The 121,896-nt window shown below is 45.8% G+C and overlaps 2 protein-coding genes across 2 annotated transcripts in view; both read right to left on the minus strand.

The window, feature by feature from the left end:
• Positions 1-13,923, minus strand: part of TSEN2 (tRNA splicing endonuclease subunit 2) — a gene marked incomplete at both ends in the record, with an annotated part of 22,984 nt that extends 9,061 nt beyond the window's left edge. Inside the window, 6 exons of the mRNA XM_084247833.1 lie at positions 1,195-1,245; positions 2,943-3,020; positions 4,396-4,530; positions 4,761-4,903; positions 12,340-12,421; positions 13,735-13,923. Of these exons, the coding sequence (XP_084103959.1) occupies positions 1,195-1,245; positions 2,943-3,020; positions 4,396-4,530; positions 4,761-4,903; positions 12,340-12,421; positions 13,735-13,923 (678 nt within the window). The remainder of the gene's footprint in view (positions 1-1,194; positions 1,246-2,942; positions 3,021-4,395; positions 4,531-4,760; positions 4,904-12,339; positions 12,422-13,734) is intronic.
• A 38,688-nt stretch (positions 13,924-52,611) lies between these two features.
• On the minus strand, positions 52,612-119,068 carry PPARG (peroxisome proliferator activated receptor gamma). The gene is made up of 7 exons (XM_084248115.1): positions 118,972-119,068; positions 96,637-96,864; positions 94,958-95,127; positions 87,187-87,325; positions 77,878-78,077; positions 68,122-68,572; positions 52,612-53,396 (listed from the first exon to the last, which is right to left on the minus strand). The coding sequence occupies exons 1-7, from the start codon at positions 119,051-119,053 to the stop codon at positions 53,149-53,151; spliced, it is 1,518 nt and encodes a 505-aa protein (XP_084104241.1). The 5' UTR covers positions 119,054-119,068; the 3' UTR covers positions 52,612-53,148.
• Positions 119,069-121,896: the final 2,828 nt, after the last annotated feature.

A 121,896-nucleotide genomic window follows, 5' to 3' on the forward strand; every position in this document is an offset into this window, starting at 1 on the left:
TCAGTTCATTTAGGGTTGAGTCACTCAATGAGATTTGCTCAGTTTGGCTCAGTCTAAGAATTTAATACCATAAATATGAAATAAAGGGTTTTTTTTTTTTGGTTTATGTTTGTTTTTTTTTCCAGTTGTTTCTAAGGCCACACATATGGGTGTGGCCTCAAATCCCACTGTGAGCACACCCCCCAGCCTCCTGTCAGCAGCGCTCCGAGGAGGCTGCGACCCCCTCAGGAAGCCCAGTGTGTCCGGATGCTCTGGGTTCCAGATGGCAGCCGGAATGCTCTGGAGAGCAGCGAGGGCCCAGGAGAGAAGGCAGGGTGGACTATGAAAGGCCACCATCTGGGAAAGTGATGATTCACCCATCAGCCAGACAACTGTTTCCAAACCACTTGAAGACTTATAATAAGATTTAGATAGCCAGCATTTGATGACTGATAAAATTATTTGTTCCTGAGAGCAGAATAAAATTAATATTCTGTGTTCTGTTTATGGTTTGTTTACCTTTCTGTTTTTAATTTCAATTTTATTCGCATTACTCTACACAGGTATTATATTCACCTGGTTGAAAATTCAAAAAGTACAAAACGTGGGCACCAAGAGGTCTCCTCCCATGTGCACCTGGCCCGGGTCCTCAAAGGAGGCCGGCAACAGCGTCAGCGTCTCAGCGCCACCTTTCTCACGGGGCAGCAGGTTCCAGTGCAACACCCCGGGCTCTGGAGCTACCCAGACATGGTTCAGACCTGGATTCTAAGCAGGCTGGCCGTGGAGCCCCGGCTGAGTCACTCGCTTCCACTGAGGCTGTTACAGCATCTGGAGAAGCCTGAGCAGCGGGGCTGGGGCTGGAAGTGCTGTGTGAAAAGGCCAAACACACAGCTTTTACCAAAGCAGCTGGTAGTTTTTATTTTGTTTTGCTTTTGATTTTAGTCCTGTTCCAACACAGATTTCCTGATCATTATATAAGAGGATTGCTCTTCTCCTTGTCGCTGGGAATGAAATTCCATCCCAAAGGGTCAAAACTGACTTTCACCTGAGCAGTTGCAATTCAGGACCCAAAGCTGAAACTTTGAGAAAAATTCTGTTCTCATTTTACTGCGTGAAAGATCACACATTTGTATCAAAGCAGTATGGAAATGATGACAGCCAGCTTCAAACCTCAGGAACATTTTAAGTGGACTGTGGCTAAATTAAAGAACTTACCTTCTCATAGTAAATACTTAGACACCCCAGGGCATAGACCAGGAAGAAGGCCTGAAAAGAGCAAGAACAGAAAATCCCCATTAGAAACTGTCCTACATTTCTTCTCCCCCCCCTTTTTTTATTTTTATTTTTTTTATTATTTTTTTTTTTATATAAAACTGTCCTACATTTCTGAGAAATCATTTCACAGGCTGATTTCCCTGTGCCTCAAATACAAATTAATGTACTTACTGGGTTGTTGGAAAATTCATGACGTATTTTTTCTGTTTTTCAAGCAAATGCATCATGACTATTCTGACAACCCAATATATCATCATCAAAATGATGACATCACTTGATATCAAATGATATTATTGAGATCATCATCAAAATGATGATTAAACATAAATGATTCATCAAAGTTCAAGGATAAAAAAAGTTCTAAGAAAAGGTGAGCATCACAAGTCAGTTTAAAATCAGTAAGAAACTGTGAGTACAGGGAAGGCTTCTGTGACTCAAAAGAAGGAGGCCCTGGAGCTACTAAGTTGTGTTTCCAGGGACTTGGTAATAAGACAGTGACAAGAACAGCAGCACCAACACCCCAACCAGCGCTGACCCCACAGGGTAGAGGCATCTGATGACAACATGTGATACTCTGATCTGATGACAATATATGATACCAAGAGGACGGGCACCGCAGTGCTGGCCAGTGACCCCCCCCCACGAGGACAGGAACGTTCTACACCTGTGCCAACCAGTGTTTCAAATGTGGACGTGCAACTGAGAAACAGCATTTTTGAACACTGTTTCATTTTAATTAGTTTAAGGAGTCACGGGTGGCTGCTGTCTCCCACAGAAGACTCAGCTATTTGTAAAATGAGCGATGAAGTGAATTATTCCAAACAACCTCTCCTGCTCTGGAAGACTGTGCTGTGCGCTGGGGCTTGTGCTGGGGAGGAGGCACCGACTGGGTGAGCGGGTGAACACGCGAACACAACTCCTTCTCTGGACATGTCCACACGGACACTCCTCCAAAGCCAGAGGAGTGCTCCGGGGGACAGACGTGGCCAACGGCCGAGACTGAAGGAGAGGTGCTGTCTTAGAGGCAGGCAGCACAGGATAAACACTGGCAGAAAAGGAGGGACTGATTGTCATGTGGCCACAAGGTACGAACCCCAAATCAGACAGAAAATAGTTTTCAGAAAGTCATTTTTAGCCAACTTTTGAGGTTAACTATGCATTAAGTAAAAGGCACATGGGTTAGTAATTGTGCAGAAGGAAATCCCTAGAGTCCATTTGCTTACCCAGCCATCAGGACCTGACTGAATTGCACAGAGTTTTATCAAAAGCTGGTTTGATGCTATCTATCACTGGGTGGAAGGAGATATGGTCGGTGTGCAAACTGTAGCTCAATAAAGCTCAATTTTTTAAAAAAGCAGGTGAAAATTAGCAACATAATATTCAGCCAATGTGAAATTCTGATGTGAATTTGCTCCAGCAATTTTACTTAGACAAACCTTTTGAAACCTCTGTGAAATGACAGAGGGCAGGCCCCTCAAATCTTAGCACTGAGGACCTGAGGGCTAGGAGTGAGCGATAGGCAAGCCTACTTTGGAAGGTGCCCATGGCGATTTCAACTCCGAATTACAGCTCCAGTCCGCGCACCAGTTTCTGAATGACACTCAGGATCACATCTTGAGTTAGTCTCATCTATATGGCCGCCTGAGACAGAGACCAAGAGCTGAAAAGGTAACAGGCTGGGAACATACCTCTTCTAGGCTGAGCTGCAAATACTCAAAGATCCTATATGGATTTCTTCTGCAGACTAGTCTCTTTTTTGGCACCAACTGAAGAGAAAGAAATAAAACATTCCAGAACAAAGGTTATGGGGAGGGGGACCGTATTTTAAAATTACGTCTCATACATTCCCCAGAATCACAACCCCTGGATTAATACTATTAAAAAATATTTTTTTATTACTATGTGGAAAGTTTTTGTTTTTCTATGATAAACATTTTTTAAAAGATTTATTTATTTATGCATACAAGAACTTGGGTACAGGCCAGAGGTGTGGGGAATGAGGATTCACCAGACACAGAGGGGGAACAGAACAGGCAGATTGACTAAAGTACACTGCTGAGGGGAGCAGCGGGGAGACAGGAGAGGTCTGCTGCGCCTTGTAGGTCACCTCCCTGAAGGGTAGGGGATTGAGCTTGTGCTGCAGTGGCTGCGGATAGCTTAACCCCATGCGTCACCAGGGAGGCCCCTATGATAAACATTTTGACTCTTTTTTTGCTCCAGCAATTTTACTCACAGTTGGGATCATTTTCTTGGTCCACTTTTTCCCACCTAACTGACTAGCTCACTAGCACGCACCTAAGTTCTTAATTAGGCTGCTGTAGCCGGAGGTGGGTGGCGCACACTCATTAGCCACCAGAGTGCCTCAGTTTTAGCTGTTACAGGTCCTTCAGGGGACCTACCTCCCACGCAGACTGTCCCCGAGTGGGCTTCTGGATATTTCCTTGATGGCTGACTCCCCCATGACTATCCTCAAGACTGAGTATACTTGTTGCTACGTTTTCTTTTTTTTGTTTGTTTTGTTTGCTTGCTTGTTTGTTTTTTTCTACTGGGTCTTCTTTGATTTATACATCTTTTTTTTTTTTAAAGAGGCATGTATTTTTATTTATTTATGATTTATTTATTTGTTTGTTTGTTTGTTTTGTTTATACATGTACTGGGTACAGTCAGAAGCGCGGGAGGGTGAGAGAATTCACCAGAGCCAGAGCGGGGAGCAGAGCAGGCAGAAGGACCGAAGTACACTGCTGAGGGGAGCAGCGGGCGGCAGGAGAGGTCTGCGCTCCATGTGGGACCCTCCTCCGGTGGCCGGGGAGCAGCCGGGGATCGAACAGGCGCCGCAGTGGCCGCGGGCAGCTTTGCAACCCAGTGCTCAACCGCTGTGCCACCGGGGAGGCCCTGATTTATACATCTTTAAAGAGTTAAGTTACTCACAAACTTTGAGATTTTAGTGGCAGTTCTCACCAGTGTGGAGCCACCACGTAGAGTCCCAGAACCCGTGGCTCCCTGGGAGCCTGGGAGAGGGTGTCTACACCCTCTCACCTACACTGGGGCTTACTGGGTTCCCAGCAAGGGGCGCGGGAGTAGCCATCATCTCTCAGGAGCCAACACCTGCTTTAGAGGAAGGGACGCATTTTCTCTACTTACCTCCTCACTTGGGGCATCCTGCCCCTCGCTCACATCACACACGGCTTCCTCCACCAGCACGTACTCCTCATCGGGCCTCTTCTCCTGGGCACAGAGGATACCCGCCTGGCCGCTGTCCTCAGGCTGAGTGCCACCCTGTGGAGGTGGAATGTCCTGTGGGTGGCAGTGGCCCTGGGGCGCAGGAGCAGCTACCTCTGCCGCGCATCCATCTGGGCTGTTAGTTCCTGGGCCCTCCTGCGGGCTGGCTGCTCGCTCGCCGGGCTCCTCCGTGCCATCTGACCTCCCCGTGTCCCTCTCCGCCACGGGAGGTTTTTCTCCACCCGCTGTGTGATCCATGCTGGGAGCCATGTCAGCATTTGGCGCACCGGGCGGTGCAGCCTCTTGGTTCCCTCTTCCAGGGGGGTGCTCTGGCCCTTCTGTGCAGGCCCCGAGCGCACCCTGCACTGCGTTCTTATCATGCCCCTGCCTGTGCATGAGCTCCCGCGCCAACTCCACACTCCGCCGATACCTGGGAAACAGAAACACAGAGGTAAAGGAGCTGGAATTTCAATATTTAAGAGACAGCAAAGCAGGGAAGATGACTGGTGTGAAGTCAAGCGCTGCAGCACGGCAGCCTCCCAGCTGCGGGCTCCAGGCAGACCTGTCCCTGTTCTGCCGTCAGCACGTGTTTCTTTGTTCTCCTATTATTGTAAAGCTTTGTCTGCTTAATTTGACAAAAAAGTGGGACCCCCAGTTTAGCCACAGGAGGAACGTTTATGTCACTGTAATATGGTGGGCCCAGCGGTGTAGGTCAACTGAGAGCCTTCCTGCCTGCACAGCTCCGCGCCCTCCCCCGCTGGCTCCCCAGGGCTTCCAGGCTCCAGGACAGTCAGTGTCAAGAGCCTGCATTCAGCTTGGAAGCAAACCGACAACCTGACAACCTACAGCAGCCACCAGCCTCCCCGTAGCACAGGGGAAGAAATGGTTGTGGCCACAGACAGCCATTCTAGGGGAAGGAGTCGTTTCCTATCATGGCTTTCAGGGTTTACCTTAATCGAATGTCCAGGCTTAGTTTCTAACACTTGAAGGCAACCCCCACACTTGTCCCAAGTTATAAAGAGTTACCAGGAGGACAACAGGGGTCTGAAGAAGGGCCGACACCCCAAGCTGCAGGGTGAGTTTCTATGCTGGAGGACTGTCCACTGGAAAACTCACCAGTGGAGATGGAGATGCTGGACACTGAAGCACCTTCTGCCTCTACCCACAGCATGTAAGATGGCAGGTGGCTTGGGGACACAGGCCCCTCTTACTCTCCACCTTGGGCATCTGGCCTGGCTGTGCATGACTCAATAGGCCACAGCATATACGTTCCTACCTCACACACACGATTAAACAAAAATGTTGGTTTCTGCTGCATTAAAAGAAGAGATTAGTGGCTGCTTAAGCCTGATTCAGCAGGAGACTCCCCAAGTCGTCCACACCCTGTTTATCCTGTGCGGGGATACATCTTTCTGGGAACTGTGCCTCAGATGTCAAGATGAAGACCTGGCAAGGCCGCTCTGACACCTCGAGGCAGGAGGGCGCGCTGAGCACACGCACAGACTCTAGTCTGGCATGGTTTGTGTCCGGCCTGGAGTCTGTCACATGACTGTGATGAAGCTGGGCTTCACCTTCCCACCTGTGCCATGGGCATTTCCAGGGCCACCTCCCAGGGAGCCTGCCAGGTACTACTTGGGACTGTTAAGAAGAAAAGTGACCCCAGAGCAGACCACTCTTGTCCACAGTCAGAGCTTGCATTTGAGAGATCTGACACCACCATTGTTCTTTATATCTAAAGCCACTGGCTCTTGGGCTGTCTCTGAATCTCTTTTCTTTGAACACCAATTTTTGAGTCAATGTGTATTTTTCTGGGGAAGTGATCCACAACTTTCATCAAATCCCTCGACTCAAAATATGTGAAAGAACCACTGAGTTAAAGGTCTCTCAGCCCAACTCTGAGCAGATCTGGCACTGAGAGCGCACGCACCAGGTACTGCCCGCTCTCAGCAGCAGACTGTCCGGGCAGCTGGGGTGGCTTCCTCTCTCCGGCATGTTCTCGTGTGTGTGCCCTGAGGCTTGCTCTTCATCTGTGAGCCTATGCCTGCCTCGCGGGGTTGCCACAAGGACAAGAGAGGACACATGAAAAGTGATTACCATGCTCCTGCTGGATCGATGTCTGCTATTACGCGATGGCGAGGCTTAAGGCAGACTTGAAAAATATAACCATCTTGACTCAATGCCTATTACACTTAAAAATACAAATTTCACTTTAACGAATGGAAATATCCACCTTGACCAACTGCTCTGTGAGAGGAGGGCAGTGCTGTGGTTAAGGCGCCGCGTCAGCTCCGGGTCAGGAGGTGGCTCTTGTGCGTGGTTCTGTCACTTGGCATCTCTACATCTTTCTATTCTTCTGCCAAATGCCAGAAACACACCTGCATTCCTGCCTCATCCTGACCTCATGGATCATCATGGGATGCAAATGAGGTTGTGGCTACACAGGCACAAAGGAGGAAGCCAGCTTGTAGATGGAAAGAGCCAGAAACACAGTGATGGCATTACATGGCTGGCCAATGGGTCACAGAGCAAGTGTCCTCTTGTTGGCTGGCCATGCCTTAAAGAGCCAAGCTCCGCTGAGACTGACCCCAAACGCGACTGGAGAGGTGGCAGGAGGAGACAAGTGAAAAGCAAAAGCCAGAAAACATGAGGAGGTGAGAGGCAGGCTGAGATCGCAAGTTATGAACAAATGGTGAAGCACTTATTGATTGGGGGGTGGCATAATTTTCTGACAGATTGTGTGCTAGTAACGTCTTTAGACACCCTGAAGTCCACAGAGGAGATGAAAGTTGTAACCTGAAAATTTCTTATAAATTAGCTCCGTTCAAGGGTACCCCCTTTCATGCAACATTCCTGCCTGCTGCTGTCAGGCCTGGGCCACTTGTCTATCGAGTAAACAGAAAGCATACTGATGGCAAATGAAAATGTGAATCTTGCAAAAGACAGTGGGATTCATAAGGTTGAGGAAAGGGCTCAAATTACAGGCAAAACAGTTTTGAAAAAAGAGAACCTGGCAGTTCCACTTGAAGAATTAAAGAAAAATAGCAACTGGGGCGATGACACCACATAGCATTTCAAAAGTGTTTCGGAGGGAAAAGAGTATGCATGGAGTTCATGGGAGGCCTGTTCATTAGCGGGTGTATCATATGGTAACTTTAGATTCCCAGGCAGCCTTGTATCTTGCATGGTGGCCAAATACAGCTGCACTATTGATATGTTTAATAAACTACCACCACGAGGATTGCTGTGGGTGTGTGCTAACCCCTGGCACCTGAAATGTGATCTTATATGGAAACAGGGTCTTTGCAGGGGTGATTGAGTTAATCTGAGGACAGACTGACTGGAGTCCTTTCAGAAGAGGGAAATCTGGACATGGACACGCAGCGGCTCACAGGAGAACATCGCACAATGAGGTGGGGGCAGAGGCCAGAGTGGTGAGTCCACAGGCCTGGGGTCGCCAGCTGGCAGGCGCAAGGAAGGGTCCTGCCTGGAGCTCTGAGGGAGCACAGGCCAGCCAACCCCTTGGTGATGGACATCTGGCCTCCAGAACTAAGAGAGTAAATTTCTGTTCTTTTAAGCCACCAAGTTTGTGGTACTTTGTTGCAGCAGCCCCAAGACACCATTCAAAGGCCCATCAGATCCTTGGAATGTTAACCAGCGGTGCTTTAAAGGGCTGGCATCAGGTAGTAGCACCCTCCCCGTGCAGACCCTAACAAGTCCAGGCCTCCTGTCCAGGACGCAGCTCTGCGGCAGACTTCGCTTTGTTTCTGGGGTTCAGGTTTTGGATGCAGCAGCCTGTCCAGGGGGGTGCTCTGCCAGGGTCTCAGCAGGCCTCTCCCACAGTCTAGAGCCCCATCATTTTGGCCTGCAGCCGCTGAGGCTACCCCGGCGCCACTGCCTCCTGGCCACTCCTCTGGCCATGGGGTTACTGGGCGCCCAGGGAAACATCAGGTTCTGCCGATGCATGCTTGAAATAAGATGAGAAATCACGGGTTTGGGTAGTTTTAGATGGTTTCACGGAAGAGCTGCACCTCAGGGACAACAAGGATTCGGGTGGATGAATGTGGAGTCGACAGAATCCTGCCAAGGTACCACTGAGAGTGGGCTGCAGAGGGGAGCCGGGTGTGGCCCCGTCTCCACAGCTGACTAAACCTCGTGAATGACGGCACAGAGAGGGGTGCCAAGGCCAGCTCATCTCCGGCTCATGGAGCTGGGGGAGCAAGCCCCTCTCAGCTCGGGGGGGGGGGGGAGTGGATGCCCTGAAACAGGTGGGCAGTGCGCCTGGTGGGGGGTGGGGGACAAAGTTCTGGGAAACAGGAAGGACCCCGGCTGTGGGAGTGGCCAAGGAGCAGCCTCTGTGCGGGCCTCTTACTCTGACCCCGGGGCACAGAGCAGGGACACAGCCATCTGTGCCCACACGGGCAGGAGGCCAGCGCTCCAGCCACGACTAAGCCTCTTAGCCCTTAAAGACGTATACATTACAGGGTAATTGTTATACTCTGGAAGGAGTTCAGCTGGCAGAGGATCTGGCTGAGGATTATTTTTAAAAATAAACTTACTTAGAACATTTCAAATATGATTTGATCCACATTAAATTCAGACACAATCTTCAAGGACACACCTACTACTAAAATCAGTCCATAAAAATAAAAAGGTGTGAAAAGGCCATATAAAACCCGATGTGACTCTAACCATACCCTGACCAAGGCCAAGGTTCGCCATCACTTACTTCTTAGCGGTGATTATAGGCCAGTCTGTCTTCACATCTGTAATGACAAACAAGTTCTATTAGTTCAGACAAACTCGCCGTACATGAAAAAAAAAAAAAAAACTACCGAAAAATAAGAAAAAAGAACATCAAGAATCACAAGATCACACACCTGATGGTGTGTGGGGTCCATCCAGCAACAGCAAGTCCACCACCGCTGTGCCTACCCCCAGCAGGAGAGGCTTGCCGGTCACACGCCCTTCCTGGCTCAGGGAGACCCCGGTATGCCAGAGAGAGGACCCTCTTGGCCACCTTGAATGCTGGTGCCTTCCATTTTTTCTCAGATATACAAAACTTCATTACACATTTATTTTTCTTACTCCTGGGAAGCTTTTCTTCCCACCTCCCTGAGGAGTTCATAAGTGTGCACAGGAAAGCAACTGCACTTAAAAATATTATTGAAAAGGTACAAGATGATACCCACAGACAGCAGTCTGCTTTGAAGAGGGAGTGCGGTCCGCAGGCAGCCAGGGAACTGAGGTTAGTAAGACTGCCTCACCCTCTGGGACTGACATCTTAATTCCCTCATTTAAGACCAAGGGATAAAAATAATAACACAGCCCAAGAAGAGTAGATGTTCCCAAACGACACTCCTGGGCGGGTCCCTGCCTTGACTTGAGGTAATGAGGAGTCTTTCTGTGCCCCAGCCCTCTGGATGTGCCCCTATGAGCTCCTCTTATTCTCTATTTTGCACACACTTGAGTGAATACTTCTTCTGAATACAGAATCATACTGGGGTAACACATATGCCAGTTAAAAGTACTGGTTCGTTCATATGCGACTGGACTTGTGATGAGACGGCCCATGGGTGTTCACACTAAGAAGTGTCCGTGTCCAGGAGCTCAGAGGAATCGTGCAGCAGTTACAGGACAGCCAGGCCCTAGAGAGAGCTCACAAGGATGGGGTTGCAGCTGCTCCCCTCACTGACCCGGAGCCAGAACTCTGCACAGGCTGCAGATACAGCCTCACAATCGTGAAATGACATGAAAAGCATGAGGAGCCCTGACTGAGCCACCTGCTGGAGACACAGAGGTGGAACAGCAAACCCCCTCTCTGAGATGCTCACAGTCTAGTAGGGAGACACCAGAAAGGTGTGATTCTAACTCAAGTCAACAGAACACAAGATAAAGTATCACAAAGGGTTAACTTTACCTGAAATGATTAGGAAAAACACAAGGAGGAGGAACTGAGCTGGGCTTGGAAGGAGGTATAAAAGTACACCAGGGGGCCAGGGGCAGGGAGACAGAGGAAGCCAGGCTCAGCTGAGGCCCAGCTAATGCAGGGCAGGCTGGTAGAAGTGGGAGCAGCCGGAGGTGGACAGCACCAAAAGGGAGTGGAGGGAGGCAGGAAGAGATGAGGTAGAGACAGATTACAAAGAACCCCCAAAAGTGGACACTTGAGATTTCCCTCTTTAGGGCAGCCCACAACCAGAGTTTCTGTTTCCTTCGTGTCAATTAATTTCCTTCAAATTTCTAACACTTTAAAACTTAGCTAATGCTTGGATTGGGAAAAGATATTTGCAGTTGTTGAGATTATCATACTATTTGTAAACTTACGCTTTTGGACCAAATATCAGCAAATGCTAAAGCTGTGTGATGGGTGTAGCTTAGTGGGTTCATCCCGCTTTTTGCTCTACATTTTCTCCGTTATGAAAAATTTTGAAAACATGCAAACGGAGAGAGACTGACAGAATAGACGCCCATTGTCCCACCACTCAGCTTTGGTAATGAACTCAGGGTGGGTCTGGCTTCATGTGCTCTTTCGCCTCCTCTTCCCTGCCCCAAACCCCAGGTTATTTTGAAACGAATCCCTTCTATCAGACCATTTCATCTCAAGGCTGAGAACAGTGAGGAGATTAACTTGCAGGCGGCAGGGCAGGACGGCACTGCCGTGCAGGTTAGGATTCAGCAGCCACAAAGTAAGCTGAGAGGCTGCTGTGAACAGCAGGGTTTGTCAATGGGGCAGATCAGATCCCGATTGGTGGGGAGTCAATTCACGAAACAGGCACAGCTGCACAGCCAGAAATGGAGGACGAAGAGACAAGTGATGTTCCAGCAGCAGAGAGAGGGGGTGTCTGCTACAGAGGGACCCTGCTGCTTTCCTCCAGAATCAAGAAGACATTTTCAAGCAGCAACCTGAACTCTGGCTCCAGCACAGGCGGCCAGCCCTGTCCTTTCATCTTTGCCTCCCCAGCCCCGTGTTACGCAAAGAGGAGCTGGTGTGGATGCAAAGAGGAGCTGGTATGGGCGCACAAGCACCCTGCATTTTTTAAAGACCAAATGGCCAAATGGTACATATGTATCGACATCAGTAAAGATGGGTGGGGGAAAATATGGTTTGTGAAAACATGTCCTTTTTCTATTAGAAGCATGCTCATTCAGCGCTTTAGATGGCAGTAAGTTATTTAGCTCGCAATGTTTAACAAAAAAATACAAAAAACAAAAAACCCAAAACATAAAAATTCTTGTGTACTTATTTGACTGGAGAATTTCAATGCTTTTCATGCTCCATTGTAAAAGGACAATTTTATAACTTCTTTTGTACATAGGGCAGAAAAATTTGAAATTTTTTAAACAATGAAATGTTGCAAAAAATCTTTTCTCATTATGTTTTAATCTGCTCTTATTGATTATGCAATCACCACGAGACTTCTTCAAGGAACACACAAGGCAAAACAATTTGTAAGCTGAAGAAGAGGACCAGCAAGTGAGAACTATACATGTCAGTGTGTTTTAAAAAAACACGTCAAGGTCATGGTTATCATAGTAAATTCTAATCCTAGAAATAAAATACTCAACTTGCACAGAACAGGTGAGCAGGTACTTAATTACCAGTACCTTCCAGATGTGCAGGCCCGCTAGACAATGTGTAACAACAGCAACGTCTGTTAACACTTTGGGTAACTGCAGAAATAAGAAAAAAGCCATTTTCACCATTCCTAAGAATCCTGACTAGAATTATTTTAGTTGCTGTATTGGCAGTAAAATTGCCAGAGTGCACCCTATTTCTCTAGAATTTTACTCCGCAATCAGAGTTGTTAAGATCAAAAAAAGAAAGATAATGATTATTTGCCAAAAGAATGGAATGATAGCCAGGTTTACCTTTCCACTTAGCAACTAGCTGAGGATCTGAGATTGTGAAGTTTGGGCGGCTTCTGGACAGAATACCTTTTCCAAAATAACCCTTTAGGGAGGAGAGAAAAAAGTTAGTTTTGGCAAAGGGTGCAAAACTACTTGAGTTAACAAGAGATTCGTTCTACTATTCATAGCTCTACAGCATCCCTCTGATTACCGAAGGCCTTGGCATTTCTCCGGGATCTTTTGGAGGATGCCAATGTGCTTTCTGTATACCCCAAATTGATGATTTTAGTCTAAATCTGATACACTGAAGGCAACGGGCAGACAGAGGCAGGTTTTGCCACCACATGCGGGTCAGGAGCCAAGTCGACCAGGGACAAAAAGCCACGCTGATTCTCTTGTACCCAGAATCAAAGAATTCCTCTCCTTTCAGCTGATTCTAAAAGCACAAAGGTGCCCACCTCCCCATTTAAAATAAGTATAAAATGTTGAAACCTGGAGAAAATTGAAATAAACACTCTCTACCCACCATCTATTATAAATTTAACAAGCAGAAACCACATGGTGATTAGAGCTTTGCAAAGCCGCTTGCTCAATGGTATGGATCATACATGTGCGGAGAGACAGCCTCAGGAAGCCCCCTGTCATCAGGGTCAATGTCACCACTGCACCCCACTATACAACTAAGATATTTTATAGAAAACATCCAGAGAAGATGCATTTATAGAGCCAAAGGGGATCAGAGTTGGGGTGGGGGCAGGGATGCAGTGTGCTGATGGGACACTCCAACTGGACTGTGATGCTAGGAGCTCATGAATTGTATGGTACAATGGGTGAGTTTTATAGCTGCAAATTATACCTCAATAAAGCTGTTTTAAAAACCCTCCCCCCTCTGCAGTGATGAATTAGCTATGGGGTTAAAGCTAGCAATCTCAACCCAAGCCTATCACCGATGGAGGGAGCAAAACCAGAACTCATCCTCATGCAGGAAGCCATCCCCAAGGGGAGAGGGAAGATAAGGAGTCAGGGTATGAGCCACAGTCTTGTTCAGTTTGTCCACGAGCCAGCACATGCTGCTCTGTGGCTGCTGGGAACGGAATGGGAGTGGGGAATTTCACTTTTTACCCATCACACTTCTGTAAATTGCTTGAGAAATTTTTTTTTACAATGGACAGGAATAGTTTTTATAATTGAGAGATCAGAATGGGAAACACCCACCCCTTCTTCTCCGGCAGGGCGTGACTATCACACCTAGTCTCTGAGCACTGGCTTCACATCACTCTCTTCCTGTGGTGGACCATGGGAGGGGGGAGGGCTGTTTCTGGCTTGTGTCTGCGGGTGCTGGGGGTGGGGAGGACGAGAAAGGCCTGCGGGCCCAGGGCTGTCAGAAGGCAGCCTGGCCCGGCCGCCGGCACTTGCCTTCCCATACAGCTGCTGGATATCTTCTGCGTTCCTCACGAGGACATTGTTGCTGATCATTTCAGCGCGGAATATTCTGAATTCTTTCTTCGGACTGCAGTCCTGACCAAAAGGGATGGGCAGCGGAGACTCGTAACTCTCATACACTCTTCTCTTCCTTTTGGGGGCATGGAAAACTGCTTCTGCCATCGTCCAAGAATAACTGCTCTTTAAAGAGTAGACATAGGAAAAACAGGTAATCAATGACGACACTGGTCAGAAATGTGAATTCATTTATACCCACGCTCAGAAATCTTTGTGAAAATATTTATAAAGCAGTGAACTGCAAACCACGGAGTAAAGAGAACATTTTGTATGAGTAGCAAAAATCCCATTCACATGGAATAGCTCAGTTCCCACAACAACACCCAAGAAGTCAGCTGCAGTCTTTCTTCCCCCCCCCCCCAAAGATTTTTACTTACTTTGCACATAAGAACTAGGGTGTAGGGCGAGTGGGTGGTGAGAGGATTCACCGGAGACAGAGTGGGGAGCAGAGCAGGCAGATCTACTGAAATACACTGCTGAGGGGAGCAACCGGGAGACAGGAGAGGTCTGTGGCGCCATGTGGGTAGCTCCCTGGCTGTGACAGAACTCAGAGGTCTGGTGATAGCACTGAGACTTAACCCCTAGGGAACCATGGAGGCCCCCAGTGGCATTATTTCTAATGACAGAGAACAGACGAGCTCAGGGACATGTGCAAAGCCACAATGTCACACAAAGGTGCCCTCGTCCCAAGGAAAACACAACAGGATGGCTATCCCTCAGCCAACAGACACTGAGAACCTATCAGAGGCCCATCAGCAGAGGTGCTGAGGGCACAAGGATAAGACCAAAAGAAATCACATCCCCAAAGCATTAAGACTAGAGCATGTCATTTCCAAAAAAGAAGCTTGAAACACATTCCAGGCATTGGGTGGATCCGCTCTAATTTTTTAAGGTAAATCAATCAACAATGACAGCAGCAGCTGTCATTTCGGGGTGAGCCACCAAACTAAGAGTAAGGATGCTAAAATCAGATGGTTGGGACTGGTATCCAGCTTCACCACTTTCTGACTTTTGGGCAAAAATCTACTTAATCTCTCCATGCTTTGGTTTTCTCACCAGCAAAATAAGGGTAAAAATAGACTCTGAGAGTTAAGAGCCATCAAGTGCTTAGAAAATTACCTGGAACATACTGAGCCCCATGGCTATTTGCCCACAGCCCCAGTGCAGGGGATGGGAGAGGTTAGTAAGGCCACGAAGGAGGGACTGGTAAGACCACCTACTGGAGAGACTGGGGTTCAACAGGTAGCCAAGACTGCCAACTATTGGTGACAGGATGGCCAATTTAAACCCAACCCCACCAGCTCCTTGAGGCACACAGCACTATCCTAGCCACTGCAGAGGAGGGAAGGGACACAGGGCTGGAGGCTGTGCACCCATAAGGGGCCTACCTTTCCTCAACCCGTGCACCCTGAGTTCAGAAGGCTGTGGTGTTTATTTTTCTATCAAAAGCAGGGCCTGTTCCTTAGTGCCCCATTAAGCAGACAAGCTAACACCCTTTAGGTGCACAGTAAATGTTTATTCAAAAACAAACAACACAAAAAGGGGAAAGGAAGATCCATTTGATTTTCCACCCCCTTGGGGCCACTTGCCAAACAAGTCTGGTGAAGACCTCCCCGCAGCAAACCTCACTTTCTCCCAATTAAAAGTCGTTTGAAGCTCCAACTGCACACCTCCTGGGCTAGGAGGGGCAAGCAGGCCTCCTCTGGGGACCTTGCAAGTTAGAACCCGAGACGAAGTCACAAGAACAAACAGCCCTTTGAAGGCTGCGGTGAGGACACCCTGGAGGGGCCCCTGGTCAGGGCCTGGCACGTGCGCCTCCGCGAGGCTGCGCACCCCACACGCCGGCGACAGCCCCTCAAACCAGCCAGCTCCTACCCTACCCCTTTGCTGGCTTCCTCGGGTGCCCCCCCCGCGCTCCCCGCGCCAGCAACCCCACTGCTGAGGCTCCTCTCGAGCACCCAAGGGGTCGGCCGCATTTTGGCGCCCTCGTGCGGGGCTTGTTTCCAGAAAGATCGAAGAAAGATGTCCGAAGGGCCACAGGTGCACGCAGCAGGGAGACAGGGGTTCACCCCGACAGAGCTCGGCAGCGGGGTCCGCCATCGCGCCCCATCGGGCCCCGCGGGAGTGCCCGGGGGCGCGCTCGGGGAAGGCCAGGAGCGCCCCGCCCGCTCCCCCGCCGGCGCCTTACCTTCCCGGCCCCGCGCGCACGCCGTTACCCGGCAACGCCGGCGGGGGCGGCCCGCGCTGCCGTAAAGCAGTGCAGCCGCAAAGCCGGCCGAAGGCACCGTCGCAGAACTGGTGGAAACGCGCCTGCGCAGTGCAGCCTGGAGGCGGTCCCGCCGGCGTCCCGCACGCCCTCGCGGCGCCCTCGGCGGAGGCTGCACAGTCCCGCGGGCCGCAGAGTGAGGCGGGCGCTGTCCCTGCACAGCGTTGCTCTTGTTTAATTCTCACGACAGTACCCCAGGAACCGTTTTATGATGAGATCCAGAGTTCCTTGCCCAATGTCACCTGGCTAGGAGGTAGTGCGGCCCCAGCCCAGATCTAAGGACAGTCGTGGGGCTGGAGAAAGGGCACCAGACTTTATTGAATGGCCAGGACATGAGCAAAGGGGCCGCGGCGCCCAGCCCTGAAGCTGACCTCATCGTCAGCATGCAGTATAAACTGCAGCATGCAGGGCATTTACAAGGAAGCCCTCTTGCAGACACCGGACCAACAGCCACGCTGGGCGCCAGGAAAGGCAGCAGGGCAGGGAGTGACACCTGCCTTTGAATTCCCACCACACCCCCACTGGTGTGTGGCCTTGAGTGACTGGCTAAGCCTTCCTGAGTCTCAGTGTCCTCTACTGAAAAATGAGTCATCAGGATTATATGAGATAATAAAAGTGCTTTGGGAGGTGTAAACATTTCTCTTGGCCTGGTTATTTAAAGGGAGGCCTGGTAGGGAGTCTGATATCTACCTTCCGGAAGGTAAATCCCAGGCTCCCCAAGGCACATACCACTCATGCTGGGCAGGAAGGGATGGTGGGGAGCAGGGAAGGGTGGCAAATAACTGGGCTGTGAGCCCTGGGTAGAAAGAGCTCATGGTTTTGCATTCAGCGGTCACTCTGTCCACAAGGGCCTTAATTGCTTGACCAAAGAGTTCAGTCTTTAGATAAATTGGAAGCAGAATAGCAGCCTGGTTAGAGTCTTGTGTTAAAAAGAACTTCAGCAATATTCTCAGAACAGTGAATAGGGGGGTGGGTTAGGCAGGGAAGAGAGAGCTGGAAAGAGGGTGTAACCAAATACCAGAATATGCCAATTTAGGATCACAGGTTTTAGAATTGAAAAAGGGTTTTAACAATGAAAAGGAATTTAGAGATTGTCCAGTTTGACTTCTTTAAAGAATTGGCAAAGAAAAAAGACTGGGAGGCATTGAGTTGCCAGCAGTAGCAGAATTAGTCTGAAGGGGGTTGAGAATAGAGTTCTGTCTCTGGAGGCTCAGCTGGGTGCTCTGCGCTCAAGGGATTGGGATTTGCCAGTGATGGCATTTCAGGTGGCATCATCTGGAGCCCTGACCACATAGAAGGTCCAGATTGACAGCAACAGACTAGGAGCATCTTCCCCCAAGATTTTCTCCTCCATGTGCATACATGTGCATTTTAAACTAAACATACACAAAAGCAGAGGGAAGGAAAAAGAAAAAAACAGTGAAAAAGTCTAGTAAATCATCCCTTTGGTGGGATGTTTCTTACCCTGTCTACTTATATGCCCCATCCTACTGCCAGAGTATCTTAAAGCCACCATCCCAGACATCATATATTTTCACTCTTATTTCAGTATAGATCTCTGAACAGGTGAGTACTTAAATTTTACCACAGATATATTGTAAATATTGTGAAAATTAATAAACAAACCTAATTGAAGTGAGGTCGGGGGCCAGAAGAGTGTTCTCACCCAAGCACACTCAGCAGGCACACCCTAGGAACCAACAGGAAGACACCTGTCCAGCATGTCCAACAGGAGGGACGCAGCTCTGGAAACAGCTCAACCAACGAGCGGTGCCTGACCAGCAAATGAGAAGACCCTGGACTTCAAACTCCTAGTTTCTGCTTCTCAACGTCATAAAAAAGATTTCCCTCCGTTCTGGGAAGTGTGTGTGTGGTTCATCATATGACTGCACATTCTGACTTGCTTTCCCTTGCTTCCAAATAGACTCAGTTTTTGCTGGAGAAATAACTGGCTTATTATTTGGGGTCAACAATATAGAGTTGATTCTCATTCACTAGGGATGCTCATTAGCCATTATTCAGTAGTTCCAGTGAGTCATCATGAATGTTGAGTTAGTGAATACTGAGCCATTACTCTGGGGAAATAGGGCGTTAGCATCTGGCCAGCCTCTGGTCACATTTCCTTCCATCCACCCACCCTCCCTCCCACCCACCCACCCACCCACTGCCTTGCTTCATGTGCATTTAGGTTTAAAGACACTATTTAATATCCACTGTTGATTCATTAACACTAAACTCACAGTCAACCCCATGCTTGAACGAAGCTCATCCAACATATATTTCTCTGTAAGGCACACAATGCCTTGGCTTAGGGACTTCAGCACTCAGCTCGTGGTCCATTTTAAGTGGCAAAATAATAAAAAGCACAACAATGTGAAAAATGTGTCACTAAAGAGACTGCAGAAAGCATGCTTGTGTACAGAAACAAGAAGGCAGAACGTTGCCTCGTTCCATCTCAGCCGGGAACATGCACATCAGGAGGCTCAGATTTTTTGGCCACTCTGCTCAAGTACGCGTCTGTGAATATGCTGTATTGATTCTTGGCATTACAAAGACATTGTAGTAGGGGAATTTGCTAATGCAGAATGACCAATAATGAAGGTTGACTGTACAAATCCCTAACAGGTCATAACAAATCAAGCAACAATTCTTAACCTTATTTATCTGAGAAGTGTTATACAGACCTGCATTGTAGTATTTTGGATACACTTACGCTAAAAATACTAAGTTTTTTAATCTGAAATCCAAATTCAAACAGGTGTCCTGTATTTTATCTGAGCAGCCTACCCACACATACAAGACATTTTCATGCTGGCCACTTTGCATCTTATTTCTCACCATAACCCTGTGAGCTGGGTTTCCTCTCTCCCCAGTTCTCAGAGCTGGGAAGCAGTGGGACTGGCAGGTATGTGTATTCATTTTAACCCATCATGTCCAGTACCTGAGGGTAGGGCTTTGCCAGAACACAGTTGAATTCTGAATACACAAAAGGAGCGAGAGCAAACGTGGCTGGGAGGTCAGGGAGGCCGGGTGGGTGGAAGGGGCCTGGACGCTGGAGGGAAGAGGTGGCCTTTGCGCAGAGCCTGGAGGAAGGTCGCCTCGGGAGTGTGGGAGGAGCAGGCGCTGGCAGGCCCACCGGCCAGGCAGGTATGGGCTCCAGGCAGGTCCGGAGCCGGGAGGAGCTGGACGGGGTGGGGCAGGAGGTCGAAGCCGGCGATAAGCTCCGATAGGCGGGGCGCGGCCGATGGTGGAGGCGCGCCAATGCCAGCCTGGGCTTCTGGACTTTACCCCGCAGACAATGGGGAGCCACCGGCGTGGCTGGGCAGGGCAGGGCGCCCCGGCTGTCGCCCCATTGTTTTTGCGAGACGGGGCCGGCCCCTGCCGTACTTCAGGGAGTCCACTAGATGGAGATATTTTAGCAAAATTAAACCACGCGGCCAGAGGCGAACTTGGCTTTCCAGGGAGAAAAACCCAACCCAGGGACCTTGCAAAGCCTCCTCGTGTTGACTCCCAACGCCCACAACACAAAATGCAAGTACTGTGAAACAAAAATCAGACCCCGCTTACACCTCAGAGACTCTCACAGCTTTGCAGGAGACAGGGTTCAGGGTGAGCAGGCACCGGCACAGTTTTGACCAGTGCCCGGTACACACTGCCTAAGGCCTCGCAGCCACCCTGCCAGGTAGGGGTTATTATCGCCTTTTACAGGCAAGGAAATGGAGATGCTGAGGATGCTGAGGTTTGCTGTCCCCAAGTGAGAGGGGGTAGGAGGGGGGATGGAGTTGACCTGTGGTAAGGGGTATTCTGACACCCCTTTGCTGGCCTCAGGGTCTCATGCAAAAGTTGGGCATTGACTTTATTTGTTATTTTATATATATATAAATATATATACTTTATATATGTATGAATAATATACATATAACATGAATAATAATAATATACATATAACATGTATGCTTTGGGCATACAACTTACTAATTCAATATTTATATCCTGAAATGACCGCCACAATAAGTTTTATTATCATTTGTCATCAGTTACCAGATATTTTTCTTGTGATAAGTAAGAACTTGTGTGTGTGTGTGTGGGGGGGGACCCTCGCCAGCAGCTGGGAAACGAACCAGCGCTGCTCAGGCTGCGGGCAGCCTCGCAGCCCAACGCTCAACCGCTGCGCTACCAGGGGAGGCCCAAGACTGGATTTTTAAGATCTACCCTTTAAGCAACTTTCAAAGGCTGTACAATACAGTCTTGTTACCAGTAGTCTCATGTTGTACATTACGTCTCCAAGACTTATTTGTATAGCTTTCAGATCCTACCTTGGTTGCTAGAAAAACCTGTAGCAAGGATGATAACTTTTGGTTTCCTTGCATTTGGTACTAGTTTAGACACCTTTTTTGAATTAGTTTCAGTTAGTTTCAACTCTCTTACAACACCTTCGCCAGGGATTATCACACCCATTTCACAGGTAAGAAAACAAATTTGAAGAGGTGAAATGATTGGCCCAAAGTCACAGAGGGAGTAAGCACAAGAAGGGGGAACTGGATCCCAAGTATGCCTACTGCACTTTGATTAATAATCAGTCACTCTCCCTAGAGAAACTTGGGTATAGATACCCAAAGAGACATACAAACATTTAAAAAATAAATCCTTATGAAAAGGAAATAACCTGAACGTCTATCCTTAGAGGAATGGACATATAAAATGTGGTCAACATAATGGAATACCATGCAGCAATGAAAAAGAATGAACTACTTCTTATGTACAGATCAATGCAAACACATTTCAAAAACATGTTGTTGATAAAGGCAAGGTTCATGTCATCACTTGTGGAAATCAAAATACACACAAAACAACATCAAATATTGCATATATGTATAAACAAAATGACAAGAAAGATATACACCAAATTCATTATAATTATGCATCACTAATTATATGGGGATATATTTAAGAATGGTACCAAGTTATGCCGTCATCATGCAGATGTCAAAGTAAATCATACAAATCTAACTGCTGTAGCTTACCAACCTAGATATATGCAGAAGCTATTAAAAGGCATAAATGAGTAGAAAAATAAGCCAGTACAAGGTAGGTGCTAGGCACTTTTATTCCCTCCCCCACTCCCATTTTGAAGATGAGGAAAGAGAATCAGAGAAGCTAAGTAATTTGCCTAAGGTAACCCAGCTAAAAAATGCCAGAGGTAGGATTCAAATCCAGTCAGGCACAGGGTCACTCTGTCTTAAAGCTGTGTTGTTGGGATAGAATATATATTTTATGGTCTCATAGCTCATTCTCAAGAGGAGGTACAGAGAGCACATTGGATTTTATTTTTTCTCTCTTTTGTGTACAAATCTTCTTTGTCCCAAGTTGCTTTTATCTTGTATATGACTCTTGTATAGGTTTCTACCTCTGAGCTCAGGATTATAATTCCCTGGGTTGGTTAAAGAACTCTGACCTTCTCCTAGGAGAGAATAGGCCTAACATGCCCCAAACCTGGCTTTCCTGCTTGCCTGGGTATGTCTGCCTCCGATGTCAAAGGCCTGAATTCCAGGCAAACCAGGAATAATACCCCAGTCATCAAATTTGAAACCAAAATTCAGCAAAGACATGTATTTGCTGCCAGAAAGCAAATAACTTTTTTCTTTCTCATTTTTTTCACCCAAACAAAACATCCTCTTATGAAATATGTCCAATTTGCAATATTTACTTTCCCTTTATTTAATAACAGGAAAGGGTTTGCTGGACTTTTGTTGATTTTTGCATTTCTTATTAAAATTCTTAAGGGGGTTTTGGGGGAACTTAATCAGCAAAAAAGGAGTAGGAAAAAAAATCTCATATGCATTCCACAGGCCTTATTAATGGAGGAAACTTGCTGTTTGTTTAAAAGCATTTTCTGATGGGAGAAGGCAAATCATCACGTGTTCCAGAACCTTCCTCTCTTCTTTAATGCTGCTTCCTTCTCAGCTTTCTCTAGAGCTCTGAATGTCTTGTTCCAAGCTTTCTGCCCAGAAGATGGAGCTGGGGTTGATGCCCCACTGCAAGGCTGGACAGAAGCCCATGCATGGAACATCCCAGCACATTTCCACACCCACACTCTCACCCCAAGTCACACCAGCACCCTGGCTGCCCTCATGTGGCAGATGAGGAGAATGAGGCTTATAGGGTGAAGTTCCTTGTCCAAGCCCCCTCTACTTATAGCTTACATTCCGTGGGATTAGAAGGAAAGAACACTTAGTAATTATGGAATCCTGCATCCAACCGAGTCCTTGTGGTCACCACCCGAGATAGCAAGAGAATCTCCAGCTTTAGGGGGAGCGGGTACAGGACTCTGGGATGCCCACACAGCTGCACGTTACTGTGCTGGGATTTGTGTTGTGCTCGGCCTCACTCCCTCACCATTTTGCTTCACCTCCTTGCCTGGGCAGGGCCAAAAGGGCACGATGCTTCCTGTCATGAAATACACTGCTTCCCAAACCTAACACTACCCCTAAGGGTCCTGCCTCCCTTGGTTGCAGGAACAAACTGCAAGTAGCTTCGGGGGCTTTGTTTTGATATTTTCATCCCACCAGAAATATTTAGGTACATTACATTGTGAAGATGCTTGTTTCTAGAATAGTGCCTTACTGCAGAGAGTCGAGTCCCAGTGCTGCTACAGAGATGTGAACAGGCCCCAGGGCCTGAGGCCTGGAAGCTGAGTCCTGATCTGATTCTCTTTGCCCCCTGCTTCCCCATAAGCAATCCCCCCTCCTTCCTGGGGCCCCTACTGTGTGCAGGAGGTTAGGATACCAGGAGACACCAAACACTCAGTGTGGTAAATGCTGGAACTAAGGAGTTCCAAGGAGGGAGGGAACCCAGCAAAGGCTCACAGAAGAGTGGACACTTGAGCTGGGAGGTAAAGAATGGGGAGGAAGCTGGCCCAGGGAGGGGGACCTTCCTGAGCCAAGGCCTGGAGGTGTCAACACATATTTGAGAGTCATACCCAAAGGGCTGGGGAGAGAAATAAGGCTGAAGAGGAAAAGTCTTGAAGAGTCTCCAATGCCTCCTCAGAAATTTGGATGTCCCCAAGGGTGATGCGGACAAAAGAGGGTTGAAGAAAGGCATGGCTGGATCATGTTTGCTCTAGAAAGGCCTCTCTGGAGGCCTGGTGGAGAGAGGATAAAGAGGCCCGAGGACCACCAGGGAGGACTCTGCGGCTTTTCCAAATGAGAGATCCCCAGGCCTTGCCCAGCCAACAGCCTCTTTCTCCTCACGATGTTTTCCTGTGCTTCCTGCTCCAGGAACCCCTGGGCCACACGCTACCCCAGCACCTCTTCCTGCTCCCTCATCTTCTTCTTTGGGCTGTGCCACTTAGGCTTTCCTGTCCACTCTCAACGTCCTCTAGAACCACAGATCTATCCCTCTTTAGGTCAGAGAGCCCTAGGAGAGCCTAAGGTGAGACTTGACTCATTTCAGAAAAACGCACAAGTATATCAACGTCGCAAACATGGACTGGAATGTATCGTGGAGTTTCCCAATCCCTGCGGCTACTTCCGCTGATGGAAGGGCCCTCCAAGACAGCCAGGGAAGCAGCCACTCTAAGAGGTCTCGGCCGTGCTTCATAAGAGCTGGGGGGATGGAAAGGCAGTTCGAGGAGGCAAAGCAATTAGGAATGACGATGGCTCTGGGAGCTCAAATATACATCCAGAAAGGATCCCAGGCCAGAGCGAGCCCTAAAGGAAAGCATGAAGTTTCTAAAGAAAGAACGTGTCCATCTGATGGAGGGGAGGTGGCCAGGGAGACAGAGGAAACAGCAGGAGGGCACCCCAGGATTCAGCAGATCCCAGGGCCAGATCTAGCTTGTCCTAAAGCCCTTAAGCCTGGAGACTCATCACCAATTCCCCCCTCTTCTCGTCTATGTTCCCCAAGCACCGTCCTGACTAGGCTCTGGAGCACTGCGTGGTGCTCCTCCAGGGAGCTGATGTCTTGGCTGGAGGACATGTGCATCCGGTCCCTTTGGCAGTTATATTTCTCATTGTCAGTTAGTAAATTGGGAACAGACAATTCGCAGAAGAAGCACTACAAATGACTAATAAGCATATGAAAAAAATGCGCATCCTCACTCATATTCAAAGAAATGTAAATTCAAACCAAAACCGAGATTGCTTTCTACCTATTACATTAGTTTGGACGTCTTTCTCCTTTTTATGTAAGTTAATACCAATTGTAAAAAAAAAATACCAATTTCTGGGAAGGGCTGGCACAAGGGGCACACTGGTGAGCTGCTGCTGGGGGAGTGATGTTACCTGCTGGGCGGGCAGTTCTGGGTCGCGGGGTGTCAGCCCCTGCATCTCCCACGGAACGGAAGGATGCATCTTGTCTGCCCAGGAGCGGGGGCTGGAGGGCTCACCTTGTGAACGTGTTCACCACATTTCGGCTGAGCACCTATTTATGTGCCAGGCGTATGAGCCCTGTGTGGGGTTGGGGCCTCGGGGAAATCCTTATACTAAATGCCAGATGGTCTCAGACTAAGAGGGTGGATGGATGGGCCAGAAAAGGAGATGGGAGGGAAGGTGAGGGAGAGAAGAAGGAGCTGACACCCATTATCTCCTTCCCTCCTCATCCCATTCTCCCTAATTTAGTTCTGGGTCAAGCCAGGCTTTTGGTGGGACCCCAGGAACTCCCAGAGAGACTAACTGGTCTGGGATGGGGCCAGCCACAGTGGCCCAGGTATTTTAAAAGTTCCCAGAAAACAGAAGCTGAGAACAAGACACGTTTGGGTAAGAGCAAGGTTTTAGGATCATCAGGGTTGGTTCAGGGTGGCCATCGCGGCCTGTATCACCCCCAGCGAGGCAAGGGGCACCTTTGAGGCACCTGTGGGCCACACTTGCCTGCAGACAGGGCTGCTTGTGCTGGGGACTAAGGAGCAGAGTGTGTGATGTGCTCTCCAGGGCTCGCGTGTTCATGCTGTGACCATCACTGACCCCAGATCCTGTCCTCTGCTCAGGCCTGGCAGGAGCACGGGACAGGGGTTCCCAAGGTTTCCGGGGTGCCCTCCTGCTTTGCCCTCTGTCTCAGGAGAAAAGTTCTCACCTGCACAGCTCTGACTTCCCACTCAATTTTCTCTGTAAATCAGGAGACCATCCCTCTGGTTTCACTTGAGCTGCAGGAATTCTGGCTCTAGCTGAGTGTGCAGATGGGGAAACAGGAGTGATTCTAGCCCAAGAGTCATAACGTGGCAAGGGCTGGAGCCGCCTCAGGACTGAGCTGATTTTTAATGTCAGGTTTACTGGTCCTGAAGACAGCAGGTAAGAACACAGGCTCAGGAAGTCCCCGTTTACTGGCTGTGTGATGTTGGGCTTGTGACTTCACCTCTCTGAGACTCAGTTTCCTTGTCTATAACATGGAGATTGTACTGGGCTCTGCCCCAACTGGCTTTGGGGGAGGATGAAACAGGTTCATGCCAGGTAAGCCCTGAGTCCAGGACATGGGGGCTGTCAGGCCTGGATGAATGGCCACCATATGGGCCTCTCCCCAGGGAGGGACAGCCTTCTTACAGGGTCTGGTTCCCCCCACGTCCCCCATGGGGCTCAAGGGTGTAACTGCTGAAGTCTGTGTCATAGCCAGTGCCGGGCCTGAGTCACCCTGTTCCCTCAGTTCCAAGGTTCCTGCTACATCAGGCAGCTGCTTGGGGGATTTGTGTGGCGCTGAGCTGACCTCTCTCCCCACCCAGATAAGGCCATGGAGGCTCATGGGGGTGATGACAGGCATCACTCAGGCACTAGGGTATAGTGCTCCTCATTCCTGGCTGGCCACCTTACTCTGGACCAGGTGGCTGGGAAAGGATTCCCTAAGGGGGCACACCTGGACAGAGAACTCGGCCCTTCCACTGCCTTCCTAGGTAATGAAATTTAATGGGGGAGGGGGCACTGGAGGAAAAGGAGACTGCAAGTCCCCACCCCCACCCCAGGGACACACGCCAGAGCTGATGAGGCTTTGCAGGTGCCCAAGGACCTGGGTGAACAGGGGAGGGGGAGGGACGGAGCGAATAAAATTCATGCTGTTACGGGCAGGGTGACTCATCTGTGCCCACAGACTGGTGAGACATAGAGAAACTCTGGGTACAGGAAGATCAGATGGGATAAGGTGTTTGCAGGTTCTCTGAAACTGGTAAAGCAATCTAAGAGCAGGGGCTTTGAAAGCTCTGGCTTCACACAGACCTGGATGCACAGACTGCTTCTGGAACTTCCCTGCGACCTTGGGCAAGTGGCTTAACCTCACTGAGCTTCAGTCTGCTCTTTTACTAAAAGGAGGAACCACTGTAGTAGCTGCCGCGGTGGGTGGCTCTGGGGACTAGGTGACACTGGGTGGACATGTGTGTGGCACTGGCTGACACGTGACACTCACAGTCCCACAGTGACAGTGTGAGGAAGTGGGTCTTTGGGCCAGGCTGTCCCTGCCCCTTGGTTTTCACCCAGTTTCCAGCCTTCAGTGCCCGATTCTCTAAGACATCCCTTCCCTCCCGGTCATTCTCTCAAGGTGTCTCAACTAGGCCCGGCCCACAGCGCTGATGGGCAAGGCCTGATATCTGCTGCAATTTACTGAGCAGACCTACCCATGGCCCCCGTCCCCCTGGCATGCACACACATGCACATGCACAGAGCTGTGGCCAGGGTCCCACTTGTCTGTGCCCAGTGTCTGGCCTCTCCGGGAAGGCATGGGGACAGCCAGACGGCAGAAGCAGCGGCGGATGGGTCTGCCTTTGTCTGATGCCTGAAAAGTATCTGTCATTTGCACTAACCACGTCCAGAGAAGAAAGGAATTTGTAACTACATTAAAAAAATTTCTACTGACATTGTCTTGTGGATGGGGATGGTGGCGCTGGTATTTTTTAGGACAGCAGCTTCCTGCTTGCTTTGGTTCTAGGCTGTGATGTGGAGTCAGTGAGTGAGAACTCCGCCCGTGACCCAAAGGATGAGGAGTCTCTGGAACGTTTGTGCAAAAGCCAGGCAGGGAAAGCTCACCCACGTGCGGAAGCCTGGTCGCCAGCCACCAGCCAAGGCTGAAAGTTTCAAAGAGAAAACGGGGGCTCCCGTAAGGGAGGACCTGACACCTGGTACTTCTGTGTATGTGACAAACGTGACCTGAGCCGCAGGATGCTCACCTGTGATGTGAAGGGGGACCGGAGCGACCCTGCAGGGCGCTGCGAAGTTGGATGAGGATGCACCTAGAACCCAGCGCAGCATGTAGCAGGTAGCGAGCGCTCTGTGATGCCGGGGACTCCTCCCCGGGCCACTGGGCAGCCACGCAGACTCTACCTGTAGGTTCAAAAGAGGTGACCTAAGAAAATGACCCGCATCTCTCTCCAAAGGTGAACCCAGCCCGGTGTCTCTTACATGGTTAACACTTTCAAAGCCAAGATTTCCCTTAGAGCATCTATGTGGCAGGACAGTGGGGGAAAGACGCTGGTGGGGTGGTCCAGAAGAAGTGGGAAGGGTGTGTCCAGGAGCTATAGCCCTGGCTGCTGGATTTTCTTCAATAAGAAAGTGCAGGAATGACTTTTGACAGGCAACTGAAGCGATGCTTGCCCGTTGCAATGACACCCAAACAGCCAACTCACCAAGACATGAAATCTTCTAAATATCTGTTGAGCTGAAAAGACTTTCCTTCCTTCCCTGGCCCCACCTCTCCAGCAGGGTGACTTCCCCCTCTGCCTGGTAGTTTTCCAGACCTACCTCTTCAGGATAGAAATGCCCTCTGGTGTTTCTCTCCCCTGCCACTGGGTGAGCACCCTGCTCCACTCGCTCCTGATCTGCAGCCAGTGCGACCTGCCTGAGCATCACCAGGTCAAGTGATCCAGTCCTTGCTGACTGACCCCCACAATCCCAAGCCCCTGCCCACCCCACCCCTCTGCTTTCTCCAGGCGCAGGTGGGGCAGGAGCAAGTAGCACTGTAGGCCCTTTGGCTCTGCCACCGGGATTCCCTGGAGGCGAGGCCTCTGGGTCTGAAGCTGCACCAGGTGGGGTTCCGGTCCCTGCTCCACCATTTACAGGGTGGTGGTGGGGGGGGGCTGTGAGCAAGTCCACTCCCAGAAGTGCCACAGGGAATGCAGCGGAAGGTCCCCGCAGGGGGGAGGTAGGCCTGGCTGAGACCTACATGCTAAGGCTGCCAGTCATGGATGTTCCGACTATTGCCCACGAACAAAAGGGGTGTGATGGCCCCTCACACTCGCCTGACCCTGGAGGTGGAGCTCCAGCTCAGGGCCCAAATGCCCCGATTCAGAAACGCCGCAGCCCCACTCGCCAGCACCCCAGGTCTTGTGACTTGATGCGCAGGTAGAGCAGCTTCTAGTAGCTGAGGATGGTGAGTAGTCAGGCCACGTCCCTTCCACCCTGGGCTCCCAGAGGTCCCCTGGTCTTGCTGCAGGGTGGACTTGTCAAGCAGGCGGGTTGTGCAATGAGTGAGTCCCGTGTGCCTGATGAATGGCGGAGAGTGTGTGCCCAGGTCACAGGCAGAGATGAGGTTGCCAGCTGGACCACCTGTGCCAGCTCGTGTGCAGGTGTGGCTGCGGGGTTCCCCACTGCCAGCCTGGCCCGAGGGAGGCCTCGCTATCGCTGCGCACGCACATGTGTGTACACGTGCACGGCAGCTTGGTGAGGATGTAATCGACTCTTCAAAAGCATCCAGTTTAAAAATGTATCCACAGAGTTGCACAACCACCACCGCAGCCTGAGAACATGTCAGCATCCCCCCCAAAAACTCGCAACTGTTCAGCAGTCACACCTCCCTCTCCCTCCTCCAGCCCGGGGTGGCCATGAATTCACTTTCTGTCTCCAGGGCATTTCATCTAAGTGGGGCCCTTCCCCATGTGGTCTCTCGTCTCGCTCCTGGTTTCACGAAGCAGCATCTCTTCCTGGCTCATCCACGCTGTGACACGCATGGGGAGCGCATTCCCTTCTGGTGCCACACAGGATCCCGCTACCTGACAGATGGCCCTCGGAGGGCCCACCTACCAGTGGGGGCCACTTGGGCTGTTCCCACACTTTGGCTTATAGGAAGAAGCTGCTCTGAACATTTGTGTGGATATGTTTGCTTTTTTTAAACTGAGGTTGCACTGGTTTACAACACCATGTGTTTTAGGAGTACAGGTTACACCTCTTCACATGCACGTTGCCACCCCCACTGCGAAGGCACCAGCACCCCTCCCCCAGAGTCACTGGAGCCCCCCATCTTCTGCTCTTGCCCTTGGGAATGTCTTCACTTTGCTTTTGAAAGTACCTCAGAGTGGATGGCTGGCTTATACGGTGAAGCGTGTGCGCACTTGTGTGTGTGTGCGTGTGTGTGTGTGTGTGTATTTTTAGCCCTCTAACAAACCACCAGGCATCTCTCAGTGCCCCACTGCACCCTCAGCCTCCTCATCAGAACACGAGCACCTTCCGGTCACTCACATCCCCGCTGACACTTGCTGTGGTGAGTCTTGACAGTTTTGACCCCTTTGATGGAGACTGCGGTGTCTGGTGATTTTAATTTGCATTTCCCGTCGTCACACTGAACCAGCAGTCAGCTACCTGGCCCGCAGTGAGGAGGACACAGCCTTGGAGGGCCCGCAGTGGTGACTGCACTAGCCTCTGCTTCACAGGTGGTCTCTGCTGGTCCCTTGGGATACCCAGAGATGAGCAGGTGTCAGAAAAACTAGGGGAAGAAGAGGAAGAGTCTTAGGGTGGCTGGCGGAGGGAGGTGGGGCACGCAGAGCTCTTACTCAGCACTGTGCAGGTTGGATGCCTTTGTTTTTTCAGCGGGATGGAATCTCTTGGCTACTAGCCTTCAGTTTCCTTTAATTAGCCTTCCCCACTGAAGGCGACAGGTCATGGTTTCTAGGAAGTGCTCCAGACAGCCTGCCTGACAGACGTCCATCCCAGGAGCCGGGTCCCCAGGGGTGACAGGCATCCTATTTCTCACCCTCGGAGCTGACCCAGGCAAACCAGCCGTACCTCTGTGCTTTGTCTTTCCATTCCTGGTTTCACCTTAACTCCAAATAAGTGCGTTCTTTACAAAATCTCTCCAGTGCCTGGAAGGATCTCCCTGCAAAAACTCAAACGATTGGTTACACATGAAAACCCTTTAAAGTGCAGGCGTGCATCAGCTGCCATTACTGTGGGTGCATTGGCAACCTGCGTGGGCTCTGCTCCCTAGAAAAACCAGCTACAAAAGCTTTGAGGCAAAGCTGGCTTCTCAATGGACGCTTGGGTGCCAGCCTGGGCACCCCCCAGAGACGTCTTACTAAACAGCAACAACTCATGTGCACAGGGGAGGAATATGTCCTAAATGTGGTGAGGAAATCTGAAAAGTTTGGAACAAAATATTTGCAATCATTGCCTAACCTACTCAGTGAGGACAGGTCTGCAGAGACAGCGCGGTAGTGCCGTGACGGGCAGATGAACGACAGGGAACCTGAAAGTACAGAGAGGAGGTGGCTGTTTGGAGGACATTTCAGAGCTGCCTTGACTGAAAAGGGAACACTGAAGTTGGGCTTTGAAGGATGAATAGAAATTCGCAGGCAGATAACAGAAGGAACAACCTAAGGGTTAGAACAGCATGCGCAAGGCTCTAAGATGGGACACCATGGCAGGGTCCCTGAGTGAGTCTGGTGGGTGAGAAGGAAGTTGGTGAAATCAGCAGAGACCAGATACCAAAAGCTTAAGAGTCAAAATAAATTTTGGCCTAACCCTTTGCATCGGTTAGTGTGAGATCATGACCTGGTCAGAGTATGTTCTTGAGACGGAGGGCAGCCTGGTCACCATGAGGGCGAACGACATGGGACCCAGGGCTGGCAGTGGTTTCATGGGGGTATCAGGCTTGCCAGGCCTATGTGATGTGCCAACACCGAGGCAGGTCTTGGCAGTCCTCCCAGGGCGCCAGCAATGACCCTTGGACAGGGGCCACCCAGTGCAATCCCCGCAACCCACAAAGGGATATTGGCCTTGGTCTTCTCTCAGGGCCAATCATGGGACATCACCTGTCCCTCCAACTCCAGGATGGCAGAAGGGCCCGGGAGCAGCTGGGGTGGCAACAACCTAGATGCTCAGGGTGACACGCCCCTATACTGGGACCCTGAGCACCCAGCTTCCCACCCTGCATGATAGGGTAGGTTGGACCCTTGCTCCCCAGGGGAGGAATCTGAGCTGCAGAGAGGGGCCCGGCTTGCCCAGGGCTCACGAGTAGAGCCAGGACTTGGAAGGAGGCCTCCAGATTCCAAGCCACACTTTGGGCAGCTTCTCATAGAAGGTCCAGAAAGTGAACTCAGTGTCCATTGCTGGGCCCACATCTTCTCACTGGAATTTTCACGACGACAACTTCCGTTCTGCGGGTGAGAAAGCGGAGGTTCCCCAAAGAATCTGCATGTCATGAGAGGCCTGTCCCCCAATGGTTTGAAGGTACAATGAGCTGCCTTCCCAAATCTGAAGACACACTTGGGTCAGATCCCTCTCTGCACTGGCAATGTCCGGGCCAGCTCTGCAGAGCAAGGACTGTGAAGACACAGGCCTCTGGGGAGGGCGATACTTTCTGCATCAACTTGGAGAATGACTTGCAAAATACCACGGTATTGAGAAGGATTTTTGCAACAGGGCTCTTGTGACCAGGCAGAAAGGACAGAATGCTCTGGAACTCATGCTTCTTTTTTTTTTTTTTTAAAGAATCTTCTTTTTTCCCCCCTCTTTTTGACAAATCATTCAGATCCCAGGTCAGCGGCAGAGCGCAGGGGAGGCAGCCCTTCCCCCTGCAGCACCACTTCCTCCTGGCCCAGGAGAGCGGCCTGGCTGCTATCTCCCAGGCGCTGCACTCTGAGCCGCCCCAGGTACCCGGAGTTTGTTTTATGGATGGGTCTGTCGTGAGTCAATATGATAATGTTTCCTGTGAGAACTTTATTTCCCTGCATTGTTTGCAAAGTGTGTGTGTGTGTCTGAGCACGTACTCCTAATCACTGCTGGAGTTTGCTGTGCCTGATTATGGGACACCTCTGGGGGTAGGGGGAAGGGGCCAGGGACACCAGACATGTCCCTGTCCCCTGTAGTGGCAGGGAGAGGTGGGTCTGGACCCCCACCCAAGGTGGGTTGTTTCCCTTCTTGCTGCAAGTCACTGAGGTCATTTCCAGCTGGGAGGAGTCATTGCTGGGGGGGCGGGGGGAGGGGCGGGGGGAGGTGCAGGCCACACCTCTGGGTCCTCTGGGGCTGTCTGGAAGCTTCTGAACAACCTCTCTTTTCGCTGTTGATTTGCAGACGGGGAAACCCAGTGAGGTTCCACGATTTGGCTAAGCTGAAGCCACCAGTGGGGAGGCATGTGGTGCAGCAGGAAAGCAGGGTCTTTGGAGCCATCTGGTCCTGGGTTCAATCTGAATTTTGCCTCTCGTCATTGGGCAGGACATTTTTCCAGCCTCCGTGGAAGCACAGGCAAATGGGGTTGATAATGCCTCGCAGACTAGCTCTGAGCACCGAATCAGAAAACAGACAAGTGGCAGTTTCTCACAGGAGTCTGGAGAGACTTGTTTCCTTCCCCCATTTCTCTGAAATACCAGCTGGCGCTGGGACCCATGAGCTAGGACTACCAGCAGACGCCCTGGCCTCACCCAGGACAACGCAGGGCCTCCGAGCCCTGTGTGCACCTTGCACATAACAGTCCCACTGGCACCATCAAAGCCCTGGAGTGAGGTTTCCAGAAGAGAGAGGAAACAGCCCCGCTGCAAAGACACAGCTATCAGTATTAGTCGCAGTGTAGCCAAGAGTTTTATTTTTTAATTTTTATTTATTTATTTATTTTTTTGTGGGACCCTCGCTGGTGGCCGGGGATCGAACTGGCGCTGCAGAGGCTGCGGGCAGCCTCACAACCCAGCGCTCAACCACTGCACCACCAGGGGAGGCCCAAGCCAAGAGTTTTAAATGAAGAAGAAAATAAAAAGCAGCAGGTGCTGCAAGTTGCCCATGTTCTCCTTAGCGCCTTAGTCCATGGCTTACTTACTGCCCCTTGGCCTCAACCCCTGCTCCTGGGGTGCTCAAGGGGGCCCCCACATTTATGATTCCAAGCTTACCTGCCTTGGTGGCATCTCTGGTAAATCTTTCAAATCTCATTTCCATCTCTTCCTGTTATGGAACTTTCCAGGACACCCTGCTCCTTGGATCTGCCCAGCATTGATTTCTTCTTGCAGAATCTGAGGCTGCTTTATGTGTGGTATGCCTTACCCTTCACTAAGAGCTCTCTTTATAGACTGTCCACACAGTGCCTGACTAGTTGTAGCCAAGGAAGGGCGTCTGACCCCAGCCAAGCCAATGAGACTGCCCTCTCTTGGGATCTGTGTCTCGAGGGTGCTCACACCAGGCCTGAAAGTCGTGAGAGCCGCCTTATCCCAGAGAGAGTTCCTGAAGGGATGAACCAGATCTGCTGCTGCGACCGGAAGCTACTCTCGATCTATCCTGCTTGTTAACTGCAAATAAGGTTTCAAAGACAACTAGACAAAGAGGACTTGAGGACTTGACATAATCAAAGTGAGGACTTGAGTCCAGGAGAAGCAGCCGGACAAACAGCTTTTAGTCTGCGAGAACGGTTCCGACAAACATGAGTTTGCGTTTAGTTTATACAGGTAGAAACCGAGAGGCACTGGCATAAAAAATGTAATTACTCTTGACGCGGCTGATGCTAGAGAAAGCCAGTGCAGGAGGCACTCTCTTCCTTCCCAGAGCATGTACTGCAGAGACGCAAAGGCCGGGGGCACTGGATCTTCTTTACCTGGCTCCTTAGTCACTAAGGTGGGCTGAAAGGCTCGTGGACCTTCAGGCAGCACGTTGCTGCATAGGCTGCAGGGAGAAGACTGTTAGGACTTAAGTCTACGCAGATGGCTTTGCTCCCTTGTCTGCTAGACCAGCGTGTATGTGTGTGTGTGCGTGTGTGTGTGGGGGGTTCTCAGAAAATTTTGCCATATGTTTACATTTCCATTGCATGATTCCTGAGTCCTCTCTCCCAAACCTCCCCAGTAATCTTGTTTGGTCTAAACTACAGCTGTCGTCTGTTGCTTGCAACCAAGGCACCCTCAGCAGCACACTGTGCATATCCATGTTGCAATCTTGTCTCCTAAGCTTGTCTCTGGAGCAGGGACTGAGCATTTACTTAGTCACTCATTTGACAATTCAACAGCCATTACCGAGTACCTGCTCTGTGCTGGGAGTCGGGGAGCAAAATGAAAACAGTGCCTGCTGCTGGGCAGCCTGAGGTCAGCAAAATCCTTTTGCAAAATGTTCAAGTTCTTCAGTCATTCACATGCTCATTCCACAAATGCTGAGTGGTACCTACTGTGTGCCAGGAGCTGTGCTGGGGTTGACTGTGTAGAAGACACAATCCCTGTCCACACAGTAATCTGGATACAGTAGGTGCTAAAAACCAGCCCACAATTCCAGAAGGTGACAGTGTGAAGACCACACAGACACCACAGTGCCCACTGTCTTCAAACAGCCCTGTGGGACGCTGGGGGTTGAGACCTGATGCTTCATAAAACATTCTATTTCCCCCAGTTTTTTGAGGTATAATTTACATGCCATAAATCCACCCCTTGTAAGTGCACAATTCAAGGATTTTTAGAAAATATAGGTTGTGTAACTGTCACCACAATCCCATTTTAGAATGTTCCACTGCCCTGCTTAGTGGTCGCACGCCTGCTTGAAGCATTCTTTCTTGAAAAACAGCTTTGAGACCCAGTGATCTATTCAAGTCCACTCATTCTACATATGGGGAAACTGAGACCCAGAGCAGAGAAAGGGCCTGCCGAGGATACACAGTGTGCCAGTGGTGTTGCCGAGACTCAAGCCCAATGTCTGATGGCCAGGCCAGGGCGCTTTCCCTCCTGAGAGTGGCCAAGGGTCCTGTAATCACGCAGCGTGAGCTCAACCCCTGGTTCCATAGTTTACAGGCTGTGTGACCGTGGACTAGTGGCTTCATCTTCCTGGGCCTCAGTTTCTCCCTGGGCAAGCGGGGAGACTAGAACTTTCCACAGAGGGCGGGGCGTGGCCTGCACCAGCTCAGGTGTGGAAGGCCCTCAGCCCCGTGCGGATGCCAGGTAAGCGCTCAGGGAACGCTGGCTAACCATCATTTCACACGTCGGTGTTCCCCAATTAGCTCTGAAGAGACTAAACAAATCCGGGCCCCACATGGAAACTGTATGTTCAGAGGTAGCTTTCTAAGAAAGTGGTGCAACACCCCACCCTGGGGCATCACCACCCCGTGTTTGCAGATGGAGCAACGGCTGAGGGGCTTGCTCAAGCTGCCGGCACAGCGGGGAGACAGACCCAAGGCTGCCCTTCCTTCCTCCCCAGTTACAGCGTTTCCCAACCAGCCCGCAACAGACACATTTCATCAGTGTCGGAGAACCTGGCTCCCTCCCCACCCCCAACCAAGGGGGGCAGATGTGTAATTCTGGGGGACAGTGGGGGGAACAGGCCCACCCTCCACCCTGCCCCAACCAGCACCACTCAGAGATGTGTGAAGCATCTGAGGCTGGGAGACGGGCAGGGCACCCAGGAAGGAAGGAAGATGACTTATCAGGACGCCTTTGTGTATCTGTCGGCCTGAGGAGGAAGCTATTAATATCATGCCCCTTGACAGCTGAGGAAACTGAAATTCAGAGAAGGGGGTAGGAGCTCCTGAAACTGCGAGGTTCCAGAGAGGTGGGATTAGGTCCAGGTCAGGCAGCTCGGATATAGCAGTTTGTTTATTTTGTGCACGTTCATTAGCTCTATTCAGACACACTTCGGAAATAATCTGCCCTTGAAGCCAAGCAGGCGACTCTGGGTGAGCTACTTACCCTGAGCCTTCATTGGGGGAAGTGCTTAGTTTACTAGGTTTCCATGGTGATTAGAGACTCTAGTTTGGGGACTAGAAAATTACTGAACTCCTCCTGAGGGCAGGGTATCGAGCTCCATAGATGAAACCACACCCAAACCCCACCTAGTCCCCGGGCAGGCAAAATCCTGCAGTCTTCCAAGTCCAATTTTGATGAGTATTGGACTCAAGGAGCCACAGGAGAACTAAGGAGGAGCCCGCCTGGATGACTCGCTGATCACTGACCTGTGGAGAAGGCTTTGAGGCCCACGCAGCCGGAAGTCAGGGTGTAGGGTGTCTGAGGGGAGTGGGGAGGTGAGGCTGGAAAGGCCAGCTGGAGTCAGACCACGGAGGTCTTGCCCCAGGGCCCTCGAGGAAGATTGAGCTGCAGGCAGTTACCCGAGTCTCGAGGGCAAGTAGGAGAGTCTTCTGCACGCCTCCCCCAAGAGTACCTGATAGGTGTTAGGCACCTGTTGAATTTGGAAATGACCGAAAAATACACGTATAGTTCTAGCAAGGCCATCACACAAGTAATAGCAAAATATACATGTATATTTCAGCACATCATGCATGCATACATGTATAATGCAGTATCCATCATACAGTAATACACATGTGATTATACATGAATCGCTTCAGCAAGGGACTCAGTTACAAGAGAGCAGATGGGAGCTTGGGGAGCGGGAGCACTGCTGAAACCCTACACCAAAGAGAAAAGACAGTTCCCAGCAGAGAAAGAAACAGGAGAGGGTGCAGGGCTCTGCAGCAGGCACATGTCCTGACCGTCCTGACCACTGCCTCTGCGTGGTCGTGGGTGCGGCAGAAGCAGCCACGGGAGACTGAGGACGGACAATCGACTTTGTACACGGCTCCCACCCTGAAACGCATGCGTCTGGTTTAGAAAGAAAATATATTTACTTTCATACCTGAGCACTGTGGACCAGATTCGCACCTCATTGTACAGGCACAGAAAACTCGACTGAGAGGCAATCACCACCTCACACAGGCCGTGTCTCGCTTTTGTCTTGGGCTGTGCAGTTTATGCTGTGTCTGGAATGGAAAAGACCAATTTTTGTCATGGAAAAACTGTTAAAATGATGGCACAGGTTTCAAAATGGTACTCTGGTTTAAAAAATAATAATAATAAAATAGAATACATGGACGTATCCACTTAGGCCAAAAGTTTGGCCACTTGTTTCTCGGTGGCCATGTTCATAAATCCTCTTTCTGAAATATTTCAAATGACTAGAAAATCTTATCCTCTATTACTCAATTATATTCTACCATAAAATGACTGCATAGAAAAGAAAAAACAGAAGTGTTTTCCATGGGGGGTGGGGGGTAGGTAGGCAGCCGTTCCTCCTGCTCCCAGCCTCCCGTCCCCACAACACACACACAAGAAGGAAGGACATTCGGGCAGCGGTCAGTGGCAGGCTGGGCAGAGGCCTGCTTGGCTGAGGCTGGTGTGAGGACAGTCCCCACAGGAGCCTGCTCGAGTAATGAGACTGGGCTGGGCTGGGCAGGGAGGGAGCTCCAGATTCCAAAGGCTGTCCATCAAAGCCTCATTAGCCTTTGCATCGAACTTTGAAGAAAGCACCCTTATCTACGAAAGTATTCAGCCCTGAGGCCCCAGAGAGCACAAGACCAGACTTGAGCAAGATTATTCATTCACCAGGCCCTGGTGGGAGGCTCTGGACTCTGAGGTGAACGGGACAGGCTGGTGGCAGGAGCCTGAGCTGCTGCAGAAGGACCTGACCTAAAGTCCTGGTTCCACCTTTCGGTGGCTGTGCTGTCTCAGCAAATGCCTTAACCTCTGGGCTTCAGTTCATTTCTCTGCTGAATGACCAGAATGCCACCTCCCCTGAGGCGGCTGGCACTGGGGTTAAATGGGGTGAGAGGCAGAGGCCCAGCATGGAGACGGGCGAGCAACAGATGCTCGGCAGAGGTCAAGCTCTCTGTCCTGTCTTGGGTCTTCTGCAACTGCCCCGCTCAGGGCCAGAGGGGACAGGGAGAAAAAAGAACAGCCCCGCAGCAGAGCCGATGCACCTGCCATTGATTAACCATTTATTTTGGGTCAACCCTCGGCAAGGAGCAGGAATAGCGTCTCACTCTTGTAATGACAGGACAGAGTTATCACTCCTCTTTTACAAAAAAAAAAAAAACATGTTGAAGGTCAAAGAGGCCGAGCTATTTTTAAGGCCACACTGCCAGAGAGTGGTGGTGACCAAGCTGACTCCACATCAGTCTGGTTCCTGCCCACACATCCATATTCTCCTCCAATCTGAAAAATGCCTACACAGGGCTCGAAAGGAACACAGAAGCAAGAATGTGGGGATGGAGGCCAGTAGAATCCAGGGTGGCTTCTCAGAAGCGGTGACATTTGTGTGGAGCCCTGAACCACCCACTGGAGTTCATCATGCAGATGCAAAGGTTGACAAGCAGGTGACTGTCCCCATAAAGGGTTCTAAGCTCACGTGAAGTCCAAGCCTCCAGCTCCAGAACCCCTGATTTCCCATCCACCTTCCACCTTCCAGGATGGTGGTCTAAGTTGACTAGAAAACACCCACTAGGTTGATGGATATTTCCAAGAGCTTCCAGTGTCAGGCTCTGGTGGCATCTGGTCTTTGAATTTCCACAGCGAATTCACACAGTGACTGCAACCCAGAGAGCCCCCCCACCCCAGGCCAGGTACAAGCACAGAGAGGGTGAGGGGCTTGCCCAAAGCCACACAACTGGCCTTGGTGGGAGGCAGCAGATCAGACCCGACACAGGTCCCTCCATCCCCTCGTGCGCCGTGTCTAGCCCTGGGACCTGGCTGGTCTCAGTAGCAGGAGGATCCTGTAGCGAATGCTAAGGAATGGCCTCCCAGCAACCAGAGCCGGGAGCTCAGAATGGGGGAGGTGGGGTGTTCGATTCGGGCACTGAACTGCCTTGGGGTGTCCCTGGCCCTCTCTGAGCCTCAGGTTCCTCATCCACAAGAGGGAGTAACACCACCACCTCCATCCCAGGAAAGCTTGAAGACGTGAAGGTCCTGGCCGCCCCCCCCGGCAGTGGTGGCTGCTCAGTGGACACTCCAGGGCAGTTTGTTGTGTTTGTATCTAGGGAGCCCAGCGTTGTTTATCGGGGCCTCTGACGGGCAAACCCTTGACCTGTTTGCGTAACGTTGTTCCTGATCATATGAGCCTTTCACCAGAGCCCAGGTCCCCGGGGCACCCCCTCTGGCCGAAGATGCTGAGCCCCCTGCATGTGGCAAGAGTCATCTCACATGGAGACTGCCCAGGCACCGGGGCGTGAGGCAGCCAAGGACTCTGGGTGTCACCACCCCATGCTCCGTCCTGAGCGGCCCTCTCTGCTTGGAGATTGCTAAATGGGGCCTGTGTCCCTGGCACCACTTGGGGAGCTGATGCCAGGGCTGGAGGGGGCTGGAGACAGGCCCGGTCCCCAGAGCCCACCATGGGTAAGTCGGGAGTGCGAGCCTGACACCTCTTCCACTTGTCTGCCTTCCACACCGCAAGGCCACAGCCTTCAGTGCTGAAGAGACTGGGGTTCAGATCTAGGCTGCACCCATCTTGCGTGACTATGGGCAGCCCACTGCCCTTCTGTGACTCAGTTTCCTCATCTGTCAACGGGGTAACCATTCCTACAATTCAGGGCTGCTCACATGATAGGCGGTGGTTCCAGGACGTGCCTGGCCCACTGTGGGGGCTGAGCACAGTGCCCGGAGGTAACCCCCTTATCCCTATGGACTTTGCTTTCTTCACATCACAACCAAGACTGGATGGCCTCTGGGGGCCTTTCCAGCTCTGCATCTCCAGGCTTGTCCCAAACTGGAACCGTCTTGGTGGTGTCAGTAACTGGGCAGGAATGAGGCTCCCGCCTCCGTGGAGCAGTCAGGAGCTGCTTCTTCAGGGACGGCCCAGGCTCCATTGGCTGGGAGGGAACGGGGTGCTCTCCTGGGCCACTGAAGCCACGCGAGCCTGTTCAAAGCGTGGCTCTCCGGAACACTAGCTCGTCTGGCCTTTCCACATTCAACCTCTATGTTGCATTTCCCAAAATCACATCAGCTCTTAGGGGAAGTGCTGTGGGTCACGGCTCCGACCTTGCAGGGTGGGAGGTACCGTCAACCCACAACTCCGGCCAGGCTCATGCCGACCTTCAGATGACCCCGCTGAGCCCCACCTCCTGGCACACACGGTCTGTGTGGTTCCCCCACTGCGACCACGGGATCTTGTGGAAATGATGGGACTTCCCAGGCTGGGTTGGAAGAGGCAGAGTGGGTCTCTTTGGCTCTCTCAGAACACACCGTAGGTGAGGCCAGTGGCCATGTTTCGAGGATGCTCACACAGGGAGGTCTGGGGTAAGGAGCTGAGGCCTCCCGCTGACAGCCACGTGAGTGTGTCTGGCCCACCACGGGGCCTGAGCTTGGTGGCCGAAGGGAATCCCCTTTTTCCCTATGGACTTCCCTATGGATTGAGCCAAGATAAGTCTTGCTCAATCTGAGGCTGGGAAGCAGGTTGCAGCCCCCACCAGGCCTTCAGACGATGCAGCCCTCGCCGACATCTTGATGCAACCTCATGAGATATCAGGCGGAATCTGTGAATTTCTGACTGGCAGGTTATCATTGTTTTAGACGCCCAGATTTTGGGGTGATTCATTGTGCAGCAGGAGCTAGCTCTTAAAGTAGAAAATGACGTATCAATACAATCAACTTCTCGTCCCCCTCCTGAGGGATTCTGACTGAAGCGCCATCTTCCTCATACCGGGAAGTTTTCTCTGACTGTGACCCAATGACCAGCTCGTCAGGAGCACCTGGGACATCTGCCTACAGTGTGGGCAGGCGGGTTCCACACAAGACCTGTTTCGCAGAAGCGTGTGCACCTGCCGGCTACCTCATCCCGAGGCCGCTCCCGGCGTCGGCCGTGGGGTAGGATGGCTCTGTGCATGCCCAGACCCACCTGGAGCGGTCCGAGCCCCACACCTGGTATGTGGTGCACATCTTTTCACATTCTGCCCCTGGACTTTCTCCAAGCTTGTGGGATCCTTATCAGCCCACAGTAAACACATCCCGGACACCCCAGGCGAGGTGTCAACCAGAGGGGGATGGAAACTTCCCTTCTGGCAAATAATCTTGGGAGCATTTATCTACCTGAGAGAGCAGCACGCACCTGCCCTGACCTTTCCTCCTTCCCTGTCTCCTCCTCACTCTCTCGCGGCTGCTGCTTGTACTCACCTCCCCCAGCACCACCTGCACCTATGACACAGGTGAGCCAAGATAAGACTTGCTCAACCAGGCCGTGAAGCAGGTTGCAGGAACTTGTACAAGTGCATGGTTCTGCCTGAACACTGAAGCTGCCTAGAGTTCCTCAGTGTGGGGACCACGCACTCTGCGTCCAAGAGCTGCAGAGCGGTGAGGTGCAATGGCCGCCCTTCATCTGCCTCTTCCGGTCTGCTCTGCCTTTTGCCATGCTGCTTTGCACCCTGGGAGGCTGACCTGGATGGTCTGCAGCTACAGGCATCCCGGCTCTCTGGTTTCTGGCCAGCCTCAGCCAATGAGACACACATGGGAAGGGCAAGAGATGGGACTCTGGAGCTTCTTCCCCAGTTTCCCCTTGCGGGGCCCCAAATGCCAGCTGCCTCCCTGGACCACGGTCACTACTGCTGCCAGGCCACCTTCACCACCCCCCCACCAGTGCCCTCCCTGTCCTGGCCCTGGTGGCTGCCGTCTCTGTCACTGGGTCTAGCCCCGCGCTCGGCACTGTCCCTGGGGCCTCTCTGCACTCTGCCAGGCCTCTGCTAACAACCCCTTTATCAAACTGCTTCAAACGACCTACCCTGGCTGTGCCTGCTGTCTCCTGGGACCCTGATGCAACGCTCTACGTGGGCCGTACCTGCTGTGGATGGAACAGCTCACACATTTTCCTCACATGAAGCATCAGGAAAGTAAGAGGCATTATAGCATCTGGGTTCTGCCTTGTTGCCCATTCTTCTTCCGGTGAGCCCTGTGTCCCGCCCCCAGGGGGACTACTCAGTGTTCCCAGAATCAGCCATGCCTGATTACACCTGTGCTTCACCTGTGCCTCCTCTGTCCACACACCCTCTCACACTCCCTCCGCCCACCCCCTCCCTGTGGATGTCAAGGCTCAGTTTAGTCGTTGCAGAGCATAGGTTCGACGCTGGCCTGCTCCATCACTGCCCAGGCCACTCTCTGTCACTGACGGGCTACTGGTCTGTCTCCCTCCCACAGAGCATGTTCCAAGGCCCACGACGGTCCCCGTGCCCCCCCGCGTGGTGCTCAGGGCTTTCTCACATGCGTGGGTCTAACTTGTTATTGCCACTGCAGCCCCTTAGCTGGGCTCCCCCACAAGCAGACACAAGCAAGGCCCCGAGGGTCAGCAGTGCACTGGGGAGCTGAAGAGAAAGCCAGGAGGGGAACGAGCACAAGACCTGGGAGACTCAGTCCGGAGACGTGCTCTCAACTGGCTGTCACCCCACTGGGGACTCCGGAAGTCAGACAGATGGATCCTACCTGGGCAGTGAGGAAGCTGGGGTGTGGACCCCCATCATCCTTAGCTGCGAGCTGCTCTGGGGAGCATCAAGACCCTGCAAAACAACCAGGCCAAACAATGCAGGAGCCAGCAGCGGAAGTGAGGCCAGGCACGCCCAGGGCTAAGGGCCAGGGGCAGGGGTGGGATCCTGCCTGCACCTCCTGCAACACCCCCCAAATGGCTTCCCAGCTCCCAGTCGCCCCCTCTGATCCCAATGATGACCTGTCTCATTCATCCTTGTGTCCCCCGCCTTCAACGGGGAGATGCTTGCTGAGCACGGGGTGGGGGGGGGGGCGGTGAGTGAGCGAAGGGTGAGTAAGCACTGGGGGGTGAGTGAGTGGCTATCAGGTTTAGGGGTCTGGGGAGACCAGGAGCATAGAGAGGAGGTGGGGGCCAGGCAGCAGGCACGGAGGTGGGCAGGAATTGGGAAGGGGCTTCGAGGCTGGCCTGCAGGGAGCGGGAAGAAAGGCTCATTTCACATGTTTCACGGACAGGGAGGCTCCGGGGCGCGGGCCTTCTGCTGAGGGTGCCCATTTCCGGCCTGGGCCTGTGGGGTTGCGTGACTCCTGGAATGCTGTGCCAGGGTGTGGAGGCGAGCAAACGCCATTAGTCCTATCAGTGATCTCCCCGAGCAGATATGGAAGTTTGAGGAGGCCCAGCAGGCTCTGCCCGACTGTAAAGAGACGTGATTGAGGCGGGTCATGGGGAGGTGGCGGTGATTAAGGGGGCTGAGTCCCGCAGACTTCCTGCCCGGCAGGTAGAGGCGACCCAAGGAGAGAGAGGATGGGGTATTAGTCATAGTGTAAACCCTCGCTGAGCTCATAAAACCTGGGTACAGAGAGCTGGAGCCTCCAATAAGTGCAGGGAGAAAGCTGACTTCACCCCTGGGGTGAAACCGTTGCACCCTGGCCTTATCTCCCAGTCTCAGACCGTACTGGCCACTTTCGTCTGGGAGGACCTGGCCAGAGGCCTGACTCAGGGAGGGGGGTGGGGACAGGGTAAGACCGACTGTCTGACCACCGCAGCCTATGGAGTTTGCAAAGCACTTTCCCCTCTTGCATGTGGTCTCATTTGACGCTCCAGAGAGCCCTGCTAGTCTGTAAACCTGCTCTCCCCTCCACTTCACCCATGAGGAAATTGAGGGCCCAGGGGTCCAGGCCTGAAAACAATGGGGCTGTTAGGGCAGAAGAGCCAGAGAATCAACCAGGGGTTGAATTTCAACCACTGCAAGCTGAGATTTTTGGCTCCAGTTGAGGCTCAGGAAACCTGAGCTGGGGGGAGGCAAGAGAGGGGACCTGCAGGCTGGGTATGGGGGGGTGGCGGGACCCCTCAGGGAGGAGGACTCTAAGGGACTCTGGCCCAGGCCCCCATCTGCCTGGCCACTGCTTCCTCATAATCCAACTCTCTGTAAGGAGACAGGGGTGTTCTGTGGTATGGGGGAGAGAGAGTCTTAGGAAGGAGTCTGAGCAAGGCGCCCTCTTATATGTCGTGCATGAGTGTGTGCGCATGTGTATGCGCGTGTGTGTACGCGAGAGTGTGTGTGTGCATGAGTGCGTGTGTCCGTGATTGCGTGTGTGGAGACTGAAACACCCACAATGGAGCCCGTTTCTGCAGGTCTCTGACCCTCAATTCCTAGGGTGATAGTGGAATGGAAGCCCCTAGGCCTCCAGTGGCCATTGTGGATGGGGCTGAGATGCCATATGTCCTTGTCCATGGGCGAGTCCTCAGAACAGGTCTGAATTCAGTCTTGTCTCCTGAGCACGGAGGAGACGGAGGTCGTCAAACCTCCCATTGACCTCAGTGGGAAAATGCCACCTAAAGAATCAAAACAAATTGCTGGCGTCTTTGTTGTCTCCTGTACTGTCACTGTCCTGTGACTGTCCCCACCCTCTGCTGTCGCTCCCACATGGCTGCTCCAGCTCACCTGCACCTCAAGGTTGCAGACACCCATTTATCTAACAGCCGACCCCACCCTGGAAATGCAGCAGGACTCAGTGTTCCTAGAGCAGAGTCACTGTCTTCCCCCAGACCCCCCTCCATAAAGAGCATGACCCTGTCCTGCCATGTCCTCCCAGAGAATCCCCCTTCAGTGCTCCGCTCTCCTGGTCCCAATAAGAGTCGCCTGGAATGTTCCCCAATCCTTCCATCCCTGTCGCCAGCAGCCCCCCTCAGCGGCCCGGCGTAGGCACTGGCTGGTCCCGCCTTCCCATCTTCCCATCAAGTCCTAGCTCCTCGCTGGTGGACAAGACTCACGAGAGTGCCCGTATCTGGTCCGCCTCTGCCCCGCTCAACATTGTCCATGGCTCTCCACCCCTGGGAAAAAGTCCAAGCCCCTCCGTGCATCGCCCCCTGCCCTCATCCGGTTCCACTGTACTGTGGCAGCCATTTCTCCTGCCCCAGCAGCCCTCTGTTCCAGCCACACCAAAATACACACCCTTGCCAACCTGCCACGCGCCTCTGCGCACACGATGCCCTCTGTCTGCCAGGGCGACCTTCACAAGTGCTTTCAGCCCACCTCAAAAGTCACCACCTCTGTGAAGCCTTCCCTGTTGCCTTCCCTGGACAGAGGTAGAGCTCTCCTGCGCTTCCACAGCAACAGAATCCTTAGGGCTCAGCTCCTCTGGGAAATTTAAAAGAACCTATCTGACGTTGATGGCAAGTGCAGTTTTTGGTTGAAAGAACAAGGCCGTGGAACACAGGCACGTGCTCGACCTCGAATTTGTTAGAGTAAGAAGTGACAAGGAACCCACGCTTGGGGGCCAAAGGGCTGTGCGTTTCAGCACCTCCCCTTTCCTTCACAAGAACTGTCTGAGCGAGGTATGAACTTGGCCAATTATAAAAGGAAACAGAAGCCAGAGAGGTTAAATGACTTGCCCACTGTCATACAACCCAGGAATGGGACAGCTGGGGCTTTGAAGTCACCTGCCTGCCCCTGGCCCCTGCCTGCCAGGTGACATTGGCACGGCGGCGCCCACAGCTTGCTCCTGCAGACACCAAGGCCTGGGGAGGGCCAGGCTCGCCTGAGCATCCCTGAGCTGAGGACGAAGAACGTCTGAACACCTGCTGACACCAGGCTCAAATTGCCCCCTCGTCACGCCTCTTGGGCTGACCACTGCTGACTCTTTGGGACTCTCTCCTGGGCTTGCTGGAGCCAGATTTCCTTCATCTCAACCAGGCAGGGAGCAGGGATGGGGGCTTTGATGGCTAGCTGTGGGGTGCAGAAGTAAATTAAGTAATGTAACTTCTACATGATATTTTAAACATTCCTTTAAAATTTAAAAAACTGTTTTTTGGGGGAGAAAATGACAAAGCTTCCTCCTGTCCCAGTTGCTTTGGGCCACAGCCCTGGTCTCCAGGAAACGTGATGGGGCTGTGTGGGGTGCCTGTGTCTGGCTCCCAGCCACCGGCACCCATGCCCAAGGTGGCCTGCCCCCTTCTTGCCCTGGTCCCTGGGCCTTGACCTCCAATAGCCAGTCGAATGCAATGCAAAGAACTCAGGCCTTGCAGCCACCACCTGAATCCCAGAATGGACTGTCACTGCATAGTATTATGGGTTCAACAATGTGCCCACCCCTGTAGGGGATGGAGCCTGCCCTGTGGGTTCACCTTCCACCTGGCTTCACCCTGCTCTACACCTCAGCAGGTCGGAACCCATGGATGGTCTCAGCTGACCCTTTTGCTCTGGGCTTTGGTAGATCTGGCCAATGTGAGACTGAGGTGGGAGGACAGGTAGAGCAAGGAGGGGGTATTTATTCTCCCCTCCCTCATCACCCCCAGACACTGGGCCATCTGCAGGATAGCAGCAATGGAGTGCCCCCGGCCCCCAGCTCCGGGGCTCTCCCTGAGGCTACAGTCTCCAGTGTCCTCCCCTGGGTAGGCAGGGCTGGGAGAAAGCCTTTCTGCCCTGGTGGGTCTGGGCCTCGGGGTATCTCACCAGCTGTTACTGGGTATCCCAAACTTCCCACAATACTACAAATCATCCTTGCACTAACCTCTCCCCAATGGTCCCTTCAGAGCAGCCGTTTGTGTCCTGTGGGACGCTGGCCCACTCACTACCCACCTCACTGGGCTGGGGGAGGGGTGACCGGTTACCAGGCCCTTTATAAGCAAAGCGGGCACTTGGACCTGAAGAGGAATCAGACCGACCAGCAGGGGACCCAGGGCGAGGCCCCGGAGCCTGAGGCAGCCCCGCTGGCACCTCGCCAGGAAGCAGCTCCTAAAAATGTCCTCCCTCCCCAACAGCGGGTCCCCACCCGGAGCCCTGGGAGGCCTGGCCACTGTGAAGCTTTTCTGGGGCTCCGTTCCCGCCGCTGTGGCGGCGGCGGCATCGATAACAGGCCGGCTCCTCCGAGGCCTCCTGGCTTCTTCCCCGCTGGCAGGCTCCGTGGCCAGGGAGCCCCAGCACGCGGCTGCCAGCTCCTGACTCAGCGTGACGCCCGCTCTCAGCAGCTCAGCTTGGGGTGGGAACCGGCACCCGCCCGCCAGCCTCGGAGGCGGCGCCCCCTCGGACTGGAGCAGCCCCAGGCCTCGCCTGAGTGCTGGCCCAGGTCCCTCAGGCCCGGGGCGCAGGAGGGGTGGCTGAGCTGGGACAGCGGGAACACAGGCCTCCGATGGCCATCCAGGGGACTCTGCCCCATGTCGAGCTCCCCCACCCCCAGGGGCTCCCAAGATCCTGGGTGTCCTAGCTGTGCAGATGGGGAAACTGAAGCTTAGAGAAGTGCCCAAGAGCCGTGGCAAACCACTGTCAGAAGCCAGGCCAGCAGCAGACCGTTCCTCACGGCCGGGGCCCTACGAATTTCTTCTCTGGTTGAGGACACTGTTCACCAGTGTCCCCAGGTCAGGCCCAGCGCCTGCAAACTGTGAGGTTGGAGTGCTTGTCTTCAGAAGATTTTGTTTTGGGGCTTTCAAATGCCTCCTACATGTGACTCGAGTCTTCACAATAACCCTACAAGTAGGAATTGGGGTCCCCACTGGACAAAGATGCTGAGGTCCAGAGACAAGAAGCAATTGCCTGAGGTTGCAGAGCCAGTTCCTGGCAGAGCCAACATTTACACTGAAGATTCTGATGCCACAAGCCTGCCCTCTGCTAGTGAGCGGATGCGTCATTGGCTCTTCCAGAGTCAGCAGAAGGTGGTAGCAAGAGCCGGACACACCCCACAAAGCCAGCCTGTGGTCTAGCCTCAGCTCTGCCTCTGCCTTTTTGGTGTGGCCGTGGGCTAGCTCCCTCACCACATCGGTCCTTCATGCCACGTTCTGTAAGATGTGCAGGGTAGGCGCCACTGTTCCCATTTTACAGGCAGGGAAGCTGAGACCCATTCCTTTGCTCATGAATGGGTTAGATGTAATTTGCTGAGGGCCTTCTAGGAGGCCAGGTGGTGTGTCCCTAGAGAGGAAAGCCACTCACCAGGGCCACACTGAGAAAGTGGGGGAGCTAAGCCTCGCACTGACAGGGCATGTGCTAGACACTCCGCGGTCTCCTGTGCTCTGAGTCATGGCGGAGGCTCATGGGTTTTTCGCTCCTGCCGAAAGACACCTGGACCTTCCTTAGGCCTTGCCAGTGGCTCTCAGTAGATCCCGGGAACCACACGCTCCTGGGAACTTTTGGCCTGGAACATATTTACAAAACCCCAGAGGGGATGGAAATATCCCAACCCATTCCCTACAGACCCAAATTAGCAATTTTCTTATTCTTTCTCGCCCCTCTGGAAATGCAAGCTATGTAATATTGGTCTAAAATTAGCAGCATCAGTCACAAGAGAAAACTCCTACAACTTTTAGAGAAAATGTTTTTTTAGCCTCATCCTGACATTTGCTCTAAATCAGAACACAACCGCTGTCCCTCAAATAATTATCTTCTCTTAAGGCATATGGATCGGGGGCAAAATACTTGGGGGAGGATGTATTTTTTTTTTTTTTCTCATTGCCAAAGGCTGAGACCCAATCCCTTAAGCCTATTTTTGAATGCACAGAATATTCAGGTAGTGCCCAGAAGGCTTGGTCAGGAATGGCCTGTTCCATGGACTCAGGTCGCCTTCTGCAGTGAAAGGTCCTTATACAACCATCGTGGCCATAATGTCACGGCAGCCAACACACACTGATGGTCAGGACGAGCCAAAAAGCCAGTGAAACCCTTTACAGCTGTATTATGTTTAATCCTTGTGATCACCCTACAGGGTGCGTATATTGTCCCATTTTACATAAGAGGGTAATGAAAATCCTAGAGAGGTAAGAGATCAGCCCAAACCCACCCGGCTGAGAAGGCGTAGTGGAGTTAGCATTGTCGTGCAGCTCACTCTCCGCTACCAGCTGCACATTCTCTGTGCCAGATTCGGTCCTCCGCATCCTGGACAACAATCTCTTGCGCGCCACAGGAATGCCTCCCAGAACGCTGTTCTGTCCTCTCCCTTCACGCCCAGTGCAGACCTCACACTCGCTTCACATTTCTAAGGTATTCTGAGGTGCTTTGCCTCCAGGCCCCCTCCCCAGGTGTTGGTGTCAGTGTTCTAGGAACTCACATGTAATGTAACACCTTTGCTTAAATTAATTCCGGAAGACTCTCGCAACCTTGGGCGTTACTTAATGTCTCTGAGCCTCAGGGTTCTCACCTGTCATCTGAGTTGTTTGGCTGCTGCAATTTGCTAAACTCCTAAGACAAACCCAGGGCTTGGACTCTGGATGCTAGGATGTGCCAGTCTCACGGGGGTAGGAATGATTAGGAATGATCTTGCCATCAAGGTAGAGGGGCCTCATGGGTTAGGGGGCCTGAGGCCCACTCCTAGGAGAGGAGAGGAAGATGCCAGGGCAGGAGCTCGGGATCCTTCATGAAGCCCCTGGGCCAAAAGGCTGCAGCTCAAGTGAGAGGACCGAGGAGAGGCAGAACCACTAGGTGCGGGGCCAAGCTTGTGGCATGTGTGACCCCAGGGGCAGAGTGAGGCCTAGGACATGGACATCACCCCAGGACTTAGAAGGGAGGGGGCTTCCTGATCCTTTGGGTGGTTGTTCAGGGAAGCAGCACAGAGAGGTTCTGAGCTTTAGAGCTGACTTTACAAAAAACACATCCCTGTCCTCACCCTGGACCCTGGCTCCTCGGGCTGTGTCCTGGGCAGCTCCTAATTGAGCAGCGAGACTGGCCACCACCCACGCTGCCTCTGCCATGACCCCAGCTGCCACCGCCAGCCTGACCTCTCATGCCTTCTGAGCATGCCCCTGTGCCTCCCCACGGCTCGAGGCCTTTCGCGGCTCTAGGATGCAACCACTTCTGCTGGGTGGGCTTTACCAGTCTGATTTTATGCGCAGCCTGTGACCCCACGAAGGCTGGACCTAGTCACACTCTCCAGAGGGGTTACCCAGGCTGGCAGACTGCACGGGAGGACGGACGGAAAATATGTTTCAGAGGTGGGATGAGAGGAGCTGGCCGGCTTTTGAATGCTTCGCACCCTGCGGTGAACGTGAACATGGCAAAGGGTGGAGATAGGCTGACTGTAGTAGTGATAACAATGTAAACAGAGACAACCAGGAGCCAGGCCCACACACCAGGACGGGGCGAGGGAGAAGAACAACAGGGAGGTGCCTATCTAGTGAAGAGCAGGCGTCTCGGCCCCTTGTTCTCATCACCCCAAACTATCCCCAAGACTGTGAGCAAAGGGGATGAAAAAGAAAGCAAGGGGAAGAGCCTGTTGGAGAGAAGTTCGTTTCTTCCTCTGGGAATTCAGAACTGAAACTGTCTTCCCTTAGGGCCCCCGCTGTGGCTCCCCAGTAGGTACTGCCAAGGGAGTAAGTGTCCTGGGGCTAATTCCCAACCTGTCACCCTGGCCTGCACAACCGGGTTAATAAAGATACCCAGCAAGGCAGGGCCTGCTCACCACAAGGGTTCTGCGGCCTCTCAGTCCAGCAGTTTCTAAGTTTACCCACCCTAGAAACATAAGCACCCCTCCACTTTCTTCCCTAAGCTTTGGAGACTGCAGTGGCACCAGCTAAAGCTGCCATCTCTCTCGAGTTCTACTGCAGAGTCCTGGCCCTCTAACTTCTCAGCTAAGTTAAAAAAATAAACCAGGAACTCGGGTGAGTTTGACTGAAGCTGGAGACACAGGGTGTGCAGATAATGGTTCCTCCGGGCCTGTGCCCTGCGCCACAGACAGCAGCAAGGCGGGAGCAGTGCCAGGCCCAGGCAAGGGAGGTGCGGGGGGAGCGCCCAGTGGGGGCCTCCAAAGCCTTTCCTTGCTTTTTGACTCTTGACCAAAGTTACTTTTCTTCCTATTTTTATGAACACAAATCCCTAAGTGTATTTGTGTCCAGAGAAAGTACTATGAATAACTGATGATCCATTTGTTGATTAACTTGTGAATCATCCTGGGGGAAAGGAGATGGGAGAAACGAGCAGGAGCTTGGGAGGCTGGATTCGATGTGTCGTAAAATATTTCGCAAATGGTTGTCCAAGCCACAGGGAGAAAGTCAGTGAGATGGGAATTTGAAAGTTGCCAGGATTTAAAAGCTATTTAACACTGAGCATCAGAGCCAAGTTGCGAGCGGGGCTCCCTGCCTATTTCCCGAGCATGTGGATGGGGTGTGGATGGGCTGCAGCGCGGGCGCTGGTGGGAAGTGAGAGCAGGCAGGGCTGGAAGACTTTCTGTTTGGGGCATCTCGTCGACAAGGGTTCTCCCAGAGGCAGAATCCTCCTCACCTTGTCTACTGCTTGCATGTGTTTTCTTCCTCAGGCTCTCTCAGGTGATAAACTCCCCACAAAGAACCCTAGTGGGGCCTCCAGTGAGTCGGGGGTGGGTCAGAGTCTTCTGATGTTTGGCATCAAGGGAAGAAGAGTTGCCACACGAGGACTCAACTGCACGTGCCTTCCCCATGTTCTGCTGTCACTTAGATGGGAGGTTTAGAGACCCAAATGGTATGTGGGGTCAGCGTTTCTGAAGGTTTGAGCTCAGAAGGCGTCTCTCCTAAAGGGCCAGGGTTGGGGTCAGCACATACTTTCATAATCTGACTCTTTAGAGATGTGATTATTTGGGGGTAGAGGAGAAGCCTTTCTTGATACGTTGGCTTGAAAGTTAGGTGCTCTTAAGTCTCAACACCATAAGGAAAGCTGTGCAAAGGGAGTGGCAGGGACACAAGTCAGGTCAGTGGAAATGACCATCCTGGAGCATACAGACCTCAGGACAATCTGCTTAGAGGCATCCTTCAGAGTCACAGTGTGAGGACATCGTGGGCCAGCCATGCACGTGAACTTGGTGGCTTCAGCTAATCTATTAACTGTGCCGAGAAGGCTCCTGCCTTTGGGGAGTGTACTCCCCACTTGCTGGGGCGGCTGTGTTATCTGAACCCTCTGCTCATTAGCCTCTGAGATCAGGAAAGTAAGAGAGCTCTGGGCAAGGCGGGCCCAGGGGATGACCAGCCTCCGATGGCAGAACTGCCCGATGGCAGAACTGCTCCACATGTGAGAACAGAAAGCACCTCTCCTCCTCCTCCCCACTTTGTTTGCCCTCTCCTTTTGCTATTGTTGCTGCTATTCTGCTTTCCTGAAATGCCTCCAACTCCAAATCTAGCACATCCACTGAGGCCACCTTCAATGGCTTGAGTCACTCTTGACTGCTGTTACTCTCCATTCATCTTGCGTCCTCTGCACCCCCACAGAACTTAGCACCTGAACCATCCCTTTGGTACATGATTATCCTGGGTCTTATAATCTATTTTAAGAAAAATTAATCTTTTCTCCTCAATTCAGTGGCAAGCTCCTCTTGACAGGTGCAGAATCTTAAAGACACTTCTGTGTTACGCAGACGCCTAGCAGAACACCTGCCAGCAGTGAGCTGGGGCCCCATCGAGTCCCGAGTTAAGACACACAAGCTCTGAGAAGTTTTGATCATGCAGTTCCCCGGCCCTCCTTCCTAGTTATGCTCACTCAAGAGGATGGAGGGCTCAGGAAGATCATAAACGGAGTACAAAATTAATTTACTCAGAGTGAAAATTAATCAACAGTTCCAGTCACATTTTTAAAATGTGTAAAAAAGAGGGCCTCCCCGGTGGCGCAGCGGTTGAGCGCTGGGTTGCGAAGCTGCCTGCAGCCTCTGCAGCGCTGGTTCGATCCCCGGCTGCTCCCCGGCCACTGGAGGAGGGTCCCTCATGGCGCGCAGACCTCTCCTGCCGCCCGCTGCTCCCCTCAGCAGTGTCCTTCGGTCCTTCTGCCTGCTCTGCTCCCCACTCTGGCTCTGGCGAATTCTCTCACCCTCCCACGCTTCTGACTGTACCCAGTGCTTGTATGCATGTATGTATAAATCAATCAATCAATCAATCAATCAATCAATCTTTAAAAAAAAGTTTAAAAAAATAAAATAAAATGTGTAAAAAAGAAAGGAGAAAGTAAAGGAAATCAAAGGAGGGAAGGAAAGAACAAGAAGGGGGAACGGGGCAGCGTGGGGCCACATTAAACTCTGTCTTCACATAGAACCAGTCATTTCATAATGTGGTAATTTTTAATATTAAAAGTAAATTGTAAATGTATCTTTATAAACAATATGCATAAAATAGATCTATTATTCTAAAACCTTTTCTTTTTAAAATGCATTTTTCACAGTAGGTTTTTTTTTTGTTTTTTTGTTTTTTTTAGGTGTCAGATTTTCCCTCAACATGATAGTGCAATCGGAAGAAGGCAAACGTGGTCAGTGAATCGGGACTTCTCTGCTAATACAAGTCCTTGTAGATTTCCTGTAGGAGAGGGTGCAGACTCATGTCTGTCTCTGTTTTCTTTATGACCTGCAATAGCTGCACATGTTCTGTGACGATCTGTCTGAGGTCTGTCATTTTCTGGAGTAGCTTGGCAAATAGCTGAGAGGACTCGGGGTGGTTCAGCTTGAGCTGGAGCTCCAGCGCTTGCAGCAAGTTGTCCTGGATGTCCTCAATGGGCTTCACATTCAGCAAACCTGGGCGGTCTGGGGGAGCAGAAATGGAAAACACAACAGGAGGTTCAGTTACAAAATTCTCAGAGTCCACCTCTGGGGCATATTTAGCCAAATTCAGCCAACCGTCTTTTTGTTGTTTTGCTTTGGTTCTAAGATAGGGTAAAGGGAGAACAAGCAAGCACTGCCAACAGGAGGCTGAAATGGGAACCAAGACCATCAGTGCTCTTCCCAGGGGTGTGCTCCCTAGGCCAGCACTAAATCTGTGTGGTTAGTGGGCGGAATGTGGCAGCAAGGCAATCCTCTCCCCAGACTGAGCATTGTTCTCCTCACTCAGAAAACTTTTCAACTTCTACTCCTTCCTGTTGTCTTTGTTTATCACCTCAAGTCACTTTCTTACTCCAGATTTTTTTTTTAAAGATTTATTTATTTATGCACACAAGAGCTGGCGTACAGGCCAGAGGTGGTGGGGCAAGAGGATTCACCAGAGACAGAGTGGGGAGCAGAACAGGCAGACTGACGAAATACACTGCTGAGGGGAGCAGCGGGCCAGTCAGGAGAGGTCTGCTGCGACATGTGGGTAGCTCCCTGGCTGGCTGGAGATCGCACTCATGCTGCAGAGGCTGTGGATTGCTTCATAGTGCTGTGCTTAACCCCTTGCGCCACCAGGGAGGCCCCCTTACTCCAGCTTTAAATGAGCTTTTAAAACAAGTTTTTCTTCTGTTTTTGGTCTTACTATATCATATGCATTTTCAATGACCCAAAACATAGTTTTTAAATATTGTTACTGTCTGGAAGGCTAGCTTTTAACAGAAGTTTCTTTTCAGTGGTGAGGCTGCAGGTAATTTTCACTTTCTTCCTTCTATGTGTTCAACTTTTTAAATGGTGAGCTTAAACTACTTTTAAACTTTTTAGTGTAGGTCTCTCTTGATGTACATTTTACTAGATTTATCCTTAATTACTTTATAGTGTGTATTACTACTTTGGTTTTAATTCTTTATAGCATTCTGTATTTCTTTCTTGTTACATTTTCTGATAGATCCCTGCTGATGTCTAGAAAAAATGATTGATTTTAATATAGTGAATTGATTCCAATTTCCTGAACTCTTATCAATTCAAGTAGTTTTTATCGTAGACTTAAAAAAAATTTTTTTTTGGGTAGAAAATGCTATGTGCAAATAATGTAGTTTATTTTTCTTTTACAGTTTACACTTCTCATTTCTTTTTCTTGCCATAGTGCAAAGGCTAATGTTTTTACTATGGTATTAAACAAGAGTAGTGGTAGGAGACATTTTCATTTTTTTTCATAACCTTGAAAGATTAGATGCTTCCAATGATTTATCCCAAGTATGATGTTACTGTAAATTATGGTAGGTATGTTTTTGCTCCTGATTGTCCAAAAGTTTTAAAGTTTAAAGTTTTTAATTTTAGTCAGGAATGTTGTTGCATTTTGTCAAATACCTTAACAGTTTTTTTACCAAAAGAGACGATCAGATGATTTTATATTAAACTTATCTAGAGAAACAGAGTTCCTTATATCCTTGTGCTCCTTTGCTAACATTTTATTTAGGGTTTTTAAATATGCGAGCTTGGTCCAGAGTCCTCCATTTTTTGTTCCATCCTTTGCCTGTTTGGGTGACAAATGTTAAGTGGCCTTACAGATGGAGTTGAGAAGTTTTCCTTCTATTTCTGTGGAGTAAAGATCTGTTCCTTGATCATTTCTTGGAATTCATGGGAAGAACCACATGATCCTGGTGATGAGCCTTTGGCTACCACTAACTTTTGTTTTATAGCTTTTAAGCTATTCAGGCTTCCTACTACATGTCCAAGAAAACTGTTGTAATTTAAATGGGAATAAAGTTGTACATAACAGTCTCCTAGAATCTGAAGTTTCTTATTACTTATACCCCATTAATTGAATGCTTTTTATTTGTGTATTCTCTCATTTAAAACTCTGATTTGTCAAAGGCTTATCTATTTCTTTTTCCATTATAAAAACAGCTTTACATTGTATTTTGTTTTCAAGTAATTAATTCTTTTAACTTTGTTTAGGTTTTTAATTCCTCTTGAATTGAATGCATAATCCACAAAGTTTTATTTAACGTTTCTTGTTTTCTAATTGATACATTTAAAACTGTAAAGTTTCCTCTGAGTCATTTGGCCTCACAACATGGGGCTTGGAAAATAGTACTCTCATGGGTCCTTCCTAGAAGCCCGTTTTATTATTTTGATTTCATTTTAAATCTAAGAGTTATATAGAAGTAGGCTTTCAGATATACAAGTGAAAACTTTGGGTGTTAGCTTTTGTTTTCTAACTTCTAAGTTTTATTTTGTAATTTCTAAGCATGTAGCAGTATGGCTAGAATATACGGTTTTCTCACTAAGACTCACAAGAGGGGTGTAGGGTATACATATGACATTCAGGACTCTCATATGATATCCTGTATTTATTCCAAATCTTAGCTCTTGAAGACTATTCACCCTCTTCCTAGTTTTAGCTCTGTCCCTCTCCCTGTAAACTAAAGCACCATAAAAGCTTTTACTTCATCCTCTAGCATCAGTTTCTATAATAATCCCTTATCTCCAGTCACATTAAGCTGTTTCCATCCCAAGTCTCCCAAACCTCCTATCACAATCCCATGTGGGGGGTAGGCAGACCCCATGCCTTTTCCTGAAGCAGTCTGACCTGACCTTCCCCATCTATGACTTCAACCTGTCCTTCCAAATAAAGTCTGTGTCAAATGGCCACGGACCCTTTCCTGACACTGTTCCTTCCTCTCCCCTGTTCTTCCCATCCCCTTCCTATGGGTGCCACAATACCTTAAAAACACCTCAATCACTGCAGTACTAGGAGATTGCATTTGCTGAGTGGTGACTGCTCTCCAAAGACTGAGCTCGGGGCCTTATTCACCACATAGCTACTTAGTCTTCACTGACCCCATGGGGTCAGTGCTTTACAGAGGAAAAACGAAAGCTTAGAAAAAGGGAGTCGATGCTTGCACAAGATGTGCCTTTTGCTAGTGGAGGGCAGGACGGAAACGTGAATCTATCTGTGGGATTCCACACACCACGTCACTGTACAGCCTGGTCTCTAAGTACTGCCATTCCTGTCTCCCCCAGGCCATCCACCTATCCCAGGCAGTGACTGCGTTGTGATCAATTGTGAACCTGCAGTGCAAACACTGGAAAGGCTAATGGGCCAAACTAATGAGCTAGAAGATCGCTCCACCTACAAATCCGGGATTGAAAAGTTCAATTCTCCTGGTTGGTGAACAAGCCCACAGGCAGAATCGCCGCACAGGGAAGAAGTCTGCCGTGAACACTGTCTCCTGAGCCAGCAATCTTCACCCACCAGGTGAGGCACAGCAGTGTCAGCAACTCCTTGCTGGGTTTCAGAGCTCTGAACATTTGCTCACATTTCTTTCTTTTACGAAAGGAGACTTACCTTTGGTTTGGGTTTTGTTCCCTCTAACTTCCCTAACATATGTCATTGGCTGGGCTAGATCTACTTTTTTTTTTTTTTTAATTTCATATCTGACTTGAGAGCCAACAGCAAAAATCTCAGATGCTAGGAATGAAAAAGTGACTGAGTCCTGGCTTGGAGAACCACGCCCCTGGAGGAGGGGTGCCCTTCTCCCAGTTGCTACACAACAATGAAGACCCTGACAATGCGTCAGGGGAACCCAGGCCCTGGGCTGACGCCTATGGCTTTCCCTCCCCCTTAACAGGCATCCCAGAGGCCCAGGCGTGTCCCTCAAATGCCAGCTTCCCCTCAAGGAGAGGGGTCTGCTTGGCTCCTCCCTGGGCCAGGACCACACCCCCTCATGTAGGATCCTCTAGCCCCTAAGGCGCTCGCTCCCACCTGCCTTTTCTCCTTCCTCCTTCCTCTTGAGCAGCATCAGCAGGGTCAAAACTTCTGCAGAAGACTTTCCATTAATCTAGTGGGTTCCATTCATCATGACAGTTCAGACAACCAAACCCTAAAATGCAACTGCTCGAGTTGGCTGGGAAGACTTGGCCTTGGTGCAGGATGATGGAATGGGCCCCTCCAGGAGTGGAGAAGGATCTGGTTTGGATTTTCAAACCCCCCTTTGGCAAGTTATTTTTTTATGATGTGACGGATGAAGTCTGGCTGAGGGACTGACATTTTGTGGCCACTGATTTATAATTTTTCCAGTGACAAGTTCGATCATTTACAGTTCTGTCCCGCTGCCCCTCCTGCTGACAGCCTCAGTCAAAGCGAATGGACTGCAGCAGAGTAGCAAAAAGCAAGATATTTTACTTCCGGGTCTTTCACTCACCAGCGCTGTGACCCTGAACAAACTGCTCAACCTCACCACGGGGACTCAATTTTCTCCTCTGCAAGTGAAAGGGATTAGAATAGATAGATGATCTCTAAGAGCCTAACTCAAAAGTTCTAAGCTTTATTGTCATTTATGATTCTCTTTCCATAATTCACATAATGCAACTAGAGGGATAAACTCAATATCTAGTTAGAAAGTAGGCTAAAAGGCTCATACATTACACTTACAACACTTGGTTTATAAAACTTCCTCTGGTTTCAAGCAAATCCTAGGGTCTGGGGCAAAAGGGATTTGTCAGGGTTGATTCCCACCTGCCGCACTCCACCCAACCACAGGCTTTCTCTGCTCTCTTCTCTATACTTCTCTCGCCATTTTCCTCTCCACTCCCACCCGAACACTTCTGAGTTAAGCCAGGGACCACAGACATCTGTCCAGACACCTGGCCGGCCGTGCTGGGCCCCTCTCCTTCCTGCTCCACTCCCCGCCAGGCTGGTTCCGATAAGACACTGTTCCTAGAGGTCCTTCTGAGAGTCTCTTCCTGCACTTTGCTGAGGGTTAGAGTTGAGGAATAGGATCAGGGCTGGGACCCTCCCACACATGCAGGAAGGCCCTTTTGGGAAAGTGTGTGTTGACTCACATACACCAGGACACAGCTCTCGAGGAAGCTGGAGTTAATTACTGGTTCCTTACTCCCCAGGCTGCAGAGAATTGGGAAAGAGGTCTTCCCGGTCTCCAGCCACACAGCGCTGGAAGTGATTAGAGAGCCCTGCTGGTGCTGGGCAGGTCTGCAAAGCCTCCCTGAGACCCAGATCTGGTCCCGCTAAGCAGAGAGCTGATGGGAAAGAGATTCAAGTTCTGCGGGCTCTCTGGGAGTGTGCCCACCTGGGCATCTTCTATATACCACCCTCCTCCCCGCTAGTTTCTCAAGAGGCGGTTTGATTGGGGCGCCATATGGTCATAGTTCCTGAAGGAGAGACAGAAAAACCAAAGTGGGTCGTTTGGCCTCTATTCTCAGAGCTGCTGTCTGTCCTAGGACTGGCTTTTACAGTCTTTCCCTCTTGACTTTCTGGGAGAGACTAAGCTGGAATTGGTGGTGCCCGGGGCATTTGGGGAGATGGAGGCTAAAGTGACAGACTTTCTCAGGTTTGGTGGAACAGACGGGGGCTCCTTAAAGAACCCACACTTAGCAGCGTCCCTTCTTTTCACATTGCCTTTCTCGTTTCCTTTATTCCATGGCACCCCACCTTCCTGTCAGTGACAAACGGATTTGGAGTAATGGATTTGGAACCTGCAGACTTGACCTGAGTCCTTAGTTTCCACGTGACTTTGGACAAGTCATGTCATCTTTCTGGGCTTTGGCTTCATTTCTCTTCGAAGGCCACAGGGAGACTGAGATGGGTGAAGGGGATTCATGAGATAGCTCTGTTCTCACTGTTGGCTCAAATAAAGGCCATTCCCACAGGGACAAGGTCAGGAGCACAAGCAGCGCTGGGGCGGCAAACACGCGGTTGGGGAGTGGTAGGGGCTGTTCTTGGTAAAACTATACATCCAGGCGCGCAGGGATCTGGGATTTCAGCATGTTCTTCCTGGGAATGGACTGCACGTAAGCAAATGAGTTTAAGAACAATAATGAAACAAAAAGGCCATGGCGCCTAAAGTTACCTCTTTGAAGGGGTGGCAAGAGGGATCTGTGTTGTTTTTCTGACATAACCATTTTGGCGCTCATTGGGCAGAACTGGGGATTCAGCCTGCTTTTAGGAAAAGTAATAGAAGAAAGCTTTGCACATGTTCTTTTCATATTTAAATTTAATTTATGGGGGAGGGGTGTCCTTAGGACTTTTCAGAGCTCCCACTCAAGAGCAAGGCGACTGGTTCAGTGAGAAGCAGTTGGAACCCCCAACCTTAAAACATACTGTCTGGGTAACCTTGGGCAAGTTTCTTAACCGCCTGTGCCTCAGTTTCCTCAATGAGAAAATGGAGACATCACAGTACCCAGCTCACAGTGAGACTCAGAGCCCACAGAAACGTCTGATGCGGCAAGTGAGCTGTCACTCTTCATGTCTCATTCCTTCCACTGGCCTTGCTCCGCATCTCTCTCTGCTTTCCCTGGGCCCTTTCTTAGCTCTCCTATTACTTCTCCCTAAGGGTTCCCCTCTTTTCAGTCTTCTGTCCTACCCCCTACCACTCCCACGTTTTTCCCTACCACTACTAGGACCGCGCTTGCTGGTGGACAGGACCAGCCAACACTCATCAGAGGCCTGAGTGACGATGACTGCGCGATGCGCAGCCTAAGGCAGCATTGGGGAAGGCATGACGGGGGAGCCTCTGTGTGCTTAGCAAACAGATAAAGGTCATCTGTTAGCTGTGCACTTGGCCCTGAGCTTGCATGATGCTGGTGGAGTTCCTCGCTCTGAAGTGGGCTAACATTCTAACAGCTTCCTGCTCAAAGCGGAAAGTGAAGAGGAAGGAAAGACAGAGAGGTGAAGGAGGCACCAACCTGACACTCAAGCTCCTAATGCATCTGGGGCTACCTACCTGGGGCCTGGCTTCCTCAAACTTTAGAAATGCCAACAGCGAACCAAAGGCAGTAGGCAACAGCAGAAAGTGGCCAAGGATCCATTCTCTGAAGCTCCTCCCCCCAAACCCACAATGTCTTCCCTTGTCTTTGTGCAACATCTTTAAGAAGTTCTGAGAACAACTTGCCCCCTCCCCACCGAGGTGCACTCTCCAGTCTCTGCGTGTGCCCCAAACTTCATCAGAACGCTGGCAGCGGGACGTCTCCAGGCCCCCACTCAAGGGCAGTGGGGCTGAAAGTTCTTCCCTCAACTTTTCAGGCCCCTCCCCCTCCTCCAGTATTTCTTTCCCATGGGGTTTTGCTCTCAATCCACAACTAATCCCCTGACAGTGATAGCTGATAAAGGGATTAGTCGCTCTCCCCCTGGTGGTATTTACATTGTAATAAGTTCTTGAAGAATGATGATTGGTGGGATTTTGAGCAATGTGACTGGCAGGACTGTGAGGAGAGGAGCGACTAGGGGGAAAGAGGGAATAGCCCTGATTGTGTGCAGAGCACGTCCCAGGCGCTGGGCCAGAGGTTTCACTTGACGTTATTTCACTTACTCGGGCACTGATAAGGAATCCCAGGCCCAGGGCGGTAGATAATGGTCTGAAATCCCATATCTAGTCAGTGTGGAGTGGGGGTCTGGAAGCTGGGGCTCTCTGGGGTTCCGCAGCTCTCCACCGCCCTAAGCTGCCTCTCTTGGTCCAGCGATGGCTCAGTGACCTGCGCTGGTCTCTCTGCTGAGCGACCAGAGCCATCCAGGCCTCACTCTCCTTCACCTGCCGATGATCTGTCTGAAGTCTCGGTGAATTGTGCCAGTCTGGACGGGTGCCTAGGGTCACCCAGAGTTTAAACACACATTGTGAGAAACCAAAATGATAAAGCGCTCCGAAAAGCAGCCCACTGACTGACTGACTCTCTTCCAAGACTGCCGGTGTGGTGACAGGAATGACTCAGCAGTTTGGCTTTCCATCCCTGTGTCAGCCTCTGGGGTCAAACACAATCGCTCACTGGCTCACTCAGACCCCAGCCGACCAGGCCCGGGGGGAGAGGGGGATTTTATTTCTGAAGCCGGCACAGATAAAGATGCTTCTCGATTATGCAAAGGGCAAAAGCCTGCATGTGCATTCTCAGATGATTCTAGTAGGTTTCGCCTTCTCCCTATCCCTCCCACTGCCAGCCCGGCCATGGTCTGGTTTTTAGAATTTGGGCGCCAGTTGAGAGCTCATAAATACACCACACCTTTATCTAAACGCAGTCCAAGAGGTTATGAAAAGAGCAAACAAACGGGACATTTTTAGATAAGGCAAATTGAGTCATTCTTCAAAGCCATCTGCCCGCCCACCCACCCACCGGCGGCGGGGCAGCACGGCGCGGGCAGCTCAGCGGGCGAGCAGAGGGGCAGAGCATCACACAGGGTGGAGACACAGCAAGGCGCCCCCGAAGGGTCTTCAACTGATAGATGAATATTATTGCTCTGACACAATCACGGTCTGGATGAGGGACATGAGCGTGTAATCACACTCTCTGCGCTGCTTGCTGCTTGGGGCTTTGTCATGAAAGGAATCCAATGTCCTGGCCCAGCCTCATCCTCATGAGAAGAATCAGAAAAAACAGCTTTTACCACTGAGTCACCAGCCTGAGTGAATTGCCCAAAGGCACCGCTGGGGTGAGCGCTCATGAGCACAGGACAGCAGCAGACTGCCGCCCATGTGCTCCTAGTGCTGTGACTATAAGGACGATGCTAATGGTCAAAGAGGATGTGGGGACCCCTGGGCTGGAAGCCCAGGAAGGGGAGGGTGGTGAGGCTGGTGGTGGGGGGAGGGTCTCCCTCAAGAAGAGCCTGGCCCCCTGAGGCACCAGCCTGCATGCTGGCTTTTGTTCCAGAGGCTGAAGAACCATCCTCTGACTGGTAGATACAGCTCTGAGGTGACACGGAAAGGCCACCCATGACCTGGGATGCCCACAAAGCTGTGAAGGGCACTGGGGCCAGGGCATGCAGGGAGGGGGCACCACAGCCCAGACCCCATCCTCTAGTGTCCTGTGGGCTGGGACAAGGGGACCCGCAACTATAGCAAGTGTGTGGTTCTTGATCTCTGCTTCTGAAGGGGCAGGAAGAAACAAAGTTACTGGACTGTGTTTTAACAATTTTAACTTTCTCTCATAAATTCTTTTGCAGCCAGTTATCTCTGCTAGAACCTGGTCTGAGATGGTATCTGACTAAGCACAGATGTATCCACATGGTCCTTTAGAGCTTATCACTAGTTTTTCTGGGGTGCTCCATGCACAGCAAGAGGCCACGCTACCTGAACTCATCTGAGAATATAGCCCTCGTCTTCAGGGTCAACAAGGGGCCCCTGTCCTCCCAGAGCCATTTTGAGCCCCAGGATGCAACTGGCTTTGGATATTAGTAACTTCTTGGGGACAACGTGTAATTCTTGGAGGCAATATGAAAATAGGTCATTTTTGATAACTGCCAAAGAACTCCAAGACCAAAGTAATTAGAACACTTCCACACCTCAACACAGAAGGGCGCAGGTGCTTATGGGTACCAGTTGTGGCTCTGAGCCTTGGTCTCACTGTTAGCAGCGCTGAGACCTGGAGCAAGTTGCTTCATTTCTCCAAAAACAAATTTTATCCATTTGCAAAATGCGAGTAATAGTAGACTTTGCAGAGCTGCAGAGAAGATTCAACAACCATTATGAACGTAGCTAGAGGGCTCAGCACATACCCGTGGCACATGGGCAAGTATTCAGTAAGTGGCTATTATTAGTAATTCAGATGATTTTCTTCATTCATTCAATGTTTGCTCTGGGCTAGGTGCTGTGCTTTGTCTCTATTCTAATTTCAACAAGTTAAGAAGCCTCTATCTAGTCAAGATCAAGGGGAGAAACAGGTCCAGGTGAGGGCCCAGACAGGGGGACAGGAGCTACCCAGTTGTCCTGGAATTGCTGCTCTTGCTTGATCTACAAATGCAGAGCTGAGACCAGCTCTCCATGTGCCCTGTTCTCCCTGTCTGCTCCACAGGAGAAATGCAACAAACCGTCACTACCAGAGCAGCCCTACAAAACTGCTTCCCAGAGAAAGAACCCGGCTGGACTGCTGGCACAGGGAGTTTCTGTAGAGCTGGCTGGCATAACCTGGCCAGACACAAAGGGGAAACGAGGAGGCAGAGTGACTTGCCTGCGGTGGCCTTGGACCAATGTTTGTAGCTTTGCTGTCATTAAGATGGTGATGGCAATCTGCCTAGAGAAATGGGTTGTAAAATCCTGTGAATTTCCTCCGTTCTATCTTGGAAGTTTGGGAAGAACAGTACTGGATTCCAAACTGTTTTGAATTAACAAAAAGAGCTTTTGCCCGCTGCAGACTTCCAGCTGGAGCCCTCCGAAGCTTTTCTTCACCAAACAGCACACACTTAGGGGGCAAAGCGTCCAACAGAGTGTCCTGGGGCTTGTCAGCTTTACCGAGCTTTACGCTTGGCTTTGGTTGCCAGGTAGGTTTGGGGAGTTTACTGGGGGGGGGTGGGGGCTGGCAGGAGGCTGAGGCGCCAGTTGCAAACATGCCCCTGCTGGAGGCAGTTTTATTACTCTTGACACCACCCTTCCAGCCAGGGCACATACATGGGAGCACGGAAAACTGTGACCAACCATGATGGTGGAGGAAGTGCCTCTCCTGGCTGCGGGGCCCAGGTCTTGGGAGCACAGTGGAGTGAGCACAGGTCACAGCCACAACACAGGAATGATGGAACTGGCCCTGCCCTGCTAGCAGATGGCAGAGGCAGGGGGTGTGGCAGACAGGGTGCTGGAGGTGACAGTCAGGACACCTGATTTCAGTCCTGGTTCCATTGATCACTAGTTGTTGTGTCTTAGATAAAGAGCTTAAGTCAATAACCCTCACTGTTCTTTCCATGAAATGAGAATATAAACACAGACTGTCAGGCCCTAGTGAGAGAACATGATCTTAAAAAGGCCCCTCAGCAGTGTATTTCGTCAGTCTGCCTGTTCTGTTCCCCACTCTGTCTCTGGTGAATCCTCTCACCCTCCCGCACATCTGGCCTTTAAAAAGGGACAAAGTACTGTCCTTTGTCAGGTTCCGGAGTGTTGTTATTCTTTCCAGTCTCATTCTTCTTGCCTCAAGCTCAGAGAAGAAAGAAAAGGAAGAGAAAAACTTAAGAACTAGGTCATCTTCCTTAGCAAGCTTGGTCTGAGAGCTAAGTAGCAGACTCGAAGCGCCTGGCCAATCTAAGTACCTAATCTAAAGGCATCAGCAGTTTCTACCATTGAAGGTGATAGCAACTTCTGTTTCCTCAGCACGCACTTAGTTGGGCCAAAAACAGGTACCATGATCCCCAAAATTCTCTTTGGGCCTTCTGGGACCCCCTGTCTTTAATCTATTTCATTCCTTTCTCCCCCACGCTTACTGGGGCCCACCGCCCCATCTTCCCTTAGTCTACAGTCATACCAGCACCAGGCTCTCTGTGAGTCCAACACTCGCTCAGTACAAGGACAGTGGGACCCTGCCCAAAGTGCTTCTTTCTGAAATCCTCAAGCTCCCTGGACATGTCAGAATAAACTGCAGAGGAGAAAATAATCACTTATTAAGATAGGATTAGGATTTTTTTTTTTAAACCAGATCAAGGTCTCTTGCCTACCTCAAAGTTTTCCCTTTCTGGAAAACTCAGGATAGGAAAGTAAAAAATACGAATTGAGAAAGTATCTATCTTACTCTAATAAACTATAGTCTGGAATATTGATCTCACCATCTACCAATGATTGAGATTCTGTTCTTATTGGAATCCAGTCTTTGGACTGCAAGTGACTTTGCAGTTCATCCTCCGGCCTATACACAATCAACTTCTATGAGTAAAGAAGAGAATCAAATTCCTGTGGACTAAACAAACATGGCGTCCAGTCTGTTCCTCCTTAGCTATTGCTGTAGGGGAGGCTGCAGCTACAAAAGCAAACTTTGATCAGGGAAGGACCTGCCTTTAGTGATATAGGAACTAGTAGTGGCAAATCCTTTTTTTTTGAGGACATCTAAAATTATTCACAGGGTTTTTCTTCTCATTATAATGATACACTTGATCTTAGCCAAAAGGCAGAGAAGCGATCATTATAATGATAGAGAAAAGATTTTAATCATTTGTGACTCGTTGCCATCTTCATCACATTTCTTTCATTATTCTGAATACCAAGCAACATCTGCATTTTGGCTACGGTGAAGATAGTCTGTCTAAGGCTGAAAGAAACTCATTCATTCAACTTCTACATTAAATGGAACCATTTTTAATTTTCATAGTTGAAAATCAAAGCCTACAATATCTATTAAATTAAACCAAACTACCACAAAACTATTTCTTGACCAATTAATGAAGACTTTAAGGACCTAATAAACAGTGATTTCTAAATAACCTGGTTTATGAATTATGGGCTGAAATAGCATTTTTCTAGATGAAGCCACACTACTGTCTCATGTGCTCAGAAAGTAACATTGTTCTAAGGTTCAAAAAATCCACAACTATTAGATTGTTTCTAGGCCTTTCCAAGTTAGAAACTAAGCATTTTTGGATGGCTTATTTCAAATGTTTCCCTCCAGATCTGTGAGTACAAACTGGTGCAAACTTTGTGGAAAACAACCAGGCAATGATATAACAAAAGACTTAAAAGCATTCATAGCCATATACCCAGCAACTCTACTTCTGGTAATTTAGAATGAAAAAATAATCTGACACCTGAACAGAAATTTCAATTGAATGGAACTTACAAATGTTTACTACAGCAAAGTTTAGAACACATTTAAAATAATTTTCTATTTTTTTCCTCCATTGGTTTTTATAACAAGTTATGAGTAACCTAAACACCAAAAAGGAAATAATTTAGTATATAAAGGTCCTTTTATAAAGTGGGATACTATATAGTCATTAAAATGTTGTTTAAAATACATGTAAGCATACCTACATATACACTAGCATATGCACTGAAATACTTTGGTAAGAGAAACAGGGCTTTGCTAACCCTACTTTATTTTGAGGACAAAGACCTTTACTTTTCACTTGTATCTTCCTCAACTCTTTGAATTGTAAAATGACAATGTATACCTTTTATTTAAAGAAAAATAGCTGAAAATATTAACAAAGAGTATGCAATGACATGGGAAAATGATTATATAAGAAAAAGGATATAAACATGGCATACATAGAATGCTGAGGCAAAGTCTTGGAACAATATTAAATGTTAATCATTATATTTCTATTTTTTATTAAAAAATAAAATGTGCCTTAAAACATTAGCTAGTTAAACAATACCAACTTGTTTTCTAATGAAGTTTCTCAAAATTTAATCTTCTACTCCCAATGAATCTCAAATAAATGGAAATCTCATTCTTGTTTGTTTAATGAATCACAGATTGTCTAGGATCAAGGGTTACTTTGTTTAAGAAGTAGATCTGGTCAAACATGTTGGATAATATATTTTTGTTGTATTAAACATACACCAAAAAAGTTATTTTTAGATGAGTTACAATTTGACCCTGGACTTGAGTGTCCAGAGTCAACCTAGGTGATGTCATTTATCCATATGTATCCTGGGCACAGAAAGGGCAGCGTCCCTGGGCTCCTTGGTTAGTTAGCCTTTATCCCCAGCTGCCTGAGTGCACAATCCTGGCTCCATCCTTTGCTCCCTGTGTAAGTCATTGAACTTATGGTGCTTCAGTTACCTTTGCAAAATGGCGTTTGGCCTCACCAGGGTGCGGTAATTCAATGAACGTGTATAAAATGCTCAGAATACTGCCTAACACACAGTAAGTACTGAATAAGTGTTACTATTATTACTAACTAGTAATTATGTAGTATCAGTAACAGTAATTGATATTGACACTAACCAATCAGTAATCAATATTACTAATTAGCACTAACAATTATGAATTGTTAGTGATTATGAATACCGTAACTCAGTTTTAGAAGCACGCTGCGCTGCCTATAATCGGACGACACAGGACCCACACAGTGGACAGGTTTCTGCTTATTGTCCTGCACTGCTGCACGCAGCTCACCTGCGAGTACTAATGTCCTCCACTCCTCTGTTTTCATGAACAGAAGTCACATAAAAAGCTTATCCACAGTCCATTTTAGTAATGAAAACTCATCCCTTAAAAACAATCTTCATAGAAAGACGATAGTCAAACTTTCTCCTCAACCTGGAAACACAGGTGAGGCTGATGAAAGCAGCATTTAGTATAAAACCTGGCTTTGGGGCTTGGTTAGTTAGATCATGTACTTGCAAAGCCAAAAATACAATGAACTGCTAAATAACTGCTCATTTCTCTGCTGCGTGTTGCTTGGTTCAGATTGCAATCTTAACCACAATTAACCACCTCACAAAGGAACTTTAAGGGAAGCCACCAGGGGAATCTACAGCAGACAGCAGGTAAGTAATTCCTTGATTCCTGATACCAGAGAAGCCACTCAAAGTAATATTTACTGACAGTGGGGGTGGAGCATAATTTGACCAAAAACAGAAGTGCTTTCTCTATGCCAAGTGACCACTCTCGTAAGTGAAGTGAAACACGCTGTTAGTTAAGCAAAATTAAGCCTGGATTGGCCTTTGGGAAAAGAAAGAAAAATGAAGCAAAAGGAGAAGAGGGCATTTGTCCTGCACGCTTGGACTGGACACGACGCAGTTGGGCGCTGTCCTCCCGACCTTCACATGGCCCACCCATGCTAGTCTTCCTGGGGTTTCGCATGTGCGGGCCTCTTTGCCATGGGACGTCACTGGCATGCTCTCTATGAACAGTGCAGTAAGCACAGAGCAAAAGGAGTGAGCACGACCACTAGTCAATGTCACAATCCCTTCCCACGGCCCCACCCTGCCCCAGAGGAGATCGAAAGGGGACTTACCGCCACTGAGAATAATGACAGCTATAAATATGGCCAAGTCGCTGTCGTCTAATTCCAGTGCATTGAACTTCACAGCAAACTCAAACTTGGGTTCCATAAAGTCACCAAAGGGCTTTCTCAGGCTTTTTAGAAACTCCCTGGTCATGAATCCTTGGCCTTCTGATATGAGAACCCCATCTTTATTCATCAAGGAGGCCAGCATGGTGTAGATGATCTCGTGGACGCCATATTTCAGGAGGGTTACTTGGTCGTTCAAGTCGAGGTTCACGAAACCAGGGATGCTTTTGGCGTACTCTGTGATCTCCTGCACGGCCTCCACAGAGCGGAACTGACACCCCTGGAAGATGCGGATGGCCACCTCTTTGCTCTGCTCCTGCAGGGGGGTGATGTGTTTAAACTTGATTTTATCTTCTCCCATCATTAAGGAATTCATGTCATAGATGACAAATGGCTGCAAATAAAAAGGGGAAGGCAACTGAGTTGGAGATATCTATTCACAGTGAACACCACACCAGTTCAGAAAATTGGCCATATACGTTCACTTTGCTAATATCTTCATAAAGTCGAAGTTACTTAATAATGAGAAAATAAAAAAAAAATTTTTTTAAATGAGGGAACATTGATTTACAATGTCAGATGGGATTTAGAGGTCTAGGGTCTCCCCCTTCAGGTGCTGTTGCCATACCACATCTACCCACCCAAAGTCACCACCTCCCTCTCCTCCTTTGTTCTTGCCACTTCATAGTCCCAGTTCTATGGTCAGATTTTTAAGATTATTAATTTGGCTTTATCTGACCCTTTGTTTTGTTTCTCTACATTTCGCATATATGTGACACCACTGGATATCTGTTTGAGAAAATACTCATCTCCTTATTACTCCTCTTCCTTATTACCTCTTTATTACTATCTTCTGGGATCAAACACATTTCACCAATTTCAGTCCTTTGCTTCTACAGACACCACAGCACTTTATGACTGGCTGATAGTTCCAATTTCTGTTGTTTGGAGAGTCTTTGTTGTTGATTTTTATTTATTTTTATTTTTTCTCCTCCTCCCCCCACTGATGATTTTAAAAATGATACAAAACCTGCTGTTTGATTTGCCTTTCCATGGACTATGTTATTACATTACTTTCAATAAAAAATAATTTCAGCAACTAAGGGCTGAACAGACACTTGGACATAAAGTCATCTTGCAGTTTTAGATTAATTCTACTCAGATCATAAATGAAACACAGCGTGCATATAAAATACATTTAACTATAAAAAAATCAGATTAGAAATACTGAGCCAAGAAAACTTCTTTTTCTTCTATAATGCTTTGGAAGCAACCTTTCAGAAAGCAGACACTTAAGGCCTGCGGGTAGGTGCTATGAAAGTGGCAATATACAAAAGTGTTTTGAATTTATTTTTCAAAAGAGCTGTTTTCGGTGTCAAATAATCAATAAAAGGCGGTCGGCAGTTACTTGGGGTTGTGAGAGGCTGCTTTCAAATGTAAGTTGGCTTGTTATGAAATGATCTCTCTTTCATAAACATGTAAAGAACTGAACAAAAGTTCGTGGTGATTGTGAAGTTCTTGGGTCGACCCTGAGGAGGGAGAGCCTTTATCTACAGAGGATGCTCTGAATTATATAAGGAGTTATCTCCAAGCTGAGTGTGTGGGCCTACAGCACTAGAATAAGGACGGAGGGTATCTGGCCTTAGCTATAGCTCTATGGTTAACAATGTGGCTTTAGGAGAGTCATTTATCTTTCTCATTTGGGGGAGTGAATTAAACTGGAGCTTCCTCTCCTCTCGAGAGAATTCTAGTTGCATTTCTCAGAAGCAATGTGTGTACAGGTGGAGTATATATGTACATGTGTTGTGTGTGTGTGCATGTGTGCATGTGTGTAGGGGAATGTGTGGACACACAAGCATGGACACTGAGCATGAAGTCTCCAAATGTAAGACAGTATCTTTTGGGCAGAGATGCTGAAAACTCTCCTGGGTGGCAAGAGGGAGGGGGGAGAATGAGTGGCAGCACAGGCAGCTTCAAGGCCGGCAGCCTGGAGGCTGTAGAGACTCCAGCTAGTCATCTCCACGCGCATCTATGGCTCCCACCAAACTGTCTTCTCCACACAGAAGAGCAGTAACCGCAAGAGCTTGTAGATGCTGAAGAGATTTCCAAATCTGCCTATTATTTCAATAGCATTTGCTGGAGTTAGCCTAGAAATTCTTACTTTTTTTTTAAATGAAAAAATTCCTATCGAATAGTATTCTTTAGCAAACCCCAAAGGAGTGCAGATGTGAGGACCCAAGAGTAAGTCTGCCTGGTGGCTCTAACTAGTTCTTCAAGGGAATCAGCAGTCCCTTCCCATTCTCCCCTCCAGTATCAGGATTGATATTATGGGAGAGAAAAGAAGGGCAGCGTAGACGGCCCATCTATGAAGATGTGCCGATTTTCCACTGTGTCAGAGTTTAACCATTAGAAAAGTGGGCGAGCCTGGAGATGTCTGTGTCATTCAGGAGTTTTGTCTTGTAATCTATGGAAATAATTTACCGCAGGAGACGCTAATGGCACAGGCACTGGCACGTGTATGTGTGCAAGTCACATGAACAGAATGTCATCGCCTCATCCCCTCCTGGAGGACTGTACCCAGAACTTCCTACTTCAATTTTTGGATGAGCTTCTGCTCAACCATTTGGCAGCTTGGTACAAGATGTATGCATAAAATTCTTCCACCTCCATGTAAGCAATTTATCTGGAACTGTGCCCTGATAAATCACCCTGTGACTCTTCCCCTCGACTTCCCCTGTCCCCTCATATAAAGCCCCAGGTTCCTGTTTTTGAAACTCTGTGATAATTGAACATAGGGCACAAAATCCTGCTAATTTTCTCTCCCAATTTAACAACAATGTGACTTTAACCCCTTGGCAATCAATGTTGGTCAGGATTTCCTGGCAGTAAACACTCAAGGACAGAGAAGGGAATCAGCGGCCCCACCATCATGCCAAACCATTTCAGTTTTTTTTTTTTTTTCGTAATCCCTTCAGCCTTCTAAAAAAGTGGTAAACTGGCCGAGAAGTCTAGGGATTGACTTGCAAATGAACACCACGTGCAGTGCAGTTTTGATGTTTCCTAGGCACACTGGCTGATGACACTGTCTGCATGTGTGAAGCCTGCACTGATTCTGTGGGCTTCCATGTTGATCTGTCCAACCGCAAGAGCAAGCACCAGTCACGACCTGCCTTTCTTTGCCATCAGCTCTAACACTGCAGTAGTTAATGTGCACATTTCACTGAGGGACCTCATTACCCTCAAACTCAGCGGAAAGACAGTGGCCCACCTGCTTTAGGGAGAGCTGATCACTTAAAACCATGGGTGGAATTTGACCCTGTAGAATTTATCTTGAACCACTGAGTTAATATGACAGTCCTGATAATACAGCCCCATGAAATGTCCTTCACTTCCACGCCTCGGTGTTTTCTATGAAGCCAAGAGAAGACTTCCACACTCCATGAGCTTGCACCACATCACCTATGAACTGCCCTTCTAGGAGCCCTAGTCTTCAGGTTTGGTTTTGACGACTTGACCCCTCTCGTGGGGGGCTAACACAATACTCATCGTCAGTCACTACAGGCCATGGTCAGAATAAACCTCCCGCCCTTACAAGAAGGAAGGCTTAATTATACATAGCACATTGTCAGGGATGGATGGAAGTTTTGTGGGACACAAGGCGTATACCCTTATTGGAATCTTCTTTAAGAAAAATAATTCAAAACTATAAGAACAAAACAGCTCAGGCCCTTTCAGAACATAGGCAAGGCTCAGTGCAAGGTGGGACGACAAAGTCTGAGCTTCCTTAGCTTCATGGTGAATCTGCCTCTGGTTAGTAAGAGGCTTGTAGCAGGAAAATGTGAGAATGAAAGAAGAAGAAAATGGCACCTGAACACAGTATTTCTCAGGAAAGTAATTTGGTTTCTGTAAAGGGAAATTAGTTTTCTCTGAAGAGAGAGTTGACCAAAAAATTTTATTTTCATTTTTTAAAAAGGTTCCACATCTCAAAGCCAACATGGGAGTAAAGCTACTATTTTAGACAGATAATTAAATCTAGTTATAGACCTACTGTGTGCCTCCTACACATAACACAAGGGTCATGGCTTCACAATGAAAATAAAGTAGAAGGAAAAAAGGTTACTATTTTGAAGGGAGAAATGAGTATTCCTTAGTCATCCAATAACATCAACATTTTAAAATGCAAGCTATCGGGGCCTCCCTGGTGGCGCAGGGGTTAAAGACAGCACTATCAAGCTATCGCCAGCCACTGCAGCATGAGTTCGATCCCCAGCCAGGAAGCTGACCCACATGGCGCAGCAGACCTCTCCTGTCTCCCCCTACTCCCCTCAACAGTGTATTTCAGTAGATCTGCCTGTTCTGCTCCCCACTCTGTCTCTGGTGAATCCTCTCACCCCCCGAAACCTCCGGCTTATGTCCCAGTTCTTATATGTATAAATGAATGGATCTTTAAAAAAAAAAATAAAATGCAAGTTACGAAAGGGATTATACACAAACCATCTATATGTACAGCTCCTTCTGGATAACAGAATAATAAGCTAACAGAGATAAACAAGAGTCAACCCACAAAGCATAGATTATTCTGGTGATTTCTCTGATTTGGGAGATTGAAATCAGTGCAGTAGACACACTACCCTGAGCAAAGGCTCAATAAGAAACAGGCATGTTTAGGGCCTGTCTTCTTCATTTTGCTTCCTTCTTCCTTTTTATCCTTCTGACCGACTTTCACCCTTTAGACACGCTGGCTACATACACTAGGTGAATGTTAACCCCAAACACAAGGCTTGTGTTCTGGTTTCCAGCCCCGTGGCTGAGAACCATGGCATCTGCAGGACTAAGGAGGTCTTCAGAAATCCCCGTTATCATTGTTCTCTGTGTGACTACACCCAGCGGAGCCAAGAGACTTCCCAAGTCAGAGGGCTCTTGCAGTCGCCCCTGGCTACAACTCAGCTCTCCCGCCTCTGAGTTCTCGTCTCCTTTTATTGCCTTCTACAAGATCTTCCCACTTTTCCTTCTTAAACAGAACAATCCTGTGAGGAACAGGGCTCTGAGAGGAGGCGCCCTACACCTGGGGACCCTGGAGGCAGTGCTCTGAACTCTTCCCAGAGCTGCTGTTTGCGACACAGTCTGAGTATGCAAGTCTATCAACTGCAATGCTGTTTTCCTGCACGGTTTATAGGTTTAAGACAAATAAAAACTTAAGAAGAAGAATCTTTCACACTCTAATGAACTAGCACATAACCACGGTTTTAAAAAACCAAAATCATCTACTCCCAGCCAAAACGTCACCAGCTGGCAAACACAGGCATTGGCCTGATCTTAAAAAACAAAACAAAACAAAAAAACCCTCAAGTGTTTTTCTTTTGAACTATGTAAAATAGTTATGTTACAGGGCAGGGTGACGGGGGCAGGGTGACAGGTTTGGGGGCTCTGGGGTTCCCCTGTTCCCCTGTCCTGTAACAGTTTCTTTTTTATTTATTGTCTGAAAGAAATATAAAGCTATATAACAGGTTCAGATCGGTTGTATCTTTAGTTACTCCTGATGGCCCTGGCAATAAAGCAATTAATTTTACTACCATTACTGATTTATGGTGATCATCCCGGGAGCCTAACTTACAAAGCCCCACTATCCTGCTCTTTATACTGGGGCTCCTGAGCCTCCTGCCCTGAGAGTTTAGGAGCAAATTTCATCTCACTCAGGCTTTGCCACACATAAAGGGGAAAGAGCTGTAAGTGGGAGATTTAAAGGGACAAACGCCTTTCCAAAAGATTGAGTTACTAAATCTGATGGCCACTGTAAAGTTTAAATATTAACATTTAAATGGGTACAGAGCCGTTTTCACAGAAGTTTATATTTCCACATTGTTTTTGTTATTCAGTAGTGTCTTATTTCATACACTATTTAGAAAAACCATTTTTATGACGGCACTGGCTTGCTCTGGTAATTATAAAAATAACGACTTCACATGCTGCAGCCTAAGCAACGAGATGCCTCAGGACCCAAAGTGCAACAATGCACCAATAAGTTTTATTCCTCACTGGCGGAGAGACAGAGCAGCCAAGGCCTCCCCATCTCTCAATATGGGGTGAAGTTGGCAGGCACACCAAGGGCTCCTCTACTTAGGTCTTATGGCAAACTACAGTGCTGGAGATGGGTTTTGAAAACCACTCTCTGTTTATTTTCGTCTACAAACATGGGATCATGTGACCACGATAGGCGCAGTGTGATCATCACATCCAGGTAATAGCAAACACCAGGACTTCCAAAGTCCATTCAGTCCTCAGATTGCCTTCTGTGACAGAGCACCCCAGTGCTGCAGAGTCAGGAGTCCCAAGTTCAGGAGGATCTCTGAAAGACAGACCTGGACTGGGTCAGGCCACCCCGAGGGAAACAGTCTGTGGTGGGAGTCAGTGGCGACCCTACGTGAGGGTGGCTGGACACTCTCTCTCCTAAGATTTTCTCTGCATGTCTGGTGATCTCACATCCTGCCTTTCCTAGCCCTGAGCCTGAGATTCCCTAGCATTATTCTTTCACGTAAGACAAAGAAAAATAGGGTGATCTTATTACAGAGATATGATATAAAAGGTAAAAAGATAGCGGGGGAGCAGAAGCATTTGCTTTATCTGTTCGCTTATCTGTTTTAAGTGAACAGTGGCAGAAGGGGATAAGATAGGGGAGAAGGAAGTTGAGTTGGGGAGGGAAAGACCTGGTTGACCTGGAGGCAAATGCTGGCACTGGGAGGACAGGAAAGGTGAGGTTGTGGCCCAAGTCAGGCAGCAGAGGCCATGGTGGAACAGAGCCATCTGGTAAGATTCATGAAAAGCTCTTCAATGCAGCCACTTTCCAAGGTCTGCATAACTGGCCACTGCTGCCCGAGCAGCCTCCCCCAGGGCTGGCCTGACCACCCCTCATGACATCAGCGCGAACAGGGTGTCTAATGAGACCCAAACTGCTCTGCAACCATCCTGGCCACTTTTCACATCCCCCACCCTCTCAAGAGCACATGCCTCTGCAAACTTTTCCTATCGATGTAAATCTGCACTTTCGAAAGTTCTGGCCAAGAGATAGCAAAACACCCCTGAGATGGATGCTATCAAATGAATAACAGGGCCATGTAAGATAAAAAACAAATCTCTCGTCTCATTGGAAATCACATTTTGGATTTTCTTTTCCTCTCCCCTATTCCTCTCTGAACTATTTCTTTCCACTAGTGCTTAATTTGATTTTGCAAGATAAGGAGAAAAGAGAGAGCCAAATAATTCTATTTCGATATTATATAATCAGGGAATGGATTATTTTAATTTGACCCAGTCTCTCTTTCCTTTCCAGACCCTAACAGGAGGCACTTCAGCTCCATCCAGATCATATGATGGCCTGAATAACCATGTCCTGGTTGGTGAGCAAATACTGGGCTAGTTAAAGGCTTTCTGTTGAAAGTCCAGAATTTCAAAGGGCATGAGCAGCAGTTTTTAATTCAATTAAGCAAATACATTCTGAGAACTATTATAGGCAAAGCACAGCCCTAGTCATTATGGGAGGGGGGCATGACAAACATTTGGCCTCCCAACTTGAGGAGACTATCATCAAGGATTTGGCAGCCCTTTCGCTTAAAATAGCTCAATAACTATCAATTCTATAGTCTACAATTATCTTATTTTTAACACAAAGATTTTGAACCAAGAATCAACTGGCATGAGGTTTTAAAGTGGAGTGGGCTCTGTGTCCTTCAGTAACACACACAACAGCATGTTGGCTATGGGAAGTGTAAATTTAAATTCCTGACTACTGGGGAAATTAAAAATAAAACCCTTCCTCCTATCTTTCAGGTACTATTAAATTGATCGGATTTCCACCAGGGATTGCAGGTCTGGATAGGGAGATAAAGAGGCAAGAAAGCAGTTCCTGGAAACCAGGGCGGCTGGAAGCAAAACTGTGGTGTAAACAGTTTGCTGTAGAGCACTCTCCCTGCAGGTGGTGCCTGTCAGCTCCCACGTCTGCCACTTCACCAGCCACTTCACTCTAGTTGTCCTTTAATTTCTCTCCCACTAAATGAAAGTGGTTTTACTTCCTATCATCAAATCAGCTAGCAGAGGTCTTCACCCACTTTGGTTTTGCTATGCCCTGGTTTTTTCATGTAAGGAACTCAGACTCGGCCTCCCTAGGGTGCATCCTCTGTGGGCCAGGTGGAAAATTCCTAAAAATTGATAAAAATGAATCCCAACCAGGGATGTTTCCTCCTGTGCAACTTTCCCAGCAAGCTGGTCCCCTGGGGCAGCGCTAGCCAGGGGAGAAAGCAGTTTCCCCAGAGGACAGGCGCTCAGGGGCACCGAAGTCGGAAGGCCTTCCACAGCCCTGGTCCATCCCCACCTAACCGCATGACACAGGGCAAAATGCTCCCCCTCTCTGGACTTCAGTTTCCTCAATCTTAAAAAGAGGACAGTAGCAGCAGCCATAAAACGGCTGTGTATCTTGAATATAACAAATGTGCGAAGTGTTAAAAAACAACTGGGTGAGTACAACACTGTTAGGTAGCAGCCACCTCTTGTGCAGCCAGAGAGCTCACTGTCTTCTTGGCACTTGGCTCTTTACACAAACATACCTCACAGGAGTTTTCTTTTTCTATAAGCTGATTCTACTCTTATTATTTAAGCTAAAAGGAAAAAGTAACTTCCTCCAAATGCATTAAAGACTAAGAAAATTTTCTCAAAAATATAACTGAGTGGGGAAAAAGTCAAGCAAGTATTCGCTTAAATGTCTTGAAATTTGAAAATAAAGGACCCTGTAGGAGCTTTTGAGGCCTGGGATGGTGTCTTCTGAATGTGCTCTGTGGCTCTTACTATCCTGGAAACCTGCTTCAGATACTATCAACAAAACCAGACCCTGCCTGTAGGGACTTAGGTATGGAGAGGCAACCCAGGTCCACTGCAAGTTGAGTGTAGGGTAGGGCTAGCATTCAGGTGTGGCTGTGTTTTATTTGAATACAATCCACATTACTTTCTCAGCCACTTATCAGGACATGTTTTGGAAAATCTGACTCAGTAGCAAATGTAATTCACACCAGGATTTCTAGACAGTGTCAGTAATGAGGCTGCAGACGTTTGAGAATGCACTGCAATAACCCAGACAGTGCAAAGTCATAGTAAAATGACAGGGCTTCTAGTATCTGAGAGCAAGCAAGAGAGTGCCAGAAGGAAAGAGAAAAACATCATATCTGGAATGTATTTTTATGCCCCATGGGGAACTTCCTAAGAGGTAACTCTAGCAGTTCTCCTAAAAGGTAAAATAAGGGGACCAAACACCTTTCGCTAACTCAGGTCAGTCCCTTCCCAGAGAAAAGCAGGGTTGCTTGAATGGATGAAGTTGTGGCCAGTTATTTTGATGCCATGAAGAGAGGTGGGTCCTGAGGGGATGGCAGGGTTAGGAGAGTTTGAGTTGATTCTTTAAAGTTAAGATAACCGGTACATTTTAATAATATTCTCAAAGTTCTCATTAGGAGAGCCTCAAGGATGTTTTTCCTCTTCAAAATCAAGTGTACTTATCCTGTCTAAAACATCTCCTTTCCTGTATTTCAGACCCAGCCTGAAATCTGTAACAGCCAACAGCTGAACACAGTGGGTGTGTAACCTGGTAAATCATTGACTCAAAGGGAAAAAAAACAACAAGCCCGGTCCCCCCAATGAAGACAGCAGAAGAGAACTAACTGATTTGTCTGTAGTCTTTCCTGTCAAGATGGCCCTCGCCTTTGCTTTGGTCAGCGGGAAGGACTTTATGTATGAGTCATACAAATGTTTGGCGAGGGCCCGGAGATCAGCAGACTCTGGGTTCAGCTGGTCGATATCGCTGGAGATCTCCGCCAACAGCTTCTCCTTCTCGGCCTGTGGCATCCGCCCAAACCTGATGGCTACAGAGGAAGAGAAACGACAGGATGAATCACTGAATTATTGCAGCTCCAAATGCACACTGCTCTCCCCCAGCCTGGTGCCCACAGAGGAAAAGCCCCTCCTTCCTCCCACCCATCTCAAATTCTAGTTTCTATCTGCAACTTTGCATTTCACAACAATAGCAGAGGCAATCAGTAAAAATTAAATTGTTCACTTCCTAGATTAAAAAAAAAATAAAAAAGGAATGCATGATCCTGCCAAGATGAGAGAAGCCAAGAAAGCCAAGAAAGGGAAGCATGTTACTTGAGATAACTAAGAGCTAGCTCCTATTCATCCCTCAAGACCCAATTCAGGGCTTCCCCGGTGGTGCAGCAGTTGAGCACTGGGTTGTAAAGCTGCCCGCAGCCTCTGCAGCGCCAGTTCAATCCCCAGCCACTGGGTGAGGGTCCCACATGGCGCGCAGATCTCTCCTGCCGCCCGCCGGCTGCTCCCCTCAGCAGTGCACTTTGTCCTCTGCCTGTTCTGCTCCCTGCTCTGGCTCTGGTGAATTCTCTCACCCTCCCGCGCTTCTGACTGTACCCAGTGTTTCTATAAATAAATCTTAAAAAAAAAAAAAAAAAGACCCAATTCAAACATCCCTTCTCTGGGAGGCTTCCCTGACTGCTACTTCCTTTCCCTGTATGCCCACAGGCCACAGTACATACTTCAGTGACAGCAACTTCACACTGTGCTTTAAGCACTGTACATGCCTGTACACCAGAAGGCTAGGGACAATGTCTTACTCCTCTTTGTACCCATGACCAGGCTACTGTCCTTAAAAGATCAATGAATGAGTCATCAGGAATGAAAGGAAGGGACAGTGAGAAATTAAAAGCTGTACTGACACAGGCTTTGTTCTCAGGGATCTGTACTGTCCATGTTATAAAGCAGTATGCATGCACACATTAGGTCAGAGAGCACTTTTACATTTAGTGGACTGAAGCCATAATTATCCCACTGGCTCTCAGGACTACCACTTGACGCTCTTCCGCCAAAAAGACATTTCCTTAACGTTTGGCTTCCTGTGGGGTGAAGAAGTATGGAAGAAGAAAACCTAATGAAGACAGACAAAGAAGAGTTTGGGGCGGGGAACCATATTATCTGTAATTCTTTCAAATTTAGTGATTATTTTTTCTTCCTATCAACACCATATGTAAAATAAGGTGGCTTTCAGGCCACACTTTGGACTCTGCATTTCCCCCCAAAAAGGGCATTTGGTCCTATTATTACAGCCCTATTATTACACTGCCCACCCAGCATTGGAGTGCCAACTCCAGAGTTGTGTCTATACATCTCCACCCCTAGCACTTAGCTGCCTGTGGATACAAGAACAAAAAAATAGGCAGTTGCTTGCTGTAAGTCATTATGCTACAGGCAGTATTTCAACCATAAGACATAAAAGTACATGAAACGTTCCCATCTGAGTACTCAGAGAATTTTATTCCGAATTTGCTAGAGAAGAGATTGCTTTGCACACGAGTCTCAAATCCATAAATTTATTTCAGTTGAACTTAAAGAAGCTTTATCGCCAACTAGCACAGTTGTTGGGTTGCAGGGGCCTCCTTAGAGGCTTCTGAGTTAGAGGGGAGGAGAATCTTACCTCTCAGTCAGGATTCCCTTAAATGAAATTAGCCTAGATCCATCCTATCCTCTCAGGACCAGTGACCCTTTCAAATGGAAATCTTTAAACACCACCATTTGGGGTTGATAGTTCTTGCCTCCCCACTCACTCTCCCCCCTTCTCTTTCTTTTTAGCTCCACAGGGACGGGCAACAGCTACTCATGTCCTGATCTCAGCCACCCACCCCTCTGCCCTGAGCTGTGTCTAGGTCCCACGGGACAAGATCTCACACCTCCCAGCCCTCATGTCAGTTCTGAACCTCAATGCTCCCTCTTCTCCCCCATGTGACCTCTGCGAAGACGGAGTCTTGCTCGCTTTGTATCCTTGGCTCTAGGGTAATGCTCTGCCTGTACTCAGTCCTTGTAGAGAAAACCAGACAGCAGATTCCCTGGGACCCCTTTCCTGTGATGTGCTGCAGCCTCTTGCTTCCTTGTATGTCCTGCTTGTCCATCAGTAGTTTTGGTCGGGGAGGGAGTGAGGCAGAGAGGGAAGTGAGAGCACCCTGGCATCGTTTGATATATTTTGCTATAACCCCCCACACCCAATTAGAAATGTACCAAAAAGTTGGGTTTGGACAGTTTAGAAAAAACTTGCTAAGTGTCGGGCTTCTGTGGTGTGGCTGTATCAGCTGTGCATGTGGGCTGTTCTACTAGATTGCTAACGACACAAGTACCAGGTTTTCTCTTCTTTGTTCCTGGCTGCAACAAATATACACAGTAGGTATGCAATACATGTTCATGAGTTAAATTACACGCAATTAGATTAAAAAACAGAAAATGAGATAGTATGTATACTGGGGAGTTTGGGCGCATAATCATGAGAGAAAGCACCTGGTAAGAATTATGGCAAGTTAAAAGTAGAAGAAATTTTGGTGTAAAACTTGTCAAAAATCAGTTCTATAAATAAAAGAGAGAGATTTTTGTGGCTGGAATCACCAGGCATCTGCTACTTTTTGACTTTAGTTATTTAATAGCACACGCAGTACTGTCGCTGCACTCAGTGAACAGTTATTGAGCACCTACTATGTGCCAGACATTGTTCCAGGCTCTGATTACACTCTCACAGGTAATAAATTAATTATACACAAATGTTCACATGCCCAGGACAGCACTTTTTTCTTAATAGGTAGTCAAAAAAAGGTAAACAGCTCAAGGCAGCCACTTGTTACATTTGTTATTCATGCTTTTCCATAACTAACAAAAAACAATAAAAACCAACTCTAAACTATCACTGTAGAACTAGGAGATAATTAAGCAAAAGCATTTTTTATTATAGTCTAAATAAAATGTGAGCTTTTACAAATGGAAATTTTCCCCAAAGGCTAAATTTTAACAAATATTCTGTCTTGTTAAATGCAACTATTATATAGGCGGTTTTAGCATTTTTACACACCCAAGATTCAACAAAAGGAATGAAGAATACATCCCTTTGGTTGAACTAAATCTGCATAAAGCATACAGAAATCTGAAGTTGCAAAGACAATTTCTTGTGTGTATGCAAGTTAAGGGAGAAAAAGCCAATTTCATTTTGTTGCTCTTGAATGCAACATAGCAACACTAACCTGCCTCATGTAAGGTGTGAGACAGGAAGCACAGGAAGTGCTGACCACAGTGGTTGGCACACAGCGCACACTTAACAAACGCAGCTTTTGTTACTTGTGGATGAAGGGGTCTGGGCAACAGTTGCTATGAATTACAGACCAGGATGGCAACCCTGGTGCCTCCCCATAAAGAATGACCCCAGAAAATCTCTCCCATCTCTCTGCCATCCATTTGTTTAGGGAATGGGGTTTGTCAGTAAGTAATTCTTGATCTTCACTGTCCATACATTGGTGGAGAGTCTGAGAACCAAGAAGAGGGAGCGATCCTCCCTTTGGCTTGCTGCTTTCCATAAGACTGAAGTTAGAGCTTAGAAATACAAGAGAATGTTCTAGATGGGGGGCCAGAAATATAAAGGCTGAGTGTGTCCACAGACAATTACATCCTTCTCATTTTTCTAACACTGCTTAAAAGGCAAAAGGAAAATGCCCTGTGTTCCACCAAGACTCACTGGAAGGGAGTGAAATGAACTCCGCCCTCGAAGGAGCCACAAGTCTACTTTCTAGTGTGAGTTCAGTGGAAAACGAGGTCAGTGGCCGAGTTACCTGCTCTTCGATTGCTTTGTTTCCAGGATGGGGGATTAAGAAAAGAAGATATCCAAGATTCCTTCTTTTAACTCCAAATTTGCTTCTAAAATGTGTGTCACAAATCTGTGACACATAGTACTGGGAAACACGCTATGCTCTCTCTGTTTTGAAGTAATATTTATCCAGTCTTAGCTGCTTTGGGGAAAAAAAACAAAAGGGCACATTCTGTTTTGGAGACTAAGCACCTGTTATGCACAGTAACTTCTAAAACATTGGCATTCAGAGTCCTATTCAGGATTACTAACCATCTACAGATAGTTCAAGTATCTTGGTTCAAAAAGTCAATACTCCAGCTATAAAATGAGAATGATAATAACAGGACCTATTGTATGGTGAATGTGAAGATGAAAAGACTTACTATATGTAAAAATCTTAAAATGGTGACTGGAATAGGGTAAGTAAGTGCTCAATAACCTTTTATTAGTTTAAGTTAAGTTAATAACAGAATCAGCATGCACCCTTCAGGAAGAATAGGTTTGGTAGAGGCTCATTAATTGCTGAGAGAGCACAGCAGCATACCTTCATATAATATATTCTTTCTGAGCTGAATGCTTCTCATTACCAGCACATGACAGTCAACGTTGTGTACTTAGTACGGAGTGAGTGATCACACAAGACTCAAGCCCATGGAATATTTAAATATACTTCTACTGGACAGAGAGCTGACAACCAACTCATGTTTCTGAGTGACAAGTTCTAAAAACACCTACTTAGCTATAGGAACTTTAAAGACAAATGCTACTTCTTTACCAAGATTTTAAAGCAGATTTTCAAAACAATATTTAAATTTTTGTAAAAAAGGAAGGAATAAATTGAGTATCGTCAAAAACAGTTCTGCCCCCCAACATCTAAGGGGTACACTGGTGATCACATCAGTCTCTGTCTCATGGTCAGTTTTCAACTTTTAACAAGTTTATTTTGCAAAAGTCTTATCACATAAACAAGATTGACATGACACTACTGCTTTTTCTATAGCTATTGCCAATAAGTTATGTTTTTCCACTGTGCATTTTGAGGTTTTGCAGGATTGGGCAATGAAATAACCATCATTTTCTAGCCTCCTCTAAAGCAAAACAAGGAGCAGCCTTAGTGCCAGTATTAAGCTATTTTCAGGCAGGGCAGGCCTTCTCCACACTATCTGTAGAGGACATTTAAACCTCTGTCCAAAGTAGAGATGAGCAAAATGTCCCTGTCTCACCTCTGACTCAATCTCCCATTCCTGCAGTCTCACCTGACACCACTTCATTCATCCACCGAACACCTGGCAGATGCAGTGCTGGCTGGACGGGGCCGGGATCCAAAGGCCGGAAGCCTGCGTCTAGCAGGGGCCAAATCCTTGCTGTCCTGGATCCTTTCTTACCAACAAGTGGGTGCTGAAGGCTCCCACCTTAATGTTACCCCTTCAAGTTATCTTTCCTCCACCACTGGAGCTGCTGACAGTGTTGTCTTCTCTCTCTGCCACCAACTATTTACCTCTCAACCCACCATTCTAGCTTTTGCCCCATTCAAGTGCACCGAAATGTTGCTCTTAAAAGTCCCTAATGCTTTTCTCACAGCCAGATCTAGGGGACTCTTCTAACTGTCATCTCACTTGATCTTGCTAGTGTTCCGCCAACTCCCCACCCCCTTTAACATTGTTGATTGAACTTCTCCACCCTTGAAAAATTTCTCAGGCTGGTTTCTGCTTTTCTGGTCCTATTTTTCTGCCTGCAAGTCCCTCTTCCTTCACTTTCATTCTTTTGTTCTGAGTCTGATCTTCTCTCTCACAAAATGTGCAGAGAACTTGCTCATTCTTTCCTGAGACATGGATCTTTATTTTTCCACTTCTCCCTAGATTCTGTCATACATGAATGCTGCAACACCAGTGCACTATAAACTGGAACTTTCAATTTTGCTTCCAAACTCCCTCCTCTTTCTGTTTTCTTCTGGGTTAATTCATTCTATTGCCCAAACTAGACGAGATCTCTGCTCTCAGAGGCTTGTAGTCACGGGTCACTGCTCTGCCATTTCTCTCAATTCATTTCTCCTCACCCCTCCCAATGCCTTAGCTCATAACAGTGCATTGGCCTGGTGAATTCCTCTGATTTCCCTTCTCTAAGTGATCCTGTTCACTGCTGTCAGTGTTTTAGTTTTTGGTGATATAACTCAGATCACTCCCTTGCTTTATAAGATTAAGTATGGTGTCAGAAAGGTATAAAGAGGAAGAGGGGGCATTAGAAAAATCTTACGGAGGAGAGGACATCTGAATGCCAGGCAAAATTTTGACAGGGAGCCGCAGGACGTAACAGAGGCCCAGAGGGATTCCATTGCGGGCATTTTGCAGAAGACACAGTTGCCTGACATGTCAGTGGAGAAAGGGTGGCTGGAGGAGGGGGCATGAGCTGGGGCATCACCAAGGTCAGGGGCTTGGGTACCACAGCCACCGCGTGTATTCATGATATTCAGGACTTTTTACTGTTGAATTTTTGAGAGCTAACATCTGGGTAATTTTCCTTATACTACACGGAAGACTAAAGAAAGAAAACGTCCTATGTTGAATGTTCAATTTGCTCGTCGCTCAGGCTCTCTTCTTTTTCAATATACAATAGAGCTTGTTTACAAGGAAGGAGAGAACGACCTGGAAAACACTGAGTGGCACAAACATTTGTAAAACCATTTTTGTGGATTTTTATGAAGCTGCTGAGAAATTATTTTGAAAGCTGTCAGCTCTCTCTCTTTTTTCTTTAACTGAAGAAAAAAAAAACATCTTTTATGTAATAGGACATCCTAGTCAGCAACTGACATTTTACTAATTTTTATATTTATGAAAAATATAATTTGTATTCAGGACTCAGTAATATAGGGAAAACAACCTAAATCAATTCTTTGCTTCAGACAATTATTTTAAATGATAGCCTACAGTTACTATTTTATTATTTGGTTCATACATGAAAAGCAACTCAACATATGAAATACTCACTAGTTAAAATTCCTTTTTTAATTTTGAGATTGAAGTAACAGTGCATTATAAGATTAGATAAGTTTCAGGTATTCATTGTTGAAAATCAACATGTATATATACTTGGGAAGTTTGACATTGTAAGATACAGAACAATTTGGTGGAAAGGTGAAAAAAACTCAGCGAGGTGGCTTGTTTTACACAGAATCACAGAATTTCCAAAGCTGAATGGACTTGGCAATCATTGATTTCAGTGATTCTCCAACAAGCTTTCCCCGGGATTCAGGGTTGCTTGAAGGTTATTTCAGAAGTCTCCTTCAAAGCTGGGAGTGGGTAAAGAAGAAGCTAGATACATCAGCTGGAGTAGAAACAGAAGTAACACAGAATGGAGTAAAAATTATCTCTTCTCGTGTGTGCTGAAGATGGCATGTGCTGGTTTTGGCATGATTCTTGGTCCATTCATATAAAACACTAATAAAAATGCATTCTAAATGAATGGAAATCTCATTCTGTGGGCCTCACATTGGCCAAAACAATGAACTTTGGACAGTTATCACAAACTCTCAGAGAACTTTGTATTTGGAAATGTTAGCAGGATAACAGGCAACACAAATCAAAACCTAGATATTGAGTTTCCTTTCTTGGGTATAGGTCAAATGGATGTTTTCTTTTTCTGGGGAGCAAACACAGTCCCATCAAATCCTCTGAGAAGGGATTACTGAGTCAGGTTTGCAAGCCTGTTAATGTCAAATGCCTAAGTCTTTGATGCCAGAAAATTTAATTTTTTTTAACCTTTGCAGAAAGAGCTAAATGAACATTTCAAGACTGCTCCTCTCACTAAATAGAAATTTATTGCCACATGAAGTCAAAAGATGACCTTATTATCAAGTTCATGGTTGTTTTCTTTTGAACTTTTCTGGGAAGAGAAACTTATATTATCAATACTATATATGGTTGGGCTTTAAATATTAGTTGCCTTAAACAATGAACATGTGCAAGCAGGGCTGGCGTGCTCTTCTAGGCTACCTTAGGGGTAATGACCTCAAAGTCAAAGATTTCTTCATATAAATAAAATAAGCTTATTGCAACTTGATTGCATCACCTAAAATATAACCCTTGACTTTAAAACAATGTGCCCTTATGTTTTATGAGGTCTGAAATGAAAAGAAAATGGATGGATTTATACCAGCAAAGTATTTTGCAACCAGTGACTGCATCATATACTGTGACACAGCAGATGTGATCAATTGTCGAGGAAAATTGGACCAAATTTCCATCTTGTCCAGTTTAGCTGATACATCTATTCAAAATGTTTTTGCCCTTAAAGGAAATGACCCCATGTTCATGATATTAATATAATCTTATAAACTACTTTTAAGGGTAGCATATCAATCAGTGATCTCCAAATAGCTTGATAATTTTTACTGTGAAATCCAAACATAAGCGTGATAGAAAATGTAATTTTCACAGATGCCTTAGAGTCCTTATCGATGAAGACTGACTTCAAAGATTATTTTCTTAACAGATCAGTTTTGAGAGAGGTGGAGGCAGAACAAAGAAAAAATAGGAGAGCCAAGGAAATGAGACTTTGGATTGAATTTGATCTCATTGCATTTTGTATTTCTTGAGCCCAAAACAATGTTTTGAAAGAACTAACAGTATGGTGAAGTAATATCTAAACTTAGCTTCATGAATTAGTCAACCAGAGTCAAATGATGATGAAGAACTTTTCTTCCAATAGACCCAACTTCCATGATTTTACTTAGTTCGACAGCTCATAGAAATGTAGTCTTCTCCATTCTTTCCCTTAACTCAACACTAAACAGCATAAGCTAGAAGGTTTTAGATAAAGGCTTACAAAGTAGACAGTTTTACTCTCTTGGCATTTTTATGAATACTGGAGTCTTGGGGAACTTTAAAACTATTTGCTTTATCCACAACATAGTGTTGAGGATAGTGCCCTAATCATTTTTGCATAGGAAGAGGGAAAAATAAGCACATAAATCTAAATTTGGAGAGGTCACATAAAGTTACATATCCAGAATTCTCTCTTATATTTTAAAGTAGAACCTACTAAAACACTTACAGCAAAATTTTGCTTTTAATGCTATTTTTTTTCTTCCATCATGGCAGATGCCCCAAAACAAAGCAAGACAAAACCACAGCGAAGGATCTGTACTAAAAGTTTTAAAATGCTGACCTAATGGAGAAATGTTTTATCAGCATGCAATAGTCTGAGTGTGGTCTTTTGTGGAAAAACAGTATGTATTTCCTGCAGCAGACCTAATGTCTGCTCTGGCAGCCGTGACAAGAGCAGTAAGTATGTGGTGCTAAGCGTTCACTTACCATTATGAGACATCCCCACGGCAAGGCATTTCTGAAACCGACAGTACTGACATTTATTTCTACTTTTTTTGTGGATCCGACAGTTCAGATCACACCTATCATAAATAAGCTTCAATCTGATTGTCCTCCGGAAGAAACCCTGCAAAGGGAGATGGAAAGAAAAAAGCCAATTTTAAGTCTCTGTTGGACTGTGTTTAAAATGGTTACACGGAAGCAGCCACCTAGGGCTGAAGTTACATTGGCCCGGGTATCAGGAAAGGTCATTGCTTGACACAGTCTATCACTGCTGACTTTACACAAGTCACACAACCTCTCTGGAGCTCAGTTTCTTTGCTATAAAATAAAGAACCAGAGGGTCTCCAGTGTGCTTTCTTAGGCAATGACTACAGCCAACTGATGTCATTCATTCAACATATCTGGGCTCTACCCTTGGAGCTCAGCATGCACTAAGAAGTGCTCTGGGTTTAATGTAATGCAAATAAAATACCATGTAATCAGTTCAGACTCTCTGCAACTCATTCCAACAGCATGCCCCAGCCTTTATAATTGTGCTAAGCAGTTTGGCAAAGTTATAATCATTTCATTCAAAAACATGATCAGGGCCAAGAAAAATCCACATGTGGTTCATTTTTTGGAATTCTCTATGTTGCATAATTTCCTATAGAATTCATTTCATTTATTTATGCAGTGGAAGGAATGCCCCTTAGTCACTATAACCTACACAGAGAGAGAGATAATAGGAAATGACATGAAAGGTAATACATAAGTCCTCAGAAAATCAACTACTATCCCAAAATAGCAAATAAGTTGATTTCAGAATAACTGGACTGTTACTGTTAAATACTTTTGAAAGACCTCAAAAATTTTTTTAATTAGAAAGGTTTTCTAACTTCATATTTTGGTTCAAAGCATTCCTATTGGGTTCATCTTAATGAAACTCAATTCTTAATTCTTTCAAATTTATCTGACTCTGGTACAAAAAGCACTGGCCTACAGTTGGTTCTGCCACTGACATGCATTTTGCCTTTATCCAGATTTCTATAGTTTAATTTAGACAAATATGTTCTACTGCTTACTTGACATCTTCACTTGGAAATCTAGTCACCATCTCCAAACCCAGCATGTCTACTGCTGAGATCCTGATCTTAGCCTATAAGCTTATTTCATCTACAACTTCTTCCATCTCAGTTGATATAACTCCATCCTCTCAGTTTTCTCAAGCCAAATCCATCTCTCTTGACTTCTTTTATCAGGTGGAAGGCTCCTCCTCTAAAAATACATTTGGCCATTTCTCTCAGTACCTTCAATTTTTAAGGGATTCCCACCCTATTTGATACTATGGCCTGTATCTGCCCTCTGTTGTTAGTATTCTTCAGTTTTACTGCAGTGTTCCAGGCATGGATTTCCTTTAGTTTGTCTTCTTAGACATTGTTATCTACATCATGCCCCTGTTCATCAGTTCTGGGATGCCAGTTAGATAAGTGTTAGACCTTCTTAATCTAGTCTTATTTTTGAGCTTCTCTTTTATATTTTATATTTTATTGTCATAATTACTCACTAATATTGGCTACAAGAGTAAAAAATCAGAATAGCTACAAAAGCATATAATTACAATGGCAAAAGTAAAAAGCAAACATTTCTCACCAAAGTTCATCAGAGAGGAAAGTTCTGTGTACTATTCTTCTACCCTCATCAGTGAAGAAAACATAACCTATTAATATTTAAAGACGCTATGAATCCTTCAAGAACTAAAAGAGGCTTAAATTATAGCAGATTCTGAATGGGACATTATTCTTTAAGACATTGTTGGTCTCATCCTCAGTAATTTCTTTGTATATATCTTCCAGTTCAGTAATTTTTTCTTCCGCTGTGCCCAGTATGCTACCTAAACCTTCCATTGAATTTTTATTTCAATAATTATATTTTTCACTTTTAGAAGTTTCCCTTGGTTTGTTTTCAAATCTGCATGGTCACTCCTCAAAGTCTGTTGTTGCTTGTTCATTACTGTGATTCTGCTCTTTCTTTAAACAATTTGTATATAGCTGTTCTACATTCTGTATCAGGCAACCCCAATGTCTGTTCTCCTTGGGTGGAGGAGAGGGCATTAAATTCGTTTTTGTTAGCTTATCTCTGATGAATGTCATTCACGTTGATTGCCTTCTTATGTATGTGCTGATACTCTGATCTCATTTTTTTACCTTAAACTGTAAGATTCCTATAGGGTGTAAATTGGGAATTACCCTCCAAAGTGAATTTGCAGATGCTTCTGTTGAAAGCTATGGTTGCCACTGGATTATAATCATTCTCTAGAGAATCCTGGCTCAATTCAAAAGCTATCACTCATGGGCACCCCCAGTGGCGCAGCAGTTGAGTGCTGGGTTGCAAGGCTGCCTGCAGCCTCTGCAGCACCAGCTCGATCCCTGGCTGCTCCCAGGCCACCGGAGGAGGGTCCCACATGGTGCACAGACCTCTCCTGCCGCCTGCTGCTCCCCTCAGCAGTGTACTTCGGTCCTTCTGCCTGCTCTGCTCCCCGCTCTGGCTCTGGTGAGTTCTCTCACCCTCCCTCACTTCTGACTGTACCCAGCGCTTGTATAAATAAATAAATAAATAAATAAATAAATAAATAAATGAATAAATAAATAAGTCTTTTAAAACAAACAAACAAACAAAAAAAAAAACCCACAAAAGCTATAACAGCTATCACTCAGTTGCCCTTCCTTTTCTGAGGACTCTGAACACTGATAATACTTTTGAAAGACTTCACAAGTATTGAGGTCTTTGACTTTGGGGCAATGTTGCACTTCAGGACTCCTTTGGACATCTAGCTTGAGGAAAACCCTACCCTTTATGCAGCTCACAGCTCATGACATTGGTTTTGTTTGTTTTGCTACTCTTGTTGCTTTGGATAGTTTTTTTCTCTATCTCTCATGAGGTCAGCAAATATTTCAAAGACAATGTCCTATGTAGGATCAGCTAGAAGTTAAAGCCTATTTAATTCTCAAAGGGACTGAGGACCTTAGAATATTAAAATGCTATGTTTTTTTCATTGATTAATAGAAGGCCAGTACATAGAACTGTTCTCACTGATAAGGGCTGATGAAAAATTTTGTTTTAATTTTTATGATTGTAATAGCATATGTTGCTTGATGGTATTCTGATTTTCACTTTTTTTTTTTTTTTAAACCAGTATTACTGGTTGACAGTGTTGCTCGGCTAGCTGACCCTGGGGTTGGTCCCAGAGTACTCAGTTATTGGACATGGCTAAAGAGCGGGGCTTTTTATTATTTACATTTACCTTATAATGCAAAATTTGATTTTGATTCATAATGTCTTTCAAAGTGTATCACTTTGGCTTTTTATCCTATGTTTGTCATGACTCAGGGTCTTTTGATGTTAAAGCATAATTATTCTCACAGGCACTGTATGTATGCATAAAGTCTAGTACCAAGTATATACAGACTATTGCATACAGTTTAGAACCTGCTTTTACTTTTTTTTCTTAGCACTAAGGCCATTATAATCTAATATTTCTTTATCATTTGACTATTCCAAGAAATCTAGAGAAGGAGATAGCATCTATTACCCAGTGTTTTTCTGAAAATTATTCACTGATTTGAAGAATTAACTGACTTCTCTTAAGTTTCGTCCTATGACTAATAAAGAAACACTCTTGAACAACATTCCTAATTATTACTTCAGAGTCCACAAAACAATGTGCAATTTCAAGAACTTGCGCTTTGGGTTATCGTGGAGTCTGAATTGGTGATTAAGATGCATCAGTTGTGGGCCTCCCTGGTGGCGCAGCGGTTGAGCGCTGGGCTGCAGAGCTGCCTGCAGCCTATGCAGCCCCGATTCAATCCCCGGGGGCCTGCAAGTGTCCCACATGGTGCGCAGACCTCTCCTGCCGCGCCCGCTGTTACCCTCAGCAGTGTATTTCAGTCAGTCTGCCTGTTCTGTTCCCCGCTCTGGCTCTGGTGAATTCTCTCACCCTTCTGCGCTTCTGACTGTACCCAGTGCTTGTATAAATAAATAAATCTTTAAAAAAAAAAAAAAAAGATGCACCAGTTGCCATTTCAGAAAATTGCTTTGTGCACGTATTTATTCTAAAGTCTTTGGCATTTGTCTGTGAGAAGGTGATGTTTCTTTTTTTGCTTTTTTTGCTTTCTCTTAACTGCTCCACTTTTAACAAAACTTCAGGCACAATGATACCTAAGAAAGGGATTGCTAATTTTACAAGGAGATTAAAAGCCAGTGTGGGGCCTGCATCCAGCTTTCCCAGGAAATGATCTGCTTCAGAGAGTGAGTCAATGAGCTGCCACTGGGAGGCAGGAATCAATTCAAGCCCTTCCTGAGAGAGGGTCCAATGTAGAAAGCAGATTACACTGTATTGTATGGTAGACCGGATTGACTCTAGCCTTAGATTAGTCTATGGTTCTAAAATGATCTTTCCTTAAAGATACAAAAATAAGAAGCCAACAAGAGAAAAAGTTCAATGTTCAGTTTGTAAGCAATAGTTAGGACTTCTGCAAGTTCTAAGGTTTGTATACCTTTCAGTAGCCCCAGGATTTTATGGTCACTTTATCTACAAAATTAACACCCCCAAGAATCTGCCACTATTTTCCTATAATATAAAAGTCAATCTTTTCATTTCTATCTGTTTGACTGAATTTTGGTAAGGGTCATTAATATAAATCTGTTTCGTGGTTGTTAAATTGTTTAAGAAGACCTAGTGACAGTTATCTTAAGCAATATAACTAGTTTTTTTTAATCCATAAATTAGCCTGCAGATTTGCAGTCAACTGTATTTTAATGATGGGTTTATCTTATACTCTACTGAAATCCCCAACAAACTGTCCACGCACCCCTCCAAAACCACAACCTGCTAATCTCATTTTTCTGTCTTTTCATTGACTATTCTTGATAAGCTAAGAGATAGCTTTTATTACTGAAAGTCCCTGGTCTAATTTAGCCGCAGAATGGCAGCACTCTGCCTTAAAACAGTGGTTTCTCACACCTTTTGGTTTCTAGCTCTCCTCTCTTCTCTGAAAAATTGAGGACTCCAAAAAACTTTTGTTTCTGTAGCTTATACCTACTGCCATTTATCAGACCAGAAATTGAATCTGAGAAATTATTATGTACAAAAACATACAGGCAGAGAGTCCACTAGCTATCAAAGCTCTGCTATTATCCCATGTCATGTAGCTTCTGAACACTCCTTTGGCACTCTGGAGAGAATGAGAGTGAAACTAACAGTTTAGTATTATTTTGAAAATAGTTTCAACCTCATGGGTGTCTCGAAAGGATCTAGGGACTCCTTGAGGTCCCTGGGCCATATTGAAAAAACTGATGACTCATACTTGGAGAAGTCAAATTATATTATTCCACTAACATTTTTCTTATTCTTATCTTTGAAATGAATATATGCTTATTTACCCACTCAAGGTTAGCATTGCTTTCTTTGTATTCAGTGTAGGAGGTGTGAATTCATATTTTTGGTGGTTTGCTACAGATCAGTTATCAGTGCTTTCTCAGTTTTCATCTATTATTTTTATTTGTTTGTTTATCTAAGGTAGATTGAGGACTCCCCTGAGTGCTTCAGGTTTTATTAAGTGTTTACTCTCAGTTTCTACCTCCTGCCTCTTCTGTTGCTGAGGCAAAGTCACTTGGATCTTCTCCTTCTTCACTGTACATTTGCCACTTGCTTCCATGTCCTCAGAACTAAGCTTTCATTCCCAAGGCGGCTACAGGCAGTGTTCCTGTCTTTCCACTTTCGGCTGCTCCCAGTCGTCTCAACCCTCAACCACAGAGACTCAGAGGAACTATTTGCTTACACTGTCCAGTTTCTCGAGTGCTTTAGTAGCCCATGAAAAATGATACCTGTGGAAAATTAACCAATCATACTGTTTTTATTTACTTGCCTATTAACAGAAATTACCAGGAAGACCAAAACTGAGTGTTTTCTTCATGTATTTCTCAGAATTTGGTGACATTTTATTCACTCAAAAAATTATATTACTCTAACTCAGTAAAACGAGGTGCTCTCACTATTCACTCAGATCTTCAATAACTGGTGGTATGTAGTAATTTCACGTAATATCACAGATAGCTCAGCCTGCCCTAATCACAGGATGAGTGGGCTTTCATTTAGTTTAAATGAAAACATCTGCTAATGTTTCTTCAAAGACACCTTTTGGAATTTTAGGCCTCATTGTTGAATGAGAAGTTGGACGAATAATCCAACAAGTAATTTCATATGTGAAGTGACTGAGATTTGAGTGCTTATGTGACTGGCTAGTGACTCTGGGCAAGTGGCATAGGTGAGTACAGCTTGTTCCTTTCCATTCTATTAGATTCCTTTAGCATTATAAACTTTGAATCTAAGAGCCTTTAGTGACCATCTAATTTAATACCATCATTTTTTTTTTTAGAAGACAAAAGACTGTGGTTAAGAAATGGTACATGTAATAAGAGTAACGACATGAAATCTTCAATTTGCCTTCAAATGACATAAACCCCGTCCACCGCAAAATGGGTTTACCTGTGTGTATGTGTACATTCATGTAACAAAATATAAATAATAGTTCTATTGAAAGAAAAGAACAATAAAAAACAAAGTCAACTATTGCACTATGCTTTTGTCCATGTTAATAAAATGTTAGAGAAAAAAATTGGTACATGTAAAAGCACCTCACACAATAATTGGTACATAGTAGAAATCCAGTAAATATTAGTTTCCCTTTTTTGGCTCATCATCTAGCTACAAACCTGGATGTTCCAATGCTCACCTTACTGCTGCTTATTATGAATAAAAATTTCAATTGAGAATTAAATCTGACCTTACATGAGTAGCATTTATTTTATGGGATAAGTAAATATTTTATGAGATAAAAACTTATCCTGAATCATGGAATAGATAGTAAATACTATTCTATTATTATTTCACTCATGGAGTATGTCAGAATTGATTATTTTTAAAAAACACATACTAAAATGCGTGGATTAATATTTTCTTAATAACTGGGAAGAATGTTACTAAATGTTTGAGCTTCCCAAAGTACCCTTTTCTCAAAGAAAGGAGATGAAGACAAATTGTATCTTCTTTCCAAAATAGTCATTATTTTTTGGCCTGTTCATAATATGTAACTCAAACATGCTGGAATCAGAAACCACAGAGCACTGATTTAGAAGTCACAAAATGTACATTCTAGTCCTTGCTCTGATGGATGATCTGAGCAAGTCTCATTAACTCATAATTTCTACTTCTGCAAACTGGCCCATAAATAGGCCTCATAAGACTGTTTGAAGGCTCAAACGAAGATCTTTCTCTCATTCTTTCCTTCCTTTCTTTCTTCTGCTTTCTTTCTTTCTCTCTACCCCTATTTGCTTTGCTATCTGTCCATGCTGTCAAGCCTTACATACAGAAAACACTGCACTCTGCAGTGAGAAACACCGGAGGTTCTGGGCCCTCCCATCACTCTCTTGCCATGACACCTTGCACCTTGCATGTGTGACTTTTGTTTTTAACCGGCATAATACAAGGGTTGAATTAGGTCAGTTCCTCAAAGGCCCAATTTGGAGAGAGGGGGTAAGGCAAAGCAGTCATGCTTTTACCTGTGTGTTTTTTTTTTTTTTGATTTTCAAATATTATACTATATATTATTTGAAAAATGGGTTTTACAAAAAAAGCATATGCAATTCCTTGTCATGTGCTTACAACAGGAAATGACATAGGTGAGATCTAAGCCAATTCTTTGAAGAAACAATGCTTTACCTTGCATCCTTCACAAGCGTGAACTCCATAGTGGAACCCCGAAGCTTTGTCTCCACAGACACGGCATTCGATTGCCATGAGGGAGTTGGAGGGCTCTTCATGAGGCTTATTGTACAGCTGAGTCTTTTCAGAATAATAAGGGGGGGATGCAGGCTCCACTTTGATTGCACCTGTGCATAGAAACATGTAAGCAGATGATTATGCATGGAGAACAATGCTGTAAAGGCAACAGGACGGGTCGCAGGGTGCACCTTACTGCCATATTTTTATACTGAACTGTGGAAGAACTACGGGACACAAGAATACACAGGGAAAAGTAGGCTTTGAAATCACAAGCAAGTCACACCACTCTGAGTCTCACCTGTAAAAATAAAAATGGGAAGGGAATTAAGTCTGTAGTTCTCTGACCCTTCAATGCCCTGTAACCCACTAGGTAATGTGCTGGCTGTGTTTGGCATTCATCACAATATTAAGTTATATATTTTGATTTGTGTTGCATTATGAAATATTTAAGAAGTATTTTAAAACCACTCTGGCCAAAGAAAATGCAGACAGAACACTGCCATGAAAAAGTAACGGTAAACCCAGTTTGAAGGTACATGAAAAATAAGAGATCAGACTTCCATCAGTAATGAGTCAGAAAAGGCGGTTTGTAATATGATCTTTGATCAAGAATAAGAGAACCTATGGAAAGTATATACTTCTTTGGTTAGGATTAGGCCTATTAAATTTCCCTATTGGGCTCTAACTAAAAACCACCCATACACAAATATAACCAAATATACTACTTAGTTAAAAAAAAAAAAAAAACAACTAGAAATACAGGAAGTTCTTACTTATTGTCAAGTAATGGTTGCCAATTACATGGTGGTGGCTTTGGAAAACCAGCATATCAGCCACAGAGAGATAAGAATCAAGGAAATAGCATCATAGAAATTTATTTTATCTTGAAAAGTACAGTTTTAGTTTTTCTTGAGTCTGATGGTTTGATGTGAATTTAGTTCATGGCATGAAGATTTATCAATAGTTCACAATGTCAAATTTTAAATTTGTGCTGAAAAATAGGTTTCAGTGTCAGCTTCTCAAGACTCAGTCTGAGTGACACATGGCAATATGATCATGCTAGAGAATGCTCTTAACAAAGAAGCAAGAAAAAATGAAAATGCATACACTGTGCAAAAATGAAAAATAATGTAAGAATTATATAAAAAAATTAAGGTGAATAAACGGAGCCCAAAATTACAAATACATATATTCTATGGGTTACCAAAGATAGAGAAAAATGGATAATGCATTGTATTGATCTGTGTGGAAATTAGCATTCCTGTACTTGGTAGGTGGGAATGTAAGTAGTGACACTTGAGGGGAGACAATTTAATAAAACTGTGAACAATTTAAAGAAGAGAGAGAAACTTAGAGATATTAAAACAAAAAAAAAAAAAAAAGAAAGCAGGGAGGAAGGAAGGGGGAGCTCAGAAGGAAAGAATGAGAGGGGCATGTACAGACTGCCTTCCTTCTGGGTACATCATCAACATCCAGCAGCTTGAGGACAGATGGGTGAATAAATGAGTGGTAAAGGCCTTTTCTCTACAGTGTTCGTCTCTGGAGCATGGACTCCAGGGTCATGGAGAGATCAGTCCCACCAGCTTTAGTTATCTGACAAGTAGAAAGAAACATACTTTGGTAATCTTGGAGCTTCAGATCATACTTATAATCAGCAACCATTGGGTCAGCTCTCGCAAACGGCATGTCTTCATAGTGGGGGGTAGAAATGCTGGAGAAATCAACCGTGGTGAAGGGCTTGATGTCAAAGGAGTGAGAATGCTCATCCATTACAGAGAGATCCACGTTGCTGAGCCCAAAGTTGGTGGGCCAGAATGGCATCTCTGTGTCAACCATGGTGATTTCTGAAATGGAAAAAAGAATAGTTATGAAGACAGTCCTGGAAAACAGCAATCTTCTGAAGATATATAGAAAGAGAACGGAAAGAGTCTTTGGTAAGTAATCTCATGTCAGTTGTACGAGAGAAGAGAGCATAACCACCTTCATAGTGCAGTCCATGTGGTTTAGCTACAGGAGGGAGGTGGCCTCATACCTGGGTATCACGGCAGAAACCCTGGAAAAGTGTGGATGTTTAAGCATATTCAGAGAAACATCCTGCAAACATCTGTGCTTTCGTTATCTTCTAAGGTCATCACTCATGTCTGTACATGATTTTTTAGAGCATAGGGTTCTGGGACAACTTTACTTTCTTGAAACCAGTTTTCTGTATTTTCTTGAAATATTTTTGTTTTGGAATGGAGATTTTGCTCCTCCATTTGTGTTTATATTTTTGTATGATGGAAATTTGGTGTATTAAATTTACATAGGGGAATTTATTCTTCAGCTGCATTATAAAATGATTTTGTTTTTTAAAGTAATATTAAAATGAATCTTTTTAAAAAGTAGACCCTTCTGTACTATAAAAACGCAGATTTATCTTTTCTGGGGATATAGCTTTTCTTAAAGAGGAGGATGTAGTCACCACACTGAGAACAGAGACTAGAGAGACATGGAAACACACTTGATCATAATTAAGAGGTAAAAATCAGAATCTAGCCCAGTATTAGTTTTAAACCACCCCCCCCCCAACAAAGCAAAAATGGAAACAAGAAAACATAAAAGACAAAGGTAAAAAAAATTCTGTGGGTTTTCAGACCTCACAATAACCTGATTCACGAATTGCCTGCTTAAGATAATGCCACATGCATTTTTCTAATTGTGATTTGTGGTCACAGTAAATGAAATAAAACCCTGAGAGATCTGGGTTCTAAGTATTTCATGTGGACTCGTGGGTAACTGGGGTGTATAGACTTTAAACCTTTATGCAATAGGAACCTGTCTGACTTGGTTCATCTGAAACCAGTTTCAAAGTGGTACCAAAAAAGCAGTCACTAAGTGTTGCTTAAAAGTTTTTATCTTACTCTTTGTAAACTATTAGCTATAATGCACATATTACATACTAGTTTCAGTGTACAATGTAATCACCCACTATCGAAATGGGGTCTAGTGACCACCGAAGTGGTATTTTGTGTGTGATGAAATCTTTTAAGATCTATTCTCTTAGCAGCTTTCAAATATCCAACACAGCAGTGTTAACTATAGTTCTTGTGCTGTATATTACAGCCCAAGACTTATTTATTTCAAAGTAGAAATCTGTCCTTTTGAAACCCTCTCTCCCTTTTCATCCCCACCCCCACTCTACCCTCACCTCTAATGGCCACCAATCTGTTCTCTGTATCTGTGAGCTCATTTTTGTTTGTTTTTTTAAGATTCCACATATAAGTGAAATCATACAGTATGTCTCTTTTCTTTGTCTGACTTATTTCACTTGCACAGTGCCCTCAAGGTCTATAGTCAGTAAGTATTTTAAATGTTAACTCTTTGGTCAAAAACACCAGCGGAGAGCTCTGTGAATGTGGGATTGTTGACATTAGAGATGAATGAACTGCTGATACACTCGAGGGCTTCTGAAATCTCAGGCTTATCTGTTTTATTTACAATCAGATCCCCATCAACTAGCAAAGGGCTTGGCTCATGCAGTAGGCACTCACTAAATATTTATTTATTGAATACTCAGTGAGCTGGTGGGGTGGCTGTGAAATCTTAGCAGAAGGGCCACGGAAGGGGGAAGTAAGCTGATATTTATGGAGAACTCCTGTCATGAGACACAGTTTACCTGTGATTTCATGTAACCCCTGACACTAGCCCACTTTAGTAAAGACAGGACCAGAGAAGTGACTTGCCTGGTACTCAACAGCTAATAAGCAGAGTATTCAAATTCAAGATTGACCTGGAAAGCCCATTCTATTTATATTCTCTGCATTGCCATGCTGAGAACAGTTTATAGAAGAGAGACTACTCTCTGAGGGTATCTGGGAAAAGGCCTCCTGAAAGAGCTAAAGAATTTACTTTGAAAGGCACAAGGTTAAAGATTCCCATCGTGGTCTTCATAAGAAAACAAAGTGCCCTGAAAACACAAATAAGGGATTAGATCTGTGAATGTGTTTCTTGGTTCCCAGAGGACCCACAAGGTCCCATGTAGATTCATGTGTCTGAATATCGACACCAATAAGGACCCAAACCACCTCCAGTTATGGTGTTACAGTGTCAACACTACACGCCAAGAAGGGGAGTGTACTGGTGATAGCTTAAAGGTCATGCTGGGCCTCAGTGACTGTCAGGAAAAAGTCTGTGCTTGTCATGACAGGGATGCACATCCAACTGTGCCCTTAGTGTCAGGACTCACATAAACCACACACCCCGCTCACTCCAACGTTCTGCTGGTTCCCTAGCATGTCAACTTCACATCCCTCTCCATTTTTCTTAGTATTAATTATTTTCACATCAAAATATACCCCTCTTTTTTTTAAAGATTTATTTATTTATGCACACAAGAGTTGGGGTACAGACCAGAGGTGCAGGAAGTGATAGGATTCACCACAGACAGAGTGGGGAGCAGAACAGTTGGATCTACTGAAATATACCACTGAGGGGAGCAGTGGGGAGACAGGAGAGGTCGGCTGTGCCATGTGGGTCAGCTCCCTGGCCAGGGATCAAACTTGTGCTGCAGTGGCTGCTGATAGCTTCATAGTGCTAACGCTTAACTCCTTGCACCATCAGGGAGGCCCCAATATACCCCTCTTGCTCAGATGGAATATCCACAAAATTGAGTTTATAATCGACCTCTCACAGATATTGCAAGGTTCTCCTTCATACCAGCCAAGGGTGGCTGAGCGAGCTAAAGGTAGAGCACATGCCTCTGTAAATACTGGGAAATGAAAACAAGGATGCAAAAAAAATCTGTTTTGCAAGAAAAACTGATGGTTCATCATGTCACTAGTTTAATTTTGCTTTGCTTCCCTTTTAACATGAGATTTCAACGACTCTCTGTCAACCAAAGCAGACTTTTTTACACAAGGTCATTTATCACATTGAAAAGTTTGGGGGGATATTTAATGTTAAAACAGCGATTTATGTATAAATGACTGAAAAGTCCATGTGGTTTTAAAGATATAATATGAAAAACCTTGAAAAAATGATACTTAGTACATTTCATAGCCAAAAGAATGCTACTTAAAAAAACAGGCTTGATTTTTCAGAGCAGTTTTAGGTTGACTTAAAAATGGAGCAGAAGGGCCTCCCTGGTGGCACAGGTGGTTGAGCACCACACTGTAAGGCTGTCCGCAGCCTCTGCAGCACAGGTTTGATCCTGGCCAGCCAGCGGGAATCCCACATGGCGCGGCAGACCTCTGCTGTCTCGCCCGCTGCTCCCCTCAGCAGTGTATTTTGTCAGTCTGCCTGTTCTGTTCCCCACTCTGTCTCTGATGAATCCTCTCACCCTCCCGCGCATCTGGCCTGTCCCCCAGCTCTTGTATGAATAAATATTAAAAAAAAATTTAAATAAAAAATTAATTAATTAAAAATTAATTTAATTAAAATTAATTTAATTAAAATTAATTTAATTAAAATTAATTTAAAAATACAGGGCTCCCATAGACCCTTCTCCCTCCCCCCCTAGTATATTCTGTTTTCCCTATTTTTTTTTAAAGATTTGTTTATTTATACAACAACTGGGGTACAGTTCAGAAGCGCGGGAGGGTGAGAGAATCCACCAGAGCCAGAGTGGGGAGCAGAACAGGCAGACGGACTGAAGACACTGCTGAGGGGAGCAGGGGGCGAGGCAGGAGAGGTCTGCTGCGCCATGTGGGGTTTTCCCTGGCCAACGAGGAATCAAACCTGCGCCGCAGAGGCTGCGGACAGCTTTGTAGCATGGCGCTCAACCGCTGCGCCACCGGGGAGGCCATTTCCCCAATTTTTAATTTCCATTTCCTTCAGTACTAACACTTGCAGTAGTGTGGTCCACTTGTTACAGATCTAATGAACCAATATCCTACAGTCTATGGATCTTGACAAATACTCAGAATCATGCATCTGCCATTACAGTATCATAAAGTAGTTTCACTGCCCTAAACACCCGCTGTGCTCCATTTACTCATCCCTCCTTGCTTCTCCCCAAGATCTCTTCTGGTAAGGACACACTGATGGAAAGCAGAGGAAGCACTGACCTATATAATAAATGAAACTGGCATTCAAGGCTCCCCGGACATGGCCCTAATCACTTCTGCAGTCTCACTTTCCATCAGTGTCCTTGTCTTGGCATACCCTGCAGGTCAGCATGCTCTGCACTTCCTGGGCTGCTCACCTTTGCTTGTGACTTTCCTGAGGTTGCTCCACCTGCCTCCACCCCTGGTCATCACACGCCCCTAGTCCCATTTGTCTTTGCCCCACTAGTGGGCAGTCCCACGGCAGCCCAATCGCCATTTCTCCAGGAAACCTCCCATGAAATTCCAACCGAAAAGTACTCTGCAGCCTCATGTTTCCTTAGCACTTTGTAGCTCTTTCAACTTTGATATGATTATTTGAATAAAGATCTCCACCACTGGATTTCAAGTTCTGGAACAAAAGCAAAGTTTCTTATTATTCTGTTTTCCTTTTAGTCTTCAGGCACCCTTGCTGTTAACCATACACTTGCCAAAGCAAAGATCCTATTTTTTAAAGAAGAGTGGAACGTTTTCATTTTTCTGTGAAATGTAAAAATTAAGATACTTTCTTAATGCTTTGATTTTGCCAAGACTTAAGCTCCCAGAAAAGATGGTAACATTCTTATTTATATTATAAATAAGATACAATTTAAGCTATGGTTCCCCCTCCACAATGTATACTTAATTTCTATCTTTTGATAAAAAAGATAACAGGAAGCAAAATGGGCATGTATAAAGTCCCTTCCCCAACCTCAGGTAGAAAGGACACAGTAAGAAAGAAAAAGAACAGCTCGCCTCTTTCATCTCTATAAATCATACTGGTCCAATACAGTCTCCCGCCCCCTTCTCCTCCCTGTCCTCTTATTCTGGAACATCTTGATCTAAATAATATTACCCCTTGGACCATAGTTACTGGGAGGCACAGAGGGTTCCCTAGACATTGTATTTTATTTTGACTTGGATTTGGGTCCAGGAGGCCTGCTTGTAATTTTGTCTCTAGAAAACATAAGCTACTGTTTCTGCCAAACTGTATGCCCAGTAGATGTTTGTTACTCCATGCAATTATGCATGAAAGAACAAACCAACAAAATATTTGCAAGAACACAGCCCTTCTTAGTATCAGCAATAGTGTCTTAACTTTCCAGATGGGTGACAGAAGCCTGTTGCATCAGGGCATAGCCATGATTTCATGATTTCATAACCTTTCATGTTTCAAGCAGGCAAGTCTTTTGCCAGGCCTGATGAGGAAGGTGGTGAACACATGCCATGTATCTCAGACGTTCGGAAATGGCTTTAAACTCCACTACAGTCAATGAGCAGACTTTTCACAATGCTCCAAAGTACAGTGCATTTCATGCAAAAATTAAATAACTTCTTTAATCCGATAGATGTCATTATTCAGCAGTATGGAAGTCAATCAGAAAAGATGCTAAGTCATAAACTAAAGGCCCAGAATGAGAGGCTTACCTTTGGAGTTTTATGTTGTTCCTTAGGAAAAGACAAAAACCAAACCAAAACAGCAACTTCTATTAGAACATCTGGGAAATGCATCTCCCTACCAATTACATTAGCTAATATTAAAAGGGCCCCAAATCAATGTCTTGTATGTGCCAAATACAATACTTAGATTGACTCATGTAATCCTCACAACAGCCCTTTGAGGCAGATTCATTTAAAATTCTCCCTAAAGAAGAGGAAACTGAAATACCAATATGGAAGTAAGTCACTTGCCTAAGAACACACAGTTACTAAAGAGTACAACTGGGTTCTGAGCCCAGCTATGAACACCATAGCCTGCACATTTAACTTTCTGAATCAAGTTCTGGTTAGAAAAACACATCTCTTCCTGATCTTCCAGTTCTTTAAACAACAGTTAATTTCGATGAAGACCTATGGCACTCCAGGGACAGGGCGCTAGCGATGGGCTAAATAATTAAATGATTCTCAAATAAAAGCTTTCTTAGAGAAACACGTTAAGCTGTGCACAAGAAGATGTGCCAGGAAAGTCTTTCATAGTCTTTCACAGATTTCAAGCTTAGTAGCCTTGTTGCAAATGACCTTAAAGAGACGCTTAACCACTGACTGTTTCCAATCTCTTCTCCTTTGGTTCAGTTTAATGTCATTGTGCTATGGGTGTGTTTAACTTGCTTACTGATTCATGCAAATCATTTTTTTAAGCTCTAAACTTTTATTCATTCATTCATTCCTCTATTTAAATGAAGTACCATTTTCTTACCTCCTTGTTAATTTTTTGACAGTACAGGCTTTCTCCCCTCAGGTGTGGTCACTGTAGTTCACCAGCACTAAAGCACCTATATGCAAATCACCACCACATATAAATCATTTTGTAGTTCAACTGACCTGGGCATTTTCTAATTCCTCTCCCTCCACAGATGGCTGATATCTGGAGACAAAAACCATCCAGAAATACTGCAATAGAAAAGGCCTTTCTGAGATAACCTAAGTTCCTCATCTGACAGATGGATAAAAATGAGGCTAGTGACCTGCCCATGAGCAGAGGGAGTGTGAGTCCGACTCTCCTGCCTGGCAACCCTTACAATGTGTTATGAAGTGATCTCTATATTTAAGTATGCTGGAAAAGGGACTTTTCACACAGGTTAATTGTCACAGGTCCACATTTTTGGGGTCTTAATTGACATATTGGAATGACATCAAATTTATGAAAGAGAAAAGTCTCATGTAAGGAACTACTTACTGAATGGCAGGTTATACCAGAATAAATAGCAGAAGAAATGAATCTGGTACAGATTTTGTCACTAGTAAAAATAATAAGCTTTGCATTAATCAAAAAATTTAGGGAATAATCTAAGAAAGTGAGCATTGCGTTAATCCCGTCTTTTCGTAATGAATACAGTTACACATCTTTTATTTGTTTCAGGTTCTGAATATTAACTGTGAAGGATGAGAGCCAGAATCATGTGAGATGCCCTGGGTTTGAATCCCAACCTGTAGCTTGTCAATTCTGTGATCTCTGTACCCAATTATCCATAAAATAACAGGATTGCCTGCACAGCGTTGTGAAGATTAAATTAGATAATATGTGTAAAGCATCTAAGATAGGGCCAGATACTAAGTTCTCCATAAATTATGAAGACCAGTAGTAATTGCTATACAGATTAGTAGTCAGAGCACTAGAACCAAGTAAAAGGTGGGCTAAAAGCCTCCCATGCTACCTCTAAGGGACAGGAAGAGGAAGAAACACCCGCAACGTTCTATTGTTCAGACAGGACTACGCCTAAAACAGATGTCCTGTGTGTAAGACCTCTGGAAAAGGAGAGTCTGCAGCTTCTCTTACTCCTCATTCCAAGCTTGCCTGCTCTTTTGTAGCCAGGAAAGTCTATGTCTTATCTGGCATTTCCCCAACTATGTTATACATATGTTAATGATGTTCCTTTTAAAATAATTAAAAAGAAAAAAAAAAAACTGGTGGTCAAATACATTTAGGAAATGCTAGGTTAAACAGGGTTAAATTGGTTTACTGCAGGATTTCTTAAACCAACATGCTAGTAACTCATGAGACTATGCAAAATGGGTGGGAAGGTGTGGGTATAACACTTGAGAGGTTCACCTTAACAGGGTAGTTATTCAAGTGATGGTTTAACCAATGTGGGGGTTCGTAACTATCTTTTCTTTTTCATTTTAAAACCCAAAGTCATCATCTCTGCATATTTACCCTTTACCAATTGTACTTGAAAATGTTTTAAGTGTAGTAAGTTGTCTCTCAGGTTTTCTTTAACTTCAGTTTGACAAAGTGCAAACATTCATGTTGGCTAAAACAATACAAACCCAAGAGAGAAAGGATTTCTTACTTAAGCCACACAGAAAGGAATCACTGTAAATATTAATGACTTTGCTATGCAGATTATCCTAAAAGCCTTTAGATGAAAAAAAAAAGTCCCAAACAAAGGGTCAGAAAGCAAATGACATTGGATTTCTCAACAAGAACACTGAAAGTTAGAAAATCAACAGAGCATTATCTTCAAAATTCAAAGAAAAAGTATTTCCAGCATAGAATTTTATACTCAAACCATCAGTCCGTATTTCCAAAAACATTTGGAAGCTAAAGACATTTTCAAAATTATAAGACCTCAAAAAAAAGTCACCTCCCAGGTATTGTTTCCTAGTTGTTCACCAGAACAAAAGGGGAATGTGGGATCCAGGAAACAAAGCAGTAGAGGTAAGAGAGAGGTGAGAGGGAGACCCCAGATAACAGAGAGAGCAGGAAGAGGAGGAAGACCATGTGAGATTACCCAAGACTGTTAGCGTATTCCACCACTTTGAGAGCTTTTATTACTCCTTACAGGTTCAAGAATGAACTGGTGGTAGGTATGCAGAAAAGCAGTAACCTGAAAATGAGCAATAGCAGTTTTTTTTTTTTTTTTTTTTTAAAGAGTAACTCCAGGGCCTCCCTGGTGGCGCAGGCAGTTGAGTGCAGCGCTGTGAAGCTGTCTGCAGCCTTTGCAGTGCAAGTTCAATCCCCACCAGCCAGGGAGATACCCACATGGCGAGGCAGACCTCTCCTGTCCTGCCTGTTGCTCCCCTCAGCAGTGTATTTCAGTCAGTCTGCCTATTCTGTTCCCCACTCTGTCTCTGGTGAATCCTCATGTGAATCCGCATGTCTGGCCTGTACCCGGTTCTTGTATGCATGAATAAATAAATCTTAAAAAAAAAAAAAAAAGAATAGAAAGAGTAACTCCAGAAAAAAACAGCTGTTATTCAGGGTTGGGACCAGAAGCGGAGCACACTGCCTGGCTCAACTATAAGCAGCTTTCAAAGTTACCACAGTACAAACACAGACAACTAATTTAACTCACAATTACAAAAACTAACATTGTGAAGATGGAGGAAGGAAAGGTGTGTGTTTTGGGAAAGGGGGTGTGGTGGCACAGAGCTGAATTCTTATCTTGAAATTAAAAAGCCATTGCTCTGAGAGGCAGGGATGGGACGGGAGGCTGAGAAAGCTGTTCTTCAGGAAAAGCTTCCTTCTATCTGATCTTTAAAACTGTGTACAAGTATTCATTTGAAAAAAGTAAAAATTAAGGTTAATTATCTTGTAATTGTAATATTTCCCCATGATTTCACCTAAGAGAGGAAGTAAATCTATTCCCTGCATATTTCTTAGTTCTTGAAAAGGAATTATCATGCAGTAGCCTGGAAAAGTAGAGAAAATTTTAATGTAGCTGCAAGTAAACTAAAGGAAAATTAGAAAATTTTTTTAACTCCTTGATCAATAGGTGGACTGTCCTTTATGACTCAAGCCTTAAAAAAAGTAAATTCTAGCAATTCGCTTCTTTTCCCTTGCTGGTATCATGGGCTTTAATTAGTAGAGGAGGAAAATGACCCTGAATCCCTAGCAAAACAATTTAATGACAGTTAACAATATTTAGACACTTATATTACAGGTACCTTAAAACCAGTACATATGTAATTTATAATTTATTAATGCACATATATAAAATTAAAAATTTGTATATACAGATAAGTCATTTACATATATAACATCCCATGGGCTATATACAATGATTATTATCACCTAATAGGTTAAAAAAAAATAAACAGAAATGAATTAAGTGGCTAATAGGTATTAGAACTGGGCTATGGATTCTACTATGGTTTCTCTGAATGGAAAACTCCCTATTTTAGACACTGTGAATTATAAAAAGGGATTAGAAATGGATTCTTAGATGTGTCGCTTGTTTTTTCAATATAAGAAAATTTCTTTTCACTCTGTTGTCTAATTATACCATTTAAAGGCCAAACCCAAGGCTTCTGTGTCTGACATGCCACAGATGCTGCTGTGTTAGAAGTAGAGCGTTCCAACAGGTGTCCGTATACGCACCTTTCTCCGGAATAAGCCACAAGGCTTCAGATCAAATTTTCAAGTTCAGATCAAGAAGGGACAGATCATCAGCTTTAGAGAAGACCATATTTATATATGCTTTTTTAAGACTTCACTTTCTCTCGTATGGGCCACATCTTAGGTCAAGAGTTTGTTTAATCCAATCCTGAGGTATATCAGCAGATGAGTTTATGGGAACATACCCTCATCCATAGAGATCATTCCTTCTACTTCCTTAGCTGTAGAGTCATGTCCTCTTTCTCATGTAGGACAAATGAGCTAAAGGGAGACTTACAAATAACCTAATTGGGGCAAAGACCAAGAAATCTGTTGAATGGCAGTTGCTTTAACTTGCTAAAATTCTAATAGTGCCTCACACTCAAGTGCAAGATGTGGCACAGGTCCAAAAAGGGAGCCTCATGTTCCCTGGACTGGCTCCCTCTGCACGTTTAGGTTTTGGCTTTGCAGTCATAGGAGCGTGGAAATGGGAGAGAGGTGGAGAGGAAAGCTCCAAACATCTGTAAAGCCCAGAAAGGAATGACTCACTAATGATCCACCAAAGCAAGGTTTCTCTTCCCTGTATCCACCTCTCAAACATTTCCTGCAACCAGGAAAAGAGCGTTTTAAATAATGATTTACAACTGAATAGTTCTGATAGCTTGAAACTATTATAGAGAAAAGCACTGTGTTTAGTCTGGTGAAATGATGTAATACACTACGCTTCTGTTTACTCTTTTGTTTCAAATTTACTGTGCCAAGCACTTTTCTCAAAAAGACAATGGTCTTAAGTTAAACAAACACAGAGTACAAAAGCGTCAAAACAGATGTAGCCAGATTACTAGTGGTCATGAGCTGATTGCCAGTTTCCCTAGCTATAGCCCATGTTATCTCAAAACATACTACAATATTCAAAAACCCACAGTAAACATTTTTCTTATTTTAAATCTTCCTCCTGAGCTATTACAGCATTAGCAAAAGTATTCTATGAGAAAGCATTTGATGCAATTCAGCACTCATTCATGATATTTTTTTTTTTTAAAAAAAACCACCTCTTTACTAGAAAGGAAAGGGGGTTTATTAATCTGATATTGAATATCTATAAAAAACAGACAAACAAAAAACCTAAAGCAGCCATCATACTGGATGATGAAATACTTACAGCTTTCCTCCTGAGATAAGGAATGCGTAAAGAGCCTTGCTATCACTATTGCTGTTTAACACGTGCTGGAAATCCAATCCAGGGAATAAAAAACACAAGGCTTAGAAAAGAAGATGTAAAGCTAACATTCCTCACAGATGAACTGATTGGGCAGAAATATATTTTAATCTACAAAAAACCCATTACAGATAGTAATATAATTTATCAAAGTTGCTGGGTGTAACATCAATATTCAAAAGCCAACTGTATTTCTTATAAGCCAGCACTATATAGAAAGTGACATTAAACAGTGATTTTTATATAATAGCATCAAAGCCATCAGATACATAAAGGAAAAATGTAGCAAAATATGTGTAAAGTCTCTACTGAAAATATCTATACAATCATACTGAAAAATTAAAACTGCTAAAGAAGAAAAAGAATACTGGAATAAAGGATGTATGATGTTCATGGATTGGAATACTCAATATTGTTAAACTGTTAATTTGCTCATATTTATCTATAGATTCAGAACCTTTTCAATTAAAACCCTAGCATTGTAGTGTGAAAATTTCCATGTAGAGTCTTATATTGATATGGGGATTCAAAGAGCTAAGTATAGCAAGGAGATCTTGAAGAGAACAGTATTACTGTTTATACTACCTTGCATCAAACCCAATTACAAAGCTACAATAATTAAGACAATATGTTAATTGGTACAAAGATAGAAAATCAGACCAATGCAACAGAAGAGCAAGTCCAGAATCAACCCCATGTGTGTATGGTCACCCAGTTTATGATAAAAAATGTCACTGCAGGGTAGTGGGCAAAGGAGGATCTTTGCAATAAATGGAGTAGATCAACTGGATATTGATTTGTAAAAAAAAATGCATCAATTTCCCTACATTACACCATACACAAAAATCTGTACCAAGTGGATTACAGCTTTAAATGTGAAATACAAAAGTTTTTAGAATAAAACCAGGACAATACTTCATCAACCCTGGCACAGGAAAAGATTTCCTAAACAGGATATGAAAATCACTGACCATAAAACAAAATTTAAATGTGTGGAAAAACAGCAGAGAGAGAGGGAGATACTTGCAATACATGTATCCAACAAGTTATGCCTTAGAACTTGTATCTGAAGTACCTCATATAAAAACAGGCAAATGATTTGAATAGATACTTCACAAAAAAGGACAGCTGAACAGACAACACATATATTAAAGATATTTCACTTTTTAGGCATCAGAGAAAGGGAAATAAAAAGATTGACAATGCCAATAGCCAGTAAAGATATGGAGCAACTGGAACACTCAGACTTTGCTGGTGGAGTGTAAATCAGTACAGTCATCTCCAAAACTGCAGGGTAGAATTCCCTAAAACTGATCATGCCCTACAGCACAAGTATACAGCTCACTGAAATGTGTACACTTGTTTACTAGAAGACCCACATAGGGAGACTCATTGTTGTAATACTTGCAATATTAGGAACCACCTGACCACCCATCAACAGCAGGACAGATTCATTGTGATAGATTCACACCATGAAATATGCAGTGATGAGAATGAAGTACAATTATTCTTGATAAGGTGATGAATTGAACAAATGCTGAGCAAAGGAATGCAGACACAAAACAATGCATGATTCTATTTATATCAAAGTCAAAAGCAGACAAAACTAAGTCCTGGGTTAAGAATGAGAAGACTCAGAGGTCTTCTGGAGTGCTGGGATGTTCTGCTTCTTTATCCGAGCACAAATTATACAGCTGTGTTCACCCACGAAAATGAGTTAGGTACTTTTCTCTATGTATGCTACACTTCAATAAAAAGGTTAAATAAAAGAGATTGTTCCGTAAGGAGGGTCCTGGGAGTGGGGACTGATAGCAGCCAACACACTTTTTCCTCATTTGTGTTAAAAGGATTGTTAAAGAATCTCTAGGGCATTCATTGAAGAATTGTCCAGTTCTGAAGTTGGAAAAAAAAAGGGGTATTAAAGGGTATTAAAATTAGTCTTAATAAATGACCTATTTTTCTAACTGGTTTTCTCTTATAATAAAAGCCAAATAAACATTTGACCAAGGTCCTCAAATTAGTGGTAGGGCAGGTAAAAATTCAAAAGGTGTACATTTTGACTTAAGGAGTATATATTTAACAATTATTTATATCTTTTTGCTTTAGATCTGTTGAAATGCTTGGCTTGTATGTAAGTCCTATTCTGGTGGGTTTTTTTTGGTTTTTTATTTTTAAACAATGCAGGAAATCTTTTTCGACTCCTAATGCCTACATCCCGTGTTTGGGAAGTTAATATGTATGGATCAGTTGAGCTATCTTCTGAGACATTCCATTTATATGAAATAAAGTCAGTAGGTTAAATCCAAGCTACTGATTTTATGCTAGTTATTTAACTCTTGGTTGAATCAACAATCTATTTTATAAACCTTACTTCTTACAAGGGTTGTTTTATATTTCAGTTTGGTGCTTCTCTTCCTAAAACCTTTCCCCTTGTTTTATTTTCATTGGCATTTTTCTTTCTCAAATATCTTAATCTCAATACATGTTCAATTAGTAATATAAAACCAAAACTTCTCAAATCAAGATCACCAACTCTTTGATGCTATGTGCAAGATATTTTTCAGGCCTCAAGAAATACATCATAATGCAGTTTTTTACCTTGAAAGGTTTTCAAAGGCAAAAGATGTTCAATAATAAGAGGGAGTCTAGAGACCCAACTAGAGACAAAGACAGTAAGTTCTCTAGAAATGTACAGAAGAAAAAGACTAACATGTTCTGAAGTAATCAGGGGTAACTTCATGACACAGGTGAATTTTGAGTTATGAAGGCCTGGTGGGAGAAGTGGGCTCTGGACTGTTATGGATAAAGATATTTCAAAGAAAAGATACTTATCTGTTGTATAGCATGCCCCCTATATCATGCTATTACCTGAGATCACTTAGGCAATAATAACTAAATTAATATGATCTCAAAGATCTTTTTATATATGACAAATGCTGGCAAACTGGATGGGTTTTCCCTGGATCAGCTGTTTCCATGTTAGATAACTGACTAGAGATGTGGCTACATCAGTGGCAAAGATTTCTCTACCAACCTGGCCATGCCTGCTACAGACTCACTGGTTCTCTTATTTTAACCAACTAAACAAACTTGACCAGACTGTCTATACTTTTAATTATTTAACTAAAGGCAGAGTTTTTAAGTAAAGCATAAGCAACAGTAAAACAATAACCAAAGACCTTACATTAAAAATATCTCACTGCTAATGCAAAGGAAAATAATAAGAAAAATGAAAGTTTCACCTTTTCTAGAAGAAGTGATTTAATAAAAAGAAGAAAAGGGAGAACTCATATTCAAATGTCTGGAACACGTGACCATACTAACAATCCTCTTCGGTTACTTAGCCTAGCCACTGGCTCTTTGCCAAAACAAGTAATTGAATCTTGGTTTCTTTCTTCTGGAACTGTGATTAGTAATATGTATCTATCAGATAATATCTAAATATTCTGGAAAAAATGTTAAGGTAAGATTGTAAGAGAGTGAGCCATTAGGGTGACTGTATTCACTGTGGTTAATGGAGATCTTCTGATAACATGGACAGTGAACATCTGTATGGTCTCAAAGTGGTAACTTCCATTTTTAAAGTGAGAAGACAAAACTAATATTTGTTAACAGGCACCACTCTATCTTGATATATTGGGTACAAGTTACTTCTTTTTAGCACCGTTAGCAGTAAGTCTCTTGAAGGTACAAATGAATATAGGAAGTACCAAAAGGCAGGCAGACTTGCAAAAAAAGTCAGTAACTTGGATAATTCACCATCTCATGATATTTGAATTCAAGTGGTGTTTAACTAATGATAGTCAAATTAATGGAGTGACATGGTACAAATAACTAATAGGCACTTCAAAACAGATTATGTCCTGGTTTTTAGCATATAAAACATTGCTAGTTTGTTTATATACAAATGTGCACTGTGTCTTCATTTTTACTCAGTAAACATATTCCAGGGCCTGATCTCACCTTAGGAGCTGCCACGGTACAGAGGAGATCAGCTTGGTATTAATAAGTCAACAAGAACTGAGCAACTCTCTATTATGTGTTAGATATTTGTGGAGTAAAGGGGGGCATAAGACAAGGCTCTTGTCTTGGCTTAGGGAATACAGATGGTCCCCAGCTTACGATTTTGGGACTTTACAAAAGTGTGAAAGTGTTGTGCAGTAGAAACCATACTTCAAATGTGATCTTTTCCTGGGCAAGCAGTACGTGGTAGGCTCCTCTCCCATGGGGGTAGGCAGCTACAGCCAGAGTTCCCAGTCATCCCTAGGACCACAGGGTCCTGAGAGGAAGCCCCCATACTCTACAGTGGAGTATGTGGCCAGCCTTTTGCAGATATCGTGTTTTCATATTCCATCACATCTATTAACACCCATCAGTGTCTGAGATGCTCAGAGCTTTATTATAAGGTAGGCTTTGGCATTAGATGATTTTGTAACTGCAGGCTGAGGGAAATGATCTGAGCACATTTAGGGTGGGCTGGGCCAAGATGTGCTGTTCAGCAGGCCATCATATAAAATGGATGATATCCATTTTCAACTGAAGGGTATTTTCAGCTTACAATGGGTTTATCAGGAGGCAACAAAACACCACTGTAAGTGGCGGAATCTGCATATAAAACAGAAAAAAATACCAGGCAGCCTCCAATTATGGGCTATCTCCAATTAAGTGCTAAATTATATGATATAGCATTAGAGGATTTTATTCTTTCCTTTAACAAGCAGTAATGAGCCCTGCTATTCACTAAGCATGTTCTAGGCATTTGGGATGTAATAATGGGTGAGCAAATTAGACAAACATTTCCGCCTTCACGGGGTTATTAATGTGCTAGTGGGATAGAGTAGATAATAAAGGATAAATAATATTAGAAGGTGATAAATGCATTAGAAAAGGGACAATGTGGAATGGGGAAGGGAAGAAGAGGGAGGAGGACAGGTAATTTAATAAGGCAGGGGTCAAGGTGGTCCTCGCTAGAAGGTAAGAGCTGAGCAAAGATTAGAAGGAGCTGAGAAAGTCAACCAAGAAGATGCCAGAGGAAGAAGGTTCCAAAGGAGCCAGAGCTAGGGCAAGGCGCTAAGGCAAGACATGCCTGGACTGTTGGATAGAGCACAGGGAGGCCAGCTGCTGGAGCAGAGCGAGTCAAGGGCAAAGAGGCTGACATGTGGGTGGAGGGTGAGGGGCACACTAGGGCTTGTGTGACAAGTGAGGGAGGGAGCCACTGCAGGTTTTTGAGCAGATCAGACTCACATTTTAACATGACCCTTCGGGTGATGGGTTGAGACGAGGCTGTTGAGAAGGAAGGGTAGAGGCAGGAAAATCTGTCAAGAAACTGGCATAGCAACCCAGGCCAGAGACGGAGGCAACCATCAAGGAGATGGCAGTGTCGAGGGAGACGAGCTATAACCCGAACATATTCTGAGTTTAGAGGAGAGAGAGAGCTGTTAACAGTAATGTATTCAGAGAATGCTTCACGGCATTGAGGCTATTTGAACTTGGTCTTGAAGGATAGGGAAAATTTCAAAAGGTGGGTGAAGTAAGAAGGGCATTCCAGGATGTGATAGGTTTGGAGACAAGAGTGAGTGTGGTTTATTCTTAGGACACTGAGCTTAGTTCCATGATAGAAAGGCATGCCAATCCCTAAGGTGCGGAGTGAAATAAGAGGCATGAAGTGGAGCCAGATTATAAAGAGCTTTGAGACCCTGGCGGATGTCACAATGCTCACTGTGGTGCCTTGTGTAGAGCAGGCTCTCAGTACCTATTAGAAGACTGACAATAAAGACACTCTTTTAGGACCACTTTTTGGAACACTGGATTGGATGGCTAAGAATTCCTGATTTAGGAGGTCAGCTAAAAGGCTGTACAGAAACCCTGGCAACAGCTAAAGAGGAATAATTCCCATGTAGGTAACTGAAAATCGACTGTTTTAAATCTACTTCATAATGCAAACCATTCACTGCTTGTTGGAAGCTCAGTCTTGTGTTGGCAATCCTGTACTCAAATAAAAATTACACGGGTCTAAAGAACGGTGTACTCAAATGCCACGTGATCTTAATTCTGAGGTTGTAAGAGCTGGACTGCAGTTGCTATCTAATGCATAAGTAGTTCCTGTGTCTCTAAATTTGTTACAGGTGTAAAACTGCAGCTACACAAAAAAGGAAATATGGTAGAGGTTTATAGAAAACTAGTTCCATTCAAATGAGTCTAATTCATCCTCTACCACACAGATTTTTACAAGAAGTCAATACTAGTAAATGAACAGGAGACATTTACTGGACTTTCAAATACCTATGTAAGGGCATTCAGAGGAAGCTAAAACAACAAAAAGTCCACATCAGTTCAGTGTATCTACTACACTGAAGAAGTTTACTCTGCTGAGGTTTCCTTTAGGCAAAAAATATGTGCCTTCCAAAGAGCTATCATGGTTTTAGAGTTTCATTTTAACTTTCCTTCAAGTTATAGGGAGAAAGCTGCCATGAATAGTCATCTCAACAATTTCTATCAAAGGTAAAAAATTGCTTTCCACTCAATGACCCATATTTTACACTGTAATTAACAATCGAGATGGGTAACTTCTGTCAGGTGGCTTTCAAGACAAACTATTTTTTAGTGATGCTAAGGGAAATTAAAATTTAAAAAAACAAACACTGTTCTTACAAGCATCTGATATAAATGCTTTTGTTTTGGGTATTTCCTGTAACTCATAATTTTGGAGGGGGAAGTACAAGGGAAAACAGTTTATGGAAACACAGTAAGGAGATTCTCAGAATCTAGAAATCTACTAAGTTTACTAAGTCCTGGTGATCAGAAACTTGAACTTGAACAGTTAAATCTGAAATAAGGGCCTCCCGGTGGCGCAGCGGTTGAGCGCTGGGCTGCGAAGCTGCTCACAGCCTCTGCAGTGCCGGTTCGATTCCTGGCCGCCAGATGACCTCCCCTGCTGCCCGCTGCTCCCCTCAGCAGTGTACCTTGTCACTCTGCCTGTTCTGCTCTCTGCTCTGGCTCTGGTGAATTCTCTCACCCTCCTGCACTTCTGACTGTACCCAGCGCGCTTGTATAAATAAATAAATAAATAAATAAATAAATAAATAAATAAATAAATATTAAAAAAAAAACTGAAATAAACAATAAAACTAGAGCAAGTAAGAGAAAAAAAATGGATTAAAGTAAAATACTAGAAAAATGCCCTGAATTATTACCTCATGTAAGACTAAAATTTAGAGCTGTCAATAACCTAAATTTGCATCATATAGAGAACATGATAACCTATAGCATTTTTTTCAATATGTTTGAGGAGACATATAAATCACTGCTCTCCTTTAGACCAAATGAATGATTCCAACTTTTGGAAATTCAGTCTTTTCACGGACACATGTTAATGAAATTGGGAAGTAATTTCCCCATTAAAAAAAAATCAGATATAAAGATACTTTTTCTAAGTTTGATGATATTCTCAACAAAACATTCATGAGAGGTCACACAGAAGCCTCATCTCACTCAACTGCCACCTAGATTAGTGCATGAAGACGCCCATGGTTTCCTGCTTCCCCCATGTTAAAATTGCTTCAAACTGGGGCCAGGGTGGTGGTGCAGGGGTTAAAGTCTCATTGCTATGAAGCCATCTGCAGCCACTTCAGCACTAGTTCAATCTCTGGCCAGGGAGGTCACCCACATGGTAAGGCAGACCTCTCCTGTCTCTTTTGCTGCTTCCCTCAACAGTGTATTTCAGTAGATCCGCCTGTTCTGCTCCCCACTCTGTCTCTGGTGAATCCATTCACCTCCCCCCAACCTCTGGCATACACCCCAGTTCTTGATGCATAAATAAGTCTTTAAAAAAATAGGTCTAAAAAAGGGAAAAAAAATCCTTCAAACTTAGGATACTACTTCAGTCTCCTTTTCTAGCTGTGGTGATGAACACTTCAAGGCCCAAACAATAAACTCCACATAAGGCCTCAAATATGCTTGCAAAAATACTGTCATTTGATCTGTATTTTCTGATATGTGGAAACTGGACAGGGAGGATAAGTGACTTGCTCAAATTCACAGAGAAAGCATGTGGCCAAGAAAGACTGGTATTTACCCACCCCACCCCCCGCCCCCAGCACATAGGTCTTTTCAAACTTTGGGAAAGGTGAAAACTTTGGTCAGTTTCCTAAATGCTTCCATATACGCAGTTGCCTGGAGTGACACACTCAGCCCAAGTATCCCTCTACAAAAATGGTGGGCCATCAATCACTCACTCACTCCCATCTCAGGAGGGACTTTCATTTTGAAGGATCATCTATTGCAGCATTTATCATGTCTCTAAGGCATATTTCCATTGCTCAATCAGCTCCAAAGGACAAGTGTGTCATCATCTTTCAATGCTCTGGTGCAACAATTTAAAATTATAGAATTCACACAGGACTAAGTCTGGCACCAAAAGCAGAAGGCATATTCAGCTGGAGTTTGTGGAAGCTTCCCTTCAATCTTGCCAACTTTTACTAGTGGAAATGCTTTCAGAGCCAATGTGAGGTTACTTGGGGTTGCTTGAGAAGCTCATGATGAAAACAGAAAGGGAATTAAGTTATAGGGGGTCATTTTACTAAGGGAGCCCAGGAGTAAGTGTAGAAGTCCTCTTGGGCGCAGTGGCTGCAGAGACTGTAACCTCATGAATATGAGCTACATATTCACTCCATGAGCCACTTTTTCTACCACAGCAGGGCCTAGCTTCTTGCAACAACCCCCAAATTCACTTTGCCTAAAATGAGGAAGAAGGAGCACCTATGCTAATTAGCGTATGAGGCTGAATATCTCCTCCTCTCTAACTCTGGCAGCCGCAAATAGCTAAAGACCACATTTCCAGCTCATTTTCAAGAAGGCCTATTCTGCAGGGGAAGGGGAATGAGTGTTTGGCCGTCACCCACAAAACTCAATAGAAGTTAATGACCACAGATCTTTGGCCTTTAGGAACTCAATTCTTAACAGAGAAACAATACTCATGAAAAAGAAGTAATTGGAGTCCACACAAAGACATGGGTTAAATTATTGGTACAATATATATTTTCTTAATTGCCAAGTAGTCTATCCTGTACCTGTTAAGAATAAATGGGTTAATTTTTTGGCAGGGAGACAAGACTCAAAAAATTAAAAGCAGGGTAAAGAAGTCAAGGCATAAAAATAAAGTGATTAGAATAGAATGAAAACAAATTTGAATCCTGTAACCATTCCTTACCATAAACAATCTTGTTCCCCAATGAACCCAAAATTTTTGTTGCACTGCATTGTGAACATTTTCTCTTCAAACAGACTAAACTATTAAATTTTGATTCAAGAATTATTTCACACAGGATATTCAGGGCATTCTGCCCTGATGCAGGCAAAATTAATAACTGAAGAGAGATAGTAACAATTTCTATGACTTGAAAAATAACAACATTCTATATATAACATAATGAAAGTAAAACTCCTGTTTTAAAGACCCAGATGTCAGAAATAGACATTAAATCAAATTATCATTAAAAAAATAAAACTATCTCAGGAAATATTTTTTCCTAACTTTTAAGGAGCTTAATGTTAAAAAAAAATTGAGATTCATATGATCAAAATTCAGAAGACTTCCAGAAAAAATGGAAAGTTTAAAACATAAAGCCATCCATATAACAATCAAGGGACTTCATTCTAATGCTTTAGCACTTATGTTGCAAGACATGTATTACGCTAGCTCATACCATCTACTTTTAAGCGGCATCTATGAGAAGAAACAAATGTATGATAGAGATATAGAAATAAATACTAAGTGCCTCCCCTGGTGGCACAGGTGGTTGAGCACAACGCTGTGAAGCTGTCCGCAGCCTCTGCAGCACCTGTTTGATCCTGGCCGACCGGCAAGGGTCCCACATGGTGCAGCAGACCTCTCCTGTCTCGCCCACTGCTCCCCTCAGCAGTGTATTTCATCAGTGTACCTGTTCTGTTCCCTGCTTTGTCTCTGGTGAATCCTCTCACCCTCCCGCGCATCTGGCCTGTACCCTGGTTCTTGCATAAATAAATAAAATCTTTAAAAAAAAGAAAGAAATACTAAACACAAGAAGCTGTGCTAAGAAACTCCAGTAGAAGGAGCTATAGAATGAAGAACCTACATTTTGCAGCAGTCAAGAAAGAAATATTGAAAAATCAGGTACCTGCTTGAATCTTACATGTTCAAGTCAAAGCAAAGTCAGTCATTATTTAGCAACAAGTGTCTAGGAGCCTCATTTTCCTTATGTGTAAAATGAACACATGTCTTCCGAGAGCCCCACTATCTGTTCTATAGCCAGTAGGCACGTGCTAGGAATCCTACAAAACATCAAGAATAATATAACTTGGTCCCACACTCTGGAGGAGGTAAAATGCATACACAAATATCCAAATTTTAAAGTAGAGTGATAAAAGTGCTGGAGTGCTTGAAGAGGAACAGAAATGCTGAAAAAGGGATTTTGAAAACTGCTGTGGGAGATATCTAACATATAAGATCAAAATGGGAGAAAGTGTCTCTTTTCTAAGAAGACCTTGAGAATTTTTAGGAAACATACATAAAGCCAGGAAATAAAAAGAACAGGGTATATATACCTTTAATACTTAAATGGAGGAAATGGGAGAGACACAGATAAAATCTGGATTAGTTTAAGTCTCCTTTTAAGAATCCTGAAGATGTTTATAACACTATAAATGATAACATTATAAATTCAATGTGAACATTAAAAGAGAAATCCAAACTAAAATTTGGACTACACACACAGCAGTATTAAAACAAACATAACCTGGCAAGCAAGATACAAGAACAATCTTAACCTTCTCTAAATGCCCAGTGTAGCCCAACAGCCGTATCTGGAGTCCACTTTACCTTGTGAAGAGCTTGCAGACAGTGTATGAGTGAAGGAATCGCTTTCTGGGTCAATAAGAGAATTTCCCAGAGTTTCACCCATACCAGCCTGGAATAGGGATCTGCTGTAATTCACACTGATATTTTGTCCATTTCTTGTACAAGACCAATCCGTTAAGAGAAAAAGACATGCGATAGTAAAGTTGTGAATATACCAATGAGTCAAGACATCAATTTCCAAATATTTTGGGAGAGGTGGGAATAAACACACAAAGGACTGGGCCTGAATTGGCTGGCACTCTCCTTTGAGAAGCCAGCTGTGACAAAATATGGTGTCCTAATATTGTTCACTGCTTTGGCAAGACTTGGTAATTACAGGGAAAACATTGCCACACTGTCTCGCCAGTGACCCACATGTTCAACGTCTTGTGAGGGATGTAAGCTGTACACTACTTAGCACCATCAGAGCAGAGAGATTGTTCAATATCATAGCCCCCTCAATGGAGATGGTTATGAAATACAGGCGAAACTTACTTGGACAAAGTTTCTTCTTGCTGTTCTTCCTTGGTTGAATCTCTCATCCCATTATCTGAAGAAAACTTTTGAATTCAAACATGTTTTCATATTTAAAAAGTTGGCATGAGCATGCTACTGAAATGTTATAAACTAAGGTATTTTTCCTACTACCTTACAGAAAGCCCCAAAATGATACTGACTGCAATCCAAATTCAAAAATTAAATCATTTTGAAAACGAAGAAGGGCCCGATGTGGTTTAGATGTTACAGATCACGGTTTGCTTTTTCGAGACTTGATTCGGTTTAATCCATGAACAGCCAGGGCAGTGGTGCTGCGTCTCTTGCTGTTTGAACATCAGTGAATGTTTCAAGGATAGACACCATGTCATAATGAGAAAGGGGGACTTCTCTCTGAGAAGACATTTACAGGAAAAAAATAGATCTACACTAAGAGGCTAGCAAGGAATTGTGGTCAGTTTTGTAATCAGGAAAAAGCTGGCTTCTTGCTTAAGGCCTTTGCCCTTTTTGGCCAGGAGAAACTCTAGCTGTGCCAAACTCCCATGTGGGAGCAGAGCAGGTCCTCCTGTCACAGAGGTGGCCCAGGACAATGGCAGGGATGTGAGGATCTGAAAAGATGCCCCCACATGGGTCAATACCTCAGATGGCAACAATTCCTCCACCTTCCTCCAGTGAAAGGAACATCTATCTGGTTAATCTACATAGAAACCAGTGGTCCTGCGGGGGGACTAGCAAGCGTCTCCCTTTGTCAATCATGAGCAATAATCTGGTGGGAGAACACTTCCCCGGACTGGCAGCCCAGAATAAAGCAGAGAGTCAGGCAATTACATTATTATTTTTTTAAGTCCAAGGAGTCTTTATTAAGGTAATTCAAGTTAAAACAAGTTTTTGACAGTACAGATGACTGAGGTAATTATAGTTGTGTAGAACAAGACTGATCTATGTTCAATCTGAATTCTCAATAAAAGTTTCTCCTTCTCTGTCAATGCTGGGAAATTTCCTTAATCAAGACACAATATTTAAGGGTGTGACTGAATCTCAAGATTCTCCATTGGATTTATGATAGAGCAAAATAAATTATTAAAGTCAAAAATACTTTCCTAAGGTTTAATAACAAAAAAAGAAGTTTAAGCCCCATACTGCCTACAGACACTCCTACTCAATGTCCCAACATGTGTTTGAGTCTGGAAGGCAAACGTCAACCTGATGAAGTGAGTGGCAGCTTCTCATCTAATCCCCTGTTATCATCTCATTCTTGCCCGCTTATTCCAAAGTCTCTCCAACATTTAAAAATGAACACTTTCACCAGAATGTTGAGATTATGCAGCATGATAAGAATGATAAAACTGGCAGAATGATACCATTTAAGGGTGAGAGAACCTCTTTAGAGTCTATCTAATGTTAATACAGGAAAAAATGAGGTCCCCAATGACAAGGGAATTCTCCAGGCTAAATGGCTGGGTGGTGACAGGGCTGGAACTAGAACCTAGGACTTTAGGCCTCTAATTGTCAGGTCAGTCTACTACTGGGCTTCACCAGCTTCTACTCGTAGGAGTGGCCAAATCACCACTTTTTAATAAATCAGGCAACACAGGGTGAATTAAGAGAAAATATGTTAACTCTTTGAAAGAATATCAATGTGTACCTCTTATTCATTTTCCTCCATGGATGTGGAGGAAGTATGGGGAGCTTCTCAATGCCCTTGTGCCTCTTATACTCCCATTTCTTCAGTTTTTTTTTTGTTTTTTTTTTTTAATACAAGAGCTGGGGGACAGGCCAGAGGCGTGGGAGGGTGAGAGGATTCACCAGAGACAGAGCAGGGAGCAGAACGGGCAGACTGATGAAATACACTGCTGAGGGGAGCAGCGGGCGAGACAGAAGAGGTCTGCTGCAACATGTGGGACCCACCCCGGCAGGGATTGAACTCACTGCAGAGGTTGCGGACAGCTTCACAGCACTGTGCTCAACCGCCTGCGCCACTAGGGGAGGCCCCATTTCTTCAGTTTTGATGTTGTTCCCTCAGGCCACCTAATTCTGTGTGGGGTCTTAGTCTTTTGAGTCTGAGGCCAGCAGTTCTCTGCATCTCAAGTTCTGTAATGTTTGACTACGTGAGTGACACACAGATTCAGCCTTTCCAGCTATCACCCAAGGGACCATTTCTGGGCTCATCCGCTACACCACTCCTATCCTCCATTTCTCTCAGACACCTTTCAGTGTGTCATCTATGTACAAGGAAGGCCTTTGAAGTCTGTGATAGTTCTCACATGATGCTTTAGCTACTCAAATATAGTATTATTTTTTAACAGTTGATTTTTTTAGAGCACCTAAATCAAATAGTGCCTAGTCTTACAGCACCTACCACAGTCATCTTGTCTCTCCCCAGACTGTATGGCTTGAGAGTAAAAACCTTTT

The sequence above is a fragment of the Talpa europaea genome (assembly GCF_964194135.1).
Source record: "Talpa europaea genome assembly, chromosome: 11".
NCBI lineage: Eukaryota > Metazoa > Chordata > Mammalia > Eulipotyphla > Talpidae > Talpa > Talpa europaea.

Bases quoted from the DNA above. Each gene is read 5' to 3' on its own strand.
- PPARG (XM_084248115.1), bottom strand. From the start codon at position 119,053: ATGGGTGAAACTCTGGGAAATTCTCTTATTGACCCAGAAAGCGATTCC. The intron at 87,326-94,957 runs GTAAAGCATTGT...CTCCCTTTGCAG, and splicing joins ACGCTTGTGAAGGATGCAAG to GGTTTCTTCCGGAGGACAAT. The intron at 78,078-87,186 runs GTAAGTGAACGC...CTTCCTCTGTAG, and splicing joins CGTGGGGATGTCTCATAATG to CCATCAGGTTTGGGCGGATG.